The sequence below is a fragment of the Phalacrocorax aristotelis genome, chromosome 6, assembly GCF_949628215.1.
Source record: "Phalacrocorax aristotelis chromosome 6, bGulAri2.1, whole genome shotgun sequence".
Classification (NCBI taxonomy): Eukaryota; Metazoa; Chordata; class Aves; order Suliformes; family Phalacrocoracidae; genus Phalacrocorax; species Phalacrocorax aristotelis.
The window spans coordinates 14,524,009-14,664,377 of record NC_134281.1 but is presented as its reverse complement, the minus strand read 5'-3'; the positions used below and the strand labels follow the sequence as shown (position 1 = coordinate 14,664,377).

The 140,369-nt window shown below is 47.9% G+C and overlaps 3 protein-coding genes across 10 annotated transcripts; 2 read left to right on the top strand and 1 right to left on the bottom strand.

Moving 5' to 3' along the window:
• The first annotated feature begins 20,589 nt into the window (after window positions 1-20,589).
• On the top strand, window positions 20,590-95,017 carry FLNB (filamin B). Of its 6 annotated transcripts, XM_075096073.1 has the most exons (47): window positions 20,591-21,106; window positions 45,265-45,513; window positions 46,501-46,598; window positions 47,492-47,639; window positions 51,156-51,274; window positions 51,976-52,053; window positions 52,839-53,001; window positions 54,262-54,459; window positions 56,177-56,314; window positions 57,548-57,674; window positions 58,232-58,368; window positions 58,729-58,922; window positions 59,278-59,391; window positions 59,920-60,063; window positions 60,417-60,540; window positions 60,801-60,961; window positions 61,531-61,621; window positions 61,878-62,047; window positions 64,242-64,359; window positions 65,065-65,327; window positions 65,950-66,547; window positions 66,779-66,952; window positions 67,349-67,511; window positions 68,138-68,298; window positions 69,448-69,615; window positions 70,225-70,314; window positions 71,137-71,260; window positions 71,495-71,651; window positions 73,347-73,536; window positions 75,447-75,694; window positions 77,469-77,543; window positions 78,267-78,369; window positions 79,267-79,407; window positions 81,029-81,157; window positions 81,650-81,823; window positions 81,977-82,135; window positions 82,520-82,723; window positions 83,313-83,465; window positions 83,776-83,898; window positions 84,476-84,742; window positions 85,126-85,263; window positions 85,354-85,469; window positions 87,344-87,476; window positions 88,523-88,699; window positions 91,164-91,382; window positions 92,320-92,523; window positions 93,210-95,017. In XM_075096073.1, exons 1-47 carry the CDS (start codon window positions 20,758-20,760, stop codon window positions 93,395-93,397), a joined length of 7,959 nt encoding a protein of 2,652 aa, XP_074952174.1. In that variant the 5' UTR covers window positions 20,591-20,757; the 3' UTR covers window positions 93,398-95,017. The 6 variants fall into 6 exon arrangements, with proteins under 6 accessions (XP_074952177.1, XP_074952179.1, XP_074952174.1 ...); XM_075096076.1 differs by lacking the exon at window positions 81,029-81,157 and having other exon boundaries at window positions 20,590-21,106; XM_075096078.1 differs by lacking the exon at window positions 91,164-91,382 and having other exon boundaries at window positions 20,590-21,106.
• Window positions 95,018-104,437: 9,420 nt separating this feature from the next.
• Window positions 104,438-110,526, bottom strand: DNASE1L3 (deoxyribonuclease 1L3). Its single transcript, XM_075096133.1, has 8 exons — window positions 110,144-110,526; window positions 108,338-108,426; window positions 107,618-107,710; window positions 107,204-107,316; window positions 106,573-106,685; window positions 106,053-106,210; window positions 105,044-105,140; window positions 104,438-104,779 (listed from the first exon to the last, which is right to left on the bottom strand). The coding sequence occupies exons 1-8, from the start codon at window positions 110,273-110,275 to the stop codon at window positions 104,651-104,653; spliced, it is 924 nt and encodes a 307-aa protein (XP_074952234.1). The 5' UTR covers window positions 110,276-110,526; the 3' UTR covers window positions 104,438-104,650.
• A 7,206-nt stretch (window positions 110,527-117,732) lies between these two features.
• On the top strand, window positions 117,733-133,345 carry ABHD6 (abhydrolase domain containing 6, acylglycerol lipase). 3 transcript variants are annotated; one of them, XM_075096070.1, is made up of 10 exons: window positions 117,733-117,839; window positions 121,491-121,560; window positions 123,136-123,279; window positions 126,737-126,893; window positions 127,307-127,420; window positions 127,646-127,778; window positions 129,042-129,199; window positions 130,044-130,098; window positions 130,567-130,667; window positions 131,434-133,345. In XM_075096070.1, the coding sequence occupies exons 3-10, from the start codon at window positions 123,161-123,163 to the stop codon at window positions 131,608-131,610; spliced, it is 1,014 nt and encodes a 337-aa protein (XP_074952171.1). In that variant the 5' UTR covers window positions 117,733-117,839; window positions 121,491-121,560; window positions 123,136-123,160; the 3' UTR covers window positions 131,611-133,345. The 3 variants fall into 3 exon arrangements, with proteins under 3 accessions (XP_074952171.1, XP_074952172.1, XP_074952173.1); XM_075096071.1 differs by lacking the exon at window positions 117,733-117,839 and having other exon boundaries at window positions 121,346-121,560; XM_075096072.1 differs by lacking the exon at window positions 117,733-117,839 and having other exon boundaries at window positions 121,491-121,561; window positions 123,133-123,279.
• Window positions 133,346-140,369: the final 7,024 nt, after the last annotated feature.

Genomic DNA, 140,369 nt, shown 5'->3' with positions numbered 1-140,369 from the left:
ATGATGAGGGGGGCATCCACCCTGTAGGGGCTGGCTGAGGTTCCTGTTATTTATATGGGTCTAAAATGCACTGGATTCATTCAAGGGTCTAAGCAAAGCCCATGCCCTGGGGAGCTCTCAAGTGAAGCCCAGATGCAGGGCGTGGGGTGGGATGTGTGTCAGAGCTGTGAGTTGCAGTGTTGTGTTTGTGCTTTGCTATGAGTGCTTCGTCACCAGTGATGAGAACCTGTACAGACGGACTCCTGCGGATGCTTTGGCTGATGCACTGGAAAGGATGCGGAGGTTAAGCAGGGGTGAGCAGCAGCTGGGCTCAGCACAGTGAGTGCCAGTGTGCCTGGGCCAATGTGCACTGTGCCCACGGAGCACTGCAACACCCCAGGGCATGTTGGGTCTATGAGAAAACCTCCACCCAGCTTGGCCCTGCTGCCTTCCTGCTGGCCCTGTGAAATGCTCCTGTCCGTGCCATGTGTGGCCTTCCCTGTGACAACCTGCATCTTGCCCACCCAGCACATCCTCCTGTGGAGGAAGCTGTTAAGTGTTTGTGCCTGTCCCTTTCCTCTGACTGCCACCACAGTGGGGCAGGAGGGCAGCCCATGTGTGACAGCAGCTCCGAGGGCAGGGTTTCATACCAAGCCATGATTTCATACCTAACAAGTGGTGTTTGAATAAGCTCTCATGAGGGCCAGACTTAGCTTAGTTTCCTAGGGGGCAGGACCCTAAAAATTCCCATCTGCCAACTTTGAACAGTCTGCACAGGGCATGTGTGGTGGCTAAAGGTGAGTGTCATATGGGGGACAGAAAGAAGCACCTTGAAATGCAGAAAGGGTTTCCATTGCTTAACAGTTTTACAGCAAAGAAATGCAAAAGAAACATGGAGGTCAGGGCTGACATCATCATGGAACTGTTTTAGGTATCTTGCTGGAAATAGCAGTATTTTGAGTTCCCTGTGGCTGGCCCTACCCCATCCTATGCATTATGTTAGTACCATGTGCTGGGTCTGGTGCACAGGGAGCTGGAAACTGAGTGGGCTGTGAGAGCCAAGCATAGGCATCTTCTTCCCTCTGCTCTTGCATGAGCAAATGCCCTTTCTTCTTGAGCTGAACCACCAAACCCTGTCCCCAACCCCAGGAACCCCTCTCTGGTCAAAGCAAGGAGGGAGGTGGGTGTTCAGGAATGGGCACAGCCAGGCTAGGTCTGGCTGTGGGCTGCTGGCAGCAGGTCTAGGGCTGGGATGTTTCAGGGCCACCTCCTAGCGCACCCTCACAGATCCAGATCTGGGTTTCTCCTCCACCAGAAGCAATTTCCACCCCCTGCAATTTCCCAGGGGCTTGGTGAGAAAGGGAAAAAAGTGCTGTCAAAGGTTTTCCCCTTCCCTTCCCAAGCATGAGCCCCCGGGGTCTCCAGCAGGGATTTGGCAGCCACAGGAATGCGTGGGAATGTGGGAGGCTTTGGGATGGGGCTTGGGGGGGTGTAAGTTGTTAAGAGGAAGATCTCGCCGTGGGTTTCTCTGCAGCAAACTCACCCCCAGGTCTCAGAGAGAAACCACCTATGCTGATCCCCCATGTCCTGATTTCACTCAGGTGCCTGCACTTGCCTTCGGCAGCCTGGCGCAAAGGTGTGCTCAGCGTCCCCAGCAAGGGACGAGCACCGCTGTGCAGCCAGCCCTGCCAATATTTCACCTTCCAGGGCATGAAGGAGTTAAACTTTTCAGATGGAAAATGAACTGAAGATCAAACCAGCAGCCTGGTGACCTCCCGCTGCTGGGACAGCGATTCTCCAGCCCAAGCCCAGCAGTTTCATCCATCGGCTTGGCGGGGCTCACGGGGAGCAGCAGCCGGTAGGTGCAAGGGGCGGCATGGTTGGGCATCATGCGGGACCTGCACTCGGCTCAGGTGGGACCCTCGGGACTGGGTCTGGACAGCAATGGCAGACTGTGATGGTCTGAGGGAGCGCCGGGAGGGTTGTCACTGATCAGCTTTCAGAAAAGGGATTGCTCAAAGCGAGCTTGTCCTAACAATGCCTGGGGACGTGTGATTTCTTGCCTTTTGGGACACCCAGTTGGCAGATCCTGAGGCTTAGGAACAACATGGTTTTGTAATTGAACTTGCATGCAGCAAGGGAGGATATTGTGGGTTTATTTCTCTGTGATGAAGGAGGAATGATGGCCGTATTGTTTAATCCTGTCCTCTGATGATGGGCAGCTATTTACCAATAAATGCAAAAAGTATGGGATGTCGGTTTACAGTTTCTAAACAATGAAAAATCTTCTCAGTATAAATGGAAGTTCCTTGAGCTGAAAACTTTGCAATCAGATTCTAAGTAATATCAGGCATAGTCTGTTGTGCTAAGTCTGTGTTGCCTCCCTGTCTCTGGTTTATTGAATGATAGCAAACACTTACTGGTTCAAAGATAACTCTATCGGTAATGTGGATGTTTATTTTGCAGTAATAAAGTGGTGTAGTCTTACCTAGGGATTTGCATAAACATTTATAATATAATTTACATTGTAAAATGTAATAATTTTACATTATGGTAATAATTCCTCTTGTTCAGAAATCAAGGCTGAATCAAAAGTCATGATCATTTCTGGCAAAGAAACAAGGATTACACTTAGTTCAAAGAAAAACAAGTAGAACCACACCCCTATAAAATTAAAACTAAAGTAGTATATCATTCCACTCACCCCCAAAATACCCTCAGCCCTTATGGTGTTGTATGTTTTTTCCTTAGAAACAAACCAGAAAATACATTTCCCTAAAATCTGAGTCTCTTTTTTTTTTGCTAATGATCTTGGGATGGTGTCTGAAGGAGGTTGGCAGGCGATGGCTGCTAAGTGGTAGTTCCTGACCAGGCGAATGGAATTGCAGTCACTGTATTTGAGAGTCGGAAAAGCTCAAATTGCTCTTTACTGGTCTCCCAGTCACTACAACCTGATTCCCACATGGTACTTTCTGGCCAGAGATGAGGCTCTTGATTACAGAAATGCAGATCTCCTGGTAACCGCACTTGATTTATTCTTCCGTATCATGGAGAACAAGCCAGCGTTATTCTTTGGAAGCCTGAGCTCCTCCAAATGCTAATGTGTGGGGAGAAAGAAACCAGCAATTTTTATTATCTTCTTAACAACAGCATGCAGGACTGTGCTCTGCAGCAAGTGCAGCCTGTAAGTCCTCCTGCCTTGGCCCCAGGACCTTTCCCAGGGGCTGCTGGCACAGCTGGGGACCCCTCTGCCCACCGGCTGAAAACCAAGCAGGGGAAGCAATAATCTGAGTAGGGGGAAAGGAGGCTGTGGGATATGTTAAGAGAGGAGCTCTGAAAAGCCAGTAGTAGTAATGTAGCAGGGAGCCCCACTCCTGAGGAAACCCCAGAGACAGCCTGAGGCTGCTCAGGGAGGCCAGTGGGGGATTTGGGGGCATCTCCTGGGTCCAGGCAGCATCTGATGTAGGTGTCTTAGGATAAATGCCAGGTGTTTTGTCTCTTAGGACAGCCAGGAAGGGATGCTGGATGCTACAGCTTTTGCCATGAGGCTCCTTGGCTTGACACCTTTCCACAATGGTGGGGTTCACCCTGCAGACATCCCCATCTGCCCCTCATTGTCCATAACTGAAGTTGCAGGGAAAAAATGCCTGTTGGCAGATGGTAGTGCACTCAAGGGGAACAGAACCTGCCCAGGCTGGTGGGGTTTAGTCAGTAGGGACCTGACGCTGTTCCCATTCAAGCAGATAAAAAAACCCTCCCATTGATATTTTTAATTTATTTGTAACTTTCTATGGACTCTCAGTTACCACTGCAACTATGCCTGGAGCGTGTGAGTGCGCAGGGGTGCACAGTGCGGCAGTGCAGAGGAGTCTGCTGTATCCTGTTTTTGTAAAGGGCTTTTCCTCTTAGTAGTTGTAGTGAAAACAAACATGTGGCAGAACAATGGGTTTTTTTTCTGTTTCCCTCTACGTTTTTAAATACAATAAAAGAGCCTATTAAAATTAAATAAAGTGTGTTAACAAAAAAAAAAGGGATACCTATGTGTTAGGAAAATAAGTGTAACTATGTGAACATGAAATCACAAGCACAAAGGTCATTTGCCTTGTTGATCTTAGCCTGCATTTTTGCAGTTGAAAGCCTATTCATTAAATACTTTGTGAAAACAGGGCACTGGTAAAGCAGAACAATCCCTTTGCCATAGAGCTGTTATCTGTAATAAAGGAGGGACAGATTCACACCCCAGAGAAACACCCTCGCATGCTGCTGCGGGACTTTGCAGTCTTCTGAGTTATCATCTCAGCAGGGAGGAAAGGGGAGTCCACAGGAAGGATTTCCTTTCTTCAGATAAATCTGTGGATATTTTATTTGTTGCGTCTAAAATACTTTGCGATAAGCAAGTAAGATTAATTCTAGTTGCTGTAAAAATGGAAGTAATAGGAAGATATTAATTCTTTCTAGGAGTAAAACTTGGGATCACTGTTCATAGAATGAATTATACCCGAGGAAACAGGGACTTGTGAAATCAGTGATGAGGTACAATATAACAGGTGGGACAACCATCTAAAATTGTTCCTATTTAAGTCATGTGTGTTTTAGAAAAACATCTGACGTTCATTTTACCATATGCAGTGGTGGAGAATCTACCATAATAGGTGGATAAGGGTATAGTTAGTTGTTCACAACATCAGGTTCCGTCTCTTTGAAAATATATTTTCCCAGTGCATGGCTCTGTTGACCTGCAACTTTCTGCCAGTGGCTCCGCTTCCATCTGGGGAGGGAGGACCCCTCACCTCTGACATTGCTCTTCCCCGTGCAGGTGCTGTAGCCCCATGACCACATCTGGCCTTCTGTGCTGGTTTTGTCTGGGATAGAGTTAATTTTCTTCACAGTAGCTAGTATGGGACCATGTTCTGGGTTTGTGCTGGAAACAGTATTGACAACACAGGGATGTTTGAGTTACTGCTGAGCAGCGCTTACACCGGGTCAGGCCTTTTCTGCTCTTACCCCACCCCACCAGTGGGTAGGCTGGGGGTGCACAAGAAGCTGGGAGGGGACACAGCTGGGACAGCTGACCCCAACTGACCCAAGGGATATCCCACGCCATGTCACATCATGTTCAGCATATAAAGCAAGAAGAAGGAGAAGGAAGAGGGGGATGTTCAGAGTGATGGCGTTTGTCTTCCCAAGTAACCATTAAGCGTGATGGAGCCCTGCATTCCTGGAGATGGCTGAACACCTGCCTGCTGATGGGAAGGAGTGACTGAATTCCTTGTTTTGCTTTGCTTGTGTGTGCGGCTTTTGCTTTACCTATTAAACTGCTCTTATCTCAACCCATGAGTTTTCTCACTTCTACCCTTCCAATTCTCTCCCCCATCCCACTGGGGGGAGAGGTGCTTAGTTGCTGGCTGGGGTTAAACCATGACACCTTGACCTTCCCAGCAACAGAGCAGGCTCCTGAAGCCCTCTGCTACAAGGTGGCTTTCCTGTGCCGTAGCCATCCTCCTTGCTGCTGTCCCTTTTCTTGTTGTCTTTTCTGAGTGGTGGATACCACACCTGGATGCAGGTTTCCAGTATGTTGATATGGGACAAGATTATTCATGCCACTATCACACTCCAATATTCTTCTGATAAAGAAGCTTGCACTAGACCCAGAAAAATATAAGACAAACTTCTCTTTTAAAAGAGATCACACCCAGGGCTCTCCAGATATTACAGACTTAGGTTTGCTTTGTGTTTGGGTGTCACCAGTTTACTAAATAATATCCTGTTGTGGCTGTTGCCTTAAGCATGGCTGTGTGTGGACACCAAGGTGGGGACACCTTCCTGGCTCCATCCATTAATGAGCAAGTGAGAAAGGCTGAGGATGGACTGGTCAGACCGGATTTCATGCCAGTGTGTTTCATTTCTGTTGAGATCAAAGTGCTTTATAAAATCGATATGAGTTTGAAAGGATTATTTTAAGGGCAGGAGAAATAAATAAGTTGCAATAATGTCAAAATACTGCATCCAACATTATTAGGGGTGTAACATATTTTGAAACAACATATTCTTTCAAGAACTGATTTGCTTTTATTCTGTTCTAACACAGAATAGAAAGTGAAAAAGAGTGGGTTTGAAGTGCCAGAAACTGAGGGGACCAGCTTTGTACCATGCTCCTGAGAGCCATATGCATTGGGATTTTGGCTCTGACTCATAGTGATGCTAAACTTAAAAATCCTTTCAAAATAGAGCTCAACCTTTCTCACAGCTCTCTTCATAAAAAGCTGAATGTTGAAGCGATAACGTTCAGAACAAAGAACGCTTAGTATAAACATTTAGTCTGAACTAAGTAAATTACACTTGGTCTTACAGTCACTTTATTGGTGACAGCTCATACAGCCTGCACCCTTCCCCTGTAATGCAGCGGAACGAAGCAAATATACATTGTTGGGAAAAATTCTTTGTCTTTTGTCAAAGAGCCCAACTACTGTCAGCAAACATATTGTGGGAATATGAATCTGGAAACAAACAGATCATTAGAGGGTGAGTTAAGGTTTTGTGATTTAATTCTAAACATGTTGAATGAGGGAACCAGAGAAGTGCAATGCCAGGAAAACTCTGCACCAGAAGGGTTTCTTCTTTAATGAAAGCCGGTATTTTTATTGAATACAAAGTGCTTTGGGTGACAAAGATAGTTACATATGGAAAATATGAAGTTCCGTTTGTTCTGGAGAATTTTGAAGATCGCTTGATTAGAAGTAATGTTGCGCTGATGCAAATTTTACATTCTTTCCTTTGTGGAAATTATTCATCCATTCACAGAACTTTTTTAACAAGGTACAATAACTTTCCAATATAAGAAAGATAATATATACGGGGGACCTCTGCTTGCACAGAAGGTGGACACTGGGGCTTGTACAGTTGCACCTCTGGTTGGATTACATCTGTGCTTTGCCCTATTGCAACTGTAATGGGGTTGAGAAAATAAGATGCCTTCCCCATTCAGAGAGCGCTTGGCAGGGAGAGCCTGCACTGAGGTCGTGGTGCTGCCCAGCCTGCTCTGACTGCCGGAGATGCTTGGGCTGAGGACCGTTGGGACACCAGGGAGCTGGAGGAGCTCTTTGGAGGTCTCCTGAGAGGACTTGGAAATCATTTGTGGAGTCCTGAGCGGGCCCCACAGTTCCCAGAGTTTCAGAGAAATGCAGTCCGAGGTGGTGGGATGGTGGGAATGTCCAGGGGGAGGGAGGGAGCCAGGCTCTGTCCCCCAGCGTGAGATGCTGCATCCCCTGAGGTGGAGCGAGCAATGGTCCCTAGGCTTATGCCTCCTCTGAGCTTTCATTCTTCTGACACATCTTAAAGGTCCCCCCCGCCGTCCCTGCTGTGTCTAGACATATCACTGTAGAACGGATATCCTGATCCACCCCAGCCCCTGCTCTGCAGGGACCATTGCAAGGCAGTCTGTGTCCTTGTGTATTTTGGCAGATGCTGGAGTTTTGCTCTCTCAGGGAAAAGCTGCTTTGGTCTCTCCCCTTCCTATAGCCAGACAGCTACTGTCTTGGCCCTATAGCTATTCCAATGGCAGCCTAAGCTGCTCTGTTGTGCTGAAGAGGAGAAGGTTAGGGTGAAGGAGCAGCAAGACATCTCTACTTTGGAGTGCACAACCAAGCCCATACAGACCTGGAAGTCTTCAAAGGCTGCTCCTCTGTCCCGCACCTATCCCCAGAGAGCTTTCTTCAGGCAGCAGCAGCTCTGGATGCCTCTGCTGGTAATGGTTTCCTGTGTGGTTTCCACAATAATGAAAACTGAAAATCCCCTGAAATGGTCAGCCTTGTCTACCTGCTGCTTCCCTCCAGCACTGACAAAGCATGTCCTGGTTTTCCCCAAAATACAAAGATCTGCTTCTTGTGATGCTCCAAGGATGAGTATCCCACCTGCACCGTTACCCTGGACACAAATAGGGTATGAGAAGAGTGGGAAAAAACCCCCATTAATTTCCCAAAGCCTTTGACAAGATAGCAAAACACTTCTCTTCCTCAGGGCCAGAAAGATGCTTTTATTGGAGTAAATGCCCCTACAAAGCTGGCTTGCAGCCCCACAAGCTTCTTGTGGCCAGGGGAGACCCTCCTTGGGGGGATGACGGGGCTCAAACTTGGAGGAGGCTTCAGTTGCCCCTGCTGCTCATGGCCCCTTTGCTGGAGGACTTCCCTGTGCCAAGAGTACGTCTTCTCTCGCCCAGCCCTTTGGCTGCGCTGTCTGCGGTGCAGTCAGGCTTTCAGTTATTTAAATGCTGAGTTTTATTTGCTGTTAATTTTACAGCGAGATAGAGGTTCTTAAATATTTTCTGCTATTTCCTGCCTTCTCTCACAATGCTTGTTCAAATTGTTATTAAGAAACCAACACCCCTCCAGAAAACCCCAGCCAGCTGAGGGTAGCACTTATTTGGGATACATGGGATGTACTGATGCTCATTGCAGGGTGAGGGAGCAGCTTTTTGTTGCTGCCCTTTTTTCCCGCCTAGGAGAGAGCGCTGATGCAGGAGTGGGCTGCGAGAGCATGGGAGCACTGCCTGGAGATGTTGGGCTGTAGTGAGAAGATACCAGAGGTCATTCATCAGAAAATTTGCCTGTCAGGATCTGAGGCTGCATTCAGAAGTGGTAATGGCAGGATAATGTGTTGTTTATTGCAAACAGGCATCTGCAGTGGCCTCGAACGTTTGGATGTCCGACTGCTCTGCTGCACACATTGAAACCCCTGTTAAGAGTTTCAGCCCCAAATTCAGTCTCCAAAGCCAAACGGTGATGGTATCACATTTGCTTTTCATTTCTGTGTGGGCACTATGCCCATGCAGTTATAACACAGCTGATTTTGATTTTTCATATAGTTCATTGTTTACTTATGACTTACTATAAAGTTGAGCTTGTCTTATTTATGAGCAGCCATGAAGATATGGGATTTCATCCACTGGGTGATGACTCATTCATTGGGTTGGACTCTTTAGCTCCTAATACGTGACATATTTTGGACTATTGGATGAACAGCATTTCTGCATGAGCCCAAATTAAATGCAGTGAATGGAAATAATTAGTAATTTGTTTTTAAAATCATGTTTGTAGCTGGGTTTGTGCTGGTTCAGCTCCTGGATTGTTCCACCGATGTGCACAAGGGCAGGATGACGGGCCGTACAGCTACGATGGAGAGGTGATGAACAGCGTTTCAGGGTCAGATGTCTAAACATGACAGGGGCAACTTTGCTTTGTTCCTGTCACACAAGGAAAAGCTTTGCAGCGCTGGAGCATTTGATACTTTCTATGAACTTTAATGACTGCAACATTTTTCGTGCTGCTGCAAACAATTTAAGAAACTAATTTGTAAAATCAGTCATAAAAATCTCATGTTCTTTCTGTAATAATAAAGCTCCTTGGCTGGAAAAAGAAATACAACTCTTCAGAAAGAGCAGCTCAGCAGGAGGGTACTTTAGCTGCTCTTGTCTCAAGCACGCTTTCCCCTCCCATGGGTGCGTCATGCCCAGTGAGTTCAGGAGGAAGGATTAATGCACAGTCAGAAATACCGCCCTCAGTAACGCTCAACTATAATAGAAAATGATCAGTTTTTTAAAAAAATCTTTTCCCCATCCTCCTGCCTGTCTCACAAATGGGACAGGTACATGGGGACGTGTCAGAGTAACTTTGTCACTGTGAGTGGTTGGTACGGCGTACAAGTTTTCACAGCCAGGAGCCCTGCCAGCAGAAATTTATGCCTCCATTTCAGCGGTAACGATGCTTCCCAGAGCTTTCGGCTGGCGGACGGCTGGGAGGCAGTGGCAGGGCGTGTGGGGGACTTGCCATGACATAACCACATTCCTGCGACATTAGGAGATATTCCCAGGCCGCAGCAGGGGCAACACATCCCCTTCCCTGCCTCCCACCCAGCCACGCTTGCGGCAGCTCTTAAGGCTTGGGGAGAGCGAGCGAACCTTCGCCTGTGTCTGGCGCAGATTTCCTGGCTGTGGGTTTGTGTGGGTGTTTGTCATGTCAAACCTCTACCTCGGTTTGCGGCGGGTTTGCCTCACGCTGGGGGTGTGTGGGCTGGCCGCTGCCCTGCGGCGAGCGGGGCGGTGAGTGGCTGCAAGGGCAGGGCTGGTGCCAGCCGTGGCAGGGCCGGCCAGGGCCCCGCGGGGAGCGTCCCGCGCCACGGCCACGGCCACGGGCACCGGTGGGGCCGGCCGGGCTGGCGGCAGTAGGTGGCAGCATTGTAAAATATTTGCGTGGGGGGTTCGCCCTCTCCGGGCGCGGGGCGTGGGAGCCGGGCTGGTGGATTTCCCACGCCGGCTGTCCCCCGGGGGCACGCAGCGAGCGCCGGGCCCTGCCAGCCCCCTGCTCAGCCCTGCACCCGCAGGCTTGGTCCTGCGTGAGGCACCCACTCGTGGTGGCCGTTGTCTCGCCATGTCCTGCCCGGCTCTGCGTGCACAGCAGAACCGCCGTGCGCCGCTTCATTTCCAACCCTCAGATAATTTACAGGCTTTTATCCAGCCCTGGGATGAAGAGCGCTTCGCAGAGCCCTCTGGGGCGGCGATTGCCTTTACCATATCCCTTCGTCGCCCAAGGCCGGCAGCTAAATTGATTTTATGCTAATTAGCGTTTCTGAGAGCTGTCAGAGGGGTTGGGATTTGCTGGGAAGGGAAACTGAACTGTACCAGCCGTTGCTCTCCTGCCTTGAGTCTTCCAGGCTGGGGTACAAATGATGAAGCCATTTTCCAGTTGCACTTCGCCAGTTTGCAACCACTTCATCACGCCTCCCCGCCCCGCTTCGCTACTGGAAACTTGCTGCTGTCAAGGAACCAGGGAGAAGATTTTTGCTTTGCAGAAGGAAAAATCACTGCTGCTTGCTGTGAGGGCTACAGAAAACAGGGTGGGCCAGTGGGTCCCTGAGTTTGCATGTGGCCAGGCATTACCACCACTGAGGCTGGCAATGGAGCAGAAGGAAGGCTCCTATGGGGCCAAGCCAGCCTGTCACAGAGCAAAGCACAACTCGTCTGTCTGTACAGAGCTCCCAGGCACCAGGCTGTGGTTGTACTCTGGTGCCTGTGCCAGCCAGGCACTGGCAGCACCAGTGTGTTAGCATCCAGGTTTGTGCTTTTCTCACAGGAGGGAAGGCTCTTGCTGCAGTCTTCCCAGCTACTGCTCCCAGAGAGCTGGAGATAATGCAGATGTGCTTGCGCGCACCCTGCTCAGCCCAATGCTTTAAGACACAGTTGTACCAGGAGCTTGCCAGCCGGTGAAGGCTGGGGCCAAAAAGACCAAAGTCCGTGCAGAATGGAGGAAAAGTTTTACTTACAAAGTTCAACAAAAAGGAGCTATATCCTGAAGGCCATTGCAGGAAAAGGGGGTTTCTTGTGGGTATGCCTGGTCCTGCTGGTGTGTCTTGGAAACTAAGGGGCAGTGGTTTCTTGTCTCCTGAGGAGCTGCTGCCACCTCCCTCCCCAGGTTCGAGCCTCCGAGACAGAGCCAAAAGCAAACAAGGGCCATCACAGGCACCTGGGCAGCCACCATGCTGTGCCCGTGCAAGCAGCCAGTGCTGCTGAGAGGGCAGTGACAATAACCCAGAGCTTTGCAAGGCTCCTACAGCCCTGCCCGGGCCCCAGTGGGCTCCCCACTGCAAAGACCCTGCCAGGGGTCCCACATGGCATGACTGGCTCCAGCTGTACCGCCTCCATCCTGCTGCAACCCATGTTATCACCACGGCTGTAAAGATAAAACCACTTACCTGAGGCTGCTGTATCTATATCTTACTCTTCCCTCTCACTTCTCTAGCACCCCCGTTGCAGCAATGGGTCAGCTGGGACTCAGGCCCAGTGACCACCCTCAAAAAAGGGTCTCAAGCTATGCCCTGACCCTGTTCCCCTATTACATTTTGCTCTTGCTCACTCCAATTAGCAGGACTGAGCTTGGCAGCATTCCTTTTTTCCCTGCTGTGTCATACCACCTCCCTGTTGGTGTTTTAACCCACAGGGAAGCCACTATGCGTGTGGCTTACAAAGTCAAGGTTCCTTGCTGGGAGCACTGTACCAGCTGGCTGATGTGAAGTACAGTGCCAACTACTGCAGTATGGCTGAACTGGCCTTTGAAATACACTGTTCTCTGATTGAAAAGGATCTATTTTTACTTTTTGGTCGTTTTTTAATCAGACAGCGAGTGACTGGGCTCATTCTTGATATTATCTCCTGTGTCAGGCCTCTTTCAGGCACACAAGGAGAAAGAGGCACCAGCTGCCCAGCTAGCTCCACCAGAAACAGCTTTCTGATGCCATCTTCTCCCAGTAGCATACATATTATTGGGGGTTTTTTAGCTGGTGATTTTGGTCCTCCTTTGCAGAATCCAGGAACCACTGTTGCAAGATAAGCAGGAACACGGGAACCACAGGTTTTGCCCTGCAAGACAAGGGCAGAGTCAGAGCAGAGTAGGGGTCCCCATGAGTGAATCTCACAGTTTTTAGGAAAAGCTCCTGAGAATAGGTAAGGCACAGATTTTGCCATGGGGATGGGTGATCTGCTCACCTTTCTTCCTGCCCTGTTTCTTCTTGGCTGGGGGCTCCAGTTTCTTCAGACAAACCCCGCTGAGACATCCCTGAACACCCAGCCCCCCAGTTCCTACTGGGGGCTGCGCCAGCACGCACAGTCCAGGGACTCCTGAGCTGCCACCTTCCTCCTACCCACCCCCAGGGTAGCATCTCCCATTATTTTCTGGGACATCAGCAACACCCTGCCCGTTTCCCCTGCTGGTGCATCTTGCACCCATGCGCCTGCCTCCGCCTTTCCTCCTCGCAGAGTGTTGCTGGGCAGAGCTCAGCTGTGGGACATTGTTATGCTGCAATATATTAACAGCAGAACAGACTAACAGCTACGCGGGGGGAACAGTGGCTTGAGGCTGGTGACTGCTGGCCAGTTCCAAGTGCCTTTCTTCCACTGTTTATTATTCCCGATTCTCACCCAAATCAGTGTGGTGCTGCCCACAGAGGCCTCTGCCATTCCTTCTGGTTCTGCAACATGTTTAAAAGGTTATCTCCCTTTCGAGCACAGAAATGCCCCAAAATATATGGCCTCACACATACAAGCATTTATGGAGGAAGTTAAATTCTCTAATTGCTTGGCTGGATCAAGATCAGGCTGCCAGCACGGCACTGGGCTGAGCAGCAGAACAATGCACAGCCTTTATGTCTTTATGTGCCAGCCAAGGCTTATCAGCCTGTGTAGGGGCTAATAAAGTAGCTTTCAAAATAAGTTAGTAGACTTAAGGCTTCTTATGGAAGATTTCTGCCTGGGAATATTTTTGTGAGAAATGTTTAAAAAAAAGGAAAGGAGAGTGACTTCAGCCTTTTGCAAAAAGCAAACCCATTTAAAGCGTTTTCTTGGTTGATTATTCACCATCATGATAACACCATGGAGGGGGTGGTAGATATGAGCACTGCATAGTATCCTGCCTTTCTTCTGAAATAACTGGGATATGCGTGTTTTCCCTCACTCTGTGCACTGGCATTTTCATCTGTGTGGCTGCCGCATCCCGGGGCGTGTGCCAGGAGAGCCGAATGACCTCCCCATTTGGCTGCATGTAGGTCAACAGTTTTGTTTATGTCACACAGAAGGGTTTTGGTTTGTCTAAAAAATATACACTGTTCCCCCGGAAAGTGTTCCTTTCTCCACTTCATCCAGCTGTCCCAAGTAGGAGCTTGGCTGCTCCTCTGCAGTCAAACACAACTATTCATCTGTACCCCAGGTTAAAACAACTCCTGAAGAGTAACTGGGGAACACCTGGAATTTCGTGTGGTCCACAAGCTCTGGCAGATGTGAGATGTTTTATTCTGATTTTACACTGTTATTCCTGTGAACTCCAACTCATGGAGTAAAAGCACAAGAAAAGAAGCCCAAACCCTGAGAAAAATGGGCATACCATCTTAGGAAGAGAGCCCCAGTTACTCCGAATGCAAACACAAAGAGTAGGTAAAGCTGGAAGCACAGAAAATGTCTAATGAGGACCGTGCCTGCGGTATCTGATACAGGCAGGAAGCCGTGATTAGCTGCACACTGGAGCATTGTGTGATTTTGTATAGGATCTGGCTTCCCAGGTCATGAAATCAGATCCTGAGTTATTTTAAAAATGAGTTGCTATTTCAAATTATTTTTCAACTGCGTGTTTGATATGTCAAGTCACATTTATTTGGGTATGCTATGTTTTGCTCGGACACCCACAGCACAGCCATCACTGCATTCCTGGTGCTCGATGGGTGTTCTGGCTGATAGCAGGCACTGCCTTGGGGATGTTTGCACTGGCAGACATTGTCCTCAGGTACCAACACAACTTTAATTTGGATTTTGCAAAGAGAGAGAGATGCCTGTCCATGGTTGTGAGCATACATTTTTTTTCACTTAAAATCATCTTTGCAAATTAGAAGTAAAATTAAACACCCTGTGACAGTTTATCAATCAGAAAAACAGGTGAACCTAGAAAAATAGATGAACTTTGAAGCATTTCCATAGGAACAGGCAGCAAGGGTATTTTGGACAAAGAAACAAGGTGAATTCCTGCATGAGACACGCTCCCAGGGAATGCCTTGTCCTTGCTCTTCCAGTATGTGCTAAATGGATTCCAGTTTGGTTGTCTCCCCTGATTTCAGCTGCCACAGGATAGCAAAAAGCATGAGCAGCCTTGCTCTTGGGCCATTTACAGCCCATGTCAAAACCAGAGCTTTAAATTCCAGCTGCAAGTCTCCCTCGTATCCAAAGCAAGAGCAGCACTGTAAGTTCTGGCAAAGCACTGTGTTTGCCAGATGGATGGCTGCTTTTGGCACCAGTTTCAGCTTCTGGATACATATATAATGCAGCAAGGCATATATATACATATATAGTGCAGTAAGACCTCTACGTACACAAGAAAAACCATATTCTTCCAGACACAGAGAGAAGAAAAAAATGCCCCAGACTCAACTGCTACTACGAGCAACTGTTGCCTAGCTAGACTCTCAAATCATAAATTTCAGTACAAATTCCAGGACAAGTCTTATATTTTTCAGCCTATTTCTAGAGAATTCTCTGTCTAAAGACATCCCTCTGTCCAATTTGGACTGAACTGCTGCCGCGTGCTCTTGTATTGCGGTCTTCCCTGAAAAACAGAGGTAGGAGGTAAAAGAAGATGGAAAAACTCAGAACAAGTTTTATCAAATATCCTGGCCAATATTTGTATAATGCAGAACTCCTTTGCTTTCCATAGAGCTGCTGAATAAGGAAAATGTGATCCATGACGCAATGCATTGAATTCATGCTTTGACTTGAACGACTTGTCTTGGTTTTGCTTTGCTTAGTAGTGATCACGGTAACAAAAGGAGAGGCTTAATGACTACTTCATCAATCAAGAAGAAACATTTCCACTGTCTTTTAAAACTCAGCAAATAGCATACCAGGAGAAGAAAATGTGTGGTGTGTTTGGAAACCTTTGACATGGGACACGGGGTGCTGCTCCCGGGGACCTGGCTGTGATTGTTGAGCTAGAATCGGTGCTGCTGGCTGCGTGGCAATGCAATTTATGGTCACTCAGTCATGAAATCCCGTCAAGTTACGGTGTCTGTGGCTTCTGAAAAACCAAACCTTTAACTACTTTGAGCCCCAGCTTCTCCGTCTTTAACGTTGTTACTGGCTGAGTGCTGGATTAGCGGATGAGTCTCCCCGTGGCACTGTGAGGATTAGCATCTGCACAATGTTTTGAATGTGCTACAATTTATTTTATGGCATTTGTGACACATGGCTTTTGTTGCAGTGCACAATGCTGTCCTGTGTTTGGATAAGGCTGTTACATGCCAAAACCTTATAAATATTTTAATTCTTCTGATGAATTTCTAAAGCTAGATGAGTGCTATAGCCCGTGGGCCAGTTATTCCTTTTCTAAGCCATTGTCCTAACAACTCCCAAGCTTCGACAGCCCCAAGGTACAAATGCTCAGGTTGCTACAGCTTTGACAAAAGCCTTTGGAAAGAATGGAGGCATCTTGCTGGCTTTTCACTGCACTTTCCTGCTGAGATGTGATACATCTTCAAAGTAATTTGTGTGGGGTCAGTTGTAGTGTGGGAAAAAAATCAGTGCTCCTTGTGTATTAGCAGCCTCACTGAAATCTTTGAAAGATGAAGTTTCTAGTTGCACAGATCATTAGAGAGGCAGTAACTGAACCATGATCTGCCACTGGTAAGGAAAAATCCTTCCACCTGTGAAGTCTCAGCCTTGAATGCTCAGCCATGGCCGATTCCTGCCCTAAGCAAACTGTGCAGATGTTGGATTTGATATTAATTTGTTATTAATTTGATATTAATTCCAATTCTTGTCCTCTTATGATCAAAGAAAGCTGTTGCTGAATAATGCATCAAGCAGAGAACACATACAGTGTCCCAAATGGCCAGGATCCCTCAGAAATAGCCCATGATTTGGAGGAATCCAAGAACACATCATCACTTGAGACTGTGATAAAGTTGATTATCCCGAAGCAGAACTCAGACTTCATTAGTCACCCCATCATGCGCTGTCTGTCCACTGATGTCAGCAAGGGCCCGCGCCGCTGGTCCCCACACCCTTCTGCTTTTGCAAGCCAGGCTTAAACAGACCTTTCCTGAGTGAAACAGCCAGTGGTCAGAGCTGCTACTTCCCCCTACTATTAGGATGCTCCAAAAAACTAATGGCAAGTGTCCACTGTGGAGTCCCACAGTATGCTTCCATGGCCCTGAAAGATGTGATAAATAATCTGTGCTGAGATTAATTCCATTAGGGGTTATCACAGATTTCAGCAAGAGCAGCAGCAGACCTGTAAAGGCCAGCCAACTTTTATTTACCTTTGCATTTTAAACTATGCTCCTAATTTTTTTTATTCCTGCCTACAAAGTAACTCTCTAAATTTACAGAGCCTAATGCCATATTCTGGTTTGAAAGACATTCTTCAATGACTTTTTGCTAAAAATAGAGAAACCAAATGCCATTACAATTCATTCAATTTGTCAAGGCTGCGTTTTCAAATGCAAAAGATTCTGAGCAGTTCTATGATAAAACAGTAAGTATGTGGCAGTGGAAGACCTCTGCTGCTGAATAAACAGGGTCTTTTTAAGTCCAGCCTTGCACTGGATTATTATAAAGAGGGAGGAAGAGTATTTTTAAAACAGTGGAAAAACTTAAATGCTGTGTTTTTGCAACTGCTTAAAAAAAACAAAAAAAAGCAATGACAGTGCTCTTCCTTCCTTATATCTGCATCTAGTGAGCAAAGGAAGAGCCACGATGGAAAGAACCTCATCATACAGGACAAATCAAAAGAAAAAAGTGTCTGGCCCAGAGTGTAGTATTGAAATCTCCCAACCTCTCTGCATATATACATATGTCCACACAAACATCTACCAGTATAAATATACACATAAGGTATTTCTGCAAGGCATACATTATTTCATTTGTAATAATATACAGTACCAAGACAGTATTCCAGCAAGTACAGATTCACTGGTTAGCTTGGTTTTACTTCTATGCCTCCTGATGAAACTTGAAACACGTGTTCACTTGTGTTAAAGTATCTTCCAACTTAATTTAAACGGAAATGCTCTAGGTGTACCTGCTCAAGCAGGGGGGTTGGACAAGATGATCTCCAGAGGTCCCTTCCAACCCCTACCATTCTGTGATTCTGTGATTCTCTGAAATCCAGTTTTTCAGGCCAAACATGACCACAAGAAGAATCTGACCACGGAGCAGCCCAGGGGGACTCTCTCATTGGCAGAGGAGGGCAAGGCATCGATGCCAGAGGAGCTGCCCGGCACAGCAGTCACTTCCTCAACTGGGTGCCACACTTGTGTCCAGGCAGCTCCCAGACACAGGATCTCAAACACCCATGCAGGCAATGGGGTGCACACAAGGGCTGCCCTCCGCTGCCTGTCAACCAGAAATGTTGCTCAGGCCATGGCTGGGAGGATCATCTGTGAATGGGAGGGAGGGAGGGAAGGAAGGAAGGAAGGAAGGAAGGAAGGAAGGAAGGAAGGAAGGAAGGAAGGAAGGAAGGAAGGAAGGAAGGAAGGAAGGTCTGTTCCTCAGAGCAGAAATTATTTTTTTCATTCTCTTCCCGTAAAGCAGTCTTTGTTTCCCAATAATCATGAAAGTAACCAGGATGCAAAAGGCCAAATTCTGTTCAAAAGCCCTGTGCTATGCAGGGAAGGGCAGCTGCAACATGAGCTGCTGCATCCAGGCCACCAGCATCCCACTGACCCCACGTGGTCCCAAGCACCAACAGCCCCAACTGTGCCACTGCTCTTCTCCTGAGGCTGACAGGTTGAGCTGGGCTTACAGGTCTGTGCCAGCACTTTGCAGTGCACTTCACATCTGTTTTCATGCCTCAATGCTTCTGGTGGGATGGATGGATGGATGGATGGATGGTGCAAAACCATTCAAAGAAACCACTGTTCCTATGTCTGCAGAGCATGTTGTTGCACAATATGTCATTGGGGAGAATATTTTATTTGCTGGGTCTGTGGAAGAAATTACCTTTACTAAAATTTTTAGCTAAATATTTAAGTTAAAAATTAAGGTCCTGATACTGATTCTGCCTTTTTCCTGGTTTTGTTACAGAAAAAAAAGGGCTGAAGCTTCAACTTTCAGTGTGACACAAAATGATATTAAAGAGTGTGTGTATTACTAGGTGTGGGAGTGGAAAGGAACTGAAATTAAAACGTTATAAGCAATCAGCTAATCCGGATGTGGAATGGTTGCTAAGGAGTCCCAACCCAGGCCAAAGTCAATAAGCAATTAGCATCTATTACAAGATGAAGTCTAGGATGATGGGAGAAAAGCCCTTGAAAAAAGGCTCAGCTCCATGTTTCCAGCCTGCTTTTCCCTGGGCTGGACCAGCCTGTGCCAACGGCAGAGCTGCTCATGGAGGCACAACCTGCTCTGGCTGGGGCACCTCTATGGCCCATCGCTGGTTTTGCTCTGTAAATAACATCCCTCAGTTAAAGTCAGTTTTTATTTGAATCCTTCTTGCTGCTTGGCTCAATAATTTGAGGAAAGGGCAGTGGTTGCTGTGCCATGAGATACAACTCATCATTTCAGTATACTAAATCTGATCTCTGATTTCTTTGACAGTTTTAAAACAGGAGACGATGCTAGTTGGGGAGCAATGGAAGTTTAGGCATAACATCCACTTTACTTCACCTTCATCTTTTCTTCTTTCTTATTTTCTTGTGAACAAATTCATCTGCTATAACTTAGTCTGGGGGAAGGAGCTGTTATGCAGTGCCACAGTTTAGTAAAGGCATTAGAATAAAACCCTTCAAAGAAAATAATTGGAAATCTGTACTCTAATTTTAGTGGAGAGTGGTCATTAAATGAAATTAGACTTAATTGATTGTGTTCTAATGGATTTATGTTCTCTGACTCCTGCAACTTTCAGTGCGACAGCCTTGATGTAAACAGATACACACGCATCAACTTCGCTTGACATTGGTGGAGCAGCTCCTGGCAGCAGAGCCAAGACTGTAAGTGTGTGCGGGATCAGTCCCCGAGGGGAGGGTGAGGGGCTGGGCGCAGGCTTCCCTCGCGGCAGGGACGCACAGAGACACCTTGCTGCAGCTTTCACTGACCCGGGAGATGTCATGAGACCTGTGCAAAGTCAGCACGTAGCAACTGTGGTGGGGGGTAGTTCTGTTGGCTCTTTGCTGTCATCAAATGAGTCAGCGGCAAGGCAGTCTCGTATGTCGGCAGGGAGTGGCAGGCCAGGAAATCAGTCACAAAAGTGGGGAAAAAAAGGAGAGGAACTGCCAAGAATTCAAGCCTTACTTGACTGCTTTTTGAAGTTTCTATTTTCTTTAAATGGTTAATAAAACCGTGTGTATCAGAGGGTGCTATCCTCTAGCAGTGTGCTGCAGCTTGTGTGAGCACGATCAACCTCTGCGGACCCAGGCTGTACTTTGCACAGTGCTCCTGATGGCCGCAGTATTTTACACACGTGCAGAAACGAATCCTTCCTTGCCCAGAGAGATCAGGCTCTGCCGGCCTCTGCCACACCGCTCCGCACCGTGCAGGCCCCAGCGCTGGGTCCCCCACCCGTGGCTGCATTACCACTGCCGGGCTGGTGCCGTTGCCTTTGCTGTGCGAGGTGTGCTGTGCCGCCCCGGGCGTGCGCAAGTGCGTCGGGGGCTGCGCTCCAGGTTGCGCTATGGGTTTCAGTTGCTTGTGGTGCGAGGGGGCTTGCAGCCCCGGCCTTGCACCAGCGCCAGGTGAGCTGCGCTCCTGCCCGCGCAGCGGTCCGCGCCCTGGTCCGCGCAGCGGTGCAGCGCAGCCTGCGCGCCGGTGCCAGGGCGCGGCACCCCCGGCCGTACAGCAGTGCCACGGGGGGCCGCTCGCCGGCCCCACGGCCAGGTGAGGGTGGGTCCGGAGGGGGCTCCCAGCCCAGCCCAGCCCAGCCCAGCCCAGCCCAGTCCAGCGCAGCCCAAGCCAAGCCCGGCCCGGCCCCCGCGCAGCCCCCCCGCGGGGCCGATGCGGCGGGGCGCGCGAGGCTGATGCAGCCGAGGGCGTGCCGCTCCCGGCGGATAAAGGCCGGGCGGCGGCGCGGGGCCCGCGCAGAGCCGGGGCGCGGCGGAGCAGCGCGGAACAGGCGGGCCGAGGCAGCGGGGGCGGCGGGAGCAGGAGCGGGGCCGGCGCTGAGCACCGCGCTCCCTCCCCGCAGGCGCGCGGGCGCGGCCGGGCGGGGCGCGGGCGGAGCGGAGCCGATCGCGGCGGAGGAGGCGGAGCGGGGCCGCGCCATGAGCACGCAGGCGCGGGGCCAGGGCGGGCGCAGAACGGCCGACCCCGACGGCGAGATGCCGGCCACCGAGAAGGACCTGGCGGAGGACGCGCCCTGGAAGCGGATCCAGCAGAACACCTTCACCCGCTGGTGCAACGAGCACCTGCGCTGCGTCAACAAGCGTATCGGCAACCTGCAGCACGACCTGAGCGATGGGCTGCGCCTCATCGCCCTCCTGGAGGTGCTCAGCCAGAAGCGCATGTACCGCAAGTACCATCAGCGGCCCACCTTCCGCCAGATGCAGCTGGAGAACGTCTCGGTGGCCCTCGAGTTCCTGGAGCGGGAGAGCATCAAGCTGGTTTCCATCGGTGAGTGCATCCCCACCGGGTGGTTCTTGAGTTTTGGGGTTTTTTTTCCCCTTCATTTAATTGTGGTTTTTTTTTTTTTCCCCTACGCCTTGCAGAACAGGGACGGGCTCGGGGCACTGGGCGGCCGCGCTCCCCGGCGCTGCGGGGGGAGAGGCTGAATGATCGCTGCTTTTCCTTTCTTCAGATAGCAAGCTTTGGGGGTGCAGCGTAGTGCTCGTCTAAAGTTGTGTGTACAGTGTCTGCCGTGGGGCTGTCCCACAGCCCGGCTGTCGGGTCTGGCAATGCTCTCCTCTCCTCCTGAGCTTCTCTCTTAGTCACTATTTCATACGTGAGCTTTGCTTTCAGGTCTCTTCCTGAAGAAACCCAGTGCCAGAGCATGTTCTCTCCCTGTGCAGCCACCTTCCCCAGGCGCTGACACCTCCAACAGTCCTGGCAGTAGATGCAGCTTGTGTCCGGCCGGGGGTACCTGGGCTCTGGCAGGGTGCTGCAGCCTGGCTCTCGTGGGGTGGGTGACCTGTACAGAGATAGGTGCTACTATAGGTGGTACAGGCAAATGAGGAGACTTTTCTTGCCTGCCAGAGCCCAGTAGATGATGCTGGTGTTCAGATTAGCATGGGTGTTTGCCTGAGTGCAGTTGCAGCTTTTCAAAAGGATTGCATTTTCTCCTTAATCTTTCTGATGTAGTAGGTCATGGATAGAAAATGTGCAAGGACCTCTTACTCCAGGAGATAGGTGGTTTGAGCTAGTGCTCACCCTGGCTGGTGCTAGGCTTGACCGTCTGTGCCATGCTGGGGAGAGCAGTTGCTAGATAACTGGTGGTCTGCTTAGGAAACTAAAGCTGTTGGCATGCATGTCAGATTGCAGGTGATCCCTCAGGAATGCGTGTGGTGACCGTTTTGGGGATAGCTCAGGTGTGGCCACAGTGTAGTCTGTAAAGCAGTAATCTGAATGCCTGAGAGATCTCTGGGAAGGAATGTGAATGCCTTTACTAACTCTTTGCCAGATAACTCTAATTACTGCCTTTTGGTGACTCTGGCCTCAATGAATTGCACAGCTGAATTTGGGTGAGTGCAGCTCTGCTCAGCTGTCTAAAACTCTTGGCCAAGCTGAAAGCTGTTTCCCTTCAGAGGCTTTAGCTACAATAGCAGGAAAAGACAAGAGTCTCCAGTTTGGGGGAGGCCTGGCCCTCTCTGGAAACCTGTGGCTGGGTGGGTGCCCTGTTGTTCCACTCTACTGACATGTAAAACCACCTTTGGACAAATGGGGAATGTTGGGTCCCAAATGGCTGATTATCCTCCTAGGGCAAATAGTTAATTTAATTGTAGCTGGGAATGGAGCTGGTGCAAATTATTAGAGATGCATTCCCTTTGCACACAGTAGGGTTCGAGTTGCAGCTGCTGACTCCTGGGCTGAGCTTGCTTTTGCTAACATCGGAGCTTACCTTTCTGCTTTGGCTGCTGGAATAGCTCCTTAGAGCCACAATACTAACACCAGGCTCGTGCTCCCCTCCTATCGTATTGTTTGCCCTAGAAAAATGTTGCTGCTCCGGCTGTCTTCCTATTTGGCTGTGGGACTTCCTGAGGGCTGTGAGTTTGGGAGATCAAGGTTAGTCCGGTCAGGCCTGGCTTCCAGGAACTTCCTTTCTATATGTGCTGCTGCAACAGCACAGCTCCCTCATAGGGTTAGACTGAGCTGCACGGTGACCGTGACCATTTAATAAGTGTCTTACTTGCATTGTGTTGGCTATTTGGGAAAAAAAAAAACCCAAACAAAAAACCAACCCATAACCAAAACAAAAAAACCCTGCCAAAACCTTGGAAAAACTTGTAGTTGAAGCTTTGGGAGAAAGGAATGGCTATGGCTCCTAGTGCCTTTGCCATATCCCAGCCTCTGCATGAAGGGGTATACAGCTCCATCTGTGCTGTGCCACCAGAGCTGGAGCCAAGTGGTAGCACAGGAGCCCTACTGTACAGTCCTGGATAAACTGAGCCGTTCCTGAAAAAACATCCTGAACTCGCTTTCCAAAAAAGACGTTCAAAGCAAGCCTTGTGGTGTGCCAATTGGTTGAAGGGGCTGAAGCCCACGCCACCTCTCCTGCAGGCAGTGTCAGCTGGGATCACTCCCTGTCCCCGCTGTGTTTCTCCCTGCAGGTTCTGAAAAAGTTGGGGCTTTCTTTTAGTTTCTAGTTTTTAGTCTATTCTTTTGTGTTCCTGAACAAAACCAGGGCCATTACAGGGCCTGGAGCTATGTACCAATAAAAGCTTTTAGGTGGAGAACTTTTATGACTAGGTTGGTCTTTAGGCCCTGGATGTTTAGGGCCAGCTCTGAGCCAGATCACCTGGGAAAACCTGACAGCTGGGGCTGCTGGATTTCTGGCATTAATAATGTCATCAGACCTCTGCTAAGTGGATGCAGTGCCTGTTCCAGTTATTATTTAACTTCCAGGAATGCTTTGGAAGCCATGTATTATGGCTCAGCTACCGCTGCTATGCTACAACTTTTTCAGTAGCAAGCTTTTGGCATTCAGTTTTTGTCCATTTAAAATAAGTCTGCCTATACACAGAGAAATCAGTTAAACTTACGGTGTTTGACCACCACCCTTTCTGGATGCATAGTTAGGAGTCCAATGTCTCCTACTGCTGTTATCCCTTGTTTAGTCTCTGCTCAGTCTTTTGGTAGTTTCAGGATGCTTTTTTTTTTAGGCATGAAGTGACTTTGCTTCTGTGCAGATTTCACTGCATGTGTGGTCTACTGTAAAAACAGCCATAAAGCACATAGATGCTTTGTGCCATCCAGCAATGACGGGATTGAAAGCTCTGAAAAACCTATTGTGAGGGCAGGTGACTTCATGAAGTCTTCTGCTCAACGCGAGGTAGCTGCTGTGCTACTCAAGTGTTAGGTCTAGGTTATGGGGTTTTTTTGCCTGCTAGACTGAGATAATAGCAGATTCCTGGGTGCTGAGTGGCATGTGGTGTGACAGGCACTGGGGAGTAGGATGCCAGGAATGCAGAGCACAAGGGCTTTGCTCTTGGCCAAAGGAGCCAAATAACTCTGCAGATAACTTTGGATGGGACCCACACTGTGCCTTCGTAAAAGCTGTAGCAAGTGGTGGGCAAGTAGGGGTTGAAGCTAATTTGGCACTGAGCTTGCCCCTAGTTGCCCCTAGAAACCCTGATAACAGCCAATAGGAGTCAACTGACTCAGCTTAGAAACAGAGTTGTTCAGTGTCTGAAGCCTGGCAGGCAGTTTTGAGCTGTGACCTACCAAGCTGCACCTGAGCTTGCAGCCAGCAGGTCCTAGGTGTGTGCTCTGGTGCTGTTTGGTGCCTCATGGCTGATGCTTGCCTGGCAGCCCTGTGTTGCTGGCAGAGGCAGGATGGGTGCTGAGCAGCTTGGTGGCTTGTGTGTGGCAGCCTAAGACTGCAGTTTTACCAGGCAGATTGATCAAAACTGAAAAAAGTGGTTTCTTTTTGTCAGGTTGCACTTTCACCAGATAAGTGAGCTGACCTGGCTTGCCTTGCAACTGCAGGGTGTCAGGTGGCGATGCAAGTAAATAGATAGAAAGGGATAGCCAGGACTGTGTGGCAGCTCTGCAGCTGTGACACTGGGATCTGGTGCCAGCCTCAGCTACAGTTCTGTGGTTGGTTTTCAGGTTTGTCTTTGTGGTGGTCCTGAGTCCCACCACAGTGCTTGGAGGGAGTTGAGCCATGCCAGGAGGGAGATGGGTGAGGAGCAGATGGGGTTATAATCATGGTCTGTTGGTATTTGCCTTGGAGTCTTTGATGGTCTTGGGACGTCCCAGCTGCAGGAGTACTTCTGGAAGGGTTGTCTCTTTCTGACTGAGACTAACCTGTGTATCAGTTGGCATTTTGGTTAATGCTCAAGTACTTGATGCATGCACTGTGTTCTTTAGTGCAGACCTTCAGCGTGCTCTGAAGATTCAAGTATCTTGACCTGTGAGTCTGAGTACTTCATGGAAATTTCATTTTGGGAAAATAGTTGGAAACCAACTTTCTTCCCTAGACTGTTGATACACTGAAGGGTGACAAAGCAAATCTTAAATTTCCAGAGAAAAACATCTCTTCTGAAATGTGATAAATGTGCTATCTTATAATGCCTAGAGCTAGGTGCTTGAAAACTGGAAAAAGTGTTTTCAGCCTGTGTACACCTAAGGTGTCTCTCTGTCTCACTGCAGGTGCTATTAATATATCATAAGGAGGTAGGCAAAATACACTTGCATTTTGTCTGCTACTTACCTGTGACTTCCCTGGAGGCTGTTTTCTGGAAAATATCCAGTGTGTCTTGGAAGCAGGTTTCTGCTTCTTGGAAACATGACACTTAAGCCTTCCCCTCAAAATTTTTTTGATAGGCTGGCAGTGGATCAGTCCACTGCTGGAGACTGGAGGTGGCCTCAGTTTCTGAGGGTGGCTGGTCTCCTCAGGACCTCCTGTTCCAATGGTTGCACTGCTGGTCTAAAGAAAAAGTGGCTTTGCATAAGCTGTTTGCTCTAAGTTACAGGAAACTTCAAGGTAGCTTACACAGACTGTTCTTGCATTCTTTTACATATGAGCGGAAACTTGTAAAGTGATCAAACTTCAGTAAAATTACTTGGGACCAGTTAGACTACTGTGCTAAACAGCTTTTTCATTTAAGGCACTGAATACTATGCCAGCTATTCAAGGACTGAAGTCTTAACTGCTTCATATGCCAATGCCATGTCCTGTATTGACTTACATGGGGATGTTTAAATCTAAATGGATCAGGATAACTCTCTTCCTAGCCTCCAACTGTAATCTAAGAAAGTGGTTAGCCTGTGTGTGGCCATGCTTCTGTGTTGCCAGTATTCTTCAGTGTCTGCTCCAAGTGATGGGAAGTAAAACAATGATCTCTGAATCCCCGAAGCTGCAAAGGAATTCTGTTTTCTTTCAGAAACAGATGTTGATGTGCAGCTAGTTTGGGACCTGAACAAGGGCCTTCCAAGTTCAGACCACTAATACATGCTAAGCAAGCACACCAGGGTGAAACTGTGTGTTGCAGGTGATGCTGGTGTGAACAGACCTGTGCTATACTGTGACACTTGCCAGGTCTCAGCTACCAGCATCAGGCAAAACTGCCTGTGGACCTGTCTTCCTTTACTGCCTGGCATGGTATACAGCACTTGACCTGTAAGTCCTACAGTAATGAAGATGCAAAGCTCAGTGACCTGGGGTTTGGCTCTGTTAGCCAGTGTGCCTGAAGAGCCTGTCCTAGTGGCTGCTGCTGTCAGGCAAGAGCCTGACTTTGGCTCTTGGTGAGGTAGCCAGGCTTTCTCTACAGAAGCCTGTAGGTTCCTGTGAGGTTTTCTTGCTTTTTGTATGTGTACTCTGATAGTGCTGTGGGTCCTGTTCCAGAGCACCCCTCCATGCGGAGGGGGAGACATCTCCATGCAGGCGCACCAAGGTAGTGGTGGGCATGCATGGTAGGTGAGGATGTGTCACTGCTTGGGCTTGGCAAGAAAAACAGAATCAGCTGTTCCACGTGTGTCTACACTGGAGGAAGGAAATGCTGTGTAGCTGAGCATTAAGCATTGGGGGAAGAATAAGAAAAATGTATGTAGAAAAGACTAAAGGAAGGCCTTGCCCATCTTTGTAAGGAGATCTGAGCAGTCTTTGCTATAGCCTTCACTGTACGGCACTGCTCACAAGGCTTAGTTTGTTGCAGGCTGAATTCACGCTAATGGTGCGGGGGAACAGATATGTGCCTTGATGTTGTGTTTGGAGACATAAGAGAAGTGGTTTTCATGAGAATACTGTGTCTGTGAAACCTGTGCTAGTTGCTCCTGTATCTTTTTTTGACTGCTCTAGTAGTGTGTGTGGTTAGAGGTGGATACATACCCACCCTTCTTGCAACTGCTGCCTGGGTGGGGTGAGCAAGAGCTACCCTTGCTCTTCCTGGGAACTTGACCTTGGGTTCAGAGTTGAGTCAATTGAGATCTGAGGTTATCTATTCAGTGAGCTAAGTGAGCTCTGCCTGTTGCTTTGGATTCATGCAATGAGGCTTGAGTGACCTTTTTTCGCTAGGTCTTGCTTCTGGGAGCTTGGTGCAGATTTCCCCCCCACCCAAGGCAAGAGTTTCTGTGGCTCATGCTCCTGCCTGTTTGTGTTCCTCTTGAGGAAGGACCAGTGCTCTGTAATCTAATAGGGAAGACACTTTCTTCCAGGTCATCATTACAAGAAAAAAACCTAGTTCCTGTACTCAAAAAGCCTTGCAGTGAGTGCATTTTGTATCATAACCAGATGCTTCTCTGGGTTCTGAGGTGGTCTCTAACCTGTCTGTTAGCCTCCCTCAGCTTTCTGTCCCTCCTGCAACTAACCTTGTGTTTTGGAGGTGTCTGCATGTATCTGGTATGTCATAATGAGGATTGGATCTGCTGTGGTGGGCTTTGGGTTCAGCTAATGGATTGCAATTCCTATGTAAACACTATTATGCTCTAAGCAAATGAAGTCTAACATCCATAGTGAGATGTATGTAATGTTTAGTTCCTACTGTGCCCATACATGGCAACTGTAACTGTAATACAATCACTGCAAGAATAATCCAGATTTTTTTTGTGTTGGTGAAAACAAGCTAGGCCACTTCAAAGAACAGCTAAACGAAGCTTTGCCTGAGTTCCTGGGGAAGCAAGGGTTGCCTTGCATGTCCTCCCTTGTAACACAGCAGACATTGCCCTGGAGCTTCCTGGGGGCGGGCAGGGGATGGAGCAGCTGAGTCCTGTCTCCCAAACAACCCCAACCCATCACACCAGGGAACTCCTGCTGATACTACTGCCTGTGGAAGAAAGCAGCCATGGCTCTCTAATAAACTGTCTGAGAAGAGTGGCCACACATACAGTTGCGCTGTCTGGTTGCTAATGGGATGTTTCCTCTGAGTCATATAGGTGATGTCCTGTGCTGTTTGTTACAACTCACAGAAGTAGACAACTTATCTAATGGGAAGTAACCAATAAATACTGAGGCAATCTCTAAACCATAAATTCAGCTGATATTTCAGGGTTTTCTCTGTGTCACTGAAATATAGCAAGTTCTACTGATCAGGCTGGTAAGTTGGTAGTGGCAGAGCTTTGAACATCCAGGCTGGGATCTTCCTTGCAAAGGGACAAGCTGCGTTCATAGATCAGCAGCAGCAAGTTGCATGAACTCCTCTGCCAATGTTACCCAGTAACAGCACAAAAATGGCTGTGGGCTGCAATGAAATCATGGGCTGTGGCTCCATCCCCCTTGCTTCAGGGCATGCCGTAAATCATGATGCATTTATTTGTCAGAGCATTGAATTACTCCAGCATGAGCTGGCCAGGCTGTGTGGCAGCACAGTTCCTGAAAGCTGGGTCCTCTCAGGGTGAGGTGGGCACAGACAGACAGACTGCCAGGCCAATGCCCAGCCTACCTGCTGTGAGGGGAAAAATTGGGCAAGGGCTGTCACAGCAGCGTGTCCTGGCGTTGCCCAGGCCACGCTAGCAGGCAGTGTGTTGCTGCAGACTGCTTGCATGGTGTGGGTGCTGTGTTGAGCAATGAGCCAGAGGCGGTGAGCAACCCTCTGCTCTCACCACGCTGTTGGGGAGGTTCTTGCTGTCTTCTGCAATCCTGGGTGGGGTGCAAGTGTTTGCCACGCTGGCCACAGGCCCTCTGTGCTGCCGCTCTGCCGCTGAGCAGTAACTGAAAGCAGTGGAGCCACCCTTCCTGCTAGCCCATGGCTGCTGGATTTCCACACGTTTTTTTTGTGCTGAAATCTGGGGGCAGTTCAATCTGTCTGTCTGCAAGATGAGCTCTAGGCTAAGCTATTAAATGCTGCTCTGAAATGCTAACTCCTGTGCCTCGCATAGGTGCTGCGAGCACGTCTGGACCTGGGGGCTGCTCCAGCCTGACCTGGGGGGTGGGATGCTGGCAGCTGGCTCTCCTTTACGGCTCACAGCCCACGGTGATTTCAGGCTACCCTGGGTGCTTGCGGCTGCCTACTGGTTTTGATTAGTCTGCGGCTGCTCTTGTGAGGAGACAATGTATGTGTCTGTATTTCTGAGCCTGTATTAAAGGGCACCGTCCTGGTTGGTGGGCCTAAAATGATCCGTAGGTGGCAACTGGTGAGCTAAGTTATGTAAACAAGCTTTGAAAGTCTCCTCTGGAGCCCTGCAGCAGAAGGCACGGTGCATGGAGCTGCTCTGAGCAAACACTCATGATATGTGCATCTGAAGGTTATTCAAACACAGAAGAGGAAATACTGTTCCCTTCGGCTAGATACTAAAGTGCTCTATCTATGCTTCCTTTAATTGGTGTAATTAACTGTTTCACATTCCCTTTTCTCACGACAACCTTGCAGCAGTAGGTGCAGCAGTTACAGTGGGCTTCCCATATGCAAATACTGGCAAGCTGGGTCTCAGAGCTAGTTTAGATCTCAAGGATTAAAGCACTTATGAGTAGGTCTCGAAGGTGATCTTTACCTTTGTGCACATCCTTCCTTTATTTTAAGGTGAGTGGTAGCAGCAGGTCCCTCTGGGCTCGGACTACAGGAGCAAAGAGCCCAAGCTGGGGAGTATGGGCAGGGTCCTGCATTTGTATCTCTCTGGCTGGGAACTGGCAGTATAACAAATAAACCTTGTGTCCGAAACAAATCCTGGATTAATCTGACTGCTTTGATCCTCACCACAGAACTGGGAACACTGGCTTGCTAAACAAAGTTGGTGTCTAACTGTCATCTTAACAATGCAAGGTATCAGGTGTTACTTCACCGTCATACTGGACAGTTAATCTTTGTAGGGTTTCGTCCTCTCTGCAAGACTCAGTAATTCTGCTTGTTGGTCTCCCAAATAATCCAAAGCCCAGGCACCATTGAGCCTGCTCCAACACCTGGGTGCTCCTGCAGATCTGCTGTTTGCTGGTGTCACTGCCGGTTGTGGGTGGGTCTCTGAGCAATTGTCACTTGCTCAGACGTGACTTGTTATGAAATTCCCCTGTGGGGGAAGAGCTGGTGTCTGAGCAGATTTAACATACCAGCTGCGGAAAGACTTAGGATGCTAATCGTGTTTCAGCTTTGTTCTGGCTGTTGATTAACAGTGTGGCTGCATGCAAATATCTGATAGCTTATGTAACTGCTTGAACAAGATCAATGATCTAATTAAAAGTCAAATAGAAACAGCTTCAGTTGTCTGAGCATTACTTCCTTTGGTAACTCTTTTGGGCATGTGGTAAAAATCTGCTGTGGTGGCCCTTGAAAGGGCTGTTACTTCCAGTGCCATAGCCTGAGTTCAGCAGTGCTGGACACTGTGGCTGTCAGATGTCAAGGCAAAGACAGGGAGGCTTTTGAACTGGGATCACGGGACCCTCTACAGTGGTGCTATCTTCACGATCTCTTAATGCTTTGTCATTATGTAGCTCCATGGTATCTATTGCTGGCTGAAATGAGTTTGACACTCTTAACAGAGGATGCAGCATGTGTGCTGGACAACTGAACAGCTACATCAAATGTGGGTGGCCAAAGGGAAGAGGGTAACTCTTACCGCAGCCCAAGTACAGCTGCTATCAGAGAAGACCCCACTAGCAGAGGCTGGCTGTGTGTTGATAAACCAGCTCCTGCACTAATAGTACTTCCCTGACCGAACTGGAGTAGTGAGCAAGAGCAAGGAATGCTAGCAAAATGAAGTTGCCAAAGGCCAAACAAGATGTCTGCTTGAGCGGCCACAAAATCAGGCTACCGAGGACTGCTTGCAGATCCCCATGGCCATGAGCTGCAGCGTGCCCCGGGGCTCCCTAGAGCTGTGCAGAAGCAGGCATAGCTCACAGGTAGCCAGTTATATTTTTTGCATCCAAAAAAGTTAGAAAAGCCTGAGATAGTCTTCCAGTGGTTCAGGTTCTCACCCAAGATGTAAGAGTGAAGAAACATTAATTGCATTCAGCTCACTGCCACTGTAAAACAGGGTGTCTCAGCCCTGCCCTTGGTGCTGTCACACTGGATGATTAGCAGCTGCTAAGTGAGCATTACTGAGCATGCTAATGACTTGCAGACATCTGCAGTTATAGAGATAGGAGCATGTGGAAGCTGAGGACAAGGGTATTGCAAAGACCGGGTCCTGGAGAATTAACCACATTGCTGCTGGGATCTCACTTGAGTGTATTCCCGTATACTGCTTTCTGGGAGGAAGCAGTTTGGAGGTACTCTGCGAGGGTCAATTAACAGCGGTGGTTTGCTTTGCCATGAAAGCACCAGGAGCAGCAGACTCCAGTGAGGAGATGCTAGTTCAGGCCCTGGAAATAGCAGAGATGTCTGAGCTTTCCTAGGTGGAAAGCTCTGCTGAACAGCCCTGACTCAACGAGGGAAGTCCCATGAAGTTAGTGTCAAAACCCTTTTTCAAGAAATCTACTTGAAATTTTGTGTGATTTTGTAGCCTAGCTCTGAGTTGAGAGATTAAAGCTAAAGAAACACCTCTTCTGATATAGATAAATAACTGAAGAAAACTATGTACCTTTAACAGGTTTTTAATTGCAAGGAAGGAAAATGAGCTGCTTCATGTGAAGTGCTGCAACTATCGGTTGAAAACACTGCCTGAGGCAGAGGAAGCTTAAATATTTCAATTAACCAGCTTTATTACTTAAACATAGGCTTTAACAAGCTGCAGAATATTTCATACTCCACCTGTAAGAAAAGTAGCTCAGGCTTCTGAAGCAGTATGTGGACAGCGAGAGTATTCAAGCTCAAATGTAGAAGCTGAAAGGAGCAGCCCAGTCTTTGTCAAGGAGTAGGACAAACACCTGTGCTGCTTTTCTTCTGTCTGGATGGAGGTAATAGCATGTTACTAAACACTTTTCGTGGTGAAATGGAAGAATTGATAACAAATGAGGTAGCCTAATGTTGTACCTAACCTCGTAGGTAACTGGAAGGGGTATTGGAGAACAGACAGAGCAGCGTAGCTTGTGGTGTTGTGGCAACTATTCCAGCTCTAGCAAAATTGCCCCTAGAGCCAGTGCTTTTTTTTGTGTTGTGTTAAAAATGTGAAATACAATAGGCTTGCAAAGGTGAACAATGTGAGACTGCAGATTAAAAATGAGGTCTTGCAGCTGCAGTATTTGGATAATTGCCTGCACCCTGCTTGGTCAGCATGTGTGTGATGGAGTGCTGTCCCTGAAGAGTAGAGAGATCTGTGAGCTTCTGAAGTTTGGAAAGACTTGTGGTGTGAAGCCTTTAGTTGGAAGATTTGAAGTCCAGCCTCTGGAGAGGAAAGGTGGTATTCCTCTGAGTGCTGGCTAGCTCAGAAACGCTGTTAGCAGCCAGAGCCTGTTATGGCAGAGCAGCTCATGACAAAGTTGGATTAGGCTGTGTCAAATGCCTCTTGCTAGGAGCAGCCTGCAGGGGGAAGAGCAGGAGGACAGCCCCTGAGCAGAGCCTGTGTGTGGTGCCTGACCCATGGTGTGGGAGGTCAACTCCAGGGGCTGGTACTGGCCAGCCTGTGGCAGCTGGTGCGAGCTGGGGGCTGCTTAGAGTAATGCAGAACTCACACATCTGAAGCAAAGCTCTGCTCTGTAGCAAGTGAGTTTGGGTGTGAGGAGTGGGTATGTGGTCTACACTAGCATGTGTCACACAGCTGTGGCTAATATGTGCTCAAGCTGTACCATTAATCCCATATGGTCCTCTTTAAGGTGCTCAGAGACCACCCATGCAGACTGTGCCTCTACAGATTCACCGCTGTGCTCCTGCTTGTGAAGGCTCCTCTCAAAAGAGGTCTGTCTGATAGTGGCTGCCACTGTCGGATGAATTACCTGGGCCTCAAGCCAAGTGTCTATTCCTTATGTTAGCGGCTTGTAGCTGAAACTGTATAAACACAGTGCTATCCTGTGTGGGATGTTAAACACACAGGGCTTAAATCTCAGCCGTGCAGGGGCAAGCCTTGTGCTATGTGCAGATGGAAGTGTGTTTACTGCTGGGTTGCACAAGTATACGAAAATATATTCAAACAACTTTGCTACATTCTCCAGAAAGAGGGGAACACTGCTTCTTTCAAGCTGCACAACACTGAATATTTTTTTTTTTATTTAGGGATTGATGTTCCACAAAGAAAGTGGTCTTCCTTCTTGGACAGGAATGGCCATAGTTTCCAATGGAGAGGAGGATAGGTGTCTGTATATGAAAGCTCATGAAAAATTAACATCTAGCTGGCTTATACACAAAAGCATTAAGACATCATCATAATGGTCATGGAAAAGCAACAGTGCCTGCCAGGACTGCAGGGATGCACAGTTGATGCACGTGTTTGTAGTAACTGTGTAACTGCCCTGTGTGTCCTCACTTGGTCTGCTGCTACAGAAAACAGCCTGGCTTGTGCAGGTGTGCCATCCCGTGATGGGCAGCATGGCAATGCTGTGGCAGTGGCCAGAGCTCCGAGGCAGGATGATGGCTGGTTTCAGGTGTTTTGCGCCATCACAGCATTTCTGAATGGCAGTGGCCTGGTGAGACATGTTCTGGTAAGGCTGCTTTTGGTGCTGTGTGTTTAAGAGTGTGTATTTATGTCTGAATGTTAAAATTAGCTGTTGAAATGGCTCAGATGTTGGAGGGAGATTTCCAAAGTGGCTGTTCCTATTTGCAGTGAGGGTACAATTGCATGTTACAGATTTCCTATTGCTTCTCAGGGAGATGGTAGGACAGAGATAACTGACCTGATGATAAATCCTGGAATAACTTTGTCACTAAGCTGTAGAGGGCTATAGAGCATCTGTAACACGGTATTGTGCTTAAATGCTTCGAAACAAACCTGGATGGAGTAGTGCTGTTAGTTGCTTAGAATCAGAGGCTATCAAAACTGAGACAAACCACAAATCTTTTGCATAGCTAAAGTAACTGGCAGGGTATTTTCTAATGTTTCACAACCCTGGACCACAAAATATGCAAATATGCACCAATCCTGAGCTCTTTGGCGCTGCAGTGTGGAGTGGAGACAGGTTGAGCCATGCAGGGCTGCATGAATGGGGTTTTCCTTCAAACAGCCCTGTGCACAGTGAATCACAGTACAGCAATTCTAGTTTCAGACGGAAAAATTGAATCTTGGTGTATGTCGTGGCCAAGGATTTCCCCAAACAGTAATCAGTACTGATAATTTCTAATGTGTTGGTTTTGGCTTCAGGAACTCCATCCATTGCAGCTTTTGTGCCTGGCATCTGTCACACAGAAGATGTTAGACAGCCCTATGTGAATGGGCTCATTTATCTCTGCAGGATTTTACATGCTGTTTCTTAAAACTATGTTGACCTACCCACAGTGTGAGTAAACATGCTCTTCAGTAATGCAGAGGTCACTCTGGCATGTCAAAACCTCTGGATTACTCGTTGCTCTTTGGCCTCGCTGAGGCACTCTTTTTGCAGCCACATCTCCTGCACCTTTTCCATGTCCAGTGCACACTGGTGCCTGAGGGTGGACCTTTGTGTTGGTCCCCTGCACTGAACCTTGGTAACCTTTGGTTAGTGTGTAAGATACAATGCAGTGCTAATGACTTGCTGCCTAATGCCTCTGCCAGCCACTGGGAGGTCTTTGCAAGAACTAGCCAGGTAACCTTGATGCAACCTGAAGTGACCTGGTGAGATTTAGGATTACCTTAATCCTGCAAAGATGGTTACAGCACTCTCATGCTTCAGAGATGGGTCTTAGTTTTATTGTGTTATGCTTGTCGAATTCCAACTCTACAGCCATTTTTTATCAGCTCAGCCTTGCTGATCAAAGCTTGGCTTTCTACTTGTGTAAGCATATGATGTGTTTGAGAAGGCACTTTTATTTGCATGCAAGAAATAATAACCTTGAGCTTATCAGACTCCTAGGCAAGTATTTTGTGTGAAGCTTAGACAATTTTGTGTTTGACTAAAATTTTAATGTCTGTCTTCATTTGAAACTTCTTTCCTGTGAATTGGGTAGTGGTGTTGCTGACTTGGGCATAGCTGCCTGCTCTCATAGGAAGGTGAAGCCTTTCTATGCCATGGCAATAAATGCACTGACCCCTGGGGAGCAGAGATCTGGCATAAGATCATTCCCCTTTCACTTCCATCCCATGCCCAGAGGAGGGAGGTGTAGTTTGGGTCATATCACTTGGTTTCAAAAGCCGAGCCAAGCATTTCTCAGCAGAGCATGGCAAAGGCAGGACGACTCCTTTCTTTCCTCCTCCCTCCGTCATTTAAGAGAAATCCACTTTCTGGCATGCCTACTCCCTAATGCAGGGGCTTTCCTTCACCAGTCATTCCTGAATGATTAGTAACTGCTCAAGCAGCTCAAGTTGCCCTGTCCCCATGCTTCCCACCTCTGGAGTTTGACTCCAGGGGTGGGGGGGCCCAAGTGGTGGTGTGGGTGCAATCCTGCAGCCCTTCCCACAGCTCGATCCCATGCTGCCTGGCCCTTTCCTGGCTTTCCCAGGCAGCTGGTTGTGTGCAGTGCTGATGCAAGTGGTCCTCACTGTGCTGCTAGCCATGCTGTTCTGGAGGGTAGAGGGCTGCTGTGTCACTCCGAACCGGTGGGGAGTGGGAATGTCCCAAGTGGACTCAGGCTCCCTTTGCACAGTGGGGCATGAAGGGGTTGCAAGCCCGTTCCTGCCCCTGCTGCCCAGCTTCCACTCATTTCTCCCCCGAAATGTAGAGCTTTGCAGTTGAGGGCACTGAACTCCAACTGCTGCATTCAGCAGTGGTGCAGGGTGCTTCCACCACCCCCGGCAGAGGCAAGCGGGAGCCGTGGTGTCCTGGCTGCTCCCGGGGCCAGCACCGGCACTGGAGGGGCGGTGGGATGAGCTCAGCAGCAGGGAATGCGCTTTGCTGGGTGCGAGAGGGGCTGTGCTCACAGGGCCCATTGTCGGGGTGGTTTTGGCAATGATGTCACGGACGGCAGCGTGCCGCAGCAGGCCCTGCATGCTTGGGAGGGTGGCCAGAGCCCACTTTTCCATTGGCGGCGCTTGGGCAGGGGAGCTGCAGGTGGGGCGTGGGGGGTTTACGAGAGCGGGGAGCATTATGGTGCCTCCTGCCCATCGCTGCCGGGTGCTCGACTGTGCTGGTTAACGAGCCAAGCCAGGGTTTCAGGGTCAGAGCGCGGTGGTGGCATGCTGGCAGGCTGCCCTGTGGAGCTAGTGAAGGGCTCGCTTGCTGCAAACAAAGCAGCACTGATGGAAACTTGCTGCTATACGAAGGCTGAACATTAAGACTCCTTCCCCCCCAAAAAAATCTTGAATAATTAGCACAGCATTATTGTGTACAGCTCGACTGGGTATCTGTACCACAGTCCTGCAGCTGTGAGTGGGGACCTGCTTGGCAGTGAGCAACTGAGTCTGAAGTAGCCAGTGTGAAAGGCAGCTCTTATTCTTCTGTGTTGTGTCCTTGCTCGCTGTTAGTCCTGTCCCAGCAGTGTGCAGGAGGTGTGGAGCGCTCCTTGTGCTCTTGGTGGAGGTGCACCCCAGGAGCACTCACTGCAAGAGTGGGATGTGCACTAACACCTCCTGCCTGCGGCTGTTCTTGAACATCAAATCAACACATTTACCTTCTCGTATCCATACCTTGGTATATGGGTATGAGAGGCAACAGAAACCCTAGGTTTATTCTGACTGAAAGTATTAAGGAATTTGATCATAAGCCACCCGCAATTTTACTTTTATCCCCACCTACCCTAACAGTTCCTAATTTTGAAATCCTTGACTTCTCCTTTCAGCCCCCTTGGGTGTTTTCGGTTTCTCTTGGACAAGCTGGGTTGGTTGCTGTTGCTGTTACACTGCAGGCCTAAACTTGCTTCATGTTGTGCCTTTCTCGTCTGGATGTGAGATGTAAGTGGTCTCTGGGTGCCCATTAAGAAATTGGGCAGAGCTATTTTAATCTGTGTTTCACTCCTGTGAGCTCAACTGGTTTGATTCTTTTTATTCTTTTCTGTATTAGAAGTCTGTATGGATTTTTTTTCTTGCCGAACTTACACTGAAAAGACTGGATTTGACCTTATTTTTACAGTTGCCTGTTCCACCTCATGAAGAGATCCTCTCCAGAGGCCCAACGTGCACCAGAAAACAGTACGGGGTGATGGATACAATAGTGGCCTGAAATTATCTGACTGATCTGAATGGTTTCAAATCCACTTAAAGTGAAAACTACTGAAAACCTCTGAATTGTAATGTTTAATCTCTCAAATTGTAAGATGAGGCTCTCAAAGGAATGTTACTCTTTTTTTAAATAACCAGACACCTGGGTAAGGATATAGGAAAATGGTTTCCATCCCCTTGCAAAAACAAACAAAAAAAACCAAACCAAAAAACCTCAACTTTTTTCCATCCTCCTATCTGTGCCCAGATCAGCACTTTGTCCTTACAACCCTCCAGAGAAATGGCATTCCTCTACTGAAAAACTCACCTTGTAAAAAGCTTAGTGGATCTGCTGTGATACATGTGATACATGGTGTATCACTTACACTTCAAGCCCTGAGGCTTGCTGGTGAAGCTGACCATTGGCTGTGTCTTGGCGCGGTGCAGGAGCTAAGTTGAGGGCGGGTGAGCTGAAAGCCTGCTGGTGTTCAGGTAAGCTGGATGCCAAGGAACAGCTCTTCTAAGGGTCACAGCACTGACTGCAAACACCACTGAGAAGCAGAGATGCACTGGGGCTGGAGCATGCTCCCGGTAGAGGCTAGCAGGTCACAGTTAAGAATCCACAAAGCTGGCCAGAGTCCAGCTGCCCCAGTGCCAGCTCTGCCGTAAACACAGCCTGTGCTTTCGCTGGGTAAGCCAGCTGCATGCAGCCAGATGACAAGTGATGCACTGAGCCCTGAGAAGCTGTGAGGTGGACCTGGGCTTAAGGGTCACTGGAGGAAATGGTTGCAGTATGTTCTCAAAGCACAGAGGAACCTGTGTAATTGATTTAAAGACATATTATCCCTACAAAGGATGTCACTAATGTCTTTAGCAGGCGCAGTAAGCCTATGAACACATACTGTATGCTTCAGCAAAGAATTTCCTTAGGCAGCTTGCTCAGCTCTGTCTCATCTGCATACTTCTGTTTGGCATGCACACAGTGTGGAGGAGGGCTTTGGAAGAGCTCGGATCAATGCAGAGTTTTCACTGTTATGGAATATTAAGCCCTAATGAGTGCTTAATTTTTCTGTCCCCCAATTGCTATAGCTCTTTAACAGTAGGTGAGAATAATTAGAGGTGGGGAAGTGCTCAGAAACTTCAAGACACCAGGACTTAAAATTCCTACAGTATCTACATAAATGATCCATAACTGAGATGAACTTTGTGCTATACAAAGTTCCTTCCGTGTCTGGAAATAAGGAGTAAGGGCTGTTGTTGAGACAGCTCCTTCCTTTTGTATTAAGGACCATGCATTTTAAGTTCTTCCTCCATATAATGCATACAACAAAATTGTAAATGGCAAAGACATCAAGATTGGAGAGGGTGACCACCTTTTAGAGAAGCTGGATGCAAAGATTAGTGCTGGTTGTGGCAGAACTTACACGTGTAAAGATGAACAGCAAAACCTCTGAGATTACTTTGTTCAGACTGTTAACAATCTGCGGTGACTGCAGCCTCGGTCAAGAAACTGCTTAAAAAAAATTCACTCTGTGAAAGTTGCTTTTTCAGTCCTTCATTTGTTTCACAGGCTTTGCACAGTCTGTATTACTAGTTCAATTTAGTAAGGAAGCTGTCTACTGTGGTAGCTTATCTTGTTTCCACTAATTGTCCAACAGAAAATGACTTGTAGCTCTGCTGTAGGGCAGAGTTCAAGGAGCATTGCCACAGTTCAGGTAGTACTTGTGCTGAATTTGAATGCAAAGCAGACTTGCACATGAGCAAAATAAGTTAGTTTCAAAGAGACCTAATGAAGGTAATACAGTTCAAGCCATGTACTTGGAGCAGGCCCAATATGATCAGGTTGCTTAAGGCTCTGTCCAGTTTAATTTGATATCTCTGAGGATGGAGACCTTATGGATGATCTGGGCTTCTGCTCCAGTGCGTGACAGCCTTCATGGAGAAGACTTTCCTTTTTCCCAAAAATCTGCTTGGAATTTTCGATGTTGCAACTTGCAAGCTCTTTTGAGCAGAGGAGTGAGGGGACTCCCAGTCTGCAAGACCTTCTGTTGAAATTCCCCCTACCCCCCAGCCCCCGAAACAGTGCTTCTGCCAGTATAGAGCTGACTGAAACAAAGGGTATACACTAGGCTGGGGAAAAAAGCCTAAGAAGGACAAGTGAAGCTGTTCTGCAAGATGCATGAGGTCACAGGAATTTCTCTTGCAGCACTAACTCTTGAAATCAAGTAATGATGTATTGTAAGTCTAATAAATACTGTTACAGCTCCGAAGATGCCTAAAACTAACTGTAACGTGCCCTAGGTGCTTAGGTTAAAGGCAAAAGATGCTGAATTTATGTAGTCACAATATCCATGTCTTAAAAGTCCTAAGACAGCTCTATTTAAAGAGTCAGCATCAAGTAAGAGATCTTACCATCCTGCTGGCTATGGCACAACACTCCAGGTAGAGTTTAGGGATCTCTACTGGAGTAGGTGAATTTGCAAGCTTCCAGTCAATGCCAGGTTTCAGTTCTGGTACTTGCTCCTGGGGCAGCTGCAAGTGCAAATGCAGAGCACCAAGCTCTGCAGCGTTGGCAGTTTTCCCCTTGGTAGGTAGGGTTGGGAAGTTTTTTTGAGGCTGAAGCTGTAAAAATGACACATTTGTCTCAAGATGATCAGTTACATTGCTGGCTCAGGCTAGCTGTGCTGCTGGCTGAAGGCTAGGCACTTTAAGGTCTTTGTGCTTTAAGGACTGTGATATTAACAGTCCAAGTGTAACATATCGTATTAATATTTAGTATAGAGCAACAGTTATAAATCAGCTTGAGCAGTTAAAACTTAGTTCATTTATCAAGACTGAGGCTGGTGGCGTGTACTGGCGGCCTATGGAATTGCCATAATCCATTTTTGGGCCAGTTGCCACTGAGTTAATAGGATAGTAAAAAGGTAAGAATTACAATCTAGACTCAGAGGTGTGATGGGGGAAGCAAATGAGCTCTGGTTCAGTCTGTTTTCCTCTTCACCCTACTAGGCAGCCACTTAAGTCTTAATAGCTGACTAAGAAGCAGGATACTCCTACATAGAACTTCATGTTGTAGGCTATATATAGACTTGTTTTACAGAAGAGTGAGTGCTCGCTTGTTCAATGCTGGTGTTGATTCTGCAGAAAAGCTTAAGTCTCATTGGCAGGTTTCCCCAGCAGTCAGCGTGCAGGTCCTGTCAAGCTGCATCCCAATGCCAGGACCTCTTGGCAGAAGGCTGGCTGCAGCCTGTCCCTGCAGATGGCTTCTGCTTGTGTGCAGCTGAGTGAGGGCTGTCTTGCTTCACAGCTGTAGCTATTTTGTTGATATTGGATTGCCATTGGGTACTTTCAAAGGAGGAAAGCAAGTTAGAGTTGGGGTAATTGAAGTTAAAATGCACATTGAACAGTGTGGATGGGAATGGAGATTCCTGTTAAAGCCAAACTGAGTGTTTCTGCTTCTTGCTGGTTCTGGACAGTGTGTCTAGCCTTGATAACTTGCAGACTGTCTGAAAGTGGTCATCTAACAGCATTCACAAATTTGGGGTCTGCAGCTGAGTATCAGCAGGACTTGCATGTAACAACCCAAAAAAACTCTTGAGTTCTAATAAAAAAAAAAACCAAACCCAACAAACTCAAAACTCCCAAACCCCTTACCCTTTGGCTCTTCTAGGTGGCACCTCTAAAGATGGTTGCCTGTGTTTCCAGGTGAGCTGAAGTCCTAAGTACTGGTCCAGGGCAGGCAAGAGGTCTTGTGGCACTTCAGCCGTGGATTCCTGCTTTATGCCTGGGCTTCCTGTAAAAATATGTCCTTTGAAAGTACAAGTCAAATGGCTGTCAGCAGGTGTCCTGCTCTGCAGCTGGTGTGGTGGCACGACTCAGCTCTGCAGGAACTTTGATCTCCACACATCTCCTACCAGGTAAAGTGAAACAGCCAGCAAGCGAGTGCACTCTGGCATGTAAGTGCATCTAGCAGCTGTTAACGTAGGCATTGTAACATGAATAAAGCAAATTATGCAGATGACCACGCTTTCTCTGAAAATGGTTACAGTAAAGCTGTCTACAATGGTGCTGCAAAGAATTTGTTCATCCTTGCTAAATTATCTTGGCGGATGAGATATGACAGCTTGCTTCCTTCAAGCTGCAGGAAGGCGGGGGTCAGTGCCTGTCGCTGGCCTGGAGAGGGTTCCTTTAATACGCGGAAGCTTGCCTGGTGCCTCAGAGTAAACACGAACTCCTCATTTCAGTTGAAAGCAGACAATTTGTTCCCATATACCTAACTCACTGAAGCTGAAAGCTAAACACTGCTGATGGTGGAAGTGCATCCTTGAGGGGCTGGGCTGTTGCACTGTGGTTCTGAAGCACTGACCACAAGTGTAAATTTACTATGAGCTCCAGAGGAGCAACTGAGAAATGTGGCTTGAAAGGCTCTGTAAATCTGAGAAGTATAGATCATGTGAGTAGTAAGTATGCCTAAAAGGAATTTTTGTAGTAGGAAGGCAGCGTTGCAAGACCTGCTGTTCACATAACCCATTTTCCAGCCTGGGATAGCAAAAAAAAGTGTCTTGAAGCAGACCAGGGAATGGGGGGAAATCCAGTGGAAAGCCAGTGGAGCTGGGGTACATGGCAGTGCCTGCAGTTATGATTGTTGGTGCTTAAGTGTCATTGGAAACAGTTTCTTTTTCACTGTTCCAAACCCTTGGCAGTGTTATGCTGGCAGAGTGCACTCAGCTGTTGAGGGACGCCTGCAAATTTGGTTGGATGAAGGTTTTCAGGGTTCTCTGGGCCAGCGCTGTGCTCCTTGTGCAGGACCTGTTAACTGACGCTTGTCTTTCTGGGTGCTGCTTGCACCTTAATGCCTGAGAGGCCTTGCGGTGAATGCAATGAATGTTTTTAGTCAGTTATTAAACAGGTAGCACTAAAGTGGAGGCCTTTCTGGAAACGCTGGATGCTTGGGTGGAGCCAAGCTCTACGCCAGCACTTGGAAGCCAAGCCTCCTTTGGGCTGGACTCTAGTTTCTTCTTGAACCTGGAGGGTCCTTTTGTATCATGATAGAGATCGTGAGCCCGGGCTGGCCAGGGGCTGAGCTGCCAGTGGGATGCCCTGTAGCTGGGAGCGGGGTGCTTGTGGGAAGGGCGTGTGGGTGGCTTTGCTGGGTGCTGATAAAGTCTCCTGTCTTGCCCAGGAGTTCTCCCTCCCTCCTCCCCACCCCAAATGAAAGCAGGCAAGCCTTTCTACAAGCAGGCTTGGAAAAAATTACATCATGAGATCCCAATGCCTGTCAGGAAGCTGGGAGGCTGTAAGAGCTTGCTAAATTTGCTAACAAAGTGCAGTCGCGGGGATGGCACCAGCCCTGGGGAGGAAGAGCCATCCCATTCCTGTGGTGGCCTTTTCCTGTCATCGGGGCAGTGACCCTGCACCCGGCCTCTCTGGGTGAGGCTGATGAGACAGAATATTCTAGCTCTCAGTGTGAAGCTGTCTTGTGCACGAGCCCTTTTCCCCAGGTAAAGGACCACTGCCCAGGCATGCACTCAGAGACGGGTGCTGGAGGAAGCTCTGAGCACACTCCAGCTGCTGCAGTAACCACAGCGCATCCACATAGAGACATTATTTATGTGCTGTAAATATGAAATGGGCCATTCTTTATCTCAAGTAATAGTGTGCTTGAGGTGACTCTGTCCCGTTGGCTTTCTTCCCTGGGAATGCTGGATGGCTTTCTGAAGCGAGTTACTTGTAGCATGCTAAATCATTGCTGCATCCACTCTAGTAAAAATGCTGATGTCAGTATAAATCTGAAACGGAAGCTCGGAGGCATTTCTGGCGCAGGCATGCGATGGTCGGCAGTATGCTCCAGCGCTGCGGTGTGAGCGGGTGGTCTGGCTGTGGGGGCACAGGTCAGAGGCACTGCAGGCATGGGGAGGGGGCAGGCGGTGGGGGCTCACACTGATGGTCTGGTTTTTGCACACTGCAGCCCTTAATTCCAGTTTGCACCAGTGGTGAGCCTGCCAGCAGGACTTCAAGCCTCTTTCTTATATAAAATGCAGCTCTTCCTTCTGCTTTGATATGATTTCTTTCAAGAAAGCTTTCCCTAATAGGTTGTAAGGGAGCATCTTCCCTCCACTGACCAGTTTGCAGCTCAACTGGAAAGAGTGGGGAAAAGGGTAACAGCAGGGACTGTTTAGTTCTCACTAGGAGACGCAGGACTTACATGATGCAGACTTTTACATTGGAACCTGTAACTCAAAACCAGTGGGGCTTAATCACCTCAGAGCTATCTGTTGTATATCTCAGACTGGGTGTGAAATCAGCAGTGAGCAGTCAAGTAGCAGACACCACAATCCTGTAAGATTAGTCAAAACTGATGTTAAAAAAATCCAGTACAAATAAAATCTGAGTAGAAATCAGACAGTAGCTATCCAGAAAGGCCAGATGCCATTCAAGGTCTGAGCTACAGTATTATCTGTTCAGAACATACCACCCTATTGTGAAACTGTGTAAATATTAACCACTTTGCCTGAGCATTGGGTTAAAGGGAACGCTCTTGTGCTTACTCTTCTTGGTTGCTATTCTGTATAATCACTTGTTTTGAAAGTCAGGGGATCTTTTTGTATTGATAAAATGGTATTGGGTTGCTGCTGCAGTCTCTGTAGCTGAAGAGGAGGAAATAAGGCACACCCAGTGGATGTTGGGTATGGTGAGGCTTGGCTTGGAGGACTCTACCTGTGAATGCTCTGAATTTGAACTGGAGAAGGCCATTGAAGCACTGAATGTTTTTCCTTTGCTAGCTAGGACTCATTAAGATCCCTGTACAGTTGTTTTGGTGACATGAAAGTGAGTTCAGACTGCTGTAGTTGTCTTTACTCCAGCATCTGCTCTGGGAGCTGGAGAGCAGACAAAAGCTTCCAGGTCATTTGTAACTTCTGTTGACTAAGAAGGGGTTTCTTTAGTAGTTCTCATTGTAATGGAGGAAAGAACAGAAAAATGCTCTGCTGTAGCATGTTGCTGTGAATGAAAGGATCACTCAGGCTGAGGGCATCCTGTAACATTGCAGAAAAACTCTGGTTTGGTTGAGCTTGGACAAACTGAAGCTGTGACAAGTATAATGCAACCTGAGTAGCAGCTGCAAGCTCAAAGGTAGTGCATCTGACCTGTGACTCACTAAAACCAAAGTAAATTGCAAGAGTATTCATAAAACTGTAGAGGTCACTTTATAAGGCCAGGCTGATGCAGAAAATATCCTGCCCCTTCAGACAGCTTCTTCTGACAATCTGATTTGATGCCCAGCAGCCTCAAACTGAGCTGTGTGGAACGTCTTAAAGTTGAGCTGCAGCATGGCCACTGTGATGATAAACTTTTCCTAGGGTAGAGTGTGATATGGTTTTGCCAAAGCTGGATTTTCCTTTTCTTCTAACTCTGAGCTTGTAGTGAAAGGGTGACTTGGTGCAGGCAGGAGTCTGATGGTGTAATGGATGTCTGATGCACCTCCACTACCCACTTTGCCGTTTGTACCTGGGTCATGACATATCCAGACTTTGCTCTAATTCCAAATTCTGGATTTGCTGGACTTCATCATATAGCACTTTTTTTTCCCTACCATTTTTAATGCAAACTATTGATGTGTGTGTGTAGGCACATTTGTGTATATAAGTGCAGTTTCCTAAATGGTGCTTGAGGTATGCCCTTGGGTATTTTGTCCCTTTTGGGATGCTGTTCTTGTGAACCCCATTGCATGCTGTTTGGCCTCTTTCATAAGATACAAATGCCATTAAAAATACCAGGTAGCAGTTATCATCCAAACGGAAAATACCAGAGATCTTAAATGGCTAATTCTCCTAAGCTTCACATTGCAAAGCTTCAAAGGCAAGTCACACCGCACTTGGAGAACACGGAGCTCTCAAAACAGGGGGAGAGTACTGAGTTCTTAGACTCTTCTCTTTCCTCCCACCTAATGCAGGGCATGAAGAATGATGTCTCTGCCTGAACAAGTGCCTGAAGTGACCTGGGTCGCTTTGCTTGTCCTTGATTACCTGGGCACGAGTGCGGGCACAGTATTTTAAAAAACATGCCTCTTTCCTTTAGGGTGGGAAATAATCAGATGCATGTCTTTTTTCTTCCAGATAGTAAAGCCATAGTTGATGGAAACTTGAAGTTGATCCTTGGCCTGATATGGACCCTTATCCTCCACTACTCCATTTCCATGCCAGTGTGGGAGGATGAAGGTGATGATGATGCAAAGAAGCAGACCCCTAAGCAGAGGCTGCTGGGCTGGATCCAGAACAAAATTCCTTACTTACCAATCACAAACTTCAATCAAAACTGGCAGGATGGCAAAGCACTGGGGGCTCTTGTTGACAGCTGTGCTCCAGGTAAGCCCTTTGTTCTGATGGTCAGTGTTTCCTTTCTCTCTCTCCTGGTGGCTGCTCTGCAGTTCCTATGGGAGGATATTTTCACTGCTGAGCTGGAGAGGGGAATGAGGTTTTCAAGAGAACCTGAGTCCAAAGAGGCCAGCTGTGGGAAGCAGCAAGTTGTAAATGACTTGGCCAAGAGAAATACTGGCCTAAAGCAGAACGTGTGATTGCATTATTGGAGGAGCCACATCTAAGCTTTGTGTTGGGTGCAAGGGACAAAGGCGCAAATGCTGGCTCCTAAATGCAAGAAAGACTTGTTCCCGCAGCAAGTGCCAACAACCTTTCAACTTCAGGACGCAGCAGGAGGCTTCATGTATTCTCCTGAAATAGGATTGCAGAGGGAGAATAGAGCAGCTAGAAGCTGCACGCTACCTGCAACTTCAGTGTTTAGCAAGCTAAGGCTGTGCTACTTAAGGCTAGTAATGTGATGAAGTGTGAAAAAGGCAGGGTTTCCTCACCTTCTTGTAAAACAGCCTTGCTAGTGTGATTGCTGGTGTTCATCTAAGGCAATCTGGAGTGCTGTGGCCAGCAGTTGAAATATTCTTTTCCAAATTTGCTGCAGGAGAGCCAATGGAACATAAAGGCTTGCTAGATGTATTTGTGATTAATTTAGAGTGGTTGCTTGCACAGCTTTAAATTTAAAGCAGTGCAGTTTTATAGCTTTTCAGTCAGCCACACATCTTTTGTTGACAAGCTAGGTGGGTGGGAGTCTCTCTGAACTGCCTTTAGAGTCTGTGCCGTAAGAGCCCCTGGAGATGATGGTTGAAGTCTCAGAAGTGTGTCAGTGAGCAGCACGTCCTCATCCTGTTTTGGTTATTTCTGCAAAGCTCTGAGTGTCTTTCTGTATAGCAGCATAATACAAGTGGCTGTGGAGTTTGTACTTGCTTTCTTCAGCTAGGGAAGCTCCTTTGCAGATAATACCTAACGAGGGAAATGTACTTGCAGGCCTGTGCCCTGACTGGGAGAGCTGGGACCCGAAGAAACCAGTTGACAATGCTCGGGAAGCCATGCAGCAGGCAGACGACTGGCTGGGTGTGCCACAGGTAAGGCTGTGCCGGCTGCCTGCAGGACGCACAGCGGTTAGCTTTGTACTTGCAACTAGCTTGAATCTAGATTGAGGGAAGCAGGTGACATTGCTTGGACGCTTCCAAAAGTTACAGTTTATTTGTGTGAAATTGCCTGAGAAAGGGCAAATTATAATGAAGCACACTGTTACATTTCAAATCTCTGGTTGTAAGATTTTGCGTAGGTGTGTCTCCTGAAGGCAGCTGGTATTGCAGCATGTAGGGTAGGGGAAAAAATGCATGTGCAGTTGTCCCTGCTCTGTTAGTCCATGGAGCGAGTTTGTTTTGCTGCATTGAATTCTACAGAAGAAAACTCACTGGCTTATGAAATCACCTGCAAAGATGACTTTCAAACAGAGAACAATGTGTTTGCAAATCGGATTGTTTTCATGCTGATAAAGTTGGACAGAAGTGCTTAAGTTTTTGAAGCTGTTGGAGCAGCTTGTATCATGGGAGCAGGAGAAGAGACTGGTCACAAGTTTCACTTTGCAAGCACTGCAGTTCAGAGCTGCAGCACGCAGGATTATAAATTACTAATTCTTTCTGTTTCAGTTATCCCTAAATTGCATTTTTGGGGGAACATAGCTACTGTTGCCTTGCCTTGCTACCATTTAGTTTGTCACGGTCTCATGAGAACCCCTAATAATCAAGGCACAAAAAGCCCCCGAGCCACATTGGGACCATAATGAACTTACTGATTTTCTTGCCATGAGATAATAAATGATGTTGTGTGTATAAAGGGAAAATAAATGTAAGAAATCACGTTAGCTTGTGGGAGTTTTGAAATGCAAGACTCTGTTATAGCTCTGTTTCTGTGTTGACATGCGGTAACCAAGCACTGGTACAATACACGTAATTGCACTGTCTTTCAGGTTATTACCCCCGAAGAAATTATCCACCCTGATGTGGATGAGCACTCTGTAATGACTTACCTGTCCCAGTTCCCCAAAGCCAAGCTGAAACCAGGAGCTCCTTTAAAACCCAAACTGAATCCAAAGAAAGCAAGGGCTTATGGGAGAGGTAAGGACTTGGCGAGCTTAAGCTGCACAGAGCATTTAACTCCTCAGAAAGTTGGGTGGGGTTTTTTGCTTATGTTGAACTCCAGACCTACTGTAACTGACTTCGAAGTTTCACTTGCATACTCTTGGTGTGGTGCCTAGTTTCAGAAATACGTGGATGTAGTCCAAAAGACACTCCTAGTTCTAACATGTAAATTCCCCAAAGTCTCTGAACCTGTTCTGCAAGCTGCCAGCCTTGCAGTCCACAGCTGGAAGAAGTAGCATGATACAAAGCTAAAACAACCTTGGTGTGAAATTTAAGCTAGCAGTATTGCTGCTGAGGTCATTGATCTAGCGGTGACTGCTTCTTGTGATAAAGCACTCCATTAAAGAGGAAAAACCTCTTTGCATCCTTGTGTCTCCCTAAGGAGGCTCTCTGTAGCGGCAGAGTCTCCAGTTTCCCAGGCTTGATGGCAGATGTATATTAGGGTAGGTTAATTCCAAATAAGGTATTTGAATTGATCAGTATGTGTGAATGCTTTGCATGTAGACTAAGGTGGGTTGGTAACCCTTCAAATATTAAATAGTGCCAAGCCTTTGTTGTAAAGGCTGTATTTGCTAATTGGAAGGACTTGTCTGTAGATGCTTATGCAACTGTAGATCTACACAGGCATTCTTAAATTTTAACTTACCTTTTAAATGGATAATTTCCTGTAACTTCTGATGCGGTTCTAATCTAGATTGGGGTACAATCACAACTAAATGAATAACAGATTTTTACCTTTAATATGCTTGGTATGTAGCAAGACATCACTTAAGCATTACACTTTGTTCTCCATTCCATATTCTATTTTTAGATCTGGGGACTGCTGTTGGTCCTTCAAGATTTTTTAGAATTAGTGGGTTTTGGAATTGGGTGTACAAGAGCAAAAGGGAAAGAAATAAAACTAATTTTTTTTTCTGTTGTTTTTTTTTTAAACTTGATTTTCCATTGAAACTTAACTAGTGGCATGAATGGACGTGGACATTCTCTGCACACTGAAGAGCAGTCGCTATAGTCAGAATTGGGTTTAGGACTTACCCTGCTTGGGGTTTATGTCCTTTGTTGGTGCCTTCCACAGCAAACCACAATAGATAGACACATTTGTCAGACCATAAACATATAGACTGCCTATACTCCACTTACTGTGTAAATGATGGATCAGCCTGCCTCAATATGTCAAGTCTGGCTTTAGTCATGTTCTTAATCTTTCAAAAACTGGAATTATTTTGTTGTCTGGTTTCATGCATACAGTGCTCTGGAGCCATTGTAATGGAAATTATAAAGGGTGAGTGGCTCTTCTTGAAAGATTGCTGTTTTCACAGAATGGTAGGGGTTGGAAGGGACCTCTGGGAGATTATCTTCTCCAACCCCCTGCTTGAGCATACCTAGAGCAGGGGGCACAGGACTGTGTCCAGGTGGGTTTTAAATGTCTCCAGGGAAGGAGACTCCACAGCCTCCCTGGGCACCCTGTTCCACTGCTCTGTCACCCTCACAGGAAAGAATTTTTTTCTCATTTTCAGCTGGAACATCCTGTGTTCCAAGTTGTGCCCATTGCCCCTTGTCCTGTTGCTGGGCACTACTGAAAAGAGCCTAGTCCCATCGTCCTGACACCCACCCTTTACATATTTATAAGTATTGATGAGATCCCCCCTCAGTCTTCTCTTCTCCAGGCTGAACAAACCCAAGTCTCTCAGCTTTTCCTTGTAAGGGAGATCCTCCAGCTAAAGTGATTTGCCAAAACAGAGTCACTAAATATAATCAACAGTTAGGACTGCTCATATGTGTCAGAACTGAAAGGTGACTCCAGCAACAAGGGGCTCACTACCAAATGGGGTCTTTTGAACAAGTGAGTAACAGGTCTTCATGCTTCCAGAAAAAGGTGTCAATTGTGAAGTGGGCGGTTTAGCTTTTTTTCATTGTTGTTTTTCCCATGTAAGTTGCTCATAGCCTCCCAATGTGAGTCTTAATTATAGAGCATCACCCTGGACACTGCAGTGGTTTGCTCCGAGGGCAGCTGTGTGTAGACCTGATGTGAAATGAGCCTACAAAGGTGCTGTGCAGATCATCAGTGATGCACACTGAGTTCTTATTTAACCAGCCAAAAGCAGGTCTCTGATAAGAGTAAAATCTAGAAGACGGAATGTAGACTAAGAAAGTGCTGTGAGTAATGCTGTCCTGGCTGAAGCTGTCTTCTGAGTATAAGCAATCCTCCTTCTTGTGCTTGCAGAAGGAGGGATACTTAACTCGAATACCATATCCTGATGCATGTGGTGGACTGAAGATATGCAGAGCGAATTTGTAGCTGTTTAAACTAGATGATAATCTAGGGCTTAGTTTGAAAGGATAAATATGTCAATTGTTAACACCTTATCAGAATGCTCAGATTTCCTAGTAAAAACATGATCTTCCTTGCATTGCTATCAAGTTATTGTTTTCTGAAGATAAACAAGTTCAGGAATTCTGTTGTTCACAACCACTTCCTTTATAATCTATCAGACGTTGCACTTTCCACTAATTGTGCTATGGGGCGGTAGTGCCCACGGCTTTATGAATAAGCCGAGGAGTAATTCCCTTGGACGGAAGGGTATATATGTTTGGGCTAGTCTGGAACCAGCAACTTTGGGAAATTCTTCCACCCACTCAGTCTGACACCACCATGACAGGTGTCATGACCTGGGGCTGCCTACTGGGAGATGATGAAACCCTGCTGGTAAATGCATGCTGTAGCAGGCCCTGTGCTGAGGAACAAGGAAACTCTCATTAAAAGTTACGTGGAAGTGGCACTGAATTGCAGGATTTTCGTGGTTTAAAGAGGTTTCTGCGTGCCATTTGTACAGTGTTCACTCTAGCAAAGTAGTCTGAGCAGCTTTCAAAGAATAGTAAATCTAAGCGGTGTCTGTACAGCTGAGTTCTGAAAATGGAGTAAGATGGGACAGTATAGGTGAGAACTGTCTTGCTTAAATAAGTCTTTCACCCTTGGCTCTAGGGTAATGCCTTTACCAAAAGGCTTCCCGAAATTTCTCTCCTGCCTCCCTGGTTGCCTTTCCTGTGGTGTGGCACCATTGTAGCATTTAGCTGTGTGAAGCCGAGCAGCTCCTAAAGAGCAACTAATGCACATACCCTGCTTGCTGTCAGCATCAGCTGGGCACTCACCAGCTGTGGGGGTGACCCTTAGTACATTGCTCAAGCAAACGGAGTAACTTGCTTTCACCTGAAACCAGGTGCCAGCTGTGTTCCTGACTCATCCAGGGATCCTGAGATGAGCTGAGCACCAGTGATTCAACCAATTTTTTAAAAAAGTGTATTGTAAGAGTGGTGGTTATTGTGAACATGATGCTCTGGGCAGCTGGTAAAGAGGTGTCATGCAGCAGCCTGGGGAAGCTGGTGCTGGGGGCTTGTGTAGGAGGATGGGTTCGACAACTTGTGGGTAGCCTCCAAACTACCTTTTGGGTTTTGTAGCAAGAGCTAATGTGCTGCTTTGTGTCTGTCTCTTAGGGATTGAGCCTCACGGGAACATGGTGAAGCAGCCTGCCATCTTCACGGTAGACACAATCAGTGCTGGGCAGGGAGACCTGATGGTCTTCATAGAGGATCCAGAAGGAAACAGAGAGGAGGTATGTATGCTAAATATTTTGCATAGAAAAGTTTTTGCAGTAACCTTCATCTTTCCCAAGTGAGGTCTTAACAGATAAGTAATCTAAAAAGTTGTAGAATGCCATCTATCAAAAGTGCAAGCCTCAAGCTTTTCCTCATAATTGCCTTACTGGATGAACTTGAAAAAAACTTCATTATCTGCAACTAGGCAACACAACTCCAATGTCCAGTAGTTGCAGTGCTTTAACTTGACTGGCCAAGTACATTCTGACATGCTTTTAGATAACACACATCATTACATTACTGTCTGCCCTTACTCATTCTGCAAGAATGGCTAAAGCAGCTATTTAGATGCCATGAATCATTTTGAGTTAAGATGCTGGTTTTAGTGTTTATAGAAACTTCTCGTCCAAGTGCTCCACTTGATCGTGTTACAACATTCCAGAAAAATACAGCTGTATGTTGGACTTAGCGTCTCCTCAGTTTTGGCCTGCCTTAGAGCAATTAACAGCAAGGGAGAGGGCTCGGGTGGGGAAAAGGTAGCTTGCTTCATCTCATGTAAAGGCAAAACCAGTGGGTTTTTTTTCTGTATGAGAAGAGGAGGTAGCAGGTGTCCCTGCTCCCACAGCAACACGTCTCTGATGTTGTTGACTCTGGAAATAGTTTGCAGTTTCAAGCGCTGCCCAGAAAAGTTTTAGACTGGATGTGTTTTTTCTCCTAGGCAAAGATAACTCCATCCAGTGACAAAAACAAGACCTATTCAGTTCAGTATGTGCCAAGGGTTACTGGACCTCACAAGGTAGGTTGTGTGTCAATAACCAGTGTTCTCTTTCTAAATGAGCTGTTCTGCTGGTTAATATGAGGGTTGCATGTTTACTGTCAGTGTAATAGCCACTCTGGGCATCCTGAAGAAAAAGCAACCTGATGTGGCCTTAATTCTCAGTCTGGGCTATTAGGCTGCCCCCTTCTTAAGAGGGAAGGGGGATTATTTGTTGGGAGAAGGTGTGGGGGTATTTGGGTACCAAGTGCTACATCTGGCTCTCCTCTCACATGGGGTCACTTGTAGCTCATGAAGCCAGTGTTGTGAGTTGTCACAGAGAAAGTACCATGTTGTTTCTGTAAGGCACTTCTTTGCTGATGAGATTGCCTGCCATAGGGGTTTTGCAGAGAAGGTTTCCCTACCCAGCTCTGTCTCCAGGCACCCGCACAGCAGGTTTATGATGGGTGATCCCATTGGTTGGTACTTGCCTGAATGGCTGGTCCCCACAGCCAGCTTGAAAAGATAAATGCAGCTTCTGCGGCTGCTTCATTGCTGGATGGTCATCTGCTTATTGGCACATCCAGATTCAGGCATCCCTGCTGGTGTGGCTGGCCTCATATGATCAGTAGCACTTTAAGGAGGTGGCCAGCAGTTATGCTGCATGGACAGGACGAAAGTTGTGGGATGGATGGCCTCTCTCACCTCTGAGGTATAGACCGTCTGTGCTAGCAACGCAGGCGCTTGACCTCATGCTTGGCTACGTGGTGGTGACACTGAGCTCTGCCTCTGCTTGGTGGGTCGGAGCTGACGCTGTCTGTCTTTAGGTTTCGGTCCTGTTTGCCGGGCAGCACATCTCAAAGAGCCCGTTTGAAGTGAATGTTGACAAAGCCCAGGGAGATGCGAGCAAAGTAACAGCAAAGGGACCGGGACTGGAGGCGACAGGAAACATTGCCAACAAGCCTACCTACTTTGACCTCTACACAGCAGGTAAGCAGGATGAACAAGTGCCAAAATACTGCAGCCTCCTCAGACATGAGGAGAACTTAAGCCTTGGAGGAATAAACAAACTGAAAAGTAGGTGAGGGATTTGCAGCCCCGTCAGGTTCAGAGGTGCAATAATAGCCAGGCTCCTCTTGAGGCTTCAGCTGTGTATGAAGTGTTTGAAGTATGGAGCTGAGCTGGGGCAGGAAGGTGCTAAGCATCACCCAGAAATTTGCCATGAACTTGCTGAATGGTAACAGGCAAGTTTCTTCCCCCAGCTCATTTTAAACAGGAATGCGAAATGCCCACCTCTGAAGGGTGAACTGTGAGTAAACTGTAAACGCTTAATGTGTTCTGTATTTAGCTTTACAGAAAGAATCTGCCACAGTGCTACTTTGAGTTAAAACTTCAATGGCAAACTGATTTCAGCCTCTCTCATAATTATTAGAGGGCTGCTATCTTCATGAGGGCATCTCCATCAAGTGGCCAATGCTGTAGCCTAGAGGAATGAGTCAGTAGATGCTACAAATGCTAATCCGTTTAGAACAATGTGAAACGACTTAGTGCAGTTACTTGAAGTATTTAAACACCAAAATATGCTGAGTAGGATATTTTAAATTGTCTTCTGCCTGAGGGTGCTTAGAAGTAAAATTAAATGTGGTTATAGTGAGGGGAAGTGTTATGTTCAGGCTCTAATTGGGAGAGGGAGTGGTCTGAACCATGTAAAGACATGTCTGGCCTTTGAAAGTATCTGGAAGACTGTTTTTGCTGCATGATGAGTTGAATGAATAAAACGTGAGAGGAGCAGATGTCTGAATAAAAGTGAATATATACAGTCCAGCAGAGAAGGATCCTTGTCCAGACCAGCATGCATGTTGTCTGAGCTCTAAATCTAAACCACTTCAAAGCTTCAGAGATTGAACTGACTGGTAAAGTTGTGGGCTAGTCTGTGATAGAGGTGCTACAGGGTGGTAGCAATATGACAACTGGGCTCTGTGTGTATTCAGTACTATAACACTGTTGTGAAACCCTGTGGATGGAGCAGCAGAGCCCTGTCAGTTTGACTTCATGAAGATGCTATGTTCCTGTCTTGCGCCCTCCCCACTTGAATGTCTGGTTGCTGTCAGAAGCAGCTGAATATTTAGGCTGTGCCTGGGAATGGTAGCAGATGATGGCTGGCTGGTCCCAGACAGCTGGCTGTGATCCTAAACACATGCATGTTGCTGTGGGGAAGCCAAGGCTTAGCTGGACTTGTTTACTTTGCAGGTGCTGGTGTGGGTGATGTGAATGTGGAAGTGGAGGATCCTCAGGGGAGAAGTCTTGCTGAAGTTGCAGTAGAAGACAAAGGCAACCAAGTCTACCGTTGCACCTACAAACCTGTTCAAGCTGGTCCTCACATTGTCAAAGTGACTTTTGCTGGGGAGGCAATTCCCAAAACTCCTTGCACTGTTCTCGTCGGAGAGGGTATGCTTTTTAAAAATGCACCTAAATGACGATGCCCACTTTCTGCCTTGGATGTGATCACAGAATATTCTTGAATCTTGCCTTGGACTTTCCCTGTACCTTTCAGCATCTTGGACCTGATTCAGTGGGTTACCTGGGTATTCAGAGTAAAACAGTGCTCTCTAACAGTAATATGGCTTTTGTTGCTAGAGTTCCCTTTCTGCCTAGACCTCCGAAAGTTAAGCTGCCCTCTGTATTTTCTTTTGAAGTGTTTTATGCAGCTATGCAGTGTCTTGCTCTTTTCCACCTTTGTTCCTCAGATGACTATATTTACTGTTTTCCTCCTTAACTGACACCTAACTTGCTTTCTGTTCCATCCTTACGTGCTCCTATGCTTTTAGATGTCTGCTCATCTCTCCTGAGCTACCCTCCATTTGTGGAATTTTGGACTTCACTGCTAATGGCTTCATAGTTGGTAAGAGGTGTGCAGGGTGCTCTGTCACGTTTGCTTTTTGTAAGCTTCTAGCCTGCAGCTTGTCCCAGCCAAAAGGGTTTTTGTTTTTGTTGGGGTTGGGGAAGTTAGTTGCAAGCGAACTGAAAGGGTGTGTGATCCCGTAGGTGAAACTGGCTTAACCACAAGCTGCCTGACTCAGTTGTGTAAGGGCTCTGCAAGCTGTTCCCACTCCACGTTACGCATGCTCCTGTATGCCCCCACCGAGTTTTCAGAGCTAGCAGATGGCACGCAGTCTTTGCTTACACTGTCCGGTGTAGGACGTGGAGCAATGTTGGCTGCTGCAGGGGTGAGGGTAAAACTTGCAAGCTATTGAAATGAGTAAAAACCTAACCAGCTGCTTGGCAGACTTGTGCTCCTGCTGTAAGCACAGGGTGTTTTGGGGAAATGCATGATGGGTTTATGCTGCTGGGAGGCTGTGATTATTTGTAAATCTCTTCAAACCCTTCAGGTCTCTGGAGTTGAAGACCACATGGTAGGTGGGATCGTGTAACGAAAACTGTTTATAAGCGTGCGTTACCTATTTATGTAGCCACTCTGCAGGCTTGGAGAAGCATTTGGAGTAGAGGAGTCAAGTGTAAGCTTAAGCTCAGCCATATGTAACCTATTGCCCCTACCCATGGCTGCTTCGGTCTGCAGAGGCCTTGATGGCTTTGCTTCTGAAAGTGTGAACTGTGACAAGCAGGGGTTTTGACATGACATCTCTTAACTAAGCATGTGCAGAACTTGGCTTTGCTAATAGCAGTTATTCCAGTAATGTGCTTCTGAAAGAACAGCACAATAATACTGTTCACTGGGGCTTACTGAAAAGGGGAACTTCACCCCATGCTGCAGTTTGCCCCTCAACATGAAAGGCATCAAGATGATTGTGCCTAGTACAGTGAACATCTGTATATGATAGCCATATAAAAGTTTTGTATTGATAACTGGCATCAAATTGGAAAGCAACAGGGCTTCAGCATTTGCTTTAGTTCTAAAAAACAGCCTTTGTAGGGGGTCAGTGTTGCCTGGCTGCACCAAATGCTACTGCCCAAAAGCCAAGGGTCATAGACAATGGCTGGGAAGACTCCCATCTATCTGCCTTAATGCTATAACATTAAAACTTTTGCTGAAAGCTAAGCTGTGGTTGTCCTGAGTCAACATTAAACTAAAGGTTGTTCCAGGCTGGCTAGTCTATGTGTATATTGAGAATCAAAGACGGTATTTATGTCTGAAATTCCCTTGCAGCCTGCAATCCAAATGCATGTCGTGCCACTGGCAGAGGTCTGCAGCCCAAGGGCGTCCGCATGAGGGAAACGGCTGACTTCAAGGTTGATACGAGAGCAGCAGGGAGCGGAGATCTCGGAGTGTCTATAAAGGGACCAAGTAAGTGTTTTTGTGGATTTGTGCTGTAGATATGTTTTGGAGAAGGGGGGGAAGCAGAGACTGGGAAAAGGAAGACTAGTAAGGAAATGGTGGCCTGATGGAACTGACGGGATTTGTATCACCATAAAAAGCCAAATTTCAGAAGGGTTTTCTGGTACTTTATGTCTAGTGTGAAGGTTTTGATCTGCAGGGCTGGGTAAGGTAACACCTGGTTTTAGGTCTCTCCATTTTAATGGATATCGGTCAGCAAAATTGAGAAAATCCGTGTATCTGCTTGCTGAGGCCCCAAGCTTTATGGGTTCACATTGCATCTTCATCCGATCTGTGGGAGGAAGCCACATTCTGGGGTGTCTGGCAGGGTGGAAATCCTGCTCTCATAAAGCTAGGAATGGCTCAGAGCAGCAGTCCTGGCTGCACTTCATGCTTGGGCACATGAGCAAGGGAGGAGAGGGTTGAGGGGAACCTGTAGGCTGACATGGAGACCTTCTGCCAGGGTCTGTCCCCAGGTCCTTTGCTGTGTCCTGAGCTCTGGATGTGGCCCTCCGCCTGGACCACGGCAGGCTGGGGCAGTGGGAGTGCCAGCAGCTGCTGGCTTATGCAGTGGGCTCCTGAGGCTGCCAGCAGCAGTGGCTGTGCTGCTGCTCTCGGGGAGCTGCTGTGCTCATGTTTTACTTGTGTTGTACTTGTGAGGCGGTTGCCTCCCCCCGGCTGGGATGGTATTAAAAGGTGCATTGTATTGCCTTCACCTCCTCCACATGCACAGTGCTCTGACTGTGTGGCTTAATGCGGTTGGCGGGGTGAGGGGGAAAGCAACAGACGTATCGATGTAAATTTTAGTGTTTTAAGCTTTTCTCCCTAAATTCTTCATCTCGAAGAAAATGAAAAGTAGGCATTCCCTTCATACTTGTGGTTGCAAAGTCTGACAAATGTTAAGCTTTTTTGTTTTAACATATGACATGCATCATACTGCAGACTAAGAAAATAAAACACAAGGGAACCTATTAAGTCTGGTAACTTAAAATACTTTCTGCTGTATTTCTTCTGGAAGTGTTTGCTGTCTTTGTCCTAGAGGGTAACTAGAACTAACTTCCCTTATAACCTGACCTTTTTTTTTCTGGTGGAAGAAATTTATTCTTGCAAGCTAAAATAAATACTAGAAAACATGAACTCCTCTGAGTAATTGAAGGCAGGATGGAAGCTGTTATGTTTAATGCTGAACTGATCTTTCAACAGAGGGCTTGGAGGAGCTGGTGAAACAAAAAGGCTTTATGGATGGTATATATGCATTTGAATATTATCCAGCTACCCCAGGGAAGTACATTGTCACGATTACATGGGGTGGGCACAACATCCCAAAAAGGTGAGTTAGAAGTAGCTTTCTTTTGAGTTTTTGTGCCCTTCAGTAGGTTGTGTAGTTGGTGGGCTTTTAAAGCGACATTGAGCTTTGAAGAAACTTTATGGGCAGCAAAGATAGTGGCAAGCAGTTGCTGTGACAGTTTTATCTACAGCCTGTTTTAGGGCTGCAGTGGCTTATATTGGGAAAGCTTTGAAGGGTGATTCGCATCAGTCTTGCTAAACCCAAAATTATGAATAAAAAACCCAGTAAAATTTGGTGGATCATGCAGCTTGGACTTTGCTGTGAGTTTTTAAAGGGTCTGTTATTTTAGTGTCCAGGGCAACAGCAAGCAGTGCAAGCCAAATATTTGACATGCAGGATTTGTGGTGCAAGATGTAATTAGATGATGGGTTTGATGACCTCTCTGCTAGAAAGACAGGCTGCTGGGCACTGTGCCACCACATGATAGCATCTATTAATTTGGGAAATCCAATGTAAAGCCTCACTAAAATGCCTGGGGAAAAATATGGATGCTGTATTTGTCCTCATTTCTAATCCCATGCTTTGCTTTTCTCTTGTAGTCCCTTTGAAGTTCAAGTGGGTCATGAAGCAGGTCCTCAGAAAGTGCGAGCCTGGGGGCCAGGCCTGCATGAGGGGATTGTGGGCAAATCAGCTGACTTTGTGGTAGAATCCATTGGCACAGAAGTTGGCTCTCTTGGTATGTTACTTAGTTTGCCTGAAATACTTACACATTGCAATGCTAGCAATGAACTCATGAGAAACAATAGATATCCCAGCAGTTAAAAACCATGTCTGTAAGATGTTTTGGTCTAAACACAAACTTAGAGTATCAAAGGCAAGTCTTAGAGACAGAAATGTGTATGATGGGGAGTGTTAATCTGTGGTTTTGTGGGATGAGATCCAGAAGGGAATGATGGATTATCTCTTATATTGCTGAAGAAGGGTGATAGAGAGCATCAGGCATGGTTATGGTTAATAAAAAGCAGTTTGGGGAAGTGGCACTAAATTAGCAGCCACCACAAACCTAACACGAGGAACCTACTTGTTCCTTTTTTAGGCTTTGCGATAGAAGGCCCTTCTCAGGCTAAAATTGAGTGTGATGACAAGAACGATGGCTCATGTGATGTGAAGTATTGGCCCAAAGAGCCTGGTGAATATGCTGTGCACATCATGTGTGATGATGAGGACATAAAAGACAGCCCTTACATGGCCTTCATCCGACCAGCTTCAGGAGACTTCAACCCAGATAAGGTGGTGTATAAGAGTTCATCCGTGGCATAACACGTCTTTGGTATAACTACAGCAGAGATCTTTCTGAAGGTTTCTGGTAACAGACTTTACTCTTAAGTTGCCTCTACTTTAAAGCTCTGCATTTGCCATGCTCCAGCCAGATATTACTCAGCTTTTCCTAATAACACTGTTGTGGTTTTGATTTAATGTAATGAAAACTTGCTGATTAGTCCAAATTCTCAACTTTCACACTAGCCTCTACTTGTATCCTGTGCTTTATGGGTTTTGTGGGAAGGTCTTTAGAAATAAATAGCTTAGTTTTACTTCTCGTTCTGAACTGCAAGCTAAGACTCTTGGGGTTGGGTTTTTTTTTTAGGTGAAGGCTTATGGCCCGGGCTTGGAGAGGACTGGCTGTATAGTGAACAATCCTGCTGAGTTCACGGTTGAAACGAAGGATGGTGGGAAAGCACCTCTGAAGATGTATGCGCAGGTAAAAAGCCAAAGGCAGCTATGTGAAACTTCAGCAAAAGGACTTTAATACTGTTGAGAAAAATGCCTTAAGTATTTCCACTTGCTTACACACCACTTAATTCTGGGCATGTGTAATTCTCTCAAAGCTCTCTACTTTGATCTGTGTAATGTAGTCAGGCAACAAACCTAACTGAAGACAAGGTGACTTCTCCCTGACGTATGAAATACATGGCTTTGCTTCCTTACTTGGAGTCTCCTCAGCAAAGCAAGCTGTAATTTCCTGGAGTTGTCATTTGGAAGCACCCGAAGTGTCTCTGAGCCTATGAATGTCAGGCAAGCTTGTTAAAATATGTGTTGTAGGATGGTGTTACAAATGAGCAGGTGTTAGATGAGGAAGACTTACAGGAGTATAATTTGCATATTTCTTCAGTATTTCTGAGCTGTAGTTCTGGAAAAAACCACACGTTTTGGAAGAGTCTTGGGCTGTTCAAACTATACAAACATTTTTAAAGTACCTGAACCTTCTGCTTGTATTACTGCCTTTTAGGATGGAGAAGGAAACCCTATTGATATCCAGATAAAGAGCAAGCCTGATGGTGTGTTTGCCTGTTCCTATGTGCCAGTTAAACCAATCAAACATACAATTTCAGTTGTCTGGGGAGGAGCCAATGTGCCCAATAGCCCATTTAGGGTAAGTACAGAGTAGTACGTATTACTGGTTTTAGCCAAGTAGGACATCCATGTTCACAACCACTTGTCATTACAACTAGGATGATAAAACCCTTCTGTGAACTTCAAGGAGGTGTGCCCTTTTGCTCCTGTTTTTTTTTTAGGAATCTGTCCACTTGAAAAAAGCTTTCTGTTTTCACAAGTTCACACATCAGAGGTCTCCTATCAGTACCGCTGCAGCCTGGGGGAGTTGGGGCAATTCACTCTTACCTTGGTACTGTTTTTCTGTAGCCTCTATCCAAGCAATGCTTTGACCTCACTCTGGTCTTGAGTGTGACACAGATGTGAGATTATGACTCTTGTAAATCCATGTAGGTCCTTATTGGTCAAGGGAGTCATCCTCAGAAAGTGAAAGTGTTTGGACCTGGTGTGGAGAGAACTGGCCTGAAAGCAAATGAGCCAACCCACTTCACTGTTGACTGCACGGATGCAGGAGAAGGTAAAGGCAGGCTGGGCTGTTGCTGTGGTATCAGAACCACAGGTCACAGAAGTGGGGGTGTGTGGATTATGTACTGTTTCATGCTGGTTTTCCTTGTTTCATGGAAAAACCTTGGGAAGCAGAACATTGCAATGATTTGTGATGTGACCTGTTACACCAATTAACATGGTGACTTGAACAACTACTGGAAATGGGAATGTGTTGGCCATTTGGCTAGCAATGTACTGTCCAGTAGCAAAACCTCCGTTTGCTTTTTCAAGGTGATGTCAGCGTTGGAATTAAGTGTGATGCTCGTGTGGTGAGCAATGAGGAAGAAGACATTGATTTTGACATCATCCACAATGCTAATGATACCTTCACAGTGAAATATGCACCACCTGCTGCTGGGCGCTACACTATTAAAGTGCTTTTTGCAGGAGAGGTTTGTAATCTTTGTTTTACAGCCTGATGTTTCCAGAGTCTGTTTATCTGCTCCTTGATTGCTGAGCACGTGCCAGTTCACAGCTGGCTGTGGCACTTTACAGCTGGCTCCTTCCATTTCAGCTCGCATGCATTTTGCCTGGTCACTGTTTCTAAAAACACTTTTGTAGCACTTGAAGGTACACAAATGAGAGGGGTTGGCTGGAAACACTGAAGTTCAAGCATGTAATGTGTTGGGTTGGCATAATGAGTGTAGTCTCAGGTTTTCTATCCTTTAGAAAGCAGCTTTGCCTCATCACTAAGTGGCTTTCCAAGGAACATGGGAATAAACGTAAGATTTCCTTAAAAGAAAAAAGGAGTGGGGGGCGGCCCTGCAAACTGTCCACCTATTAACTTTGCCCTAGATTTCTAATGATCCTACTCAGTAAGGCAGAGCAGAGTGTTTAAGTGAGGTGAAATTTTACTCAAAGTGGTGATGGAGTTAAAACAAGTATCTTAACATTATGGTCTCTCTAGTTTCAGCTAGTGAAGAGTGACCTGGTTATGTTTAGAACTCTGTTTCTGTTGCAGGAAATTCCTGCCAGCCCATTCAGAGTTAAAGTGGACCCCTCGCATGATGCCAGCAAAGTGAAAGCTGAAGGACCTGGGCTGAACAAAACTGGTGAGAACTGGGTTGAGATGGTGTGGCCAGTGCTGGACTGTGAGGGGCTGTTGCAGGGTAGCCACTGCCTGGCTGCTGAGCATTGCTGGGATGCAGTGATGCAGTCCTGGGCACAGCGGGGTGGGGTGCCAGGCAACTGGAAATAACTCCGTTCCCTTGGCATTTTACTTGATGGGCTTTGTAGGTACCAGATGCTTCTTGGGAAGAGTATCTGTGTGCGAGCTCTGCATAAATTAGAATTAACATTTTTCTTCAGGAGTGGAAAATGGCAAGCCAACGCACTTCACTGTGTTCACCAAGGGAGCTGGAAAAGCACTGCTGGATGTGCAGTTCAGCAGCCCAGTGCCAGGAGAGGTGGTGGCAGATCTGGATATCATTGACAACTATGACTATTCTCACACTGTTAGGTATACTCCCATACAGCAGGTAGGTCCGACTCCTGTAGGAATAGAAGCAGGAATGGCTCATCTTGTTGTGGTGCTCTGACCTCCCTCCCTGGTACCCATGCACAGAGGAATGAGCAGATAAAACTTGCCAGGGTGTCCGGCTCCCAGGGAACCCTAAAGCCTGCAGGACAATTGGGATTGGAAAGCAGTAATGCAATTTTCTGATGTAGTTATTGACAGCTTGTCACTGTTTTCTGGGAACAACTGAGATATTGAGGCAGTAGCACATCACTCATGTTGTCATTCCACACCTTATCAGTTGAAGATGAAAGGTGGCAAACCTTCCCGGGGTCCAAAGCGGAGCTGGCGCCTGCACCAGCTGCTCTGGGCTGCCGTGCTCCTGCAGAGTCGGGGCTGTGCTGCCTCTCAGCAAGCTGCTGTTGTCAAAGGAGCTGCAGTGCAAAGCAGTGCTTTTTGTCCCCAGAGCAGGGACAAAAAGCACAGCGTTTGGGTGATGATGCACCAGCTCCACAGTAGGAAAGTGAACGAGTTGGTGCTGAGGAGGGAAGCTGGGCTGCAGATAAAATGTGTCAAAATATTTTTCTGTATTTGAGGTTTGCCCTTGGGTTGGAAATAAAATTCAGTCTAACTTGTTTTGGTTCATAGACAGATGCTTCCTAGCAACACCATTAAAGAGCTGAAAGTGGAACCTGCTAATAACTAGAAGTATTTTTCCTTATGCTGCGCTTGTGTGTTTGTAAAGCGTCATTAAATTCCGGAATGCATGAATCTCATCTCTTTCTGAAGACATAGGTGCTGTAGTACTGAGATGATTGTTTTGCTGCCCTTGTTCTGCTGAACAATCACATGAGCTACTTGGTCATCTGCACCAGCTTCCTTGAATGTAGCTGTACAAAAGTGGACTGATATGTAGTCCTGCAGCATTATTTATCTGATAATGCTGGATTATAATCCTTGGAAGCACCGTAGAGTTAGCATTTGTTTTTGGATAAAGCAGTTGCATGATCTCAGCATGTGGCTGGCGTGCCTGTTTGGAGAAGCTTTTGCATATTTAGTCAGGGTTGGTATGCAGAAGGGAGAAAAAGTCGTCTGAACTCCACGTGTGTGTGTGAGCAGTACCAGATTGCTACGTTTCACATGAAAAGTGGGGGTGAAACAAGCCAGGATACCAGAAACAGGTTTCCCACTTGGGTCTCCCATCTGGAGGAGTACCTTGGGTCATGGAGGAGCTGCAGACTTACAGGAGAAGCTTGGAGATGTTAGTGATGGGATAGCAATCGTTAAAAAGAGGAGATGAAGACAGACTGCACAGTAATTAGAGTAGCCTTATTGTCCCTCCAGGCTGTGAGCACATAGGTTGTTCCTGGACCCTGTCTTTCTAGGGTTCGTAGCTTACAAATGAGACCCTGGACCCTTCAGAGTGCGAGGAGGAAGGACTAGGTAGGTAAATTCCTGAGGGGCCACGTCAGCAGCAGAGGAGCCTTGTTCTAATGCTGTTTACTCAGCCTTATCTGTCTCTCGGTGTTGCTACAGCTACCCGTTTGTGTGTTTTCTAAAAACAACCAAGAATAATCGTGGAAGCTATTCACTAGCTTGTGTGAAACATCCATGATTATTTCACTTGGGAGCTGAGCTGGCCAAGAATGAAAAGTAAGCAAACAGTGAATATAGCTAAAATATGGACTGCGGTAGGAGAGAATAAAAGGAGTACACATCGTGGGCTGAAGCTTGCCATGGTTTTGTGGTATTCCAGCCAAAATACACAAGAGCATTAATCTTTCTGACTTGTAAAGCTTAAAACCCTGGTATTTCAGATGCTGTAATAATATGGCCTCTTTGCAGGCTTGGCTTTGGCCTGGCCGCTCCATGTGGTGGAAGGGGATACCTGGTCTGGAGCACTGGGACATTCATTCAGCTGTAGGCTCTGAGTGCCGAGAGGGTGGGAGCCAGCCTGAGCTGGAGGTTTTTCCAGGCAGCTTGAATATAGTCTAATTAAATGTTGGAAAGAACCATCTTTGTCTCTCTTCCTGCATTAAATAAAAACTATTTAATACTTTGAAGGGCTGCATTGGGGTGAGAGCTTGAGTCGATAAACCAGTAAGTTTGGCTGTGGTCAGCTAAAATGGATTAGGTGAAGTGGTTATGTATTGCTCAGATGTTGGCGTGCCTGTATGAAGTGAGGAACTGAACTAACTTGTAAATTCTTCAACTAGGGTCCAATGAAGGTTTTGGTAACTTACGGTGGTGATCCTATTCCTAAAAGCCCTTTCACTGTGGGTGTTGCTGCTCCGCTAGACCTAAGCAAAGTTAAAGTCAATGGACTTGAAAACAGTAAGTACTTTTGGGCTGGAAGCCCTGTAGCCTACCTCCTGAAGTGTCTCCTGAATCTGGGTGATAGCCAACATATCCTGCTGGAGCAGAAGTGGGCAAAACAATCTTCTCTTTAACTTGCTACAGTTGGGGATCAACCAGCTCCAACTTTATAGCTTGACCACTTTGACTTAGCTGGTCCTCTTGAGAACTGAATTTCAATTTAGATTTTTTTTTTTAACAAAGATTACATAGCAGTGTGGACAAAGCATGTGTTGGGGTTTAGTTGTTTTAGTGAATAGAACTGGACTCTTCACCAGGCTGGGTACCTGCTGATGAAATCTGGTTTCCCTGGGCCTAGATGGCTGTTTGTTCAAATACATTTAACTGCTACAGTACAGAATGTCATTCATACAGTCTCTTTGTTTTCTAAAAGCAGAATAATTTAGGGCTGTGAAATGCTGTTGCATTCCAGAGATGAGCCTTTGATACTGTCAGGCCATATCTTACAGGCTTGCTTAGCACTGTAGCTTTGTAGCTCCACTTAACCAAAGCACTTGTTTATTTTTTTGTTTGGTTTGGCAGGTTTTTTTTCATGCGGAGGGATGCACACTGAGCAGGGCTCTGACAGTGTTGGCTCCCTCAGTGTATGCGCATGAGAAATTTCTTGGAGCACTGTCTGGTGTTGAGTACTTAGCGTAGTAATGCGGTTTTTGTCTTTTTCAGGAGTGGAAGTAGGGAAGGATCAGGAATTTGTAATTGACACCAAAGGTGCTGGTGGGCAAGGCAAACTGGATGTTAATATTTCCAGTCCTATGAGGAAAGCTGTGCCATGTCTGGTGGAACCAGTTCTGGGTAAGGAGTGCAGCACTGCAAAATACATCCCAAGGGAAGAAGGACTGTACATGGTAGATGTGAGTTATGATGGCAACCCAGTCCCAGGGAGCCCCTATACTGTGGAGGCCACGCTACCTCCAGACCCCTCCAAGGTAAGTGAACAGTTTAGGCCTGTAATAGCAACTGATACCTGAAAACTGAATTGTGGGCTATTCTGTGAGACCTGGCTTGGGTTTGGCCAAACCACAGCCAGGAACATCCTTACTTAGAGCACTGAGTCATTCCTTTTGCAGGCTCCATGACTTGAAGTCATTCCTGTAACACTGTATTTGAAAAAACATTGAACTAATTAAGAATACTGCAAGCACCCTGCATAGTGTGCCAAATACAAGTACTGCTCCTAATTTAATAGAACTTGGCCTCATGAGCATCTCGACTGTATTAATTGAGATGCTTCTTTCTAAGGAAATAAATTTCAAGACAAATGTATGTACAGCCATCAAATATTTCAATGTTTCCCCTTTTCATATCCCATGGCTATATAAAAACAGCTATGGTGAGACCATGAATATCCTTGCCTTGAAACCTCCTTGGAGAAGAGATACCAACTTTACAGTAAAACTGGGAGGGAGTAGTGGCAAAGGAGATGTTGCTTTCTCTGTATTTTTAAGAGTTTGTTAATTGAGTCCAAAATACAAACAAGTCTAACAAGGCAGTCTGTGCTAGGAATAACATGAAAAAATTAGTTTAGCTCAACTGCATATTCTCTTCTAGGTAAAAGCTCATGGTCCAGGTCTTCGAGGGGGCCTTGTTGGAAAACCAGCCCAATTTACGATAGATACCAAAGGAGCAGGAACTGGAGGTTTAGGTTTGACAGTAGAAGGCCCATGTGAAGCTAAAATTGAATGCTCAGACAATGGTGATGGAACCTGCTCTGTCTCCTACCTGCCTACAAAGCCTGGAGAGTATTTTGTAAACATCCTCTTCGAAGAAGTTCACGTTCCTGGTTCGCCGTTTAAGGCAGACATAGAAATGCCATTTGATGTCTCTAAAGTCATTGCCACAGGCCCAGGTCTGGAACGTGGTAAAGTAGGTGAGCCAGGGCTGCTGAACGTTAACTGCACAGAAGCAGGTCCCGGCGACCTCCGGGTGGACGTGGTGTCAGATGCTGGTGCCAAAGCCGAGGTCCAGATAGATGATAACAAAGATGGGACCTATGTCATAACATATGTGCCACTCTCGGCTGGCATGTACACAATCAAGATGAAATATGGAGGAGAGCAAGTGCCTAAATTCCCAGCCCGGGTCAAAGTGGAGCCAGCTGTGGACACAAGCAGAGTTAAAGTGTTTGGGCCAGGAGTGGAAGGGAAAGGTGAGAATAACTGTTGTTATCAGAGTTTGTAGGACTTGCAGTCCTTTAACCTGCACAGAGTGTTCTGAGCATTAAAAGTTGTAATATCCTTGCTTGTTCCCATGGTGACCCTCAGACGGGGGTGTTTCATTATGTTCCCAAATGAGTTGTTTATCATGCTGGTTCACAAAATGTTTTGTTAGCGGAAATACATGTGATTCTTGAAGTGGCTCTTCAAAACGTATCCTGCAGATGTCTTCCGAGAAGCTACAACTGAGTTCACTGTGGATGCTCGACCTCTAACAAAGGCTGGTGGTGACCACATCAGGACACAGATCACTAGCCCGTCCGGCTCCCCCACGGACTGTCTCATCCAAGACAATGCCGATGGAACGTATTCAGTAGAGTACACGCCGTTTGAAAAGGGTAACCTCTGGGTGTTTGTTTGTTTGAGTTTTGTTGTTTTGGGGTTTTTTTTCCACTTGAGAGGGGAAAACCAAGAGCAAGCAGCTCTTCTGACACTTTCATTTGGCCAACTGCTGAGGCTTGCCAGTAACTTGTTGGCATTTTAACAAGATTTTTGCCAACAGAGGAGCTAATTCTGCAGGAAGTAGCTCTATTTTAACTTGAAGAACTGACTTTTACAGTAACTTGGCTTCAGAAGAACAGTGTAGATGTCATCATGGTTATGAAACACTAGTGAAGTCTGGTGAAGTGCAGGAGGAAGCTCTTACCCATCTACTGACATTTAAGTCTGTGGCATCTTGTAGAAGTGATGAGAATATTTAGGGAATTCAGGACATGTTTTTCTCCTCTTAACAGGTCCGCACACAGTCAGCATAACGTATGATGGTGTACCTGTGCCAAACAGTCCCTTCAGAGTGAATGTGACAGAGGGCTGCCATCCATCACGTGTGAAGGCACAAGGACCTGGACTCAAAGAAGCTCTCACAAACCAGCCAAATGCCTTTTCGGTTGTGACCAGGTAACTGGGCCTACTTGATCGTTAAGGAGTATCTGCAAGAGAGAGGAGTGTAGTGGCCTGTGTGATGCAGGATCATAGAATCATAGAATGCCCTGAGTTGGAAGGGACGCACAAGGATCATTGAGTCCAACACCTGTCCCTGCACAGGACAACCCCAGAATTCACACCATGTCTCTGAGGGCATTGTGCAAGTGCTTCTTGAATATCATCAGGCTTGGTGCCATGACTGCCTCCCTGGGGAGCCTGTTCCAGTGCTCCACCACCCTCTGGGGCGAAGAATCTTTTCCTAATATCCAACCTAAAGGTTAGGATGCTAAACCCACTACAAATATTTATAAAAAGGCTAAGCTGTGTCCTTCTGATGGCTGTGTGTGCTACCTCGTCACGTACTGAGCACTCTGCTCTGCAGAGATCAGGGTTCGATAGTGGTTGAGGGTAAAATTCTAGGAGAATGTGAGTGAGGCTATACTGAATGACTTTGCATGCCAGAGCATGCTGAAGGCTGGACATCAGAAGTCAGGTTACCGCATTTCCAATAAGAGTAAAAATGCAGCCAGAGCACACTAAGGCTATGAAACTGCTGTTAGAAGCAGGTAATTCTAACAGCGTGTATTTCTGTCTTGCAGAGGGGCAGGAATTGGTGGCCTTGGAATAACTGTTGAAGGACCTTCAGAGTCTAAAATCAGCTGTAAAGATAACAAGGATGGGAGCTGCAGCGCCGAGTATATTCCTTATGTTCCAGGAGACTATGATGTTAACATCACATATGGGGGAGAGCATATTCCTGGTAAGAGCTCCTGCTCACTGTCTTTCAGAAGAGGGAAGGCATTGAACTAAGGACTCAGTGCCTTGGCTGCATCTCACTCATGCTGGGGGATGTTGAGGTTTTGACTTTCTGCTTTTCCTGGGAATTCAGGCAGAAACAGCAGTGGCGTTTGTTCCTCACACCTGGCAGGGAAGTGTGGAGCGCTTTGTTCTGTGGTGCAGTAGTTTTGAGGAAGGGCTGCAGTCTCTTGTTTCTGAAAAAGCCTCCGTGGGGATGTGGAGGAGCCTCGTCAAGACTGTAGCACCTGCAGGAGGGAAGAAAAGAGTGGGTACAGATGGGTGGAACAGGGGAAGGGACACTAGCCCTTGACAAATAACTGGTGTTATGCACAAGTGGTGCGTAATACATTAGGTCAAGAAAATAGCCCTTTGGTGTGTGCATGCCTTCTAGATTCTGTTCTGCAGTAAGACGGTCTAATGATTGAGCTTGTCAGGGGGATTATATTAAACACGTCAAGTTTTGGTCACTGCAGAAAGCATAACAACTGTTTCCTAAGCCAGATATTCCTGAACCTAATCCTGTGTATGCATTTGCACTGGGTGTTAAGCTGCAGTGAAATAGGTTTAAGGAATGTTCCGAGTACATCTGGCATCCAGCAGTTCATGATTAAAAGAATGATATTTTGCTTGATACCAAGAATTAAACGCTCCTAAATGCGAGACACATTTTGCTGCAATGTTCAAGTTCTTAAATGCTGTCATACAGCATACATCTAGGTATTCTTTCCTAGACATTATGAGTGAGCCAGTTCTTTCCCATTGCTCCCATTTTATTTGTCAACATACTGAACTTGGTAAAATACGAAGGTAACAAGTGCCTGTATGACGCTTCATTTGCACTTCTGGTTTCTTTCATGCATTTTTTTCCTGAGGTGTGAGAAGCAGGTGGATCACAACTGAATTGTTGAGTAGACGGTGAAAATGTAGACACACCATCATCACAATTCTGGCTTTTGCAGAAGTGGAGAAGTGGAGGCTGTGGGGTTGTCATTCCTGCCTGAGCTTGAGGGATAGTAATAAAAAAAGCCCAAGGAAAAGTAGGCAAAAACACCTTTGGTTTCTTGTAACTGTTAACTCTGTGGTGTTTGACACTTGCTGTGTTAACTTCCAGGCAGTCCTTTCAAGGTTCCTGTGAAGGATGTTGTGGATCCCAGCAAGGTGAAGATAGCAGGACCAGGTCTGGGAACAGCTGTTCGAGCCAAAATCCCACAGTCCTTCACTGTAGACACCAGCAAGGCAGGAGTAGCACCTCTCGAGGTGGTGGTGGCAGGACCCAGAGGTAAGAACCAGAGTACTCCATCCAGCTGTGCCCCCATCTCCATGTTTGGGTGGGTTACACAGTCCTGGCCCTGCTTGCAAAGGTGGCAATACCACTTGAGTGAACACTTCCCTCTGTTCCTGTTCATCCGATGTGTGCACCTTGACAGTTGACCCATGTGTCATCCTGTAAAAGGAGGAGAACGGTGTCCAAGGTAGTGCTGCTTTGGGAAGTGTCTCTGATGGCTTTATCCTAACCTTCAGAGCTGGGAGAAGTGACATGAGTAACCATCACTAGTGAACAATTGTGGCTTAGATTTAGACATCAAAAAATAAATCCAAAGTCTTGTACATGAACGGTGACTTGGGAAACCCATGTCACTGGGTTGCAGGAGTTTCTGAAACATGGTGGAACCCCTCTGGTCCCCAGAGAGCAGCAAGGCCCTCAAGTGATAGTGTTAATGGTGTTTGTATTAACCTAGGAAGCTGTGTCTCAGTGGCACAGTGTCTCGGCAGTGAGTACCTTTTGGCTGCAAGTCTCACCTTGCTAGGAGGCGAGAGCTGCTTCCGCACACAAGTGTCAGGTCACGCTGGTGTGGGTGCCCCTCAGGTAACCCTTCTTTAATTTTAGCGGATGAGATGGATTCCCAGGGACGACACTCCCCATTGAAAGCGATTTTGGATTTCTTTAAAGGTGATCCAAAGGGTGACACTGAGACAGGTTTGAACTCTCACTTAACTACTGGCAATTTTGGCTCTTGGAAATCCAGTTGGCAACAGCAAGAATCATTTGGAGGAGGGAACGGGAACCAGTGGTGTTGCTTTTAAGCTTTGCATGGCCACTATACTTTTTTTTTTGTGCTTGCTTTACAGCTAATCTTTCCGGTGTTTTAAAGCCAGCTTGTAGACTGCTTTGTGTGTTGATTTCAACAGATATGCCACATAATCTGCTGTAGATTTAGCCTAATGCAAATTGAAATAATTGATCCTGCTTGCTTAGGACTTCATCAGCTTGCAGGGCTCTCTTGCCTAGGTAGTGAGCCTGCCTTTCCAAATACCTGATTGTGAAAGAATCAGTTGGTGAATGCTATGCACCAACTGGCTTTAGGGCTCAATTCTGTGCAGTGAATCCCAGTAACAGTATGTAATCTTGTAAATGTGACAGTTCAGGCAATTATAACCATTACTTATTTCCCTTCTCGAAAGATCTTCAGTGTATTTTGAGCAGTTGCTCTTGACCTGGACTGTACAGAAAGGCAGATTTTTCTCCAGTATTGTCATGCTAGTTTTTGTTTACAGTGAGAATATGGGAGCCCAGAGAGCAGTGGATATCAAATCTATCTCAAATCAATGGCTCTTGAATACAAAATAAGGAAAGCTGATCACTGATCCACACCCATTGCCTTCATTCAAAGAGGAAAAAACAATTGAAATTTAGCTTGTTGCAAACTATAAATGAGTAGTTCGTCTTGGAGCTTTGTGCAGCAATTGGCTGGTGAGGTTTTAATAGCACAGCTGAGAAAATCATCTGTTACTTTTTTAGGAGTTGTGGAGCCTGTTAATGTAGTAGACAACGGAGATGGCACCCACACAGTGGTGTACACCCCTACACAGGAGGGACCTTACATGATCTCTGTCAAATATGCTGATGAAGAGGTTCCACGCAGGTAAGGTGATGAAGATAAACTTAGATGAACTGAAGATAGAATGACCTGATCGTGCTCTACCAGCGCGTGAGCACCATATAAGGCTTGTTGTGGTCCTTTCTACTTAACGAGTGCAGCTCCTTGCACAACTTCAGGGCTCAGCACTGGTTTGAGCTGGCAGCACCTCAGTGTGTACTGCAGTAACTTTCAACCATTGACTAAGGAAGAGGGGGCAATAATGGGTTTCCCTTTAAGTCCCTTCAAGGTGAAGGTGCTTCCTACATACGATGCCAGTAAAGTGACAGCGAGTGGACCAGGTCTCAGTTCCTATGGCATACCTGCCAGCCTGCCTGTGGAGTTCGCTGTGGATGCTAAGGATGCTGGGCAAGGACTTCTGGCTGTACAGATCACTGTAAGTAGCTACAAAACCGTGCAGGAGTGGAAACACGTTGTTCTACGTGGGCGCGAGTGGCTCCTATTGGAAGTGTCCATAGCTGTATCCTGACATGCTCAGTGTCCTGGAGACTGGGCTTCTGGCTGGACCTTAAGCTCTAGTACAGCAGTGTCTTGCACTCTGTATTTGTGAAGCTCTTGAGGCTGCTTTTTATGAGACTTCTGTCTTAAAGTCATCATCCATGCTACGCTTGGCTCTTGGTTAACCTTACACTCTACAAATGCCCAAGATGAGATAAATAGTTTCTTGTAAGATTATGAAAATGCAGGAATTTGAAATGGAGACAGCCTTCTAGCAGTGTAGTTTAGCAAGGCCGTGAGATAACGTCCACACTGAGCATTACATGAAGATAATTTAACAAGCCAGTCTCCCTCAAGGTTGCCAAAAGTCATAAGCTGCTTCAGGAGATACTACAGGAATGTTTTTATTTGACTTTGTTATTGTTCCTGAAATTTCTGGTGGCCTCAGCATAAAGGTCTCTGGTTAATGGGCCATAAAGCACACTTCTCAGCTCTGGCATGCCTAGGTCATGGCGTGGCTGGTTGTACTTGCCCTTCTGCATTCTTGCTCCCATGCTGTCCTGCAGCATGCCAGAGTAAAGGCAACTGCTTTGCTGGACCTGAGCAGACAAGTGTGGTCTTAAAGGATCCAAAATGCTTATCAGAGCTCCCAGTATAGCCATGGCTTTGAAGATAAAGTTGCACAAGTCCTGCATGGAGGGATTGCATAGGTGATCCTCCTCACAGCATTTGTTTGCTTCTTGTTCTGAGCTGTTGAACATCAAACTTTTCACAAGTCTTCTGAAAGAAAAGCTCTTTTGTGCTGTATCTAAAATCTCAAGTCCTTTGCAGCTTATACTGTATCCCAGGCAGTGTTAAGTCATAAAATACAGAATGGGGTCAACATGCAGTTCCCTGTAAGCAGGCCTGGAAGACTTTCTAAAATGCTTCATGCTTTGCAGCTGATGAGTTGCACTGAAAGCTGAGGCTGGGAGTAGCTCTCCCAGAAACATCATGCACAGTGCTGATCTTGGTTGTAGATATGAAAGCTTGATGCTGAAGCTCAGGTCTGTATTTTTTATGCATCTCTTTAATTTTTGTATTCAGTGTAGAAATGGTAGTTGAAGGGACTACATAGACCTGTTTAACTGTAGACTTTTACAGTGTGTCAGAAGCTGGATGCCTCATCAAGGAGTGTTGATGGCAGACTCCCGTAATGCTTCCCTCAACCTCAAACCTTTCGGGGAGCAGCTGGCCAAAGCTACCGAGTGCTTTGTCGGGACAGAGCTGTGCAGTCTGGCTCCTGATCTGTGCCTCAGGGACCGGGGAGGTGTTCTTCATTTCCTGCAGCGACATGACAATGAAGCCTGAAACTTCTTACAGTTAATATAAAGTTCATATCTTATAAAAATTCTTGTATCAAACAAAGGGTAGTTAATGATAGCACTGATTGGTTTATAGTGGTCTGATGCCTTTTTGCTCCTAATAGTCTCTTCCTGGTACTAGTCTTTGAGTGAAATATATTTAACCCTCAAAAAGCTGCAGTTCTGTGTCTGAGACTATCTAAATATGGTTGTGAACAGATTTGCTGCCCTGCTAAAGAAATCCGTAGCTAACTTCATAGTGCTTAAATCTTCTGTTTTACATTCCTCAGGACCAAGAGGGCAAACCCAAGAGAGTAGACATTCACGACAACAAGGATGGCACTTACACAGTCACTTATGTCCCTGACAAAACAGGACGCTATACAATTGGTGTGAAGTACGGTGGAGATGATATCCCGTCCTCTCCCTATCGGATCCGGGCATCTCCAGCTGGGGATGCCAGCAAGTGTTTGGCCACAGGTCAGTGTCAGCGTCAGCTCCTCTTTCTTGCTGCTGTTTGTACTTGGTGTAAAGCTGCCTTCTGAGCATGGTACAGTTGATGTAACTGGTGTAGAAGATGCTAGAACCCAGATTGTATAATCTGGCAGCTCTTACAAGAGGGGTTTTGCTAAAGAGAAAGAAGCATCCACTCTGTGGGTGAGCAGGTATCTCTTGCAGTCTCCAGCAAAATCTTTAACTGCCTGGGTTGTTACAATAGCCAGATGCAACTGAAGTCTGATGCTTATTTTGGCCTAGATAAATCCTGCTGAGAACTGCAGTGAGGTTGATTTAAAAATAACATATCTGTGCATGTTCACCGAATCATGCTCCTTGCACTGTGAGTGTTGCAAGAAGCTTTTCGTTCCGAGCAAGAACAGAATTAATTCTGAGGATGTAAATAGCTGGCTGTGTGCTTCTGCATTAGGCAAAGCCTGATCTGGCTGGGTGTTATTAATGGAGGTTTCTGCTGCTTTCTTGTCTGTTCAAGGTTGGCCAGGGTCTAAGCAGACTTTTGGAAGGCGTGGGTGGTAGGAGAGAACCTAACGATAAGACATTACTGAACACAAAAAATCATCACCTCAGAAATCAGTGCCTTGGTGTAGGGGAGGAGCTCCAAATTTGTTGCTGTAGGAGCACATATATAGCTCTGACCCTTACCTGTTCTCAGGACGGGTGGTCATCACGCAGCTTTGGGCTGGCCACCATGGCACTCTGCCACCTCCCAGCCAGCTGGAGCCTGTGGCAGGAAGCAGAAGTGACAGGAACTAGTTACAAGAATGCCACTGAATGTTAAATCTCCCAATTTTAAATAAATAAATAAATTAGGCAAGACCAAATTGAACAGGAGAACTTAATCTGTGGTTGTAGACCTGTGACAGTGGGCATTGTGCTGACATGCATTGTGCAGTTAGAGCGTACCCAGTGCCCATCCAGCAGCTGGCTATTTTCAAGCCTGCTTAAACAGAACTATATCCCTGGCACAGTGGAAAACATCGGTCAGCAGGTATCCCCTTTGCTTCAAAATTTGTTTGAGAGGCCTTAATGGCTGAATCTGATACTCTTCCAAGTAGCTCAAGTCGCTAACTATTCAAAATAACTGATGGACATTACTCTCAGGTGCCAGCTTAAATTTCCCCTTTCCAAGAAGTGCCTCTGACTCTCTGCTGTAAAGCTGAAATACAATCGCTGTAGGAGTAGATACTGGAATACTGTCAAGGTATTAAAACAGCAGGTTTGTTGCCACTTGAAAACAAGCCATTTACCTGGTAACAAGTGCCAGTCAGAAGCAGGACTATTAAATATGTACTGCAAATAGGACTTAATAGCTCTCATTTAAACACAGCATTCTTCAGCCTGGATCTGATTGCTACAATTTGGGCATTGTTTCATGATTTTTTTTTTGGGGGGGGGTGGGGTGTGTGTGGAACATGTGGTGGAACAGTGGAAAATCATTTGTGGGTAATGTAGGAGGAAACATGGCCATGGCTGCAACTGTGCCCTTTTATATCTGTTTACACAGGGAGGTTTATTTTAAAGCAGTGACCGCCAAGTTGCTGGCTGAGGTAGAAGATAGTGCCTTTGGCTCTGCATAAGGGAGTATGATGATAAGAATATGGGTTAAGGCGTTGCTTTCTTCAGACTTAGCTTTTTCCCCCCTCTCTGTTCTCATCCAGTCTCTCTGATCGCAGAGAAGGAAAGCTGGTGGCCAGCTCTTTCATGCCACTATGCTGACCAACACTATGAATGTCCCTTGTGCATCTGCTCCGAAACCCCTGTCTGTGTGTCCCTGGGACCAGCATTTTGGTGCTGTGCTTCCCAGGCACCTTATGGGCAGCCTGCCTGGGAAAACTGTCCTCTGAACAGTTTCTGTAACAAAAATTGCCTTGCAGGTCCTGGAATTGCACCCACTGTGAAGACTGGTGAGGAGGTTGGTTTTGTGGTGGACGCTAAATCAGCAGGGAAGGGAAAAGTGACGTGCACTGTCCTGACGCCAGATGGGACAGAAGCTGAAGCAGATGTTGTTGAAAACGAGGATGGGACTTACGATATCTTCTACACTGCCGCTAAACCAGGAACCTATGTGATTTATGTCCGCTTTGGTGGAGTGGACATTCCCAACAGTCCTTTCACCGTCATGGTAAGCCAGCTCTGCTCCAAAAATACCTCCCACTCGGTTTCCTGCTGCCACGTTTTATTTGGTGATAGGTTAACTCTGTGTGTGTGTGTGTGTGTGTGTTTAGGCATTTATTAGACTGGCAGGAGCTAATGAATCCTTGTTACTTGCAGAGCTTATTTTGAGCAGGCAATACAGTGAAGTGAAGAGGGATAGAAGCCATCAGAGGATGAAGGCTTGGCTTCTCTGAACAAATTCATTTTTCATTTCCTGACTATGTAGTTCTTTCTCTAAGTGATGTAAGGGTGGTTGTAATCAGCTTCTACGACTAATGACATCAGCCGTTGTCAGATACAGTGCTCTGACTTGTCTCTCACTGTCTATAATGTTGACCCCAAAATAAGGAACGGTCTGCTGACAGATCCCAGGGAAGCAGGCTGTTAGCTCACACTTAAAAATTATTTGCAAGTGCTAGTTAAACTGTTAAAGCCAAATCCCCCTCCTAATTACGTTCCTTCTAAAGTGCAGTGCTTCAGTATGTTTAGGTTTAAAAAGCAAACAAAACCCCAGCACTCCCTGAGGGGCAGACTAGGTGCCTCTCAGGGTTCACAGAAACCCCTCATGTGAAGAACAGCTCTTAGTGTTGGTAAAACAAGTCTTGGTCTTGTAATCTCAGCTGAGGCAGCCTCCAGCTCATCTCGGTCTGTGAAACCACATGGCTGTACTTGTGCTGAGTCTGGCCGGAGCCCGTGGACGAGTCCTTGGGGCTGGGCATGCCGGCTCTTCCTGCCTGCTACTTCAGTGGGGACGCTACTTTTGTCTCCAAAGATTTTAACGAGAAAAATTACTCCCTTGGTCGCTGCTCAAAGCTCACTGCAGGAAATGCCTCTTGAGGTCAGGGAGCCCGCTCTCAGCCAGCCAAAATTCCCACTTCCTAGCTGACTGTTACAGTACATGTTTGACTTGAGTGTCTCAGCTGGGGACAGAGAACAGTGAAACAGCAGTATTTCTGTTTTGCATTGGTTTTCTTGGTGGAGTCTTTCCATGCATGAGTTTCCAGCGGGTTATTTTGTTAGGGTGGTTTGCAGTGGTGTAAATGGGCAGGAGGAGCTGGGGTGGCTGAACCTGGTGGAGCTGCCTGTGTGGGTGTCAGCCCCTGCCACTCTTGCTGGGTTAAGTGGAGGTAATGGGAATTTGCAAGTCATCCTCTTGGCACGTCTGGGAAGGGAGGCTGCACCAGGGGAAAACACATTCGGTGTCTTGACAACACTATCCCAGCTATGAATCGGAAGAATAGCTTTGCAGCTATGACTGGACGTGGGCTGGGTCATTCACCCAAGTGCATGAGCCAGGAGCAGCCTTCCCACGGAGACAAGCTCCCCTGCCTTCCAGCTCACTCACTGTGCTGCACAGTGCCTGGGGACTTGCATCTTAGTTTTAAACCTTTCACTTCCCTCACTGCATTAGTCCCATAAAAAAGTAGCTCTAAAATTCAACTCCACCAGCATTCAGGCACTTCTTTCCAGCTTCCCTCCAAAGTCCCAACAATGGCACAGACCGGCTTTGTCCCTTTGCTGTGCCACTGGTGGCTTCCTCCAGTGCCCAATGCCTGTGGATACAGGCAGTTTCCCAGCTTCCCTGGCTACTTCGAGGTCCTTGCAATGGTAAGAGGACTGGGAGGGCTGTGTGGTGGGAGGAAGGTATTGAGGAGCTAGAAGGAGCTGTGCGTTCTGTACTGTGAAAGGTGGGAATGCCTCCATGCCAGAACACCACCTAACCTGCCTTTACCCCTGCCCAGGCTGTAGATGCAGATGATGCCGCCGTGCGGTCGCAGGAGCCAGTGGGCGCCTCCCCCCCCGGATTCCACCCTTGGGTACACAATTTTTACATTTTTCAGCTGTTTTTCCCCCATCTGTGTTCCATTTCAGATGACAGCCTGCTTCTTGGGACTGCTTGAATTGCTCTGGTCATTGTGTTCGTTCTTTCTGTTTGATCAATTGTTCTTGGGATCCAGACTTTGTTTTTTCTTTGCTGCTTGAAGGGAGTCTCCAAACAAACTCTCATTTAAACACGAAGAGGATCATTACACCTACAGCTTCTACTTCTGCAGTGTCTACTGTTGAAAAAAGCAACCTAATTGTATCGCTTTGTTTTCTCAGTAAAACAGCCCAGTGTCTTGAGTCCAGAGTCGCATTGTGAAACTTGTTTCTTTTGTCCATTTTGTGTTGCAATCACTCTGCCCCATTCAAAAATCACTTTCTCTTCCAGGCCTTAAGCAATTAAATCCTTTCAGATGGAACCACTTTGGGTCTTGCGTGCACTACATTGTCTTCCACCCCTTTGTGTTCCATTTTTATCTCTTACCTTTTTTCCAGCATGTCTTCCATTCACGCCGTGTTTGATTCGCTCTGCTCTGCAGTGTGGTGGTGTTATGAAGGAGAGCTTGGCTGGGCACTGCTGTGGTTGAGCCCAGTCCTGTGGCTGGCTGCAATAATCACTGCGCGCTCTCTTCTGCTTGTGCACGCAGTGGAGTTGCTCAATGTTCACTTGGGTATACCATCCTTTTTGAAGTGACCAATCCTTTTGCTTCCTTTAGGTCACGGAAGAAGCTTATGTCCCGGTTGGAGACATGAACGGCATGGGATTCAGACCCTTTGATATGGTTATCCCTTTTGCTGTAAGGAAAGGAGAAATAACAGGTACCTGCAGTATGCGTAGCCTCTCTGGGAGGTTTTGCTTTTTGTTAGCATGTTTATCCATTTGCAGCTAACAGTCTGGGTGGTCTAGACCACAGGGTGTGTGGGAGGATTGTATCCTGCCAGCAACTTGGTTTAATTTCACATCAAGTGGCACCCGCTGAGGGTGAGTAGGATATGCCCTGCTGATGGTCTGAGTTAAATGAGGGGATTCTTGGTGCTGCTTTGGTCCTCAGTGCTAGGCTGTGAGCTACTGCACTGTAGGACCTGTTGCTGCTTTTTCCCCTCTGGAGCAGCTACATGCATCCTTGATAAGCTCCGTTATTTATTTTGTGCAGATGCTGCAAAATAGTCTAATCCTGCATTCCTGTCACATACCTTCTCCAAAGCAGGTGACCCCTCTTCCACAGGACTGGCAGCTGAGAGCATTGCCCCAGCAACACCCCAGTTGCACTAAGCTCTTGCAGACATGGGCTGTGTCCCCTCCTGCCCTCTAGCTCAGCCATCCCACCCCAAGCCCTGGTCTGTCCCTGCTGAAGGGATAATTAATCTTATCCTTTCAAAAGAGCCGCAGGAGAGGGAGGATCTTGCAATGAGGTAGATCAGTGCCTTTCCTGGTGCTTGCCATGGAAATTTTAGTGGCTGAAGCAAACAGCCCTGCCTGTAGAGTTTGTAAGGTCACAGGACTGTTTGCCAGATGTCTACGACTGCATTGTATTCATGTAGTTTAAGTAGAAAACATGTCTGGTTAGTGTTCCCATTAGTCTTCTATTTGTGCCTGTGGGTAAAGAATTTAACAATTTAAAATGCTTGTTTAAAATGGCTAGACAATTCTTTGTGGGTGGGAGAGGGGAAGCAGGCAGCTTCTCCTTCTGTAACTCCCACGGTGGCTTTTTGTAGGTGAAGTACACATGCCCTCTGGAAAGACTGATACACCAGATATTGTGGATAACAAAGACGGCACAGTAACAGTGAGATATGCTCCCACTGAGGTCGGGCTGCATGAAATGCACATAAAATATATGGGAAAGCACATCCCAGGTGAGTCTGACAAAGCAGGTGATGCAAATCCAAGTGCAGTGTCCTGCTGATGCATCTGCTCCATGGTGAGGTTTCTATAGCTTAGTTGTGTACACTGGAGTAAGAACTGCCCAAGACATCTTACCATTCAGCAGCATTTCATCTGCAAGCAGTCCAGAGAGCAACTAAAGCAAAGGAGTAAGTGCCGGTACATGTGACCTTCCATTGTGGTATAATAGTACCAGCCAGACTTAAAATGGATTTTGGTTTTGGAAACTAGCTTTTGTGGCATTTTATTATGAAGAAGAAACATACAATTTTCTAACTACCATTTTTTTCAGGTTGAAATTTACTGCTGTGGTGCTCAACAAAAAGTAATGGTTACAGTGTATGTTTATCCTTAAAAAACTGCATTGGCGTAAAATCTCCGATATGTGGGGAGGACTAAGTGGCTAAAATGCTATAGTTACTCTTTCCATCTCATTGCAATAAAATAAAACATGCACACTATGCTGTAATCTTTCTTTCTGGCTGCTTCTTAACAAACAGAAACCGCTGCCTTTCGTTCCGTTTCTCTTGTCTTCTTTTGTCCTTACTTTGCCAGCTCTCCAGCCGAAGCTCTGCCTCGCCTGGAGGCTGGGGCTGCCCCACAGTTCTCCAGGTGTGCCAGCTGTGTGGGGATGGGGCAGAAAGGGGCAGACATGTAGAAGGATGTGTAGACATGAGACAAAATATCTTCAGCACTGCCTGAACTGGGCTGCCGGTTCTGTTGGTGTACAGAAACACAGGATAACTTTGGCTGAAGCAGGGAGCTCAAGAATGTGAAGCATGGTGCTGCTTCAGTATCTTCAGCACTTTGTATGGATATAGCACCTCCGTAAGTGCCAAAATGTCAGATACATAGGTTCAGTGAGACTGTTACCCTGCGCTTGGACAGCAGGATGATATGCCATGTTCCCTTTCTGAAGGCTCTTACGAATCAAACTTGCTACTGTCTCAGCTGCAAAATCTAGCTTTGGACTTAAGAGCTATCTGTGCCCATTTGGTTTTTTTGGTGTTTTGTTTTTTTTTTTTTTTTTTTGAAACCATTATTGGCTGTTGATGACTGTACTTTTTGTTCTTGTGCACCAGTTTAGCTAATCTGAGGCTGGTAAATGTTGTTTTGGATAGCCTTCAAATTTGCGAGTTCAGGTTCACTGAGTCAGACAATGTGCTGTGCTAGTTCCTAATTCTGTGCTACCAAAATTTGGGATCTGTGCCTGAACTGAAAGCTTGCTTCTGAGTCATGTTCTGATTTAATGTGCTAAAAATAAATTTGTAATGAATAAGACCCTTTACAGCATCATTGAAGCTTATCTCTGGTAATTTGAGTAACACTTACTTTGTCATGACTGAATGTGGAACAAATCGTGGCAATATATCTTTTGAAGATGAAAGGGGAGGATTACTTGTTTTTTTCAGTGTATTACAGTCACATAAAGGTCTTCAAATATCAAGTAGTGAGAATGGCATTGAAGAACATGGGTATTAGTAAGCATAAGAATAAGATCTGGTTGGGTTGAAGCAGCTTGATGTCCGTTTTGTTCTTCTAGTCCAGGCCACTCATCCTTAAAAGTGCTGCTTTTTTTCCCCCCCCCCGTAGAGAGCCCTCTGCAATTCTATGTGAATTATCCAAACAGCGGCAGTGTGTCTGCTTATGGGCCTGGCCTCATTTATGGGGTTGCCAATAAACCAGCAACTTTCACCATTGTCACGGAGGATGCAGGAGAGGGTAAGTCTGTTCTTTAAACCCATCCTACCCTAAGCTGGGAACTTCTTGGAAGTGTGACGCACATCAGCATTAATTTACATTCGTCTGCCCAACTGTGAATCTCTGGTGCGATACGAATGACTTGTGCAAATATCAGCTGAAACAGATTTCATCAAGCTGTTACTTGCATTAAAAACTGTCTTATTGCTTCTTCCTAAGAGCAGTAGATGTACCCTGTGGAACAGGGTGCAAATGATTCATTTAATTAAAAATTAACTGAAGGCAGCTTAGATCTAGTGGATGACGACTGGATGTGGAATCGCTGTTAGTTGAATCTAACAGCCTGAACAGAGTTGTGGTCTTAGTGGGTTGGCCTGAGCTCTTTTTGCTGCTCTCCTTTGAAAACATGTATCTAAGCTGCATTTTCAGTACCAAGTACTGGATCTTCCTCTTGGGACCAAGGCTTTGGTGTGCATGAAGATCTACAGAAATGCTGTTCTCTGTGTTTCCTAGGTGGGCTGGACTTGGCTATTGAAGGACCTTCAAAAGCAGAGATCAGCTGCATTGATAACAAAGATGGGACATGCACAGTCACATACCTGCCTACTCTACCTGGGAATTACAGCATCCTGGTCAAGTACAACGACAAGCACATCCCAGGCAGTCCGTTCACAGCCAAGATCACAGGTATACAGTTCAGACTTCTGGGAGTACTTCATAATGAAAATTAACCTCTGATAGCATGGGGGACCTGGTTTGTGGCAGGAACATGAAGTCCTCTGACTTGTTCTGCACTTAACCTTGTAATATTTTCTCACTTGTTTCCCTTTATATATTCAGATGATAACAGAAGACGGTCCCAGGTTAAGCTTGGTTCTGCTGCTGACTTTCTGTTGGACATCAATGAGACTGATCTCAGTCTCCTAACAGCCAGCATTAAAGCCCCATCAGGTCGTGATGAGCCTTGTCTTCTGAAGAGGCTACCCAATAACCACATTGGTAAGCTCTGACAGTCTCGACTTGAGAGAGTAGTATAGTAGCCTCTCCTTCAGTGTGCTTTGCTATGTAAAATGACTGACTTTTCTACTCCTTCCCAGAAGAGCGTTGTCAAACCAAGTGGTTGATGTTGTTTGGTCCAGTTGGCCAAACACAGAAGAATGTGAAGAATGACCTCTTGTGTTAGCTTGCATGTAACATGACAGGTTGTGATTGAAGTGCTTGTTGTCACCATACATGAATGGGTTTGTGGCCCACTTGAGAGAAACATTTCAACTTGTGTAAAGAGAATGCTCTTTCAGTATTTAATTTCTTGGTGTGATTAAGGCATTTAAGTACAACATGCATAAAAAGTGAATAAATTCATCACGTTTTTCCGCTTTGTAGGCATCTCATTCATTCCACGGGAAGTAGGAGAACATGTGGTTAGCATCAAGAAAAATGGAAGCCATGTACCAAACAGCCCTGTAACAATCATGGTGGTCCAGTCTGAGATAGGAGATGCCAGAAGAGCAAGAGTTTTTGGACGTGGCTTGGTAGAAGGACGAACCTTTGAAATGTGTGACTTCATTGTAGACACAAGAGACGCAGGTTAGTTCCATTGCAAAGGGACTGTAAGGTGCTGTGAGATGTGTCCTCTCTAAATGAGAGCATTGTCTCCCTCAGCATGTGACCACCAGGTCACAAGCCGCAAAGCAGCAGATGCAAATAGTGTATTAAGCTTGTACGGTCGTTATTGTCAGCTATTAAATACAGCTATTAACTTCTAAAATGCTTCATGTTGTTTTGGCTGATGTCTTCTGTTACAGCCAACAGGGATTGTCACTGGGGCACTGATGAAGGATGGTGCTGGTTCTAGTACTGTTGTGTACAACAAGAAGGAAATAAGGATATTTCCCTGTTGGTTTAATGTGGAGCCTTAGCCACAGTCTTTGAAGCTAGCTTTTCAACATTAATGAAATAAAAGGAACGGCCAGAGCATTTTAGGAGCTGAATGCATGCTGTGCCTTGAATATCTGACTGATTGGGACTACAAAAATGTCATTAAGGCATCATGCAACTCCCATGTGCTCATTATGATACAAACCTACCAACTAGCTACTGCTGTGGGTTTGGACTTTTTAATGTCAACTTTGTAATAGCACTATGGACATCTGAGGCTAACTTAGCTGTATTGTAGGTTATGGTGGGATCTCACTGGCAGTTGAAGGACCCAGCAAGGTAGATATCCAAACTGAAGACCTAGAAGATGGAACTTGCAAAGTGTCCTATTTTCCAACTGTACCTGGTGTGTACATTGTGTCCACTAAATTTGCAGATGAACATATTCCAGGTAAGCAGAAGTGTTGGACAACTTTTTGGTTAGTACAATAGAAGTCTTACCTAGCTGGCCAGCACACTGGAACTGTGTGTGGGCTGTGTGATCTGGCTCAGACCTTAAGTCCCAAAGGTTCAAGGAGGGTCCTACTAGTACCCTCCACAAGCAGCAAGCATCCAAAACTGTTCTGGTTATATGGGTGTATTTGACTTGGACCTGACTGTTAGCTGGCTCTAAAACTTCCCCTATGATCCACTACAAGTCAGAGGAAGCTTTCACTCCTGCCCTTGGTGCGGTGTGTAATGACTTGCTGTGGTACTTACAGGCAGCCCATTTACTGTGAAGATAAGTGGTGAAGGAAGAGTGAAGGAGAGCATCACACGAACAAGACGGGCTCCCTCTGTTGCAACAGTAGGAAGCATATGTGATCTGAACCTAAAAATTTCAGGTAAGCAGTGTCCTTATCCCCATAACCATAACTTGCACTTGTATATTGTGGGGGTACCTGAAGCAGTGGAAATAGGAACTTAAGTGTTCTTAAAATATCCTCATACTAAGACAGTTTATGGAGGAAACACCAGTAGTGTGATCTTTTTGAACAGTTAAAAATAAGCATAACCATGATCAACATATGGAGAAATAAATACCAGGGAGGCCTTAATCTATTCTGTGTACAGTGGGCTGGAGAATAGGCTGCACAATTCATCCTGTCTCCAGGATTTTAAGGTCATCATGTTGCCTGTTAAGTGTTTGTGCTGCTATCTGGCAAATGTGAATCACATAGGCCAGTTTTAGCTGGCTGCACTTACGCAGCCTCTCCATCTGACTGCATAGTACCTGGTAAACTGTAACTGACCAAGCTTGCTGCTCAGCAGCGTGTATGTAGCTGAGCATACAAACTGGCACCTACATGCCTATTCTGTCATTTGTACTGTGTAATCACTTGTGCTAAGGTCCTGCTTCCAAAAACAAAATACCAAAACCCTTTGTCCTTTTCTAATCTGCATTTTTTGTTCTGTTCTTAGAAATTGATTGTGGAGATATGACAGCCCAGGTAACTAGTCCCTCTGGAAGAAACTTTGATGCTGAAATTGTAGAAGCTGACAAAAATACCTACTGTGTCCGCTTTGTGCCACAAGAAATGGGGGTCCACACTGTGGATGTCAAATACAGAGGGCAGCCAGTGCCGGGCAGCCCCTTCCAGTTCACCGTGGGGCCACTGGGTGAGGGAGGAGCCCATAAAGTGAGAGCTGGAGGCCCAGGGCTGGAGCGTGGAGAGACGGGAGTCCCAGGTGAGTCCTCTGCTCTCGCTAGGCTCCAGGGCAGCACAGTGCTTTGGTTTCTGTTGGCCTTGGGGTCATGCCAAGCCAGGGAAACTTGGAGAAATAATATTGCTGTGTCATGCAGATGGAGAAGCCTGGAAATCCATGTTTTGGAAACTGACTGCTCTCACAGGGTGAGCATGAGGTTGTAAGGTGTGTTATACAGGGCTGATAGGCTTATAGAAGGCTAATAGGAGCCTCTTGGAGAAACTTCTAAGTGTTATCACCCGGATGATGGGATGAGGTACCTTTCCTCAAACACAAGTATAGGATGCTTCACGCTCCATTAGGAAGAAGCTGCAACATAGCAGCAGCAAGCTTACTCTTGTGTGTGCTCTCATGTGCTTCAACAGCTGAGTTCAGTATATGGACACGGGAAGCTGGAGCTGGAGGGCTGTCTGTTGCTGTAGAAGGTCCAAGTAAAGCAGAAATCGCCTTTGAGGACCATAAAGATGGATCTTGTGGTGTATCATACATAGTTCAAGAGCCAGGTACGTACCAAGACCAAGTCATACTGAAATAACACTGAATGCTACTTTCAAAGAAACTAAGGACAACCACTGCTTCTTTTCTCCCTGCAGGCAACTATGAGGTGTCCATAAAGTTCAATGATGAGCACATTCCTGAAAGCCCCTACCTGGTTCCTGTCATTGCCCCATCCGATGATGCTCGCAGGCTTACTGTCACTAGCCTTCAGGTGAGACATAAGGAAACATCTCCACAACTTGCCACGCAGACTGATTTCGTCCTTGTTCTCCAAGATCAAATGGTTGTCCTTTCTTCTTAATAATAGCCTTGCCTTGGTTGGTGCTTGTTTTCAAGCTCAGCTTGCAGCCAGAGAGAGGTTTTTGGCAACTGGCCCCTTGGTAACTTGGCCCAGTAGAGCTGTCCCAGCTCTGGCTAGTCAGAATTTGAAGGCAGAAGGCTCAACTGAGTGTATTACAGGTGGTAATGCTTGGGAATTAAGAATAAGAGACTCTAGAAATAGCATTGGAGAGCTAAAACTTGCTTTCTACTCCATTAGCTAGGAAAAGGCCAAGGAGAGCTGAAACATGAACGTGAATCACCAGTGATTATGCTGGTACTGAGTTACTTTGTTGGCATGTGGACTGAAGAGCTGGGTTTCCGTGGGTGAGGCAGCATAGGGCTGTATGGTTGGGGTGCTGCCGCAGCCTTGCTGGAGCGTTCACGTGGGCAGACAGAGGGGGCTTCGCTGTGAGGTCAGAGTGCAGATTTGGTCTGGCTGACATCACAAAACCACACAGTCGCAGCTCAGATGACTCATGAACAGTAGCAAATCTTAGAGTGAATCACAGCTTTGTAGTTGGTCTGGGCTCATCTGTTAACCTCACCATATCATTTTTTTGTGTGTGTGTGTGGTTACGTGCATTAAAATACAAGTAACGTTAAAGGCTTGACTTAAATCTCCAAAGCCAGAAACTTGGATGTGAGACTGAGAATCTTTGTCTAAACATACTGTACCTCAGTCCTCATCGAGTTGTGGTAAGCGATTAGTACTTCAGCTGAGGTTTTGTTGGTTTTTTGCTTTTTTTTTTAATGTCCCAGCTGTGGTCCCCAGGAGTTTGCCTGGACGGTGGGACTCCTCCACCTTGGCTGTGTAAATGAATCATGACAGCCTGATTCAACAGTATCTCTTCTAACCAGGAGTTACAAGGGCGTTAATTAGTTGCTGTGGTATTGATGTTTCTCTTGTGTTTCATTTAAAGACTCTTTGACAGGAATACTCACTTCAGTTAAGTCCTGGAGAGGCAGATAAAGCTGAGTATTCAGTAACGGAGCGCAGTGTGCAGCATCAGCCTCCGTTAAACCTGCATCAGGGACTTTCTTTATACATTGCACCTCAATTCTACTCAGTTGCATTTATTTCCCTCTTCAGGATTTAGTTGAAGACAAAATCAGGTAAAGTATGTTTAGCATAAAATATTATTGCTGGATAGCTGCATGAGCTGCTGTGATTGAGGACTGTTGTAGCATGGATGCTGAGCTGCCTCGCCTTCTACTGATGGCCTGACAGCACGGCAACATCTGGTTTTGTGTTTTAAATTACTTTCTTATGTTAAGACGTCTGGTGGTGGCGCTTTAAATGCAGCCTCTTGTGGCAAATATAAACATGCATATTACTCTTTCAGACAACTGGATTATCAGAGGCTTTTCCCCTGAATGAATCTGGAATGAATGAACGGGCTGAAAATGGAGCTATAGCTTAAACATCCTTTAAATCAAATGCCTGAATACCAGGGGCTGACATCAGTGATAATGGGTGACTAGTCTTGTAAACCTGCCTCTGCCTGATATGGCAGAGTCATCTGGCTTCCAAAAATGGTCTGTTACCATGAGAAGAATCAGCCTAGCCACCGTGGGTGACTCCTAGATCAGCGACCCCCTAAGAGGGAGAGAGCTTCTGATTTGAGAGATAATGCAAGCCACAACTTATGCCTTTTGGTGAAATCTTAAAAAAAGTTGTGATGAAGTGGTTATTTCTCTGCCACAAATCTTGTGCTGTCTGAAATGAGAAGTTTAAATTTGATAATCTGACTGTTGCATTCTCAGGAGTCTGGATTAAAAATTAATCAGCCAGCATCCTTTGCTATAAGGCTGAACGGGGCAAAGGGCAAGATCGATGCTAAAGTTCACAGCCCCTCTGGAGCTGTAGAAGAGTGCCACGTGTCTGAGCTGGAGCCAGGTGAGCATAGCTTTGCACTGGTCAAAACAAACCGGGTGACCTTCAAAACACAGTAGCTGCCCCATAGCAGGGGGGTTTAGTCCCCTTGGATTGTGAACAGCATACCCAAGGGGCAAGCACCTTGCTTGGAGAATGACTTCGTGGTGTCAAAAGTTGTTCGGTCAGGGTTATGTCCATGCTTTTCCTAGACAGCTCATGAAATGGCTGAGCCCTAACTTGTGTAAGATACAGATATTTGTGTCTTGGCTTGCCAGTGAAGGTAAAGTGATATTAGCCATAAATGAAATATGATGTGGTTGTTAAATTTAGCCAGGGAAGAAGTTTATTTTTTAAAGCTATGCTTCCATCTTTGACTAATAGTTTACTTTTAACTCACACTCACTCCTTCATATAAAATGTCAAGAAAGCTGAATATAAGCAAACACTACAGAAAGCTCAACACCTGTTTCAGCAATGAGCTTTTCTTTTTCACTTGAAGTCTGAATGAGTTATGGTCTGTACTATGGACAGACAGCAGCTGTCTGGCTGGGAAAGATCAGTCCCTTCTGTGGGTTAACACACAATCAAAAGTGTTAAATATCACCAAATTGCTAAATGACTTTATTAAATAAAGGTGTGGTGTCTGCAGTGTCAGAGCAGCCTGCTGAGCCCGCTGTAGGATTTGGCTTACTCTTACCAGCTGCTTTTCTTCCCTGCACTGCTCCCTTGACTGCTGGAAGGTTGGGCTGTGATTAAGCTGTCACGTTTAGTGCATGTTTGAGGCAAATAACACTAAAACTCACCCTGCAGACTAGATGACAGCTGAGATCAGGTCCTGCTAGACAAGGTGAAAATGCAATCTGTGACACCTCCTGTATTAAATACAGCATTTCCCTACTTAAATATGAGCATAGCAGCTCGTGTAGCTGAGTTTGCTTAAGCTGGGGCCAAAACATGTCGAAGTGTTACAGAAGCCTTGCTTGGTTTGCTAACCAGCCCTGCATTGGATTTAATTGCTGATTTATTGTTATCTCTGATACATCAGAAAAGCCACATCTCTCTTGCAGATAAGTACGCTGTTCGGTTCATCCCCCATGAAAATGGCATCCACTCAATTGATGTGAAGTTCAACGGAAGCCATGTTGTGGGTAGCCCTTTCAAAGTACGTGTTGGCGAGCCTGGGCAGGCAGGCAATCCTGCACTCGTCACAGCATATGGATCCGGCCTGGAGAGCGGTACCACGGGTAACCCTTCTTTTACAGCTCTGTTACACACCTGTTTGCACTTTGGCTTTCTGAGAGAGAGAGAAGCTGTTCCTAGGCATATTTTTATGTGACTTTCCCTGCTAAGGCAGCTGAACTAACCCACATTCTCTGCCGACCTGAGCACAGGCTAATTTTGCTTTCTTGCATGCTCCTCAAGTCTTATAACCATCAGTTAGTGAGCCTGCAGGCTATACTGAGTCTTAATGAACTTACAACCTCTGTAAACGAGCAACTGCAGCACAAGTTCACTTGAACAGGTTAGCAGCTGGGCTATGACTCTGCCAGTTAGCTTAGCTCGGCGTTGGCGGTCCCTTGGAGCTCCGGAGATGCTCTGGTTCCTTCCCATATGTGAACACAATCTCTGCAAAGGTGGATGCTTTTGTGGGTGCAGATACTGAGTTGGGGGTCTAGCTGAAGTAGTCTTGTTTAACTTGCATATCCCTGTAAATTAAATGGGTACATGGGTATACCCAGTTACCTTTTCTTCAGTACTCGCACCTCTAAGAAATTTCAAGTTAAACGCAATATGATGTGTAAACTCTAGGGAGTAGGGTGGATTGTTCCGTGCAGTGTGCTATATGTGCTTCAGATGCAGTGTGATCACTGACTCTTCTTGGAAATCTGACACCTAGTTATCTGCTGTGGCTGTGCCCCATCTGATAGTTCTCAACTCAAGAATGTAGGGTTTAGGGATTTTTTTCATTTGTAAGATTTATTGCCTTAGTAAGAAAATATGAAAACATTCCAGGACATATACTTTGATTTATTTAATTGTGCATGTTCTTGGGCCACTCTGCCATTCACAGAGGTAAATAGCAGAGTAAAACTGATCTTTTTTTCCTTTTAATGTGAAAAGTGATAGCTAGTTCCTTTTATCCTATCTACTGCTGTCTTTTGTGGATTCCATTTTATACCTTTTTTTCTCCTTGGAAAACAAATACTGCAGTTATTTAATCAAAGCTTCTGCTGTTCAGGAGAAACCAAGCAGTTTGTTCTGGAAGCATGCAGATATACTATGTAAAATATGATTATTATAGGCTGTGCTGCTTTAATAGGTGGAAACAAAAGCACTCATTAATACTAGCTGCTGATGCATCAGGGACGAATTTTTCTCCATCTATAAAGGTGCTTGGGGTTGTTTTTAATCTAAATAGACTGTTTAACTTCAGTGAAGTTACTCTGTGCCCCCTTGTTGAATCCTGGCCGCTGCCAAAAGCTTGGTGCCCTGGGAGCTGCTGAGCAGTGTTTCCGAACAATGATCTAGTGTAGAAATTTCAATTGCCAGTGACTGAGCACCTGAAATGCCCCCCGGGAGGGGTGCGCGTCTGCAGCCTCCAACAATGTGAGCCTTCATTTGGGGCACAGGGAAAAATTGGTGACTGCAGAGCAAGAAGTCTTCAGTGAGAAGCTGAGAAACTTGCTGGCTTTGGAAATTAATTTTCCTCTGGTTGAGCAATGCATGTTGCAGGCTGACCGCCTTACCTCCCAGGCAGGCGGTGCCAGTGAGATTTACTGCTAAAGCACTGAAAGATGGTACAATCCTCTCTGGGAGCCAGGTTCTTCCAGCATTGCAACACAGCAGCCTCTTGTGTGGAGAGGTCAGAAACTTCTCCCTAGTTGATCACCACACTTGCATGCTTCAGTCACAGCTGTAGTAGACTTTCCCATAACCATCCTGGTTTTGACTGAGCTCGAGCATTTCATTCCTCCTCAGCAGCGTCTGATATAACAGCCCAAAGATCATAAATATTTGAAGCCAGAATTTGACAGTAAATTATTTAGGGGCTGAAAGCCTTGCTTAATTTTTTTCTCGTGTTGCTGGCATTGTGTCATTGGCTTAGTATTAGCAGTAATAATTCAGCGGTGTTAACCAGATGCTGTTATTAAACAAGCTTTTGTTTCCACAAACTGCTTGGAGTGCTGTTGCCAAGCAGTTCAAACACCCATCTCCTCTAGGAGATCTCCTGCCCCTCGTCTCTCTTGCTTTTTTGTGGGCTCTCTGCTGATTTATGGTCCGGGCAGTGAGACGGCTCCAAGGTTTCCTGAGCTTAGCCATGCAGGAGGCTTTGTCAGTGCAGGCTCTGACGCCCACTAGAAAGGCTCTTATTCTAAGAGTTTTCTCTCTAAGTCAGTGTTTTGAAGCCAAAATCCTTCTATTTTGGTCCTAAAGGGCTCTCATGACCCCTTTTCCTGCCTGCCCCGCAGTCACAAAATGTGAGCAGAGGAGGGAGCTGGGGTGCTGGCAAGGAGACTGCCAGGGTGCAGAGCCCTCAGCTGGGGCTGGCCTGTGCGAGGATGCTGGGGGAGGCACACTGTCCCTCCTTGCCTGCAGCCTTGTGCAGCCTCGTCTTGCACCAAATGACCCATTCCTATTTAATAACAGGCTGCTTTTGTAACCTCGGGTGTGAGGAAGAGTGTATCTTACTGTGCTACATCTTTCTAGGATTGCAGTCGGAGTTTTTCATTAACACGACCAAGGCTGGTCCAGGTACCCTCTCTGTTACAATTGAAGGGCCATCAAAGGTGAAAATGGACTGCCAGGAAACTCCAGAAGGTTACAAAGTCATGTACACACCCATGGCTCCAGGAAACTATTTAATTGGAGTTAAATATGGTGGACCTAACCACATAGTGGGCAGCCCCTTCAAGGCAAAGGTTACAGGTAAAAAGCTAAACAGTATTTACTGTGTGCCTAAAGTAGTCTCTGTCATTCAGCAAATATGTCCCTCCTAGACAGTGCAGCATTCAGGTTTAGATGCCCAAAAACATGAGAGGCAAGATGTTTTTCCCCGTCACCTCCAGAGCCTAGATGAGAGGTCTCAGGAGACATGTTAAGTAGTGGAGTTTGCCAGGATTTGACTCAGTGGAGGGCTGTCAAACAGCTTCATGGGGGAATATTAAATCCTGACCTAGCACTAGAATGTTGCCTTGGCAGTGGTGAAATACAACTTATTTACCCAGTTTCTCCCCGAAGCCTGAAACCTGGATGCCTGTAGCATATGTGATACCCCTCTTGGTCTCATTTTGGTGCAGGTATCACCTAAACAAAGGCCATTAATGTCTGGGAGGCTTTCAGATGATGCAAGGAAGGCTGGTTTAGGAAGCTCTTTCTCTCTTCAGTGCTGTGTCTAAGCACAGACTGGAGTTCCTCTCTACTGCTGCCCCTGAGCTAGTGAACCCTCTTCTGGTGCCAGTGATGTTCTTGGCAACAGACAGCAAGGGACTGCGCTCCCCCAGGCTGGGACTTGCTCTGCTTTCAAAATGGGTTGTTGCAAAATTGCACCTGCTTTTCTGCCAACTTGAGTCATTTTTGGCATTTGGTGATTGGAGCACAATTAACTCTTCTTGAGCAGCCAGCTTTGCTTAATGAATCCTGAAGTTCCTGTGGTCCTTTAACCACTCAAGGGCTCTGGGATAGGATTGTTGCCAGGGTTGCTGGAAGGTGTCGGCTTAAAAACCCAAGCAGGAAATTGCTCCTCTACAAAAATGCATTTTTTGGATGCAGAATGCATGCTAGTCATTGGAAGGGTTTTGAGACCTCCTAGTAAATGCCTTTCGGATGGGTGAATCTGAATATCAGAAGTCTTTTCTCTTTCCAGGACAGCGACTGGTTAGCCCAGGCAGCACCAACGAAACTTCTTCCATCCTGGTAGAGTCGGTGACAAGGTCATCGACTGAAACTTGCTATAGCGCCATTCCCAAATCCACCTCGGATGCTAGCAAAGTGGTTTCACGGGGAGCAGGACTCTCAAAGGCTTTTGTGGGTCAGAAAAGCTCCTTCTCCGTGGACTGCAGCAAAGCAGGTATGGACATAGGAACCAGCTGGGTGTCAGGGTGGACATTTTTTTGCCCTAAACCAAAGTTAAAATTCAGACCTTGAGGTGATGATCTGGTTCTAAAGAAAAATTCTAAATGCTACACAGTGCTCACCCAATCAGTCCTAAGGCAGAGGCTGTAAAGATGCCAGTTCCTCTCCAAATGGCTTTATCTGAGCCACCTGAAAGAAACCACAGGGTTATGGCATGAGAACAAACAGGTTGCTGAACTTAAGCAACCCTTGTGGTGCATTGTAGCCTGTAATGCAAGGTGTTCTCATAAGCCATGACCGCTGATAGTCGTCATCATCTGGGAGTTTTGCAGTGGGTGGATTACAGGCCAGCCATGTTCACTGGTCTCTGCTATTAACTTCTAATTAGGTACTTGAAAGGTAACTCCTTCTCACTTTCACGAGCAGTGTTAATGGCTCCTATGCTCTAGTGGTAGCCTGTCAGGTCTGGCAATACACACAAATAAACCCTTGCCTCTGTGAGGTTGAAGGCTTTTTAAAATAAAATTCCTTCTTATACCAAATCAGCTTAGCCATGTCCCAGACTACCACCCTGTGAATGAAAATAACAAAATCCTTGTGTGATGGAGCTAATGTATTATGGTACAACTATGCTTGTTTATTAAAGCTTAGGAATGCTAACAGTCTGTTACTTTGCTGTAGGTTCAAATATGTTGTTAGTTGGTGTCCACGGACCTACAATACCATGTGAAGAGGTGTCCATCAAGCATATGGGCAGCCATCAGTACAACGTAACGTATGTCGTCAAGGAAAGGGGTGACTATATTCTGGCAGTGAAATGGGGTGATGAGCACATCCCCGGGAGTCCCTTCCATGTCACCGTTCCTTAAACTCGCCAAGCGCCAGAGTTTATCTTTGTGTTTGCAATTCAGATGTAGAGTTATACTGAGTGCAGTCCTGTTGCAAAATGCAGTATCTAGATACACATGGCTCACATTTCAATACAGTCAGAAGTAAACTCTGTAACTTTATTTTTTACAAGCATTTCACTTCTATCCTACTTACCAACCTAATGTCAATCTATTTAATTTCCTTCTCAAATTGTACCTTTGCAGTACTGTCCGGGTCACTGTTAATGTTTGGAGAATCATGTGGATAAGTAGACACTAATTTCCCTTACGGTTGTTAAAGACTTTAGATGTTAATTGAAAACTGGAATTTGTCTTTGTAATTGGGTATCTTAACTACTGATTTTATTTGACTGGAGACTTGACGTTTTAGTTATGTAATATGACTTGGGCTGTCCCCAGTTCAAATACTTTTCTGTAAAGAAATGAGGTAAAACTGGTACTATAATAGGTGCCTTATATACTTGATCAATTTTAACGCTTAACATTACAAAAAGCTACTAAAAGTGGCTTTACCACTCAAATTTAAAATGGTTTTGAAAATGCTTTGCTAGCGGTTTACATTTAGGAAAGGTTTATCTTTTATAGCAAACCAAAAGCAGACTGAAAATTACTTCCTGGAAGCTTTCAGCCTTTCTATGTTAATGCTTTGGAAATCTAGACAGGTAGTTTTTTGGCCATGATGCTAGCAATGCGGTTTTTAATTAGCTTGGGATTCTGGTGAAATTTCTGTAACTTTACAGATAACTCCTCACACTCTTTGATTTATTCTAAGAACAACCCCCAGTTTGGCTAGGTTAAATAAAGCCCCTAAACTTGCTGAGCCACGCATAGCTCTCATGTGTGACCCAAAATTCGCGCAGGTGAGAGCACGGCAGTGTACTGGGAAGATCATCAGCAGTTTCCCCGGAGGCTGCAGGCCAGGCGAGTAGCTGAGGTGGTGCATAGCCAGCTTGGGGATGGGACCCCACGTCTGTGGTCAGGTATAGGGTGGGAGGGAGGGCGGGTGTGTGAATCCACCTATAACAGCAATATGAACCAACAAACCTGTGTTTGGTGCAAACTGTTTTATTATATCTCAGTCCGAGAACCTGCCTGAAGCTCGCTCATCTCTTCTGAAATCCCCTTTGCACTGCAAAAGGCATTCCTGCCAAGGGTCAGGAAGTGAAAACTTCTGTTATAACTTGTCTGTCTGTCCTGGATTACTCCATGCTACTTCCCAATTGCATATCTGAATTGCTGTCAGCTGCTGGGGTTTTAGTACACTGTCCAGATGAGCTTTAACTCTGCGATTAGGAGAAGGTAGAATTTGTTGAAAACCTGTTGAAATGTCACGGTCTGTCCCTAGGGAGTTCACACTTACAGTTCTGTAGTTACGTGTGGATGCACTACTCTCCAGCGCAGTCATGGGGAAAAAAAGGAAGGTTGGGGTATTTTTACTGTGCTTTTTTTTTTTGTGCCTTAATGTGAAATGCTCATTACGTTGTAAACTAGGAAGTAAAAACAAAATAAACTGGAATAAAGTGCAGGATTGTAAAATTGTATCTTATAACTTATTAAATAGAAATGTTTGCTTCATTAAAATGTGCATGTTAAAAACAACATTGGATTCTTTTCATATGTAGTCAGTAAAGTTCAGACTAAAGCCTCAGCATGCAGCAGCTTTAAGCAGACCGAATAACCCCTGGCCCACAAGCCATTCAGGTGGCCGTGGAAAACTGTGAGCATAACCTCAGTGCCATTCATTAGTTTTTTCTCTAGAACTTTTTTTTCCCCTAAAAGAAAATGTCTGGCAGAAGTTCAAGCCATGGCATAAATATACTGGGCAGTAGCAGGCGCAGTGTGAATGGGGCATGACATGACTGTGCCGGTTTTCTCCTGCATAGACCCCGGGTGCTGGGGCAGTGGAGCTGGGGAGCGGTGTGTCCCCGGAGGTGCTGACAGGGTTATAGGTCTAATCCTGGGGCACTGCGAGTGGCACCCACTGGCTCCTCTGGGTTCTCTGGGGTGGTTAGCACTAGGTGGTTCCCAGCACGGTGCTGCACCTGGGGCTGGCCAGCCGTGGAAACCAGCAGATGTTTTCCCAAGCACAGCTCCCGATGGAACCTGAGACGCAGTGGCTGCCAAGGACTTTCCTGCACCAGGTTTATCAGATTATTTCCTTTTTATAGTTAACTGTGTTTAAATAGCTTTGTGCTATGTCAGCTTGAACCTCCTATTTAATGTTTTTAAACAAAACCAAAAAAGCCCTGGATACAGCTGTTGGGTTGAGTGAACTTGAGAGCCTCGTGCCTGTGTAACTCCTGTTGCTCAGTAAACCTTCTCTTGTCTGGCCTTCTCTTGCCTGCTACTGCTTGACTTCTTTGGTCTAATCATGCCAGCTGAAATTAATGGGAGCTGTCTGTGAAGTTAGTGGACCCTGATTGTTACCTTGTCTGAGGTTACCTCCAGCAAACGGTGAGCTCTAGTTCAAGCGAGCAATTCTGCCCTGCCTGGGTGCTGAGGGCTGTGGGGTGAATGCAAAAATTAACTTGGTAAGGACAGCAAGCACCTGGTGGTGTTGATTAGAAGAGCTTTTGGTGCAGCTTTTGGCTGCACCAATCTTGGCAACAATGCCCAGCCAACTCCACTAGCTCTGACAGCTGAGAACTGACTTCTGTATTGAGCACAAAACAGTACTTTTGGGAGGACTATGCTCTGCTTTTGGTCTTTGGCACCCTGACAAAGGTTTCCATTTGCAGTGCCCGCTTCAGCAGGCAGCTGTGGGGCCGGGCTGTCAGTGTACCAGCTTACTGGTGTCCCAGTGCCTCTTGCTGGGTAGACTTGTGATGGTGTGAGATGCATTTTCTTCATTATTTGTGAAGGACTGGCATGGATTTTTGCCTCTAGCTGTGGAATTGGACTATGCTTTTTTGGTTTTATTTCCTGCCAGTTTGGTTGAACTTAAATTCTTTCCCTTTGTTTATGAGCTCTCTCCTTGGTGGTGGTTTGCAGTAGGATTTGGCCACCTGGTACCTATGTCCCCCACTGGGAGCTCCCCCATCCCTCCTCACCTGGCCCAAGCTGTCCTGCAAGCACTCAGATAGATCTGGCAGTGCCTTTGGTAGCCAGCTGGAGCCTTGCCTGCTGGTGGCCAGTGACCCAGAGCAGCCTGTAATACGTCAGGGCACCACCATGTAAAAGAACCTGCCAGGGCCCACTGCCCCTCCAGGAGGTTCACCAGGCATTTTGGTGGGTGGTGGAAGGTAAGTCCCTGCAGCACACCAACCCAGAGATGGTAAGTCTCAAGAGCATCCCATCCCCCTGTCCGTATTGGTGGTTTTTTTTGTCAGAAGCATTAATTCATCTCAGTGGGCTGGGGAGGGGTTTTTGGAGATTATATCCTGGAGCTGGAGCTCCTCACAACCTGCATGCCCAGCCTGTTCTTCACTCCATCATGTAGCAGTTCCTGTCCTTGTGCTGTACTTATTCCTGCCATACCCTGGGGTCTTGCCTGCATTTGCTGCCCGTTGGCTTTCTCTCATTTGCTTTGGGAAGCTGCTGGAGTTCACTCTTCAGACTCCTCTGGGTGCCCCTGGCCTTGCCCCCATCTGTTTCTGATGGCCATCACTGGAGCCAGCATGGCAATAAAAATATCTCATATGCTTGGGCATTGCACAAAACTTGAGACTTGCATTTGGCCTTGTGAAGCTCTAGTACAGAAATGCCACCAGGAGTGCATCCACCACTTCTCTTCTGAGCAATTCCTTGGAGGCCACCCCTGAAGTGAGGCGAGGTGGTTGATGGGCCCTCCATGCACACATGGTGTACTTAAACCTGCTGACAGCCTGGCCCTTGCTTTCTGCGTCACTCACAAGCGTGAATGGACACCCTTTGTTCTATTATGCCTGATACAAAAGATGCAAGAGGTCTTGTGTTAGATGGGGGAGGCAGCTTGTTGCAGGCCTGGCTCTATCAGGCATTTGCTGACAGCAGGAAAGGCCCTGGTTTGCTGTGGGTGTCTTGTTCTTGGGCACAAAGCTGCTTTCTGCAGGGCTCCAGTGCCTGCCTGTGCACCACAGTGGGGGAGAACCCTGGGCATGGGCGCTTCCAGCTGCTGGCTAATCCCAGGCTGCAGCCCACCAGCTCTGAAGCTTTGTCTTTAGAAACGCACTAAAAAGTCTCCTGACTCTTTAAATATATTGTGCTGTGCTTCTGGGGCTGCCTCCGGGCTTAGGGGCTGCATGCGCAGTGAAGGGGGCATCTCTTCACCCCTTCTTGTTCTCCCCTCCCCTCTTTCACAGATCCCTCTGTAGCAGTGGCTGTAGCAACAGGGTTTCTCTTGCATTTCATGTTTTTCTAGTTACCAGATGGCCCTCTATTCCATAGGTGGCCATACGTGCTTTATTTTGGTCTTTTGAGTGGACTCCTTGACTTTTAAGCAATTGCACATATAAGTAAAATTAAATGCACATTTGTAGTGCCAAGGCATGACTTCTTGCCCCAGCATTACCCTAGCAGTGTGTGGATTAACTTTTCAAAGTTGCTTCAGCCTTTTTGAAATAAAGTACAGCTCCTTTCAAAAGCCCTAACGCAGTGTTCTGGCTCTGGTCCTTGCCTTGGGCAGGGGGGAAGGTGATCTGTCCACAGCCTGGAATGGTCTGGTCTTCCTCTTCAGCACTTGTATGCCAGTATAATAGCTCTCATGCCATTTGACACCTGCTGTATTCTTCTTGCAATGCAATAAACACTGGATGATACTGTTTAGGATGTAGCGCCAAGTGCTTTGCTTTATTAATGGGCTAAATCACATCCCCTGTGATACATGTGCTGAGGTGTGTGGGTGAACCCGTGGCAGCTGGGGCGTCTGGTGACTGGCAGGGCTGAGTGCAGGGTGCACAAGCAGAGCGGGGGCTGACAGGGTACGTCTTTGCCCGTGTCAGTGTGGTTAATTTATTAGAGATATATGTCTTTAAAGTGTTTTATTAATTTTAAGTTGTTAAATCTTTATTTCAAATTTTAAATTAGTATTTGGATTATTTTAATATATATATTATAGTATATATATCTTTAATATATTAAAGATAGTCCAGTATACTTAATTTTTCTGGAGGTGTTACTGCAGCAGTAAGTCTCCAGTCCATGCTAGGCCTGGGACTGTGCAGAGGACGTTGGATTTCCCTTCACCCACCAAGCAGCATGGAGCAGCTCTGATGTTTACTGAGTGTATTAGCAATGCAGGTGGTGGGGCTGTTGCTTAGCAGGACTCTGGTTTTGGCCAGATTATGCAAACCCTGTAATTATATAATTTTCCCTCTATTTGTCTGCAGAAAGTGAGACTATGACGTTTCCGATGTAGAATCTGCTTTTTTCTGTACTAAGCTTTAGCTTCTAAATGTATTTGTTTTAAACTGATTTGATTTTATTTTCAATTTTTTTTACTCCATGTTGAAATGTACTTGCAGTACAGGCAATACATGTTTCTTAAAAAAAAAAAAAAGAAACAAATTATGTATTAATCACACTTAAAAGCCTGTCCAAAGTGACTACGTACCAAAAGGCATTACTTGACAGAAACTGGGATGGAGTTGCTTGAAACTGTTAATTCAGGGAATGGAACAATGCTTTTTTACACTGTTTTTTATTTGTTTGAAGAAAAACTCTTTCCGAAGCATTTGTTATCATGACAGCTGGCTGTGCTGCTCTCTTTCCCTTGGGCCAAACAAAACCGGTTGCCCAGTTTAGCCTCTGCCAGCTCAGGAGGGACAGCTCTGGACCTGCTGGCACACAGGGGACGGGGTCTTGCAAAGCTGCTGTCAGCATCCCCAGGTGTTCATTCTGTGCTCTGTGCCAGCTGGCTTGGAGGTTCTTATTTTTCTTATATTTTTCATATATTTTTCTTATAATATACATCTCCTGTCCACATCCAGAGTAGCAGAAAGGAGTGCCTGAACTTTTGCTGCTGGCAGTGGCGGTGTGGGACATGCCACCGGAGCACCTAAGCCTGCTATATGGCTGTGGGCCAGGACCAAACCAGCCTGGTACCTGCACCTTTCAACATCAAACTCTCCAACTCCTGTAAGCAGCTGTTTATTTTCAAAAAATATTTTTCCCTGTGTTACAATAACTTAGAAATATTCCCATCCCCACCCCACTGTGAGGTGCCACATCTTTACGTTCCGTCTGAGCTGCAGAGGAAGCAGCAGAACGGGCTACAGCAACTTTTTCCTCCACAGCCTGCAGTAATAATTAATATTCAGCAGGTCCCTCTTGCAGAAGGTTATCAAAATAGCCTCACTTCCAGCGCTCCCTCTTGTGCAGGGCTGTTTCCCCAGGGCCTCCTGGGAAAATGCTTTTAAATGGCTTTTCAGAATTTCTCAGACTTTCAGAGTTAATTTTCATATCTGTGAATTTATATTGCACACTTAGAAAAAACATTGTCACTAAGCCAGGCTGGATTTATAGCTCATGTCACTATTAATTTGACCAGGATTTAAAGTGCATTCTTTATATAACACAAACGAATATATGTGGTTTTGAAAAAATGTGATAGGCAAAGTATGATTTAGCAGGACCCAGAGGTTTGGTCCCTGTGATGAACTACCTTTCTGCAGGACTTTGGTACTGCAAATATTTACATTCATGCTTAGCTGGAAGACTGTGAATCCTTCGAGGCCTGTGGAGGAGCTGGCCTTGCTGGGGGGTGTGTGTGTGTATTTCTGACAGTGATTTCCTGCTAGGGTATTTTGGAGGGGAGTATTTTGCATCTGGCTTCACTGAAAATGGCTGGGATCAGGACCCCTCCCAACTGAGATGCACAGAAAGCAGTCATGACTCAAATCCCAGCATTTGCAGAGCTTTTCAGGGAAGGTTTCTGGCTCCTTTGCCAATATGGAAATTAATTCCTATAAATCTGTTTTCCAACTAGCAGAAAAATACCCTGCAAACACCAACAGCTGAGGCACTATATTTAAAATGACACATGAAGTATTTAACTTTGTTTTTCACACCAGCTAAAAAAACTAGACTGCAGAGAAAGGGTGTTCATAGTTTTATACCAGGTGATAGTGAAGAAGTTGTGTCACATAACCCTCGGGAAGTTGGAGAGGAACATGGGCTAAGCCCAGCCCCTGGGGTTGCAGAAAGGGCCCCCAGTCCAAATCACAGTTTCCCCAGCACTGGAGAAGGGGGTCAGTGGCATTTCCCGCAGGCGGGCATGGCGGAGAGGGGGCGGTGGTGCTGGTGCCAGAGCGGTCTCGCATTGCTCACAAAACCAGGTACAAACCACCGAAGGGCAGAAGTGGACTCACTGAAAGACATCCCCAGTGGCCAGGCAGGCTGGAAAGGCTGTGATTGCTGCTGGACTAAACCCTGATGCTCTTGGTGCAGGTATGGCAAAGGACACCACGGAGTCTCCCGGCTGGATGTGCCCCGTAACCTGCCAGCACCTGGTCCTGGGAGCTGCTGCCTGCCAGCAGGGCAGTCTTGTAAAAGTCATTGCAGTATGTTTCCTAGATAAATAACTGTGGGCAATGATTAAAAAGGCCTGGAGCCAAAAATGTGCTACCCCTTTGTTGCAAAGCTCACTTACAGACCCAGTGAGACAGGGACACTTTGGGGTCAGCTGCGGGCCAGCTCTCGACAGCGAATAGAAAAGGTCTGTATATAGAGGCACATACAGGGATGCAGATCTATGAGCTCCGGCTAAGGGTGAACTCGTGTTTCCTTACCACAGCTGGGTTTGCTGGCTGCGCTGCGGAGTCTGGGTCTAAATACAGCGGGACCCCTGCCAGATGCTGGGATTTATAGCGGTGCCACCAGAGGGTGCCCTAATAATATTTAATGCATGCATGGCTCCACAACGCGGGGTGGCGAGATGCCCTTGCAGAACGCAGAAACCTGCCTTATCCTGGCCAAGGGGCTGACAGAGGTTGTGGAAATACCCATAGGCAGAGAAAAAAAAAAGTTAATTTTCCATTTGTTTTCGTTTTTGAATAAAGGCAAGGAAAAGATGGCTGCTGTCTGCACCTTCTGCTCTCCATCTCCTTGGCTTGCTTGGCAGAGAAAAGCCCCACCAGGGACCACTGAGCACTGTGCTACAGGGAGACTGAAAACTAGCTCCCCATGGGAGCTATGTGGGCACAGCTCAAGGAGACCCTGCTCTGGTCTCGGTCCTTTTCAGTGGTGGACGCTCCATCAGAGAGTGGCCAAGTCCAGCCTGGGGGCACAGAGCTGCTCCCCACAGTCTCACCCGATGCTGAGGGAGCCATGAAGCAGCCAGACTTGGACCACCTGCTGGGTTTGGCAGTCCTGCACCAGTAGGCTTTTTGATTTTTTTTCTGCCTTTGATATTGGTATCAGTGCTACTGGCCCCACTGTGCGATAGCACAACAAAGCCTTTCTTGAGGCTGCTGCTCAGTTGCCCACTGCACGTCTGTATGTGGCCGTACGTCTGTACATCTGTATGTCCAGATACAGGACGCATATGGGTCCCAGCCCAAACCACATCAGTAGCGCCTTTGGCACCTGTTTCTGTTCATTTGTCACCCATGTGGTGGGGGAGCAGTGGGAGCTTTGGAGGATGTTCGGGCTTGAATTTCTCATGTTTGTGTGTATTTGTGCACAGTTGAACTTTCAGAAAAGAAAAGCAGATGTGGATGTAAACCCAAATAAGAGGGGCTGGGCTGCCATGCCAAAGGGCTTCAGAGCTGGGAACACTTGCTTTGATGCAGAGAGGGGACAGTCCCCAGTCCTGCTGACCCCTGTCCTTCTGTGGGTTTCTGCAAGGCAAGAGGCAGCCCTGGCTCCATCCCCAGTGCAAGGCAGCAGGGCCCTCCTGTGGGGCTGGGGAGGGGGGTCTCTGTGAGGCAGTGGAGACCTCAGGTCTTTGGGAAGCAAGGATGCCTCCAGCATCCTGCATTGGAGAAGGGCTTTCCAAGGACCCAAACCTGAGGGAAGAGGGAGTCTTAGCACTTTTGGTTCAACTGGACCCTATCTGCTTACCTGGCCAGGGCTGCTGTGGAGGAAACAGAGTTTTCAGCTTCTGAAAAGCCTCTTTGTTTCTTTCCCAGCCATGATCTGAGACCTGGTTTGCATGAGACTAAGTCTCTCCAGGGCATTTTTGGATTCCCAGTGTAAAACTCCCATTTGATCATAAATAAAGGTCCAGAAGCCTCATTGTTCTGAAGAGAAACTTTGATTTGGCTGCAGAATACATTGAGGCTCCAGTAGGCTGGAAAAATTTAAAAACCCCTTTGCAATTGGGACACCTGGATAATGATCCCACAGTGAGGAAAATCTAGAGAAGACACGACCTATTAAACATTTTAGGATTTATTTACAATATTGTCTAATTAATGTATGGGATATATACAGGAATGTCTATAGAGACTGACTGTGCTGACTGTACGAGCTTTGGACACCTCCCAGCCCCTATCAGATGTCACGAACAGAGCGCAGATGCTGTCTGTCTGCTTTGAGTCTCACAGAAGTGTGTCCCAGCTCTCCACAGAGGAGCATCATTTTGCATTAAGATGTCTCTCTGCTGGTCAAATGCTCATCCTCTGCAACAGCATCGCCAGACCAACAGCTGCTAACCTCATGCCTGGGGCTGCAGCCACTACTCTCTGGCTATTCTCTTATCTTCAGATGCTGGGTAAAGGATTATATTTAATGTCATAAATAGGACAAAGCTTTTTCAGTAAAACTTATTCATATTAACATATTTTTCATGATTGAATTTATCTATTATTGCTTTCCTGGAGTGTGATTTATTCCTTTGTACGCTGCTTCTTTCTGAAAGCCAAAAGATAATAGGGACTTATGTAGAACTAAGATGTGAGGCCACAGACTTAAACTGATTTCAGTCTTCACATGGGCCATTGCTGCTGTCTGGCTTTTCTGTGGAAATCCCAATGTAAGTATTTGTTCTAAATTAGGCTCTCCTTTTGCCTTGACTGGAGTATAACCAAGAAAGTATTTCATAAGCTCTATCATTTCAAGATTAATTGCTATTGAAAGATGAGGGTGGGGGGATATTGTCTGCCCTGCATGCCTCCCCCTTGGGATAATCTCCGCTCGATTTAGTTTCTTTCCTCAAATTGTTCCTCCCCAGACAGTGAGTTTTGCAAAGGCCAGACTGCTTTCCTCCTATAAAAGCATAACTGATTTGCTAGTCTTCCCTGCCCCACCCGCAGACAAACCAGGGGGTGTGGGTGAAGGGAGATGAATATTTGCCTCCACTAACAGTTGGATTATTCCCATTTCTTAGATGCCACCTGTGTGACATGATTTGGTTTGCACTAAATACAGCCTGTGGGCTGAGCTGAGAAAACAGATTGCTGCACCACTATGTTAAATAATCATTATTAAAGTCTGGTTCATCAGAGAACTTTAGGCTGCCATGGAGGGTTTTGGGGTTTTTTTGTTTGTTTGTGGTTTTTTGGTTGTTGGTTTTTTTTTGGGGGGTGGGGGTGTGTGTGGGTGGGAATGCAGCTCCTTTCCATGCCAGAATGCTGAAACCTGATTTTAATTTAAGTTTTGCTCACGCTCTCTGTTGGCAGCACTGTCACCTGGGATTTGCAGGACTTCTCACCTGCAGTTTGCAGGCAGGGTAATGGCACCTGGCAGGTAGACAGGTGAGAACCACAGCATTCTGTTCCTGCTCCTCCATGGCTTGGGTTAATGCAGAAAAGGGGTTCTCACTGCTTGTCACTCTCTTTTCTTTCTGCCTTTCCCAAGCCCTTGATGCTGTGAGCAGTTTCAAACCCAGACTAAGCAAATACTGTAAGTTCAGCAACATTTTACATTGCAAATCACCAGGTGCAGACCTGTGTTCCGCTAGTCGCAGCTCTGAAGCATCCACACACGTGTGATGCATAAAGGCCTTTTTAATGCCTCTGCCCCTGCAGAGGAATGGCAGCGCTCCAGAGCCTGCATGAATGCATGGAGATCACTGCCCTTCAGCCCTTACAGATAAGCAGACAAAAGTATTTTATCCTTGCAGTAGCTTTTTACATTTGGGATCAGTACACAAGTCTAGTGTGCTGCTTCTAGCTGATTTATTTTTGCATACAATAAGAAAAATAACCTGAAGTTTTAATTTACCTTCTTACCCAAAATATTTGAAATTTAACAAAATACTTGGGGCTTTTTTCCACTAAGAATTGCACTTGCTGTGAGTGTATCTACATTAGTCTTCTACAAGATCCATTAGCATCCATGTATTTCCATGCCATGTGAGAGGACTCAGCACTCTCATGAGCTCGAGCGGCGGCTCTTTCTTGATCTCCTCTTCTTTGAAAACTGTGATTTCAGCCAGTTGAAGAAGCCACCTCTTGTTTTTAACTCAAACTCTACAGGGAAGTGGTCGCTCACCCCCAGTGCCTGCAAGACAACAGCACAGAGAGATTGTGAGCCGGCCACCCACTCTGCTCTTTTCAAACCCTGCCCCAGGGGGTTTCACTGGGGCAGCGGGGAGGTAGATGTGCAGTAGTGGGTGTGGGGGGGTGAAATGTGGGCATTGCAGTACTTTAGGAGGATGCAAAGGTTTTATGGACAAGACCGTGTTCAAAACTGCCTGGATACCATTAGCTTTGCACTCCTGTGTTAGCCCTTGCCCCACTGCTGCAGAAGCCATGCTGTGCCTACCTGCTCCTCTGTCATCTGAAAGTCCTTCTGGAAATCAAAGATGTTGACAGAGTGTGGCATGACGGCATGGTTGAGATTCTGCCCGCTGACCACAATCCTGCAAGAAGCAAGGGAATGGGGTGCTGTTATAGGGTGACCAACCAGCAGTAGCTATGCCACACCAAGCCAGTGGCCAGAGAGTTGGCCTTGATGAAGTCACAGCGATGTATAATTTGTCCTTTCCTGTGGGCTGCCTACTTAGAGGTGCCAATACATGCTTTATGCTGAGTTTGGCTGATTGCTTTCCTTGGGAGTGAGACACCTAAATACCTTAGTGTGTGTTGGCCTTGGAAGCCAACATTAAATGATTTGTATCTAAATCCACCCCAACAGTGCTGCAAAGTTCAAAACTGTACTTTGGATTCAAAAATTGTAGGACACCAAAGACTGGCATGTCAGTGAAGTCCTGCTTTGATCCAGAAGCTCATTCTGCAAAAGGTTTGAGTCTTGACTTACTCTGGGCTCTGATGAGCTGATGTATTTATTGTCCCTGCTAAAGGGAGCTGCAGGTAGCAGGACCTGCCACATGCCTGGGGGAGGCGATGCATCCCACCTCCTGAACAGAACTGGATTTTGCATTACGAATTCGTAATCCAAGTTACGAATGCAAGAGCAAAAACCATGGTGCAAAGCCAGCACGGAGGACACAGCAGCGCCTTTCGCCTGGTTATCTGCAGGGCTCTGCAGATGAGAAGTGCTGTGTAATTACATGTCATTTGTCTCCACCTAAGCCACAGCAATGGCTGGTTCCTACATGAAATCTTACCCTTTCCGCAAAACTGCTTGCCAACAAGCCTGCAAAGTGCTTTGTGCTCCTGATTAGAAGTATTCAGATCTCGTTTCCCCTGGACACTGTTTTATCTTCAAAGGCCTCGTGCACATTTGCTTTATCTGACAGTTACTGACACCTTTCTGTATCTTTTTTTTCCTCCCTCGTAAACAGGGAATGGTTTGACAGTGAACCTGTTACCTGTCATATGGACAGCTTGTGCTTTCCTTCACTGTTGTGTCATTTTTGTCACCGATTAGCCAGATGAATTCAGAGTAAGTCCTCAGCCGGATGTTCTTCCACTGCTTTTGGGGAACATAGCTACATCCAGCATTAAAGTCCCCCATGAAGATGAAGTTCTGGAAGGTAGGAGGGTTTTCAAAAGTAATTATGAGGATAGCTCTTCAAAAGAAGACCAGCAAGGACTTCTAGGGTGAACGGATGCTTCCAATAGCCCATACAGCTCAAATAGGGAGCACTTATTGACCTCTCCTTTCTGCTGGGTGCACCACCAAGCCATGTTGATAAAACAGCAGTTTTATTGGGAGACCAGGTTTACCAATTAAAATGTGGAGAACTCAGTGAAAATACGTCAAAGAGACACTTAAAATCTGGGGCTTGTTATCAACAGTTTTAGGGTTATCAGGCTGTGAATAATGAATAGTGTGCTAGGTGACTCAGTACCAAAGCTGCTATTAGTAATGTAGATGTGGCAACTAACCTCGGTTTTCCAGCGCTGTTTTATGTCTAAATACACATCATAGAGCTCATCAATCTCCCGTACTGCTGTCTCCGGTGTGGTGTGCAGTGGGATTATAACAAACTCTCTGACAGCTTAAAATCAGGGCAAAAGAACAGGAGAGAATGTAATGGTTAAGCAGACTGAATCACAAAGGAACAGAGATTGGCATGGAAGCAAGAAGGCTTTTCTGAAGAAGAAACAGCTTCTCTTCTAGTTTGCTGTGTAATTGCAGAGTGTTCCCCATCAGCTGCCCAGACAACGCTGAGCTGCGATGAGGTGAGGTGCTGTGTCAGGGCAAGGCAAACCCTGCTCTGACAGCCACTGCAGTAGCTGCTCCCAGGCCTGTGCCAGCAGCATGGAGTGCATCCACTAAACCACTGCCCATGGCGGTAGCAGAGGATTTCCTGGGGCTGCCAGTCACAGGGCTGTGGCACACACTGAGCTGCAGGTGATGCCACAAAAGCAAATGTTGCTTTTCTAAGGAAATGCAGCGTGGGGTTAGGATGCGGCTCCTTTCACCTGCCCCCACCACATGCTCAGGTCCAGCTGGCGCTGTCTTGCTGTGTAAGCCTCACCAGTGGGAGAAAAACTTTTTTCTGAAATTTCTCACTGGTTTTGGGAGACTGGAACCAGACGGCAAAGGGCTCTCTGGAGAAGGCATCCTCATCCCCAGGCTGGGTGTCAGGGTACTGGTAGGTTTGTTTCACTGATACCAGATGATGCCTGCAGCAGAATAAAGCGGATAAGGGATATCATGCTCATGGCTCACCGGGATGTGTCTAACACTGATGCCATGCTCTGACCTGGACCCCGGGCCATGGTCTGGGACAGATACAGCTAGGCTGGTGGCTGTGCCTGGGACGATCCCCACACCCAGGCACAACCTGTCCCACCTGCACAGCTTGCACCTCTCTGGCTTCCTCAGAGCAAAGTTATCATCACCGTGTCCAGCCTGTCTCTACAGGGCTGTGATGTGGGAGGGCAGAGTAAGGGGCCAGCTCATTGGCAAGTGGAGCTTGCTCACCTGTAGATGAAGGCATACTGCTCCTTGTAGCTCTTCCTTCCCAGTCTCTTGCTGACCACACAGCTGTATCCCTCCTTCAGCCCCTTCAGCTGACTGGAATGGAAGTGCTGTTCATGAGTTTATTTCTGCATTCACAAGGGCCTGGGGAAGAGGTAGTTTTGCCTGTGCCTAAAGGTACAGGATGTTGCCTGTCTGACCTCAGAGGTGGATTGTAGAGACAACAAACCCTTCTCAGGACCTATGATCTGAACCTATGCTCCATCACTGGCTCTTTCACTCTCCCCCCTCCCTGCTTATTGCAGCCTCTGTCTCTCTTTCAGCTGGGTCTCACGCCCAGCCAAGCATATGCTGCTCTTTCATCTGGACTGTCAGTCCAGGCAAGCCATTCCAGACCTAAAGCAATTCCTAACCCTGCAGAAAGGCAGCCCAGAGCTAGCCAAGCAAGGGCCTTTCCCTCCCTTCTGTTTTCCTTTGAGAATTAATCTTTAACAAATTGAACCGAACTTTTTTATTTTGATTTGAAAATATGTGTCCTACAGTGGTCTGCATCTGGCTTTGCTCCTGGCCTTCAGCGAGGCTGCCAGAGCCTGGTCCTTCCTCGACAGCTGGGACAGAACCCAGACCCTGAGCTTCTGTGCTGGTAAAGCAGCGCTGAGGTGAGCACGGGCTCTTGCCCAGCATCATTCACAGTATTTGCCTGCTTGCCCACGGCCACCCTACCTGGTAAGCTTCTCCACCAGGAGAGGACAAACTTGGTTCTTGTTCTCCTTTATTTCCATCAGCAACATGATGTCACAGCGAGAAATGACCTGCAAGGGGAAGGAGCAGAAACAAGTTTGCACATAGGGGGTTTCGAAAGGTTAGAAAGAACTTAGAAAGAAGTGGTTACTGGTGCAGGGACAGTCCTTTGTGGAAGAAGTGGTGCCCAGCCTGGGCTCGTGGGAAGGAGGCAGCAACCAGAACAAAGCCCTTCTGCTTTCAGAGCTGCCTCATGCCTGCCTGGGAGCTGGGAGAGGGAACTTGAGAGCAGAGCAGTTTTGGGTTTGTTGAAAAACTTTTGTGCCTGCCCCTGAAGAGGAAGTGTGGAGTGGAAGGGACAGTGAGAGCTGCTGCTGCGAGTCTGCTCTCTGCCTGCCCCTGCTGGGGTGCTGCCCTTGGCACCCCCCCACCCCAAGCCACTGATGCTTTTCTCTTCCCTGCCCCTTGTAATGTACATTTTCTTCTCTGCTTTGGACTGGTGCTGCACACAAGCATCCCAACTCACTGGGTGCCCAGGTGGATGTGGCAGGAGAAGTTAGGGGGCACTGAGGAGAACCTGTTTGTGTCTATCATCAACCCACTGCAACAGTTTCCATCCTTTTTCTGGTGTATATACTCCTAAGGCCCTATCACTATACTGTGCCTTCTGAAAGCTTCATGCGCTGTGAGCATTCACCTGTCCCACTTGTCTGTTGCAGAGCCCTCTGAAATAGCCCACAGAGCCCAAAGTGACACCCGGTCTGAAAACAGGGTCCCCGTGCCCATGGGCTGTGGCACTGCAGAGGAGCTGCAGGGTGCTGGGGAGCTGGGGAAGGCTGCCCTAGCCTGGCTCAGCTCCCACGGCCAGCACTGGGATTCCCTGAGGAAAAGCCCAGCTCAGCCTGCAGCCCAGCATGCTCAGGGAGCTTCCTTCTGCCCCCAGTTCTGTTGCTCTTCAAACTCTGTGGGTGATATTTGTGGAAAAAAACCCTCATTTTGCCCCCCAAAATTTGTAAGAAATTAATATATTGCCTGTAATTTAGTATATATTGCCCATAGTGCTGACAGTATAGGAAGAATGATCCAGAAATGCAAATCCCTCTCCTCCAGCTGTTTGCAATGAAAGAATTAAAGCCCAACTAAACAGTGGCATTCCTCACTGCTGCTGTTTGGCACATGCAGCCACCCCTCTAACATCAAGCACTGCATCCTCTGGTACTGTGGTGTCTTGGAGGGGACTGGCAAAATCTTTAAGTCCAAAACATGGTTCTTTTAAAAAGCTGAGTTATATTCAGCTCATGCAGAGGAAGCTTGATGGTGAGGGTTTATTTACATAAATTAGCAATCAGGCTTTTCAATTTTGTACCACCCTCTAATATGACACTCTCTGCTGTCCGGAGAATACATTTAATTAGACAAGAATATTTCAGAATAATTAGCACATAACAAAGGTAAATAATGTATCACAAAACAAAGCTCTGTGGATTCAAAGTGAAAATTACTTTTACTGTACACAGAGGTTTTTCCTCTTGTCCTAACTTCATTTCCAAAAGAAAGAAAACAGCAAATGTTTTTTCTGTTATATTCCGATGCAGGCTAAAATAACAACAAACACCCTGCTCTACCACAGGCTGATTTTTCACTTTAAGAGTATGAAATTATTTAACTTATTAACTCTTTTTTTTTAACATGAAATTCAACTGTGAAAAATAAATAAAGTGTTAGATTATGTAGCTAAGAAATCCTCAGACAGCTCAATGTCTGTCTCATCCAGGCAAACAAACCTACCTTTACCACAGCATTGACGACTTCAGGTCTGGCTATTTTTGTTTCTCCAAAAGACCTCACGTTGAAGGAGCATATTTTAAGGCTCAGAGCTGGGTTGTAATTGAAGAGAGAAAGCAAGATGAAGAGCAACATCTTCAGGGACTTGAACAAAATGAGTCGCTGCGAGTGTGGCTATAAATATATATATGTGTGTTTGTGCATCCGTCCCCCTGCGGCCAGTTGGGAGGTCAAACTGAGCAGTCAGCTGTGTCGATCACGAACATGAACAGGAATCACCATTTCCTCCATTCCCTCACTTCCATCTCCCAGCACAAAGCAGCATGGAGGCTTTCAACTTCTGCCTCAGGGGAAAACCAGCTCTTCCGAGCTGACCTCTCTATCCTGGAGGAACAACTGCTCTGCCAGACCCCAGCACCCCTCTCCAAAGGAAGTCACCCACTGTGGGATGTCTGCCGTGCCTGGGCACCAGCCAGGACCATCCCAGACAGTGCTGGGCCAGAACTAGGCTCCCTGGGCCACCCCAGATGAGAGGTCTGCAGGGCCAGGAGGTGGATGGAAAGCAATGGTGGGGAGACAGGTTTCTGGACAGCACTGGTGGTGGGCACAAGAAACCCCAGTGAAAGGCAATGGTGGTGTGACACCCTGGACATGGATGTTTTGACCACGTTCATGTTTTGTTCTGCTTTTGCCTTAGTTGGAAAGTCATGCCGTGAGAAAGTGATAAACCGTCCAGTGCTCCAGGCCATGTGCTTTTACTCACTTCCGCCTTTGCCCAGAGTTGTGATGTGCCCTGCTGCAGGACAGTTGCTGTGGTATGGCCACATTCATCTGCCCACAGTTAACGGGGCCCGCTGGCTCAGCTGCCACAGTGCAGCCTTAGGGATGGTATGTGATGCCTGCAGCACTGCCCCCCAACTCCCGGCCAAGTGTCCCCAGCACACCAGTCTTGGTCTAGTGGCCCAAGGTCTGATTCATGCCGCATGGTGGAAGGGGACACGCAAGTTTGGCCAAGATGACACTGGCGTGAGGATGCTGCAGCTGGGGCAGCTTTTGCAGGGAAACCATCCCCCTGCCCTCCCTTCCTCCTCCATTGTGTGCCAGCCCTCAGCCAGAGATGCATTTGTTGGCCCCTGGTCAGGTATAATGGTGGGAGGCGTAACAAGAAGTCAGGCTAAATGATGTCTTCAAGTGTCTTGGATTTTTTTCCCTGTGCTTACAGGGTACTTTCACATCCTCTCGCCTTTTCCTGAGGCCAGCCCCGAAGGTTGCTTGCACACTGCTGCCCTGCCTGCACAGCCACCCATGCAGATCCAGATCCAGAAGCACCAGTGCAGGGCTCCTGACCCTGTCTAAATCAGTTAAACAGGGTCAGATGGAGCTGGCACAAAACACTGCATATGGAGGACTCCCAGAAATACAGTACAGCAGACTGCAGTGGGATCCCAGTCTTGCTGGGGAGGCAGCTGGGGCTCTCCAGGGTGCATGCTGTGAGTGCAGGAACAGTCACCACAAATCCATTTTGGGTAGACAGGGATTTGGAGTAATTGCTGCTAGCAAGTGGCATGCTGCTATGCTGCCCTGGAGCTTGCTAATGAACGCAGGTACTTGGGGAGCAGGCATGCGACCCTCCAAAATAACAGAGATTGTACAGTGCTTTCTCTCTGATGGGTCTCTAATGAACCAATCTTGGGCAGGACAGGCTCTGGAGGAAACTAATAAAGCTTTAGGGACTGTAAATCTCCTGCCTGACCTTGCTAAAACTGTAGCGTAAGCCAAGGGCTTGCGAAGGCAGCTGCAGCCTCAGGGTCACAGTCATCAAAACCTGGACCTTCCCCCAAAACCAGGCTCACTTTGGCTACCCTGGCATCAAAAAGCAAATGTTTGTTGTGTTGCCTATGAGGGCTTTAGCCCTGAACCACAGGGACGCACCATCATCGCCATGTTTGTCCCCAAGACTGCTTGCTTACCAGTCTCCCCTTTCCCCTCCACCCCAGGTGTTATCAGCAGGACAGGCAGAGCCATCCTCCACAGAGACAGGCAGCAGTGAGGTGACCTGCAGGGGGGATGCAGGGAGATCATGCTCCTTCCTGCACTGCTTTATCTCTCTGTTTACTGCACTTTCTGTGCATGTACTCTTTGCTCCTTATCAGGCCATAAAACCCACTGACGGGCGTTCGTGAACCCTGCCAGTTCAGGGCTGTCCTGGTCTTGCACAACAGGGCTGAAGCTGCCGGTGAAGCCAAGCTGGGTTGGGTTTTTGCCCTTACACTGGAGGATGCTGGGTGACAGACCCCCACCTCCCAGCTGAGCAGCACCTACAGGACATTCCTGAATAAAGCCCCTCCTCACCCTCTCCCTACTCTCAGGGGAGAAGAGGCAGCTAGATGAGCCTGTGTGCAAACCTAAGCCAACTTGCACAAGAGCTTAGAGCAGTGAGTGGGTGCTGCCTAGGCCCTGCCTGCTCCTCCTGAGGGTCCTTCAGCCAAGCTTTGCTGACAGCATGTGGGCTATGGCTGGTGCATTGCTACCTCTGGAGCAGTGATTCAGCCCTCTGTCATCTTTCCACTCCCAAGAAGGTGCTGGGGAATGGATGGGGTGGGATGTGTCCCCATATCGTATGCCTGCTTAGGGCCCCCATGGGACAGCGGGGGCACGAGGGTCTGGCAGCAATGTGGAGGTTCCTCCTCTCTCCTCAGGCGCAGCTGCTTCCTTTTGGCCGCAGCCCTGGCTGCCTCACAGCAGGGGCACCCACAGCTTTGTTTTTGCTGGCAGAGATGGACTGAGAGGATCTCTGATGTTTCCCGTGCTTCTCTGGGAGCATTGCAGGGAGACACTGTGGGCAAGCCCGCATCCCCTTCTGCAATGACAGACGAAGCCTATTCTGGGCTTGAAGGGCAGTGTGACTCATGGGGTGCTCCATGAGGGGGGAGCACCTGTGGGACATGACATTGCCCTGGGGTTTTGCTTGGCACCTGAAAGTAACACTGAAGCTTTGTTTCACCTCCTGTGGGCAAAATGTGGTGTCTGTGTGCTGGTTAGGTGTTTAGCACTGCTGGGGACACCAGCCCTGCTGTGCGTCTTTTACAAAGGGCGCAGAGGATGGCCCAGTCTGCCTGAGCCCCTGCCTGTCAGGGTGTCCCTGCTGCCCAGTTCAGCACTCCCATAAGCCTGTTCCCCCAAAGGGGACTGTGTGGCTCTGGGTAAGCACTGGCAGCATGGGCAGAGGGTGGTGCGGGGACTGGCACCTCCAGGCTGGTTCTCCCCAGGTACCACCACGGCTCTGTTTTCTGGACAAGAGGCCCACACTCTCCTCTTCCCATGTGCCAGGCTTTAAGGTGTAGGGTGTTTCTTAATATTTATCATTTTTACCCAAATTGCAGCTCTGTCAACAGCCACTGAAGCGAGGGGAGGTCTGTGGGAGAAGCAGGAAGGGCCAGCCCCAAAGTCACCGTCACTGTAAAAGTAGGTTCCTTTGGGTAAATGAAATGACTGTTGGGCTCTCGGTGACCTTATCACAACCATCGGTCAGAGTATTTTATTGCAGTCTCCTGGAATTTCAAGTTAATAAGTACCAAAGCACTTGGGCCATTTTGTATCTCTAAAGTTCACAACTGCGCTGCAGACTGAATATAGTCATTTGGGAGTGGCTTCAGTGTCAGTCTAATGGTGGCAGGTGTCCTGGTGTGACCCCCTGGAAGTTCAGTATACTTGAGGGTAAAAATATGTGGTGTGCAAGATACATGATATGTTTTGAATCAATAGGGTCAATCTTTGATACTTAATCTTTTATAATTCTGGAAGGTACGTGTTCTACTTAATAAATTACAGTCAGGGCTTAATTCCTTTGCTCGTACAGGACTTTGATAGGGGTTTTTTTCAACTTACTATGTCAGTGTTGTTCAGGTAGTCGTTTAAAGCATGAAAGCCTGCCCACTAAAGCAGTTCAAGGAAAAATGCCTCATCATGTTTTCAGTTTCTTGAACAAGGCGATTCAGCTGAGATGTAGGAGAGCACGCAGTAATCCAAAATAAAGGCTTTGATGCATGATGATTAGAAAAGGCCTTGAAGTTATGCCCCCATAAAGATATTGCAGCCACAAAATAAAGAGGTTTTTGTGACAATAATTACACCCTTATTGTTAGCAGTCAAAGTTGTAATTAAAATGTGTGTAATATGTGTATTAACATTGAGTAGAGTTAAGAAAGTATTATTTAAAGCTGTTAACAGGCAAGTAGGTCTTGCTTTATAACACTTTAAAAGTCAGGAGCATGTGTTCCTGCATTTGTCCCAGGTTGTGCAGGGAAGCCGCTGAAGTGTGACAGGGTGGCTGCCCAGCATAGTTCCCAGAGGTGTTATTTACCCCTCACTGAGAGCTGCTCTTTACAAACTGGGGTGAGCTGAAATCTTATCCCTGCCCTCGGGTTGAATTTTGGCAGAAGTATGTCATTAAAGTTGCCCTCTGCTCCGGGCACAGCGAGGTGTTCCTCAACAGCAGGTCCCATGGCTGGGCTGTGGGGCCATGCCAAGTTCGTGGGGCACCCGCCTGCCCTGGTGCTCTCCCATGCCCATGGTTCCCTGGTGATTGCTCACAGCATCGTGCCACAGGGCCAACACTGCATGAGTGGAAATAGATGAGGATGAGTCACCTTGGGAAGATGATTCACTTCGCCAAAGCAGCGTGCCATCACTTGTTATGGTTGCAAACAATCCTGCCGTGCTCTCTGGGCATTCATCACTCAGCAGCAGAAAATAACATGGAAGCCTTTCATCTGGCAGAGCAACAATGCTCCTCAGCTTGGTGAGGTAGAAGCTTCAATTCTCCATAGCTACTCTGGCCTGAATCCAACCAGACCTTCCACCTTCCTATGAAAAACAAGACAGTTTATGTGAAAGTTTTGCCATCTCATTTCTGGGGATGTAGAACAGGTAATTCTGATGATTTTTTTTTTCCCCTGTGGCTACTCTGATTTAGAAAGACGTTTTGTTTCTAACTGGATCATAAGTCATCATCTGCCCTGCTCACAGCATCAAAGCTCTTCTCCTGTGCCAGTGGGAAGCCCAGCTCCTGAGGCTGGCATTAGGAATGAGAAATTTTCAGCTGACGGCCACAATAGCTGGCACTGGGCTCCAAAATGCCAGCAGCCTCAGAAGGTGGTGTGGGGGTGACTCGGTCCTTGCCAGCTGCCACAGCTATGTAATGAGCTGTGTCTGTGGGCTGGGAGGAGAAACAAAACACATGGGGCAGGTCAGTGCAGGTGCTGGCCTTTAATTTGAGCTTGCCACACTATAGCCACCCCAAAATTGGCTTTGCAGGGTCCTCAAGGAGGTACCCAGGGAGCTGCTGGGGCTTCCCCTCAAGCCCAGGGCTTATCTGCTCTCTGCAGGGACAGGGAGCCCAGCTGTGCCCTGTGCTCCCCCACTGGAGAGCCCAAGTTCTCCTCTGCAGTGCTAGGGTGGAGGCACAGCCTTGGCCTCCACCCAGAAAATTCATCACGGTGCTGCCAACTGTCTTGCTGGGGCTGTGATCTGTTGAAGCTGTGGCCTCGTCCTGGCAGTTGCTGGCTCAGAAGAGCCCTGAAGATCCCTCCTTTCCCCATCACCACCAAAGGTGACCCATCAGGTCACCACCTGATGACCCTTCTCCATGGCTGCACACTGAGATTATGAGCGTGGGTTCCCTGGTTAGCTCATGCCAGGTTTTGACATAAAACCACTGCAGGTGTCTGCTTCGGCTTCTGTATTTTAAGATCCATAATTTGCTATGACTATTTCCAGAGGTGTCCTCATTAGGTGGCCTGGAATAACCAGCTGATGGGTAATCCATCCCTGGTATGAGTCAGTGCTGTCCTGCACATGTCCCGTGGGAGTTTGGGGCTATGCATGAGAAAGTTGAACAAACAAATATGACTGCAAACAACATTTAAAGGCTTGTGAAATACCGCCCATGTCTGCTTACATCACCTTAGTAGAAGCTCATCTTTGCTCAGCCTAGCTTGACTGGTACGCTTTCCAAACAAAACCCCAAAAATGCTGCACAAAGCTGTGCCTCATCTTCACCCAGCCACCTAAAACCCTCAATTTTAGTTATAAATCTCTTCTGACAGCTCATGTTATCAAAAGCTTTTAGTTATTGTAGTAAACTCTGACCTGGAAAGCCCTTTACACCAGTTCTCTCAGCTCTCCCAGACTGCCAGACCAAAGGGACATCCTTTATCAAAGCACCACTGCAGTGAGGATTTGACCCAATTTGCTTGCATTTACTCAGGAGCTGATCTAATTTCCAATTTAATTAAGTTTACTTATATTTTTGGCATATCTTAAAGGTGCATACCAAGTTGATATGTAATCCAGGGGGAATGGAAGTAAATTTGCTTATAGTAAAAGGATTTGGGTGGAAGTTTTAAGAAAAATCAGAGCAAATTTTAAATTAAGGTTGAAATGTAGTTCTTGAGAGCAAAAAAATCTGTTGGGAAGAGAGGGAAGGTAACAGCCTTGTAACCTAAATGGCAGGCTTAAAATTCCTACTTCAGGTGTAAAAGAATTAGTGGGATGCTCTGATTTCAACCTTTGTGCCCTTTCCACAGGAAAAGTGGCAGAGCTCTGTGCTCCCTGATCACAGCCCTATCCCAGGACGTGGGAACGGGACAGACCTCCCCCACCCCCAAGTGAGGGGGCTGTGAGGTCTCTGTTCGGGATGCAGTGCTGCATTCCCCTTTGTATGTCTGTGGCAATTGTACCACACCCCATTTCCACCCCGCCCGTTGTATCCATCCTTGTTGTAACCCTGTTGCAGCCATACCACATTCCGGTTTTTATCCCGGTTGCATCCCCATGGCAACTCCATTGTACAACTTCTGTAGCCTCGTTGCATCCTTCTCGTGTCCCTGCTGTGCCTCCTTCACATACCCCCTTATACCCCTGTTGTATCCCTGTTGCAGTTGCATTGCATTCCCCACGGTACCCCCTTGCACCCTGTCATATTCCTCCCCTTGCACTCCCTGTTGCATTGCCTCTTGAACTGCTGCACTGCATCCCTGTTGCAGCCACGTTGCGTTGCCTCTTGCACCCCCAATTGGAGGGCTATCGCACCCCCCTAAGCATCCCCACTGTATCCCTAAACAGCTGCCTTGCATTCCTTTTGCAACCCTGTTGTATCTCCCTTGTACCCCTATTGCAGCCCCCTCCCACCCTGTTTTATCTCCTTCACGCTCCCTTTGTACCTCATTGCAGCCTCCTTGCTCCTTTGTCGTATCCCCATTGCAGCGTCTTTGCATCCCCCTTGCACACCCCCATTGCAGTGCCACTGCGTCCACCTTGCAACCCCGTGGAAACCCCATGATGTCCTGCAGTTATACCCGTTACACCCCCCTTGCACTCCAGTTGCATCCTCCCCCCCCCCCCCCCCCCGTTGTACCCCTCCTTGTCTCCTCATGGAAGTCCCATTATGTACCCCTCCGCATCCCCCCTTAGCACCTCCCCCCTTTCAACCCTCTTGCAACCCAGTTGTATCCCCTCTCCATCCCCCCTTCCGCAGCCCCCCGCACGGCACCGCGCACAGCCGCGCTGCATCCCCGCCTCGCCGCCCCGGCACCGGCGCGGAGGGAGGGACGGAGGGACGGACGGTGGGAGCAACGGAGCCGCCGTGTTTCGCCGCTCAGCGCTGCCATTGCGGCCCGGCCCGGCTCGGATCGGCACGGTGAGAGGCGTGCAGGGGGGATACGCGGCTGAGGGTAGCGATGCCAGGACCGGGGAGGACCTGGGAGTTCAGCCCGGCACCGCTGGGGTTGGGGAGGGGAGTGGGCAGGATATCAGAGGCAAAGCCAAAATGCAAGAAATAATTTAATATACATATATATTTATAAGATGTAATTAATTTGCCTTAAAATCGCCCCTCCCCCCAAAAAAAATTTCAGAAATCGGGGCACAAAGGGGAGGAGAGCGGCGTTGAATCTCAGCGGCTGCTCCTTAGAGGATGCCGTCATTTTGCTGGAGGACGATGCTTGGGGGGAGGGACTGTGTGCTGGGAGAGGGGACCTGGAGGTGACCCCCGGTACCCCTACTCCATCTCTCCTCACCTCTTTCCTATCCCCCACCCCTCCTCCGCTCCCGGAGAGGGCTGAGTCCGGGCGCACTCGTGACATCAGATGTGTCGTGCGTCCTCCGCCGCATGTGCGTGCAGCGGGATGAGGATGGCGATGGCGATGGGATCCGGAAGGAGGAAAGGCACGTTATGAATTTCTAAACCAACGGCTGGCTGGCAGCACAGCCTGCTCTGGTCGTGCTTTTCAGCCGCCTTGACCGCAGGCTGGTTGGCAGTGACACTGACAACTCGTCCCTGTGTGTTCCCAGGCTGGGGCGCAGCTCTGGGGCTGCGTGCCAGCCCGGACTCTCCGGCCCACGTTTATGAGCTGTGTTGCATAGATACAAATGGGTCAGAAATGCACGTTTTGTGAAATGGCGCTGCAGAAATAATGAGCTCATTTCTGCCTTCTATAAATAAATGAAGGTGAAAGGGTGCATTTCCTACTCCCGGCTGGATTAAGACCAGGAGAGCTGTCTGGCTGATGGACAGAGATCTTTCAAATATTAATAAATCTAAAATGATAACTTCACTGTCACTTGCATCTAAAAGATCATGCTGCAAAATATACCACTGTGGAACTGTAATATTAGCTATGTCACTGTTTATGGTCAATATTATTTTCCTGGCTGTTGAGGATGCCAAGGGGGAGGCAGTTTCAAACGGAAGTGGCTTACTTGCATGTTTGGGGTTTTTTTTCTTACACGGTTAGTGGTGTGAGTCAGGGTTTCTGAGGGCCCCATCTCAGCTGCTGAGGCCCATCAAAGCCCCCTGTCTCTGCAGATGGATCTTAAAATTGGTTGATGTTTCTTCTTTTCAAATTCTTCAGAAAATATATTCAAGTATGCCTATATGTGCTGCTTAGCTTTCAGCTATTCGGAGTTTTTAAATCTATTGTCAGTAAGACTTGAGTTGCTCTGGGAGCAGGGAGAGGTAAGCAAAATGCCAAGTACAGGCAGCAGCCCTAGTTTTGCAGCCCAGTCTGGATGAGCACAGCCTGACCTTCATGCTTGAATTTTGGCATGTCTGGTCAGTGAGCACACGTGTGTGAGTCCTGCATTGTGAAAACCCTCCCTGGCCTTGCGTGGGGCTGCCCAGCACGTTAGCTGCTGCTCTTCCCTTCCCAGCTGAGTCCCTCTGCCTTGTTAAGGCTTTTGTGCTGCAGCCCCCCAACATGCTCCCCCAGCTACCCCTTGCCAGCTCTTGCCTTGTCAGAGAGGTTGACTCTGAGACCTGTTCTGTGAGAGATGCTGATCCTGGTGAAAAGCCTCCAGGTCCCCCTGAGTAACAAACCCAGCTGCTTTCACATTTCTGGGATCGCCTTTTTTTTTTTTTTTAAGCTAAATGCATTTTTCTGATCCCATGCACTGGGGTCTGCTGCTGCATCTTACATGGGGCTTGGAAAAAATCAATATATACACCTGAGTTGCACTGTTGGGTCTTCTCCAGCCTCCCTGGCATGACCCAATGAGCCTGAAAGAGAAAAAATAACGCAAATTCGACCCTTGCACACAGTAATTTATTATCCCTTTGTCTGGTGGCCCTGGCGACTGTCATCAACATGCTGTGCTCCGTAGCAACCTGCAGACCCCTCCTGCCTCTTGGCCCCCCTGTTCGCAGGTGGTGAGGTACCTGCTTGAATTTGGTGCAGGGAATGAAGTAGGAGGCAAGTGGAGACATGAAGCCTCCCCTTAGCATCTGTCTTTGGTTCATCCATGCCATTACCTCGGGCGGCTGGTCTGGGGGGCTCCTCCGAGTTGGGACACAGGGGCCATGGTTGTTAGTGCCTGAGGCTTGGCTGCCATCATGGGAACTGGTGCTCCTGGTTTGGCATCCTATGCCCTGCCAGCTGTGCAGCCCACTCAGCCTTATCACTGCCGTGATCACACAGCATTTATCAGAGTTGCCTAACTGATGTTTACAATTTGATTTTTGAGGTACCTGGAGACCCTTCCAAGAAGGTAGTAGCAATTCTTGGGGCTGTTGGCTGTGGCTCTTGATCACAGGGTGCTCAAAGTGATGGATGTTCTGTGGTCTGAAGTCTTACAGCTGTTACCACAGGGCTTGTTTTTATTTTTAAACCCATGATGTCTCTCTAGTGGGTAACAAAGGACTGTGCCAAGGTCTGGGGCAATGCTGCCTGCTCCCATCCCTGGTGCTGGTGGGGCAGGGAGGGTGCATGTCCCCTGGGAAAAGCACCATCGCAGGGGGTTGGCACCACAGGTGCTCCTATGTGGCTTTGGGGAGCCTGTGTCCCTGCAGTGCTACTGGGTGCAAGGGTGGCTTTATGGGGGTGCTGGGGGGCCAGGGTGATGGTGGCTGCCCCCAACTGTGCAGCTGGGCCTGCTGGTGTTTCCTTTCCCACTGCCTCCATCAGGGATAATCATAGAAATTGGTGGTGATGCTCTGCCTACACAGGAGGAGGCTTGGCTGGGCAGCAGGGCTCCCCGAGCATCCCCCCCCCAGGCACCCATGGCTGGCGGGGGCTCTGAGCAGGGCTTCCTGGGTGCGCATGGCCAGCATTGGGTGCTGGGTTCACGTGGCGAGCAGCAGCTGCATGACCCTGACGAAATGCTCCAGCATGATGGGGCTGGCACTCCCAGCCCCACAGCTGTGGCAGGAGGGGACGTCTCAGGGATTTTCTGGCTCAGTGCAGACCTGGGCGCTCATGTGGGGAGTTCTGGTGTTGCTGCTGTGCCTCCAGCTTGAATTTCCGCGGCCAGAAGCTGCAGGCAAGTTCAGGCCAGCATTTTCCTACCTCTCCAATAATTTCCTGCGGCTGTGCTACGCTTCAGCCTGACTCGCAGAGGGAAGGCTTGGGAGAGAACTGAGACCACCTGGAAAAATTACATTTAAGACGAAGAGGAAGGGGATGGGAAGCAGCTTAGCTGGCTTTGTTCTAATAGCTGTAATCACCAAAAGCGCAACCATGAGCCCCGTTTCGCTGGGTGCCGCACAGCCCTGTTGTGGTGGGGGCTGCTGGCAACGGCTCTCCCCGCTGCGCCATGCCAGCTTTTGCTTCATCTCTGATGGCAGCTTGCACTTTGTTCCTGCTTGGAACAAGTGCCATTGTTTGGCTTTATTGCACAAAAGACCATATTTACATAAATAGGGGAAAGGTTAGTCAGAAGGTGAAGATGTGGCATCTTGAAGGGAAGCCAGTGGCTTAAATAATCCAAACTTGCCATCTCACCCAGCTACCAAGTCTGAAAGGAGGAAAAAAAGCTGGAGTACGATTTTAAGCCTTTTTTTTACCTCTTCCAACAGCGTTTTCAGACACCACCGCTACCCACAGAGAGCAGGACCTGTGCCGAGAGGACGAGGAGATCTCTGCAAAGTAAGCTGGGCTTTTTAAAGGCTTTCTCCTTGTTTTGCTTTCCAAGAGCAGCCTGCGTGTTTCCTGTGCTTTCCCCTAGCTGCAACCTTCTCTTGTTACGAGTCACCGATGGGGATGATGATGATGTTCTGTGCTTAATTTCTTCCCTGTTTTAGTGACATAGCAAAAGGCAGCAATTGCTCTCAGGTGGGCTCCCGTGCAGACCTGCTCTCAGGTACAAGGTTTAGCTGTTGCACAAAGTGTTTATTTAGAACCAAGTCACGCAGAGATCAAAGATCTTTCTACAAAATCTTAATTAAACGAATAATGGTGTGTTCTTGCGGGTTGAAGGAGGAAATGAGGTTTAGTGTTGTTAAGGAAGCGCCTGGTGGAAATATTTACAGTATTTCTCAAATTTCAGTTATTCTTGTTTTCACTAGAGCAAGAGGGCAAACCTGGCTGTTGCTTCAGAGGTTCTGTAAACTGTTTTTCTTGGTCATGTGTAATGCGTGGGTTTGATGTGATTCTGTGTGATGTTGTTGGAGGGGGAGAGGATGTGACTGCAGAGATTCAGTTCCTGCTTCACGGCATAACATACAACATACCACATACCGCTGTGAGTCTTGAAGGAAACAGGAATAAATCTGCCTGTCCAGGCACAAAATGTGGTGGTGATGATGGGGGGATGGCTGGTGGGAAAGCAGGCACTGGAAACATCTCATTTTAGAAATGTGTGACAAAAGAGCTAGCACCAAGGAAAGGGTGAGACATGAGTTGGTTAGCAGCATGAATTAGAGATGTGTGTGCGACAGGGTTTAATCTCTTAATGAGAAAAACATATCCCAGCCGTCTGAGGTGGGGCGAGTTCAGGGATGAGCACAGTGTTGTGTGACAGTTTGCCCTTGCACCCTGTGTCCTCCACCTGCTACCCCTGAGGTTTGTGTGAAGGGTGCTTGGGAGCTGGAATGGAACCTGTGATCGGCAGCCAGTGCAAAATGCCCATGGGGCAGGAGCAAGGACATGGACACAGGGATGAATTTGTCTCAGATAAGGGCTGGTTGCCAGAGCACCCTGCCAGGTTGTTTCCTTCAGTTCCCAAGCCCATTAATAGGCTCTGCTCCCTTGATTAGTTGGTGCCTGTGTGGAGCAGTAATGAGAGCCGGGCTCAAGCCATCAATTCTAGGTCAGTGGTTGTGTGCTGGGGATTTGGGATTGGGCAGGGGGAGGGGAGCCAGAGCTGCATGCCTGCCTCCAAAAAGCAATGTGGAGCCTGTGTTAAGGCAGCCCTGCCTGCACCCATCAGGGAGGAAAGGCTGCCTACACCCATTGGGGTGGGGCGGGGATGGGGGGGCAGTGCTTTGCCCGTGTGCAAAGTGCCAAGGGCCATGTGGTATCCCATCACCCCAGATGCGGTCTGTGCCTGTTAGGAGGCTCATTGCCCATTTGAGATACGCTCTCCTGAGAGGAGAACATCACAATAATTAGATCCATTGAGGAGCCAGAAGAAATAATCAAGTTTTAAAGCTGATCTCATTTAGCATCAACTTTTCAGTGTCTCTGGTGTTTAACCTCTGGACCTTCCCTAAATGCGGGCAGGTGAGGCCGGGCAGTGAAGAGCAGCATGGACCTGGATGTGCTGAACATGTTTGTCATTGCTGGTGGCACCCTGGCCATCCCCATCCTGGCCTTCGTGGCCTCCTTCCTCCTCTGGCCCTCAGCGCTCATCCGCATCTATTACTGGTGAGTTCATCAGCCCAGCTGATCTCATTTTAGTGCAGGGGTGGAATTACTGCTGGTCCAAGCAGGCCCCTGCACCCTCGCACACACACACAGGTGCACAAAGTGCTGGTGGGCAGCAAGGCAGTGCGGACAGAGGTGGGTGTTCCTGCCCCTGATGGCAATAGGAGCTGGTAAGGTGGGGTTTTCCAGGGGCATACTGGCTGTGTGTAGCTTTAAGCATCTCTGGGAGAAGAAAATGTCATTTTCTTATTGCTTTTTTGCTGCTGAGGAAAAACCAGGCTTATGTCTGTTGGGGCTGCCTCAGCGGGGCTGCACGAAATCTCCAAACCTTTCTGGGTTGTTTCCCCTAAGGATGGGATTGCGGCTGGGAAAAGCATCGCTGTTGCTACCTGTCCCCCAGCCTGGCAGCCCCAGCAGGCTGGAGACCTCCTGCCTTGTCAATGCAGCCATTGGCATGGGTGTCCCCAGCTCTGCCATGGCTCCCTGGGCTCACGCACTCCCTCCTGGTTAACAGCCTGCTCAGCAGGCAGGGACACTTCTCTCCCTAGTAGTTAGGGCTGAGGTTTTTCTCATTCTCTCCCTCCATTCTAGGCTGGAGCATCAGAGAAGATGGAGTGATGCTTTTCCTTACCCCCTTGCATCTCATCCTTTCTGATTAACAGCAGGCAGGCACTACATCCGTCAGTCATTGTCTGTCCCTGGAAATCAGTGATAAGCATGCTGGTGGCTTTTCTGCCTGGGTTTGTTGCAGAGGAAAGTTGTTCCCTTCAGAAGCCAGGGCAGTGTCTGATCACCCAGCGCGGGCAGCAGCAGGCAGTGCAGCAGGCTGCCCTCACATGCCACTGGCAGATGGTGACTCCTGCAGTTTTGCTCATGGGGTGTTTCCAAATCAAAGTGACCTCATGTGAGAGAAGGATGTTAACTCACCCCAGCACTCAGACGCAGCAGCATGATGAAGCCTGTTTTTCTAACAGTGCATTTATTAGCAACCTTTTAATCATGGCATCTGGGGGCTGACAGAGGAGAAGGAGGATGGGATAAAACTCCAGCAACAGGATCAGCATGGGAGAGAATTTATTCCTGTTGTACATCGTGTGGGGACATGCAAGGACAAATGTCGCTCTGCAAAGGAGAGCAGGTGGTATGACAGCCTCTCCTACCCTGGGGATGTTAGGGCTGGTGCCCAGGGCCAGGTCCAGACAGTACCAAGTTTCTCAGTCAAAGGGATTTTTTTTTTTCCTTTGAATATATGAGAGGCTGGTGGAAGCCAGGGAGGACCCTGATAGGCTCAGGTTCATAGGAGGATCAGTGGAGAAACGCTGCCATGCCAGAGAAGAGTGAGTGTGATTGGGATGAAGCCTTCAGATGGATGCAGGTAGGGGTGGCAGGAAAGGGCAAAGGAGGCGAAAGGGGCTGATGCTGGGGAGCTTTGAAGAGCTGGGTTGAGTGGGAGGTAGAGAAGAGCCTGCCTCCTTGTCCTTCGGGGTTGCAGATTAGGGGCTGAGTGAAAATGCACTGTGGGTAGGTCTGGATTAGGGAGGGAGTGTGTGAGCAGAGATCAGCAGGGCTGTTTTCTTTTGAAGGGCAAGTGTCCCCATCTCTCTCTCTCTTCCAGCATCTCTGGTAGCATTGGCATCTTTCAGGAGTGACTGGGATGCTATGTGTTTCATGGGCATCTCGTTTTTTAGGGACAGTGGGTGAGAAGAGCAGGTTTGCCTTTTACTCTTCCTTTCCTATTTGCTTCTTCCAGGTTGGCTTTTTTGGGGTGAAATTGTTGTTTCCCCATCAGCAGAGGCAGGAAAGGGGGTAGGCAGCATGCCATGCTGCCCCACCTTTCAGCCCCATGCAGCTCCAGCTTTGTGGCACCACTCCTGGGAGGTCCATGGGAGGTCCCCAGGGATGCTTCTCCCACCACTCACTGACCCCCTCTTCCTCCTTGCTGCTGCTCTGTGTCCTCAGCTGGCGCGGCCAAGGGTCATACAGGGTCCCCGTCTCTGATGGCCTCACTCCCTCCCCTGCTGCTAATGCGCCTCCCTGCCAGGCCTGACGTCCAGGGCTGCTCCGCTGACCCTGGCTGCAGAGCCTGCCTGCTCTGCCACCAGGGGTTAATCCCTTTAGCTGCTGCCACTAAGGATGTTAACAACTTCCGAGGGATCAGTTCAGCTTTGCACAGATTATTTTGCCTTCTGCTGAATTGGTCCATCAGGATCAGTTTCTAAAAATGTTATCATCTTCCCCATCAGTAGTTTACACCAGTGCCTTTGAGGCGAGGACTCTTAAGACACTTATTCAGGGAGAAATTCACCTCTCCTTGTAGGACCAGTACAGAGCCGAGATGCTGCTTAAATCCCACTAACTGCCTCCAAAAAGGGATTATACTAAAAGAGGATTGCACTATGCATAAGCTTTGAGAGGGCAGGGAGCTAGGACAGCCCAGCAGCGTTGGTGACCTTGCTCTTATGTCTCAAATAAATTCTGATGTTGCATATAAAAGTATTTGCCAGTATCTTGGCCATCAGGTGTAGCCCAGTAGTTGTCCTGACAAGAGTTACGTCTGAGCATAGGGGAAATGCAGACAAAGCATGCCTGCTCCTCTGTCTTAGGCTGCACGTACACATCATGTGTCCAAAGTGTCACCGATAATCTCTGCCCAGGTTCCCCCTGGCTGGCAGTTTCACTGCATCCTCTTTGAGCAAGCTGCAAGCGTACACTGGCAGGAGCTGTCTGTCTTTTTGCTTTCAAAGGAATAACCCACGTTTCCTTGGGTTAGCCCAGTATCTTCTGGGGTGTTTGACCCTGTGTAAGGATGGTTCCCTCCAGTCCTTTGCGTGTGTGTAAAAGCATTTTTAAAGATCATCTAGTTGGCATACGGGAACCAGGTTTCTGTGGTGCTCCTGGTGATGTGGTTGTTTTGGCTGGGATTGATATGTTTGTCTATGGGCTGATGTTGTCCCATGGCTGCAGGGCTGTGAGGCTGTGACCAAATAAACCTGTGACAGATCCACCTTACCCACCTGGAACACGTGCCTCCCTTGGCCCGCCCTTCCTGCACGCTGCCTTGCCACGTGTTCCACCTTCCTCTCTTGAGCTTCTCATACCAACATTTGGCTGTTTTCAGTTTTAGAGTTGTTATTTTGGCCCATTTCCATTGCCAAATTAGTTGGTCATTTTTGAGGTTTTTAACATAGTGTCTCCACAAGCCATCTACAGTGCAGCCATGAATATCCAGCCGCCAGTACTACACGTGTAAGGGATCACATGTAAGCACAAGGTTTGGTCCAGGGACCAGATGCTCAGAATTAGTCCCAGTTAGGGCCGTGACAGCACTGGTGTGAGCCCAACCTAACTGGCCTTAGCAAACCAGCAAATTGCAGCTGAGTTTGGACCTGTCACCTGGCTTATATTGTCACAGGGAGCTCTTACCTCGCTCACTGCTGTTGTTTTCTCCTTTTTCCAGGTACTGGCGCCGAGCCTTGGGTATGCAGGTTAGATACGCAAACTATGATGACTATCAGTTTTGTTATTCCTATAGAGGGAGACCTGGATACCGACCATCCATCCTGATGTTGCATGGGTTCTCAGCCCACAAAGACATGTGGCTGTCTATAGTCAAGGTGGGACTCCATTTCTATCATATTGCTACTTAGTGAGAATCAATGGTCCTGGGCTTGAGGGCAGTGTGGGGACCCAACAGTTGCATGCATTAGATGCGGACTGCTGTAACATGCTAGAAATACCCTCCTTAGCTCTGTGCTCATTGCTTGTTGGATGCCTTTCATCCCTATGACATGCAGAGCTGCAGGGGAAGAGCAGTACGTACCTGCCTCCTCCATGGGAAGCAAGTCTTGGCCGTGGTTTCTCATCATGTCATCCTTGGTATATTAGCTGACTTATTCTGGTGCACGCGTAGCCAAGGGCTGCTAGGAGGAGAGCGACTGCCTTGCTTCCACCCATGGTCACCAGTTTCCACCCCTGGGCTTTGCAGAGGTTCCCCTGCACCATAACCACCCCTGGTTTGTTTCTGCAGTTCCTGCCAAAGAACCTGCACTTGGTGTGTGTTGACATGCCTGGGCACGAGGGCACAACCCGCTCAGCCTTGGATGATTACTCCATTAGTGGGCAAGCTAAGAGAATACACCAGGTAATGACCCAGCATCGCATTGCCTCTGCAGAGGGATGCAGGGATGTGAGGGAAGTGGGGACATGAGGGATGCTAAGCCCTGTGAGCCCTGCCTTGTGCAGCTGTGCTCCCTCCCTTCCCAGCCAGCCAGAGTGACTGACCTCAAGCTTTTGAGTTGAATTTCTCTATTGACCCCATGTCATTTCCTCCTCTCCCCTAATAACATCCCTTCTGCTCCCTTGCCAGTTTGTGGAGTGCATCAAGCTGAACAGAAGGCCCTTTCATCTGGTTGGCACTTCCATGGGGGGAAATGTTGCTGGCGTCTATGCTGCTCAGTACCCAGAAGACATTTGCAGCCTGACCCTTATCTGTCCTGCAGGTGGGCAATGCAGGGGAGGCGAGGTGAGGAGAGGGCAAGCAGGAGTTGGTGCAAAAGCCCACAGCAGCAAAATAGGCTTTTAGTGCAAAGCATTTTGAAAAAAATTGTATGTACAGTCTGAAAAACTCTGGCAGGGCATGGGAGGAAATCACAGCCTTGTCTTGACTGCTCTTCTCCAGGGTTTTGGAGTTTGCTGCATTGTGCTGTGTTTAATGCTGGAACTAGGGCAAATGGGATAAGTCCTGCTCTGGAAGAAAACGTGTTTGCCCTTGGAGGGGCAGCTGTTTTATGTGGCACATCCATAGCCTCTCAGCTCTGGAGGGGCAACCCAGGCGGCAATGGGAAAATCTTCCCCACTCTGGCCGCTTGAAAGCCCCTGTGTGCTGGAGGGCTTGGTCTTTGGAGGCTGGAGAGCTCCATCTTCCCACATTTAGGTGCTCCCATGTTTGGGTGTTCCAAGCAGGAAGACACTTTGGGGCCAGGTACAGGTCAGTGGGGTGTCCCTGTGCCCACACAGCACCCCTCCATCCCCACCGTCCCCTTGGCCAGGGGGCTTTGTGGAGCCTGGGCATGACATGCAGCAGGAGGCACAGGCGTTTGGCAGGGAGTTTCTCTTCCAGGGAAGGCTTTGCTGCATACCGGTTGTTATATCAGCTCCTTCCCCCTCCTACGCAAGGAAAGCAGCTCCCAGATAAGAAATAAGTAATGAAGCAAAGTGAATGTTACTTAGCTACCAGGCTCTGGGGGTGGCAAGGTTCCCCCTCCTCTCTGGGAGAGGTGTTGGTTTCTGGATGTGAAACCTCTCTGCAGAGAGATTTGGGGTTAAGCTGCTGGGGGATTTTTCCCTGCAGTGGTGCATATGGATGGGGCTTCTGAAAGTTTCTGTCTGACCCTTTTCTGTGGCAGGCTGGGCACAGGCATTAGTATTTGCGTTTGCTGTCCACATGAAAATAAACACTACAGCTTTTGCCAAAGTATTCATGCCTGTCTACAGGGAATACACCTCATGTTGCATCAGCCCATGGGGCTCAGTGGTGTCAAGCCCCGGAGCAGGAGGGGGTTGGGGTGTCTCTGGGTGCATATTAAGGTTGCTGTATGTACAGATTTTATTTCCCCCCTCTATTTTAAGGGATCTTTTAATGATTGAGCAAGCGGAAGGCTAGAGGCAGGGATGATGGAAGTCCATACAGTGGTTCTCTGTCACTGGGACTGTTGAGGTCTCGTCCAGGTTTTAGCTTGTGCCCCACTTCTCATTCAACCCAGGCTTGCCTAGTACCACTGACAGCAAGTTCATTAAGCAGCTCCGGGAGCTACAAGAGTCAGACTGCATCGACAGGATTCCTTTAATTCCCTCGACTCCTGAGGAGATGGCGGATATGCTGAAGCTTTGCTCCTATGTTCGCTTCAAGGTGCCGCAGCAGGTGAGGAGCCTGGGCTGGCTGCAGCAGCCGGGCAAGGGGGTCTTGGGAGGGGGGCAGGTTTGCTTCTCCCTGAGCAGCCTATGTAGTGACAGCTGAGGCAATGCCAGGAGCAGAGCCAGTGCTGCCATCCCCTCATCACCCAGACAGGACACCCCCAGCCTGCTCCCAGCACCTTTCCAGCACTTTCCCTTCAAATGCACCTTTTCCCAGCTCCCTCTGGCAATGCCTCCTGAACTTCCCTCTCCCGCAGAGGTCTTTGGCAGTGGGCTAGGATATCGAAGGGTTTTTTAGTAAATATGGCTGGCAGGAAGCATTAAATAACCAACTAAGGCAGTTGCTGTCTGGCCTGGAGGGGGGATTGTTTGTTGCTTTTTAAGCATAAGCTATGGAAATGTTAATCACCTCATTGTCCGGCGAGAGGAACTTGGCTTAAGCTGGTTTTCCTTAGGAAGTCTGGGATGAGTAGATTGGAGAGTAAGAAAAAAATGTAAGGTAATGAATGCCAAGACCTCTTTTTTTGTTGGCAAAAGAATAAAAGAAGAAAGAGAAGCACAGTCATGGCTGAGGCAGCCTGCTGGCGTGGACAGCTGGCCTGGGGGAGAAATTCGTGTTTGCATCAAAAGACAAAAATACTTGTTGCTGAAATACTTGTTACTTAAGCATGGTTGCAACAGCCAGGCATGCTTAGGAAGGAGCTTGTGCCAGGGCCAGGCTATGCAGGGCATGTTGGGGCAGCGGGAGCACGTTCCCCACGTCCTGCTGCACACGGGGCTCTCTCAGGTGTGCTCAGCCCTGTGCAGGCCATGGGTGCCCCCCCAGCAGCTCTCTTCTGCTCTCCCTGCAGATCCTCCAGGGCCTCGTTGATGTTCGCATCCCACACAATGATTTTTACCGGAAATGTAAGTGCATGGCAGCCCCTCCAGCCAAGTTTTCCAGCCGGACCCCTGGGGCATGGAGTTGGGCTGTCCCTGGCCCCTGGGTCCCCTGAATGCTGTGTGGCCCCAGCATCCCCTGCTGCCTTGCTGAGGGTGGGAGGGGGCAATGTGATTAACAGATTTGGGGATGATCCTTGGCCGCTGGTAGCAACCCACTGCCACCCCCAGGAGCAATGGGATTGCTGCTTTGCCCTTAGTCTCCCAGCTGGCTTGATTAGTTCTAGTACCTATGAGATGAGCTTGGAAGAGGATCCCTCCATAGCAGGGCTTGGTGGCAGTGTAAGGACAGCCTGTCATGGCTCACCCCATCACCCCTACCTGGGGTTTCCCACCAAGGGGATGGTAGCAGGGCTGGCTCGCAGGGACCCCGGCAAGAAGGGAAGGCAAAGCATCTGTCTCAGGTAGGACTGACTCTCCTCTTGCCCCCACTAGTGTTTTTAGAAATTGCGGATGAAAAGTCCAGGCACTCTCTCCACGAGAACATGAACAAGATCAAAGCACCGACACAAGTCATCTGGGGAAAGCAGGACCAGGTACACAGCCCTCTCTGTCTCCCCCATGGGACCATGCTTCCATCTCTGCCCCCGTCCACCCACTGGGGCATGGTGCAGGCTGTGCTGCCAAGCTGTGCGCTGCTCTGCAGTGAGCTGGCACATATGTGTCCCCATCCCCTGTGGGTTTGGACAGAGTGGACAGAGTGGGGTGATGGGTGGAAAGCTGCCAGCCATCACAGGGCCTGAGGGAGGAGAGGGCAGAGCCAGGGCTGCGGAGGGAGGGAGGCAGGTGCCAGCATAGCAGCAGGCAGGGGCTGGGAAGAGGAATAAAGTGCCACCAAAGAGTTGCAGCTCCTGGCAACTGGGGAGAAATATGCTGTCTGTGGGCAGGCGGTGAGGCAAGGCATGGGGCTCCTGTCTCTTGTTACATGTTTTTGTGTAGGGGTGGTTACAGAGGGAGGAGCCAGGGCAGGGGGGTGAGGAGGCAAGCTGCAGGCATGCAAAGGGCTGTGCAAATGCAAAGGTGCAAGCATTTGTTAGCAATGACCCATTTGCACTGAGCTGGCAGCCAAAATGCATCCAAGAGAGTTCCCTGCCACTTGCTGAGATAGGCACTGTGCAGCCTCCCTGCCCTGTACCCAGGCATGGGTTCTGTGGGATGGGGCTGCCATCACAAGGACCATGTCCACATCCCTGCTCAGCATCTCACTTGGACTTGCAAAGGCAGCTCCAACAGGGTTTCTACGGTGGTCAGCAAAACCTAGCTCTGCCCATGGGAGTGACTATTTTTTCTACTGCCATCCAGGTCCTGGATGTTTCTGGTGCCAGTGTTTTAGCGAGCGCTATCCCGGACTGCCACATGTACATCCTGGAGAACTGCGGGCACTCCGTGGTGGTGGAACGGCCCCGCAAGACGGCCAACCTCATCCTGGAATTCCTGGCGCTGCTGCACAGCATGGACAACAACAAGAAGCAGGCATGAGCGTGGCGGGGAGCCGAGCACCCACGCCAGGTCTTTTAAATTGTAAAGTACTGCAGCTTTGATAAGTTCTCAGGGATCTTGTACAAATTGGGGTGAATGTGCCAAAGTCCCTGAGGAAGGCAGACTCACTGATACCTAAACCTATAGCACCGCCAGCACAGCGACCTAGGGGTCATTGAGCAACCTCCATAGATACAGGAGCGGAAGCAGAATTTCTCCCTTTTCTACTTAGAAATAAAGTAGGAACAAGCTGAAATTATCAAGTGCTAGCCATGCAGTGTGCTGAAGCTCCTTATGCAGCCACCCACCTTACCTGAGTTACCAGCACGTAGTTGTTACTGACATTTACCTAAACTATATAAGAAACGTAGAAAAGAGGAAGCATCCTGGACTGAGACTTCAAATATTTCTACTACTTAGAGTCTGTCGCGTTGCATGCTGCCGTGCTGTAAGAGAACCCCAGTGCTCCAGGTGTCTGCTCGAGTGCTCTTTGTGTAGCTCCTTAACTTGTGATTTATGCAGAAAACAACAGAAAACTTCATATGTAGAAGTCCAATGACTGTATGTGCAAAAATGTTTACACTTTGAGTGGGTTTTTTTTAAATTCCCAAACAGCTCCTGTGTATATGTAATGCCTTAACATTGCCCAGGGTACGGCGCCCGTGTGCAGCCTGCCTCGCCCAGGGAACGATCCCCCCTGAGAGGGACCATAGCAAGTGAAAACTCGGGGTGCAGAGAGCAGCTTCGCCGCCATTGCGCAAACTGGAGGGACAGAAACTGCGTGGAGCGATTCGGTCCCTGAGCCTGAGTCAGCAATAAGCCCATGGGCAGGGTGCAAGTCAGCAAACTCGGGCAAACTCTTGTCTCAGCTCTTCTATCACGTTGTGCTGCTGAACTTGTTGATGTAAATAACAATTTTCTTAATGAATTCCGTGAATTCTGCGAATGCCAATGTCACTGAAACCAGGCGTGAGGGGTGTGAGTGGGCTACATATGCGAATAGCGTGGGGGTGTGAGCTCCTGAGCTCGCTGGGCAGCAAGGAGGGGGACAGCTCACCTGTGAGGCACTGGGTGGTGGTGTGGAAACGTACAGTGTGCTTGTGCGTCCTCTCGATGTTTTATAACTCCTGACTGAGTGAAATTATAGATAGAACAGGCAACGCAGACAAGCTACGCTTTGCAGCCTGCAAGGTGATGTATGGGGATGGATCCTGCACCTCCCCAGGTACGGCCCCTTGACGTATGTCCTGGGGGAGAGGGCTGGTCCTGGTCTCAGCAGGACCCATGACTGCTGGAGGGCAAGGTGGTGCATGGTCCTCTTGAAGGCAAAGCAGCAGGCAGCCATCACCCCTCGGTGACCCCCAGCCCTCCTCAGGGGCTGACACCGGGTGCTGCTAGAGCCCCCCTGCAGACTCGGTACACACGCTTGAGGGGCTGACAGCCATCTTCTTGCCATCTTTCCAAGGTACCCCAATCTGTACATATATCTGAAACTCCCCATCGGCTTCTCTGCTCTTTTTAAGAGAAGAAATATTGTTCTTTTAGAAAATTAGAGATTTGCTGTTAATGGCTTGGTTATTGTTTCTACTACAGGAGTTGATAAAAAAAAATTGCTGATTGTTTAATGTGGTAAAATACAGAAGAAGTTGTTGGGTATCCATATGGTTTCTCATACGCCACAGATTGCTGTATGCAAAGGATTTATATGGCTATTAAAAATATAGTGATTTAAGGAGTCTGCCATGCAATGACTATTTTTTCCTTTGGAGAGGAAGGGGGCCGTGGGGTGGGATGGTGCATGGTACAGGGTACTTGCTCTGCTTCTTCTTTCCTCCCTACGTTTCTGGGAGATGCAGGTTTTGCCTCAAGGAATACTTAATAATGTCAAGAGATATGGTGAAGACTGGGAAGGCTTAAGTCTCATCTCTTCAAAGACAACAGGAGTTTTGCTTTTTTTCCTTTTATTAAGAGGAGGTGGCCCTAAACACTCCAGAAGAAAAATAAAACCTCAAGAGGCAGGGGAGTTATGTTTTAAGCACAAAGATTCCTTTTAAAAATCTTGGAAGTGTGTTAAATACCAATTTCAGCTGCAATTACAAGTCTTACTGAATTCATACAGTGTGCTGGGAATAGCGTTACATCAATATCTAGGCAAAAGGTATTTGCATTTCTGCTTTCCCCAGGCAGCTGCTTTGTGTGACAGAGGAGCTGCAGGGAAGGCTAGGGAGCATCCTCCTGGCACCTTGTCCCCCTGCCCAGGCCCTGCTGCCGCACCCTGGCTGCACTGTAATGCACAGGTCGAGGTGATGGTGGCTGCAGGAAACCTACTGATTACTGAAGCACAGGGGGCCTCTGGGCAGGGGCTGGGGTGGTTCAGGGTGTCTGCATCACACGTCGCAACCTCTCACAGTTTGGTAATAAGAATCCCACGTCTATTTGGGAGGAGGGGTCTGGGTGTAGGCCCTGCTTGCCCCAGCTGCGTGATTCAGGGCAGCTAGAGCTGGCTGCTGCATGCTCTGTCTGTGCCTCTGCCCAAGCCAGCCCTGTAGCAGCTGCTGAGCCCACTGAGGAGAGGCAGGGAGGGAAGCTGCCTGCACCTGGAAAAACAACTGAAAGCACACTTGATACCGCTGGCTGCTATTCCCACTTACCCTCATTTCCGGGTGGGGACCAGAAAAGCCCCATACCGCAGCCCTATGGTCCTGGCTGCAGGGCAAGGGCTGCTCCTGCATTTTCAGCTACTGCCCCCTTGGCACCGACCCTCCTGTGAGACCGAGCTGCTTCCCAGGTAAGGCTGCATCCCTGGGCTGCACGTGGGGCTCAGGAAGGGGCAGAGGCTCCTGCTGCTCCTGGCAAACTCCTGGCAGGTTTGTCTGTCCTATGGGCAGGGCTGGGGAAACCATGGGGAAACCAGTGGATCTCAGTCACAGTGAGCCTGGGCACTGGGAACCTGCACATAGCCTGAGCATCCTGGTGTGGCAGGACAGAGGGAGTTTGCCTTTTGCTTTGTTGCCTGGTGTTTAATTATTGCCCTCCTTGTAATTATGTGAATAAACAAGGTCTGTCCTGGGGCTGGGCTGGGAAGCAAGGCACAGGGCAGCAGAGGCTTGTATAAAAGCTAAGGAGTCAGCCTTTGATTGTTATGGGTCTTGCCATGGGTGATTCATTGTATCCTAAAAAAAGGTTGCAAAACACAGCAGGGCTGGCTTGCTGATAAACTTAATGATGCCTCCCAGCAAGCTGTTTTGCTGCAGAGCATCCAGGGCTGTGGAGGTGCCCGCTGCCCGGCTCCTGGGGTGTCGGTGGGAGCAGGAGGGACAGAGCTGGTGGCAGCTGCTCCTGCACACTCGGTATGTGCCCAGCTGCTGCTGAAGGAGAAAATGTAGTGCCCCTGAAACATAGCCAGCCAGGAAAACCTGAGCTGGGTCCTGCTCCACACAGCTGCAGCCAGATGCTTGTCTGCAGTGGGGAAGCATCTTTCTCCCTTTTTCCCAGCAAAGGAGAATAACAGTCTCTACTGCCTTGTGGGGCAGCCCTGCAGAGCATCCTCTGACAAGCGAAGCAATAGTCACAGTGTCTGGCACTGTGGTTGGGTTTGAGTGTCCCCTTCCCCAGCAGCCTGTCACCCGGTTAAACCTCACCTTGACTCAACGTGTTTCACAATCTTCTTGGACACAAACTGTGTTTTTCCCACGGACGGCTGGGTGGGAGCATCCTGGGGCACAGCCCCTCTCACCCACTGTGGGAGGGGGCACTGCAGCCTCCCCACCCATGTCCTTGCACGCTGGGGCACAGCAGAGGCATGCGCTCCCCGTTATGCCTGCGGCTGCCCTGTGATGTTGTGAGGGTGCCCTGCCTGGGCCCTCCAGCTGAGACTTACAGTGAATGCAAGGAAAACATACAGGATGGATCTGGTGGGTGCTTTTGATTTCGGTTGTTGTTGCTGATGGGAGACCCTTTTCTGAACACCAGCCTCTCGGGGGCAGTTTGGGGATTATTCACTGAATTCTTGCCGGGCTACTAGCACTCGATGGCTTCTCCCTGTCATTCCCTGCCGGACAGCGCTGCCTGCTGCCTCCTGCCCGCAGCATGAGAGACAGCGAGCCTTCATTTTCCTATTCTTACAGGAAAAACTTTGCCTTCGGCTATCTCAATAGGGTCACTGCCCTTTTTTTTTTTTTTTTTAAATGCCCAGCAAATACCTTTGAACAGGGTGCTCTGGCAAGGGCTGTTGCCTGAAGCTGGGTGCCTGGCAGAGATGGGGGGATCATGCTGCTTTCTGAACCTTGCTCTTCCTCAGAAACCCCTATTTCACTCTGGAGCGCAGGACCCATGCACAGCCTTGCTGTGTTGCTCTGCTGATTTTATTTGGTTTTTTTCTTGCATTCTGGGAAAAGCTGGATGGGAGCTTGGTGAGCTCACCTCCATGGGGAAGTGGCAGGTTTCTGGTAAGGGCACAGGGATTTGTGCTCCAGTGGGTCTGCAGGGCATTCCCCTGGCTTGACCTCTGACTTGTCTTGGTGTAGGCAGCCTGCATTCCTCAGGTGGATAACACAATGTCTTTGCAAGGTACAGGCAAATGCAGCTGCAGAGGAGGCTTCACAGAGGTTTGCCTTGGCCTCTGCCTTTGTAATCCAAGTGTTGGGGAAGCCCAGGAGAGCTCAGGCACTAGGTCAGAGTCTGTGCCTGTGCCCTGTAGGAGCAGCCTGTGCAGCTCCACAGCTCTTACGTGGGGTAGTAGTAATGTAGGGCTGGAAGAAACCTTGAGTGATCATGCAAGCCACCCCTAGATCAACTCCTGCATCAGCCCTGAATGGCCCCATTGGTCTTGGACATCCCACCAGAGCTCCCAGGAGCTGCCAGGCTCACAGGGCATCCTAATGAGTAGCCTGAACCTCTGCTGAAGTTAAAGCTTATTACTTCTCATGTCTCCATCAGGTGCTGGCAACGTGTTTGTAACTCCCTGAAGCACCCTCTTTCATGTTCACAGACTTGCTGTGTCCAAATAAAATCCTGCAAGCTCTGCCAGCTGCTCCTCCTGTACCTGGAGGGGTAATGCAGGCAGCTGGGCACAAGCTCTGGGCTCAGGCTTTGCTGGCTTCAAACACTGAGTATCTTGCTTCATGAGTGTGTTAAGAGCAAACATCCCAGTCAGCTTGGTTTTAAATAAATAAATAGTAACAATAACAACAACCCCCCCAAATGATGTTGCTCAGGCTGTGATTCACCCTTTCCTGCAATCTTGCCTTCTGGCCTGCCTTTGCACTGATTATCCATACCTAAGAGCAGAATCCTGCATTGATCTTTCCAGAATTACACTCTAATTTCATTTCCCCCTTTTTTTGTCTGTTTGCTGAATTCATCTGTATTGTACCCCAGCTCTGCAGTGCATCCCCTTGGGGTGGTCTCAGCTATGTATTAATTAAGCACCCTATCCCCATCTTCCAGCTCAATTAGTGAGCTACTGATGAAGCTGCAGAAAACACCGTATCTCCTTCCACTGCCACAGGGAACTGCTGGTAATGAGTGAGAACAGTTTTGCCACATGTTTTGCAGCCACCTTGCAGGTTTGGTTAACCTCAAAATTCCTTATTTCATTGGAAATGACCCATCTCACTTGCCAAAAACCCAACTAAAGAAATAGAGTACCTACTGCTCTCTTTGCCCCAGAGGCCTGTTACCCTATTGCAAAAGAAATTTGATGTGGAGTAACGTGAATAATTTTCATTATCTACCACCCTGCTGGTTTCTAGGTGCTTTGCATCCCCTTTCCCAAGCTGTTCTGGGACACCATGGGGGCCACCTCCAGGTCCAATGCCTGGAACAGCCCTCTACGTTAGGGGAAATAAGCCTTGGTGGTATCTGGGAAATTGGGAAATATTTAGAGTCCTGGCTTTGACCCTATAGGCGGGAGAGAGGTCGCTGGCCTGTTGGAGAACCAGGTGAAGGCTGTCCTTTGGAGGACAAGTGGGGCTGCCTGGGGCCACGGGTGTCGAGGATGGGGACCCTACTGGTTTTTTGTGCCCGTGGGGTCCCAGTCTTCGACACCCACAGCATCCCCACTTTCAGGTCCCCAGGACTACAGCACTTGTGGTGAGGTGGCACCAGGTGGCAGCAAGTGACCAGCACGGGGAGATGCTGCAGCACCCTGCGGGGAGCAGAGGGGAGCCCTGATGCTGCCCGCCCCCCACCCAGCCTGCACCCATCACAGCCCGGCATCCCACTGGGGTCCTGCTCCTTGCTTTGGGCTGATGCCTGGGCAGGGTCTAGCTGCTCTCTGCCCAGGAGCTGGGTGCACTATGTGTCCCCAACCCGTGTGTCACCCGTCCAGGGACAAAGCTCAGTGTTCCTCTCTTGTGTTTGGAGCAGGGTGCTCTCGAGGTCAAATTCTCTCCTTCCATAAGATGTCCAGACTTTGAAGTTTAAGGGCAAGTCACCCCTGAAAGGGGTTAAATCATTAACTTGTTTTGCAAGACCCTTGATTTGGCCTGCTGTAACTGAAAGCAACCCCCCCATGCTCCTGGGGATGCTGTCACCAACAGACAAAGACTGTTTCTGAGCTCTGGCACAGAGAGGGAATGATGTGAGGGATACAAAAGGAGAAAACTGGGCGTTGCGCCACTGCCAGGACAGTGTTGGTGCGTGCACCACATTCCTTGGGGAGGCTGGAGGAAATGGGGTGATGCATGTGGGATCAAGCACCTTGTACCCCTGGAGAAGTAATGTCAGGCCTTCCATCCTGCACAGCTCAGGAGAGCCTGTTCAGCAGCATCCTCTCCCCTCCACATCTCTATTCAGCACCCACTCACCTGACAGTGTTTCCCAGCTGTGCAACCAGAGTGCCGCAGCCAAGAGGGCTCCTGCAAATCCTCCTGCAGTGTCTGAGAGCTACCAACCTGGATTTGGTTAGTGGGAGACACCTGGCCACAGGCTACCTGGAAATATCATCTGTCTTGCTGCCTGACGTTGGGTTTAGCTACATGTGAAGCCTTAGGAGGCAGCTCTGGTGGAGGCTAGCGTGGCGCAAGCACAGAGCAAATGGGATCAACAGCCTCTTCCTGTTGTGCAATCACTGTGCAGCCCACGTAGAGAATTTTTGGAAGATTTGTCAGGGCTTTTGTGTTTCCAGATAATATTTGTTTGCTTGTTTCAGTCCTGTCTTTCACAAGTGAGGGATTTAAATAGCACAGACTGACAGGGGGCACAAACCTTGGCTAGTCTTCCCTGAAGCATCATTTTCCACCCCAGGGGCTCCCCATGCCTACCCCACCATGCCCTCCAGCAGCCCTCGCCCACCCAGCCCCGACTTCCCCGGTGCGTGGTTCCCCTGTCTCGCTGGCTCTGGGGCTGGGATTCTGGCACAAACGTTATTTACAGTTTCGCCTGGCAGCCCGCACATGCTCCTGCCCTTATATAATAGTTCAGCCTGGGGTACAAGCCCACTGATCCATCCCCTGCCCACGCAGGGGGCCCTGGCCTTTGGGTACTGACATCCCCATCCCTGACCTTGTGCTGGGGGGAAGAGATGGCTGAGCTCATCCCACTGGTGTGCAGGGCCCTGGGTGAGCTCTGCTCATGGGGCTTTGGGCTCCTGACTGGGCAGGGCTGAGACGTGGGCTCCTCTCGGCTCCAAAAACTGCCACTTCCTGCTCCCCAGTTCCAGCTTGGTCCTCTCCTGGTTGAACCTGGGGTGCAGCTGGGGCCAGGAGTAAGACACAGAGCTGTATACTCTAACCAGTACCTTCTAGCAAGACCCATTTACTTGATTTCAGGCATTTTGGCTGCACATACCCCTGACCTTGCTGCGTTTCTGTTGCAGTTCCCAGAGCAGGCGTGGGGGTGCAGGGCACCCAGGCTGCACATGCCCAGGCATGCATGGGGGGCAGGAGAGCTAGCAGCCCCAGGCATCGGGCTTCCTGGGGCGAAGCCACCCATGATGCATGGGGAGGAAAGGCAGGGAAATGTTGCAAAAAGCAGGGCGGGGGCCAGAGCATGAGGTGCACAGCTGACACATGCTGTCCATGGTCTGAGGGTGTTGGGGCACAGGCAGCATTTAGGAAAACGAGCAAGAGATACACTAACACTGATGGGAGCCCAGTGCCACGGGCATCCTGGCCGTAGCAGGATGAAGCACTGTTGCTTGTGGTGCTGTTGGCACATGTGCCATCCCCAAGGTGGGGTGCTCTTTGGACAGCAAGGCAGCCCTCTCCCCATCTCCATGTGTTGGGCACCCAGACCTGGTGGCATAAACACCAGCAGCTGAGAGCAGCCCACGCGTGGCTGGCAGCAAGGTCTGTGGTATGGGGTGGGTGCTCTCCTTGGCCTCTCACTTTTGAGTGGGCGCTGTGGGGAAGGATTGCTTTCCTCCCACTGCCTCCAGCCCTCCCGCCATGCCAATGATCTACCAGTGAAAGGCAGTCAGCTTATGACACGTGTCCAGGGTTGGGGTGAAAGGCAGTGGGTCACATGACGCAGTGAACAGCCACCTGCAAAAAATCCCCCTGCTTTTTCAGACTATTATTTTAGTTCATCCCCACAGCCCCCAGGAGCTGGGTGACCGTGCCCTTGCACTGAGCAAGCTGAAACCGAATGTTTGTCACTTGACATCACTGCAGCCCTGGGTTGCTGTTCTCCGTGGGTTTGCCTTTAATTGATGGAGCGAAGTGCCTGCCCAATGAGCAGCTCGGGGCCAGCTCCAGCTTTCCTGGGTGCGATCCCATGCCAGGCACAGGCAGAGAGAGACTGACATCTCGCCTTGC

Coding starts and splice junctions, on each gene's coding strand:
- FLNB (XM_075096073.1), top strand. CDS start 20,758: ATGAGCACGCAGGCGCGGGGCCAGGGCGGGCGCAGAACGGCCGACCCC. Junction 81,158..81,649: donor CACGGAGGATGCAGGAGAGG/GTAAGTCTGTTC, acceptor TGTGTTTCCTAG/GTGGGCTGGACTTGGCTATT. Junction 92,524..93,209: donor CGTGGACTGCAGCAAAGCAG/GTATGGACATAG, acceptor ACTTTGCTGTAG/GTTCAAATATGTTGTTAGTT.
- ABHD6 (XM_075096070.1), top strand. CDS start 123,161: ATGGACCTGGATGTGCTGAACATGTTTGTCATTGCTGGTGGCACCCTG. Junction 123,280..126,736: donor CTCATCCGCATCTATTACTG/GTGAGTTCATCA, acceptor TCCTTTTTCCAG/GTACTGGCGCCGAGCCTTGG. Junction 126,894..127,306: donor TGTGGCTGTCTATAGTCAAG/GTGGGACTCCAT, acceptor TTGTTTCTGCAG/TTCCTGCCAAAGAACCTGCA.
- DNASE1L3 (XM_075096133.1), bottom strand. CDS start 110,275: ATGTTGCTCTTCATCTTGCTTTCTCTCTTCAATTACAACCCAGCTCTG. Junction 107,711..108,337: donor CTGGTGGAGAAGCTTACCAG/GTAGGGTGGCCG, acceptor CTTCCATTCCAG/TCAGCTGAAGGGGCTGAAGG. Junction 105,141..106,052: donor ACAAGCTGTCCATATGACAG/GTAACAGGTTCA, acceptor TGCTTCTTGCAG/GATTGTGGTCAGCGGGCAGA.